The sequence below is a fragment of the Zalophus californianus genome, chromosome 12, assembly GCF_009762305.2.
Source record: "Zalophus californianus isolate mZalCal1 chromosome 12, mZalCal1.pri.v2, whole genome shotgun sequence".
Lineage (NCBI taxonomy): Eukaryota > Metazoa > Chordata > Mammalia > Carnivora > Otariidae > Zalophus > Zalophus californianus.
Genome location: NC_045606.1, coordinates 104825757 through 104969935, shown reverse-complemented (window position 1 = coordinate 104969935; position 144179 = coordinate 104825757).

Sequence of the window (144179 nt, the reverse complement as noted above, 5' to 3'; positions counted from 1 at the left end):
CTAAAGGCATTGCTAAGCCCTGATATGGCACAAGTCCGTAAGGAGACTCTCCAGTTGATATCCTGGGCTTCTTCTGTCCAGAAGGGCCAACAGTTTGTCCTCATGGTAATGATCCTGCCCCTTCCCACTCTGGGCTCTGCAGGCAGGGGGTGGGTCTTAGGACCCCAAGAGTGAGGACAGCTAACTCTTAATTACAGTGTAGGCCCAACTGCTGCCAAGTGCTCTGGATTCCTTGTGTCCAGGGACTGCAGACGAGAGTCACGGTCTTGGCAGATGTAGCTGACCATGACCGGCAGAAGAAGCAGGGCTGCTGGTGCACAAAGGGGCAGGGGGAGTGTGTTTGCCTGTCAGGTGGTTCTCTTGGGACTGTCATGGTGTGCCCTTGTCTACCTGTGACCTGAGAAAAGATGAGGGTCTGGGTTGTACCACCAATAAGCCACCAAGACCCGAGGAAGTGACAGTCGAGAGGTGGAGATTTGGAATAAATACCTGAGGTTACTTCCTGGGGCCCCTGGTGGTGGGTGACAGGGCTGCAAGTTATACTTCTAGCTCCTGTGGAAAGCCAAGCCCAGAGGAGCCACGGAAAGCTGCTTGCAAAAGCATGTAGAGAAGTGGGTCTGTGGTGCCCAGAGGGTGGGTCATGACCGCCATGGACCGCAACAGCCCGATCTCTCTGCGCAGGATGCAGGCAGCTGACACACCCTGAACCCTTCACCTTCAGATCTGTGCGTTGGGATGGACACATGCCCTCTGGGGCAGCTCCCAGCCCATGTGTGTGCCTGGTGTCGGTGCTCAGGCCTGGCCACTTCTGTCCGTCATGAAGCTCCTCTATGGGCCGTGTCTGCATGGGACTCGTGCGGGACTGGCAGAGACTCAGCCACATGGTCTAGCGGCCTTCCTGGCTTCCTCTTTTCATCCCCTTTCCTTCCATGGGTGTCAGGCCGGTGGCTTTGTGTGGGGACTGTCCCTGCTCCTGTTCTGTCTCCCCTTATCTTCCGTGGGGTGCCCTCCACTTAGGCTCCTGTACTTCCCGTGCCCCTTTGGCATCAGCTTCACACAGGACCTGAGCTGACCCAGAGAGCTTTTGTTGGCTGGAATCAGGGAGACTATTTGGGGTCTCTGAGACGTCCTGAAATGGAGGACTTGCTTTGAGTGATACAGACATATTAGGTGCACAAGTTTGAGGTCACATGTTGGGAAGATTTTGAATATTCCATTAAGAAAGGCAAATTTTATTTGAAAAGATACAGGGAACAGAGACCCTATAAGAAACCACAGTAGAGGAAATCTCACCGAAGCGGAAAACGGGCTGGAAATTGGCGAGTTCCTTAAAGGGACTGGGCTCCACAGTGGGGTTGGCTGAAACCACTGATGGGGGCTGGTTTAAGTCGTGAAGCCTGGCCATAAGTCTTACAGAGAGGCCAAACCAATTTTACAGCCAAAGGGAGTTTTGGGCATCCTCTAACTGTAAATATTTCCATCCCAATGTTGCCTCTTGTTATGGTCTGAATGTTTGTGTCCCCTCCCCCCCACAAATCCTTCTGTTCAAGTCTTAACCCCAAGGTGATGTGGGGCCTTTGGGAGGTGATTGAGTCATGGGGGCGGAGCTTCGTGAATGGGATTGGTGCTCTTATAAAAGGAACCCCAGAGGGCCCCTCACCTGGCCGCCACCTGAGGACACTGTGAGAACACTGTGAACCAGGGAGTGACCCCACCCCCTGCCCCTGACCTTGGACCTGAGCCTCCAGAACTGTGAGAAATGTGTCTGTTGTTTGGAAGTCACCAGCAGGCTAAGACAGCTTGACTTTTGGTTTCTACTCCAGTAAGTTACAAGGGTTCATCCACTTTTGACTTTGTCTAATTCTTGAGTTTTAATGTTGTGGGTAAGGCCAAAATAGTGTCTTCAGGAAGGATCTGACCCCAGGGAGGCAGAACACAGGGCATCTGCATTGGGGGTAGACTGAGGAATGTCTTGAAAGACTCAGAGGCCTGCAAGATGTCCTTCCAGAGCCCTTGGAATTCTAGCATTAGATACAGTTGGAGTTTTCCATAATTTCCTACCGAAATGCTAAAACCAGAACCAAACGGGCAGCTTCAGAGAACGGCACTGACGTCCGCTCACACCTCGGCATATCTAGACGGACCACTGCGGACAGAACAGTGCAACACCAGCTACTGGTGGGGAAGGACACCGAAGCCCAGACACCCCTGTTTCGCACCCAGTCCCTCCAGCTGGAGTTCAGACGAGGTGTCAAGCCGCTGCCAAATGACAAGAGTATCGCGCATGAGAACTTTCAAAACAGAGACTTGACCAGCTCCACCTTTAACTTTCATTTGCGAAGTTAGAAGTTCTTCCAGATCAATTGCCTTTGTGTCTGTGATACATCAGTGAGGTGGAAGGTGGTGATGCATTGGTCTCATTTTATAGCAGAGAAGACCAAGACCCAAGGAAACGAGGGAACTCTTGGGTGTCCTGGATTCTACCCCAGCATTGTCCCCACTAGGTGACGCTGTCTTGTCACATGTGCAACATCGAAGGCCTCAAAGGAAACCCGTTTCAAAAAGATGAGAGCACCCAGGCAAAGAAAAGCTACCAAGGTGCCCTGGGATGCAGAGTAGTGCATTTTGGGCAGAGTAGGAGAACTCGCTGCTAACGAGGGGAATTCCGGCCGTGCCTGGGAAACATCTTTCAAACCCTACACTTACGTTTGGTCTCCTGTGAGGTTTAGTTTTGTTGCGGAGCGTTTTATAGCAATGGAGTTAGCCCGCGATCTGAACGCACTGATGGTTGAAGAGTCTTTCTGATGGGAACACGGAGGCCAAGGAAATCAGAAAATCCTCAGCACACCTGATGAGCATAAACAGCATATCATGCCCCGAATGGCTTAAGAGCGTTTGCAACATAAATGTCGTGGTGGGTCTTCAGTGATTCAGAAAGAGTCCATAGGAAAATCAGGAACTTGAAACCCACTGCTGTACACAGAAACCTCTTTTCCTACTAAACAAACTGCAGGAGAGGTTTTTCTCCAGGAGACTAGTTCCACATTTCTCCTGTTTTTATAAAGCAAAACTGACTCCTTGTCTCTAAGCTGCTGTGGGGAAAGGTTTTTGGATGGGTGCTGGTTCGGCAGGTCACTGTGGGCAGGATGCTGAGCTCCCTGGCGCAGGTAGCATGGCGGGGGTCCATCTTTAGGCCAATGCTGTTCTTTTTGTCTGCCGTTCCTAACAGGACACAGCATCTTTCCAGGGGTGAGGGGATGGAGGAAGCTGGCTCGTGCGGGGCGGTCTGCCCTTCTCCAGGGGTGGTGGACACAGAGCAGGTAGGCCTTGTGTGGCTGTCGCCCCATGCAGTTCTCTGTGTGGGAGGGGAGGTCACGCGAGGGCCGTGGTGTCTGAGACGTGCTGTGTGAAGATGCTAAGCTGCAGCGTGGACCTTTTCATTCCCTGTGTTCAAGTCGATAAGGCCTGTGGTGGTTTTTGCCAAATTTTTTAAATGTTGAAACTCTTGTCTTATTAGTATGGATGTAATGAGAACATGGCCTATTGATTGGGAATCACTGTTTTGCTGAAATCCCTTCCTATTTCCCTTTATTAATGTCTTACCAGTGCGGGTTTTGGCAGAAACTGATGCCGATGCAGAGCCTTTCAGGAAGGGTCTCCTTGCAGAGCAGGGAGCTCAGGAAACCATCCGGGAAGTTGTTGCACCCGGAGAGCCAGCAGGAAGCTGTGAGCCAGAGCTGGGGTGGGGGAAGGGGGCTGGTGCCTGCAGGATCCGGGGAGAGGGAGCTGGAGGAGGCCCCCGAGCATGAGGCCTGGCCTTGGAGATGCGGCTCCCTGGCCATCTGTCACCTGCCAGAGTCTCCCAGCGGACTCACCCGAAGCCAGAAGTCATGGAGTCGGGATTGCACTTCCTCCGGGGTGGGACCCTGGCCCAGAGCAGTGCAGAGAAGGGTGGCGAGTGGTGGTGAGGTTGGGAGAGAATGTGTGTGGTCATGCCAGCATGGCAGCCTGGCAAGGGCAAGGTGGTGCAGTGGACATCTCTCCCAGCCTCCTGTGTGTGCACTTCCTCTGCGTACTTGTCTCGTAAATAAAGCACTTATATTCTGCCTGAAGAAGCAGCATTCTCAGCTTCAAAGGATTTTGCCTGAACTTCAAGAGATCTCCCTGCTCTCAAATCTGTGGTATTCGGAAAATTAAATCCCAAAGCACTTTTAAAACGAGGCTCTCTTGTTCTTTTGGTCCTGCCACTGAGATGGTAACAAAGGTCATTGCAGAGGACATTATTCCCATTTAGAAAACTAGCAGGTGTTTTTAACCTAGGAGCTGAACACTATGAGAAATGAAAATGAAACTTGTAGTTTATTTGGGAAGCACTGAGAGATCTGTAGTTTTCTCGTGAACCTCTGAGTAGTCAGATAGAAAAGAATCTCTTCTAGCTGCTTGTAATGAGAGGGGAGAGTGAATGCAAGCTGACAATAAAATAGTGAGCGCGTCCGTGGAGAGAGCCTCGTGGATGCCTGTGTGGATGGGTCAGTCCAGGGGTCGCCCAGGCCCTAACACACGGGGTCCGTTCACCTGAGGTTGTCCGTGCTCAACGTGTGCTGGGGATGGCCGCCCTCTGGCCAGTTCTGTGCCTATGTTTCCAGGTGTCTTAGCTTCCAGAACACACACAGCATCCTGTGGCTGGGACAGCACAGCTTAGTCTCGTGCATGCCCGGGAAGGAGCGGGATTGAGGACGGGGCATTTGGGGACCGAGCTGTGAAGCTGGCCGTGAGGGCCGCGCGGGGAGGTGAGACCGTGGAGGAGAGGCTCCTGCCTGCGGGAGCGGAGTGGGCGTCAGCACCTCCCGGGGGAAGGGCTGGGCTGACCCTGCTTGCTGCTGCCTATGCTCTTTCTCACCTGGGACCGCCATGCGGTCTGTCCCCGGGCTCCCGTCCCGGCGCTGGGGGAGCAGTGTCCGTGTCCACTGCCAGGTCCCGCGGTCCCCGCTTCCGGGACAGGCGGCCACAGCCACAGCCGGCCCGTCGCTGGGTGCAGGCTGTTCGCGACAGTTTCCGATATCCATCATCAGTCCGATGACGCGTGAACGGCACCTGGGCCCGTAGAGCAAACCTTAACCTCAGGAATGCGGAGCTTCTCCGTGTCTCGGCTTCCCTCTGTAAATGAAGAGAAATGCACTTTCCCCTGTCTGCCTGTGTCCCCATCCCCACGTGTATGTTGAAGTCCGAACCCCAGCACCTCGGAACGTGACTGCACGTGGAGAGAGGGCCTGTGTGTAAACAGCTTCGCTAGGATGGGCCCTTCGTGCTCTCTGACTGGTGTCCTTATAAGAAGAGCAAGAGGCGGCAGGGGTGGCCGTCTTCAAGCCGTGGAGAGAGGCCTCAGAGGCGACCAGCCTGGCCCCAGAGCTGTGAGGAAATGAGGTTTGGGTTTAAGCCGCCCTGTCGTGCTGGCCCGAGTTCCTGTGCACCAACAGGGTGTGCAATGTGCTGTCGGGACCCGGGCAACCCGACATTCTTGGGAGATTCCTATAATGTCCAGCACTAAGGAGGGACCACGGACATCGCACATGTGGACCTCTGGGGGACGGGTTCGTGACTGAGCTACCTCAGACAACATATCATGTGCACCTGTAATGAGCCATATTGCATGAAAAAGAAATCAATCTTAAGTCATCCATTATTACCTTTTAAATTACTATTTGAAAAAATGAAAGTGTGCATAGGTGTATACATGTATCCCTCACTTCATAAAACAAAAGGGCAGTGGGTCTCTTTTTTGTCACTGTTTCACGAGTAGGCAGAATACTTCTAATGCTAATATTTCAAGTTCCCTTCCCTGACAGATCAGTGTAGCCCGAGCGGGGAGCGCGAGAAGACCAATGTGACCGTTAATGCACACATCACACGACACCCGCCGCATACCCACCCCCCACACAAGCACGCACATCACAAAAATACACCTACTTGCATACATGATGACCTTTTCGCTTGGAGCATGCAGTGACATCATGCCCAAATGAATCGCGGAGTTTGTCTGAACTAGCGGCATGTTTTGAATGTGTCTCTGGGTATCACAAACTCTACCCACCCACGAAATTAATTTCCTGGAGCATATCTGGCTCCTTCGGCCCGTGTTGTATGGAGTTTTCTGGTTAGTCCTGTCTGTGGGGTGGGAAGCAAGGTGGAATTGGCGTGAGTTAGGGGGGAGATGTGAGGCCCAGAACAAGGGGCTGGGCCCAGCTCCAGATGCCCGGATTAGCTACTCAGCCAGCCGGAGGCAGCGTCATCAAATGAGACCTGCAGCGAGGGGCCCGGAAGCTGGGTGGAAACGAGTGGAGGCCACAGGCAGGTCGAAGGTCAAAATTAAAGGTATCGAACAGGAAGAGAGCGAGCGGCGGCGGCCAGGGGGCAAGGCTGGCCACTGGCCATTCTCACGGACGGCACTGTTTGCCTTGGCACGCCTTCTGAGGGCTCTCTGAAATGTCACTGTCAAGGGCACGCCTTTGTCTGGCTCGATGTTGTCGCTTCCTCAAGGCAGGGGCTGACACGGTTTAGTGCCTGTCCAAGCAAAGAGATTCTGTGTTTTTCTATCTGGACTCAAGCAGAATTGATTCTAATTTCTTGTGCAATGTATTAATAACAGAGGAGTTTAGATGGTGCATTTTCCTTCTTGCTGTTCCAACAAACACTATTAATTGCACTAGAACTTGAGATCTACTTCTATAATTTATACATACTGATGCCTGTAGGATACATGTTACACATTATCGATGGCTTACTTTATTTTTTCTTCTATTTATTATGAAAATTTTAAGCGTATAAAAACAATAGGATATAACAGACACAGAAAATAGGCATCACCTCCTTCATGAACATATTGCCAGGAACATTTTTGCTGAATCCCATTCAAGTAAATTATAGATGTTCTAGACATCAGGGTGCTTGATCCTGCAAAGCTTCAGCACATACTCTTCCAGAACAAGACAATTTTCCTATGTAAACACAATGCCTCAATCACAACAAACGAATTAACAATTACTGTGGAATGCTCAGGCCGTGTCCCTAAGTCACTGACTGTGCCCTCAATTTGGTGGGTCGCTTTATTTCTGACTCTAGCAGTGAGGGCCTCAGACTTCCCCTTTTACTTGCTAAAGGGTGATAATGGTGCCCACATTTCCTATTTTATGGGAATATTGTGAGGCTAGGAAAAACAGATATGGAGCCTCTCTGAAAGCACAATATTAATTTCAGGGATCACTTTTATGTTGAAATGAGATTCCTCAGAGACAAAGTGGGTGGGACTTTCTACATCATTACTCCAGCAGATGTAATATGGGTTTAAGAGAAGCTTTTGTGTTTGGGGGACTCTCCAGACAGAAAGCCTCCATCAGCTCAAGAAAACGATCTCCAGCGTAGGAAGGGCATGAACATGGAGGCCAACGAGGAAATCCTGCCTCACAGATAACAGCTCTTGGGATGGTTGGACAGCCGTTCCCCTCCGTGAGCCATCTGGTTCTACGGGAGCATCAGGCTCCTCAGCACTCTGTCCACATGAAAGGGTCTTCCGGCTCATCCTTCCTGAGTTTGTCTGGGTTTTACTGCTCCCTGTTCCAGCCATGGGGATCTCTCTAACTCACCCCACACTCAGAAATGTGACATTTGCTGTAAAACTTGGCCTTATGAGATCTGGCACGTCTTGAATTAGGTATTTCTAAAATGTTCTGGGTGTCTGATCTCTGCAGGGACATTGTTCTCTCGGCATAGTGTCATGGACACCCTTCATGGCGCAGAAGATCCCACAATGCTCTGAATCTATGGTAGTCACAGATCATAATTATTGCTGAGAAGACCTTCTTCTTCATCTTTGAAGATAACTGAGAATAACTGAGAAGACCTTCTTCATCTTTGAATAGCAAATCAAGAACGGGGAGCAATGCCAATTTTATAATTTTGATTAATTTAGCACTTCAAAGAAAAACAGAGGGTTTTTAATGATAAAAATTATGGCATAAGGGCCCTGGCTTCTCTTATTGCCATTCTTCTGGGAAATATTTTGTATCCTTTACTTCCTTGAAGAATTTTACCTTAGATAAAAATCAGAGGCCTTGAGGACAGGGGACAGCACTCTTTGTGGTAGGCCTCCCATTGGCATAATTTCAGAAGAAGGGAAGCCTGGATGGTTAGAAATGCAAGATTCAGGACAAAACCAAGGTCTTTTAATGATTAGCTCAGCCCTATAATACACTAACAGTGGAGAGCCAACGCCCCCAACCTTGGTAATACCTCTTCCTGGCGTTCTCATCCTGGGTCACTCATTACCCATTGTCATCAACATTTATTGAGTACTTAACCCAAGAGACGCTCTCCCGCGTGCGTGGTGGTTAAGTGCTTGGGTTGGGTCTGAATCTGCTGATTTCTCGCTGACCTTGAGCAATCTTAGGGCTCAGTTTCCTCATTTGGGAAAGGGGGGTTGTAGTCGTACCCCCCTCTCACAGAACTGTTCACCGAAGCTCCTGAGACGGAGGCCGCGCCCAGGGGACGTCCACTGTTTCTGTCACTCACACGTGTACGTGTGTAGTGCCCCTCGTGTGGCGCTGTGTTGGCATCGGGCTGAGCTGAACGATGCTATGCACAGAGCCTCCTTAGAAAAGTACAGTTCTGTGCACAAGACTCACTGTAAAGTACGGGCAGCTTACACAGACATGGGCTGTTCAAGGAGGACTGGAAGGGGAAGTAAGAGAGTTCTAGTCCAGGGACCAACGTTGTCCCCGGTCCCAGGGTCTTCATCTTAATAGAGAGGGATTCCATTTGATGAACAGCTCCCAACATTTTCTTGAGTGCACTGAGCCTGTGACATGCTCTGTGGAAAAGGAGTCTCATTGTCAAATAAATTTGGGAAACAGTGAACATTTTCTCTCCCTCTTGGAGAATCACAGTGTCTTTAAATACTCTGAATTAAAGGAACCTGCTTAATTTGGTTAAACTCAGAGTTTCCTGAAATTATTTTTCTGTTGATCCTCTCCCTTTTTGAGTTTGTAGGATATACTTTAACTTTCTGTAAACCTAATGTTTCACAAAACATACTTTAGAAAATGTTGGACTAGGGACCTCAAGTCCCTTTGAAAAGTCCGTTTTTAGGGATAATGCAAGGCTGACATTCAGCCTTAGTCTCTGTGCTGAAGCCTTTTCTGATGTCCTCACACTTGAATATCCTCAGTACTGCTTCTTCTCTGTGACCTCAGATTAGCTGTGTTTCTAGAAAGTTGAGTTATACCATCCTTCAATTTATTGTTTAGATTTTGCAAAAGTTTCTGTACTGTCAGGTCCTCTAAATCAAACTTCATAAAATAAAATAGAATTTTGAAGCTATTATAAATAAATGGGATTATTAATATTCCATGAAGGAGATGACATTGGGGCCATAAAATTAGCACCAGTAAACTTTGCTTGTGAATTGAAAGTCCACTTGTAAATACCATATGATTTCACTCATATGTGGAATTTAAGAAACAAAACAGATGAACGTAGGGGGAAAAAACAGGGGCAAACCATAAAACAGACTCTTCATTCTAGAGAACAAACTGAAGACTCCTGGAGGGGAGGGGCGTGGAGGGGTGGGCGCAACAGGCGATGCGGATGAAGGAGGGCCCTGGGTTTCGTGTATAAGTGATGAATCACTACATTGTCCGCCTGAAACTAATATTATACTGTATGTTAACTAACTGGAATTTAAATAAAAACTTGAAAAAAAAAAGAAAATCCACTTGTAAAGCTTGATATGTGGCCATTTAGGGTAACAATGGGTAATAATTACAATAATACTTATTTTGTTCTTAGGAGTCAGAATATCAAGGGGGGAGAAAGCCATGAATCCTTTCTTTAGTTGGAGGCACAGTGTTTAATGTTAAGATTTAACTAGTAAGGGCGCCTGGGTGGCTCAGTTGGTTAAGCTTCTGCCTTCGGCTCAGGTCACGATCCCAGGGTCCTGGGATCGAGCCCCGCATCGGGCTCCCTGCTCCGCGGGAAGCCTGCTTCTCCCTCTCCCACTCCCCCTGCTTGTGTTCCCTCTCTCGCTGTGTCTCTCTCTGTCAAATAAATAAATAAAATCTTAAAAAAAAAAGATTTAACTAGTAACCTTACTTAATCATCTTTAAAGATTTATGGCCACGAGAGCCTATTGGAGATGAAAATTATACAGATTTTCACCAAATGTAAAGAGGGGGAAGCTGGCATAGGTTATAAAAAAGCCTAATCTTGGAGTCTGGTGAATGGGAAGTGTGTTGCTATAAAACCTTGTTTATCTTGAACACAGGGACTGTTCTCTTTCACCCATCTGCTGATAATCTTTGAAAGTCCTTGTCAAAGGTATGAACTCGGCTGTTATTTTTGTTACAGGAAGCAACACCCAGTGAACAAAATTGTCTTTTTGTGTGACTGAGAATCTTGCAGTTTGTCTGGGTCATGATTCTGAAAGCAAAGTTTGTTTTGTCCGTGAGGTTGCCATAGAGGCTGGACCGTCTGTCCCGTGGGGACGGAATTCTCACTCAGCCACTAAGTGGCTGAGTGAGCCAAACCTCCTTTTGCCTGAATGAGAAAGGGAGAGCATAAAAGGGCCTCTCTAATAATGTCGCTAAGAGGCTCCATAAGAAGTGCATGTGACGCTCTTAATGTTTGGCATATGGTCCTTGGTAAATGTGAGTTCTTGTTATGAACTTAGATATTAAAATGTCCACACCACTCCACGCAATCTATAGATTCAGTGCAATCCCTATATCAATATTCCAGTGGTATTCTTCACAGAAATAGAACAAACAGTCCTAAAATTTGTGTGGAACCACAAAAGACCCTGAATAGCCAAAGCAATCTTGAAAAAGAGGAACAAAGCTGGAGGTATCATGCTCCCTGATTTCAAACTGTATTACAAAGCTGTAGTAATTAAAATAGTATGGTATTGGCATAAAATGGGGCATATGGACCAATGGAACAGAGTAGAGCCCAGAAATAAAACTGTGTATATGTGGTCAATTAATTATGATAAAGGAGCCAAGAATGGGCAATGAGGAAAGGACAGTCTCTTCGAAAAATGCTGGGAAAACTAGACAGCCACATGCAGAAGGATGACACTGGACCACTATCTTATACCATACACAAAAATAGCTCAAAATGGATTAAAGAAGTGAAAGTAAGACCCCAAACCATAATACTCCTAGAAGAATATAGAGGTGGTAAACTCAGCGACACTGGTCTTGGTGATTTTTTGATTCTGTCACAAAAAGCAAAGGCGACAAAAGGAAAAATACACAAGTGGAACTACATCAAATAAAAAAGCTTCTGCACAGTGAAGGGTACCATCAACAGGATGAAAAGGCAGCCTATGGAATGGGAGAAGATATTTGCAAATCCTATATCTGATAAATGGTTAATATCCAAAATATAGAACAGACCCATATACTCAACAGCAAAAACAAAAAACAAAAAACAAACAACAGTCCAATTTAAAAATGGGCACAGGATCTGAATAGACATTTTCCCAAAGAAGACACACGGATGGCCAATGAGTGCATGAAAAGATGCTCAACATCATTAATTATTCAGGAAATATGAGTCAAAACCACAATGAGATATCTCCTCATAACTGTCAGAATGTCTGTTTTCAGAAAGGTCAGAAATAATAGCTGTTGGCAAGGAAGTAGAAAAGACGGACCCCTCGTGCCCTGCTGATGGGGATGCAAACTGGTACGGCCACCGTGGAGAACAGTATGGAAGCTCTTCAAACTTTTAAGACTAGAACTAAAATATGATTCAGCAATCCCACTTCTGGGTAAAGCACTAACTTGAAAAGATGTCTGCACCTGCATGTTCATAGCAGAATATTCACAATAAGATATGAAAACAACCTAAGTGTCTACTGATCGCTGGCTAAAGAAATTGTTAAAGACACACATACACACAGTGGAATATTACTCAGCCATAAAAGGGAATGAAATCTTGCCATCTGTGATGACATGGATGGGCCTCAAGGGCATTATGCTCAGTGAAATAAGTCAGACAGAGAAAGACCAATACCATATATCTGCTCTCTCTTATATGTGGAATCTAAAAACAAACACACAAAAAGCCGAGCTCATAGGCACAGAAGAGGTTGATGGTTGCCGGAGGTTGGGTGTGGGAGAAATGGGTGAAGGGCATCAAAATGTAAAAAGAAAAATAAAACAGTAATGCATATCCACCTTAGAAATTTTATATACTACAGATACACAAAAGGAAAAAAAATGCAATATATACCCTAACTTTACTGAGCAGAGGATTGCCTCTTTCTAATAAGAATGGAGGCCATCAAAAGAATGTATCTTTTTCAATTCTTAATTTAAATTCAATTTAATTAACATATACTGTATTATTGGTTTCAGAGGTAGAATTTAGTGATTCATCAGTTGCATATAACATCCAGTGCTCATTATATCAAGTGTCCTCCTTAATGCCCATCGCGCAGTTACCCCATCCGCCCACGCACCTTCCCCCCTATATTTGACTGAGATGTTCACTTAATAAAATTCTGCTGTTCTCCATAGGGAGAAATCAGTGACATCCCAGCCTTGATAAAGATGAATAAAAAATAACTTCATGTTTTAGGCAAGAAATATGATCCAAGGAGGATTTGTTGAAAAATGATGTGTGGAACCCTTAAAATACTGTCAGATTCTTTCCCTGTCCATAGGTCTCATGAAAGTTAGAACACAGCCTACTATCAGGGGTTGAATTGTGCCCCCCACCCCCAAATTCGTGTGTTGAAGTTCGAACCCCCACGACCTAGTTTGGAAATGGTCGTTGCAGAGGTAATCAAGTTAAGGCGAGGTCATTAGGGTGGCACTAATCCAATATGCCTGGTGTCCTTCAGACACAGAGGCAGACATGCAGGGCGGATGCCGTGGGGCAGTGAGGGGATCATCCACAGCCCAGGGGAGTGCCCTGGAATGGACCCCCCTCACAGCTTCCGAAGGAGCCATCCTGGTTGGCACCTTGAGCTCGGACTTTGGGTCTCCACGCTGAGAGACATTTTCTACGGTCTAGGCTACAGAGTTTGTGGTGCTTAGTGATGGCAGCCCTAGCAAACTAACACACTTACGTAAAGCCTTTGGATTTCTGCCTTGAACCTTGGTTTCCGTGGTCAGAGGCTCCTGCTGTGAATCACTTTTGCTGTTTTCCCTGCTCCTTGTCAAAATCGTTCTCACCCCGTGATCTTTCCCCTGGGGTCTTCCACGGGATCGCACACTGTCTGCTTCTTCACCAATCCGGGTTCTGTTCAGTCTCCGTCTCAGTTCAAAAGTCAGTTTCCTTGTGCAGCTTTTCTTCGAAGTGCCACCTCATTCATCCATCCTTCCACCCACCCATTCATTCATTCCTTGGCTCGCTGATTTCACAGCGACTTAGTCAGCCCAGTCATGTAGTGCGGCTCACCATCCTTCCGAACGCCGGTCCTCCGAGGTCTGTGGTCACACAGTCCGTGACACGCACGGCAAATGCTCGGTGGGCATGGAGGAGCTCGGTAATGAACAGAAATGAAAGGGATTGTTTCTAGAAGAAAATACGTGTTCCTTAATTTGTCGGTCATATGAGTTAGGATGTTTTCTTTTTTTAAAATTTTTTATTGTTATGTTAATCACCATACATGACATCATTAGTTTTGGATGTAGGGTTCCAGGATTCATGGTTTGTGCATAACACCCAGAGCTCCACGCAGAACGTGCCCTCTTTAATACCCATCACCGGGCTAACCCATCCCCCCACCCCCTCCCCTCTAGAACCCTCAGTTTGTTTTTCAGAGGAGTTAGGATGTTTTCTATTTCCAGTGTTGGGTTACCTTAAAGCCAACAAGGTCTCTGTGGTGGTGGGTGTGTCTAGAGGAGACAGAGTGTTTCCTACATGCCCTCCATCTTCCTAACTTCTGGTTCTGTGCCTCCAGTGACATTGGACACGGCCTCAGATGCTGAGTCACAGGTGGGGGGATGGTGTTTCTGTCATTTCCATGCAGATTTACCTGGAGACTGAGTTAGGGAGAATCAACGGAGAATCCCTGGGTTTCATCTCTCTAAGCCAGGGTTCGGCGATCCCTCATCAGCACAGTATAATACACCCTCGCTGTGGCTGCTCCTACCAGCTGTAGAAATGTTAGTGGGTTTGCTCTGTTTTTCCCGAGCGCTGGGGCGACCGGTAGCATCCCGGGGGCCTCCGCCTCCTGGCCGGCTGCCTACCAAGCCACACCTCCCTTGCTTTCCTTCTGCTTTTGTTTAATTTCAGAAAATAGGCCACTGGCTCTTTGTACTTGAAGGGGTTCTGCTGGTAACAGCGCGAGGAGCTGGGCAGCGGGATCGAGGGGCTCATGAACTCGCAGAGGGGGCGCTGATAATGGAATCTGGGGGCCCGGAGGTGCGCTGGGCGGAGAACCCTTGTCTCTGGTGCCTGGTGTCTTTGGGGCCCTTCTTTGTTTCTCCGTGTTTGAGGAGGAAGCGTGTTTCCTGTTTTCTCTTCCATCGTATTTGTAAACACCTGATAGATTTGCATCTATCTCATTTTTCTCTGCTCTTCCTTCAGATTTGCTCGAGTTAATTAAGCCCGAGTATATGTGGAGCGTGGTGCCAGGTAGTATCTGAGGATTTTATTAGATTCCTATGACTGTGCATGATTAAATCCGAGCAGGACAAATATAAATGAACCAGCTAATGAAAAGTGCATGAAACTATATAATCAAGTCCTAAAATTACACAGTATTATCTCCAATGAAACCGGGAATGTGCAAGTGGCCAGAGTTTTCTGGGAATAGAAGAAATAAAAGTGCTTCAGTTCGGTTCCGCTCATTTTGGCAGTGGGGTTTGGATGTGGGGGCGGACGACGCGAACTGCCATTCGACGTTATACGTCCGGGCGCGGACGGGGCTCAGAAGAGGTTTGCGCAGGTGCGGTGGGGCTGTTTTCTCTGTGCGGGTCAGGTGCATCATCTGCGGAGCACGCCCTGGCCACAGCCACCATGGAGCCGCACCTGCTTCTGCCCGCCCCGCCTCGCGGCGACGCGGCCCCACGGACGGCCCAGGTGCGTAAGTGCCCTGGCTCGTGCGCACCATCGTGCAAAGCAGAATCTAAACCCCGCGTGTGCTGATTGTACCTCGTGCGGGTACCACGCACTCTCTCTGTGTTTACAGATGGGTGCTGTCCTTGAAAAGAGCCCTCAGAGACCATCCTTTCCTTGCCTGGGAAAAACCTTCCTTGGCATCTTCTGTGTTATTCTGGTCATGATTTGTTCACATCTCCATCTTTCCCCCTGGGGCGTGAACTCCTTGGAGGCAGAGGAAGGGCCACGGACGAGCTGCTGAGAAACCGTTGTTGAAGGGACGCATTGAGGTGTTTACAAACCTCACAGGTGTCCTCTGAAGGTCAGAGGAGAAAACACGTTTGAAATTGTAAAGAAAGAAGCAAATCACTAACACCATTGAGTATTTACTACCTGTTATATACTGTTTGAAGCACCATGTTATTCATTCACCTAAATTTTATTAATACCTCGACCACCTATGTCACAGGAGGAGACACTTTGAAAAGTAAAAGCAAACTGATGTACAGCCTACTTCTTATTTCTTGGGAATTCTACCTTTCTACAAATATAATTTTAAGAAGTAAGCAGTCCTCATTATTCAAACTCTATCGAGCTTATGAAATTCTTGAGAGATTAGGTGCAGTTTTCTTTATTAGAACACATTTTGCACATTTATTAATTTCTCCCAGCTTATTGTTTCCTGCCCCTTGCAGCATTTAGTCCGTCTAGAAAGGAGTTGTTAGATTTTTATTGGAAAGTCTTTCCTGAAGTAATGGGTTTATGGGTGGACTTCCTTCCACCTTTATTTCTAGAATTCAGAAAAACATGAAATTTCTTCATAGCTGTTGATTTCTTTGCAAGTTAGTGCTGTGTAAAGGGTAAGATATGTTGTTGGATATCAAGGTGGGAGGCACAAATTCAGTAGACCTAGGCACAGGGAAAGAGATGTAGGACAATTAACACCGCAGAGAATGAGATTCTACTTCCTGGCATCACGATTTACTGGTGTCAATATATTTTACAAGGGCACAGAATCACTTTTATTTATAATCCTATCATTTGACAGATAATAAACACTACTGATATATTTCTGCAATTAGATTCACATTTTATTTATTTATTATTTATTTATTTATTATATTTATTTTATGGAAAAGAATAAGTTTATTTAAAGGCAGAATTGTATGAGCTGTCACATCTTTGCATTTTCCTCCATATGTATTATAATCTATTTGATACTTAGTAGCTTTATATCTGGCATCTGGTTTTTCTTCAGTGACACCATTTGACCAAATCAAAGAAAACTCTGCTATGATTTTTTTTTTTTAGAGTGAACATAATGAAGACTTTAGTTTTGAACATAAGGTCAAGAAATGTCAAGTACAGATCATCAGATTAAAAGTAATTAAATCAATAGCTCTAGGAGGCTAAAAATACTTCTGCCCAACACTGGAAAACTAATAGGTCCATGAAGGCATCAGATGAAAAAAGTGTTAACATAATGGAACACATTTCAAATAATTCAAAGCACAAGTGAGAGGGGAAGGAGAAGAAATTGGCAAGTCTTGCATGTAAGATGAAACTGCACAAGAGAAATGCATAGAAACACCCATCTTTTCTTTGTGACAGTCCTAGAACATTCATCCCTGGAAGTTATTACTGTAAATAGGAAACACGGAAGATTTTCCCATATCATTAACATCCAGGTACTGACCAGCCTCTTTCCCCAAACCGAGTGTGACTTACAGGCCAACCTCCTGCGGCCTCTGGGCCGGCTGTGTGGCCCGAGTGTGACGGGATTGCCACGCACACATTTTGTTGAGGGACGGTCAGCCCCTCCCGGCCCATCTCCGTCCTGCTGCAGGCCGGAGGCTTGAGATGCCATAAGTAGAGAAGTTAGGTGTGGCCTCTGGACCCAAACCTGAGTTTAGCCTCGAGCTCAGTCTTTCTTTGCTCATCTGTAAAATGGGAATATTACTTCCCCATATTGTATTTTTTTTTTAATTAGGTGACTCTCACATTGCATGAAAGCACCCGTTTTAAAGATTTAATGTATTCACATTGTTGTGCACCCACCACCTTTTTCTGGTTCTAAAATATTTTCAACACCCATCTTCTTTCTGTCTCTGGACCTGTATATTCTGGATATTTCATATACGTGGGATCATACAGGAGGTGACCTTTCACTCAGCATCGTGTTTTCAAGATTGGTCCATGTTGTAGCAGGTGTTCGTACTTCTGTTCCTTTTTGTGGCTGAGTAACATTCCAGTGTACGGATGGACCACATTTTGTGTATACATTCACCGTGGGTGGACATCCGGGTCATTTCCGCCTTTTGGCTGTTGTGAGCAGTGCTGCTGTGATCATGGGGGTGCAGGGACTTTGTTTGAGCTCCTGTTTCAGTTCTTTTGAGTCAATACCTAGAGGCGGGGTTGCTGGGGCCTGTGGTGGTTCTATGTTTAGCTTTTTTTTTTTTAAAGATTTTATTTATTTGAGACAGAGAGAATGAGAGAGAGAGAGAGAGAGAGCACATGAGAGGGGGGAGGGTCAGAGGGAGAAGCAGACTCCCTGCCGAGCAAGGAGCCCGATGCGGGACTCGATCCCGGGACCCCAGGATCATGACCTGAGCCAAAGGCAGTTGCTTAACCAACTGAGCCACCCAGGCGCCCCTGTGTTTAGCTCTTTGAGAAACTGCTCAGTTTCTTCCCAAGCTGAGCCATTTCTGTCTCCTCCAGAAGTGTCTGAGGATACTCTCCCAGATTTGTGAGCATAGATTTGAACTAATTACACCTGTTTTGGGGGGCAGAGTCAAAGGGAGAAAGGCTGGACACAGGGAATTGGAGGGTGGTTTCTAGCTGGGGTTGTTGTGCTTGGAGTTGGTTTCTTCTGGAGGCTTCCACCCCAGACGATGGAACAGGAAGAGTAGACATGACAGCAGGATCTGAGTTGTCACCCATTTACTTCCTAATGAGCATGCGTCGCGCAGTGTCCTGACCACGGCTCCTGGGCCGCCTCCTCTCCCGAGGCCCGTGCCCCAGGGTTTTCTGTGTAGCCGCTGCAGCTGGTAGCTCCCGTGGACCGCCCGATGCTGTTCCACATTTGTCCCCCTCCTCAGGACTTTGTTTGCATTTCTGTTTCTCCGTCCTGGGGCTCCGGGAACCTAGTACCTCGGCCATAATCGACCTGCTCTGGGTTCTCCTTTGCATGCGTTCTGCTCCCCAAGGCAGTGCCTGTGGGGATGGACCGCTGTGGGCTCCGCAGGGACCAGGAACTAGGGCCCACGTGTCCTTGACTAAGGTGATGGCAGTGGGGGAGGGGGTTTAGGGTGTGGAGGTCACAGAGGATGTCTGTGTTTGCTTCTCAGTGTCTCTAGGACACAAAATGGGTGTAACAGCCCCAGCCACATGGGTTCTCACCCTAGCCCATCACTTCACAGCCTCAGAGACAGTGCGACTGCCCCCAGTAGAGAGGGCCAGCCAGGGAATGGGATCATGTCAGGTGCATGGCACGTAACCTCCATATCACACTGAGGGGAGTTGAAGAGCGGGGCCTGCTGCGGGAGCAGATGTGGGGTCCTTCAGAATAACAAATACGTGCCTCCAGCCGTTGTAACAGCCAAAGTTCTTAGTTGACCACAGTAGACATGATGACCATTTCAGATAAAAAAGAGGGGGATTTATTGGAAAGTATGGGGCAGGCCCCAAGTTTGCCTGAAGGTTGAAAACCAGACTTGGAAAGGGGGCTGAGGCCCAGGGAGCCTGGGGTTCCGAGAAGCAGCGGCAGAGTGGCCCCCAGGCAGGGCCCGTCCCAGCAGCTACGTGCAGGACCCCGGGGCTGGACGTGGCCCCATCTCCCCCATACACAGATCCATCAGAAAGTGCTCTCGGCTGGCCAGCACGGCTCGTCTGCCCAGTCTCTGCTTGCACTGGGGTGGGGAAGGGTGCCTAGCTCTCCTGCCCAAGTGCTTGTCCAGATGCCAGAGGAGGCAGGTGTGAATAGAGGGGGCGCGGGCAAGATGCTAGACGGGGAAAGATGTTCACCATAAATATGTTTACAGTTTTCTTACAATGTGCTGTACTTCAAAGGGTATGAGGCTTTCAGAGTGTCTGACGTCTTCCCTTTGAGGGAGACAACAGGCTTGTTTACGGGGTGCATGCAGATCACTCCCCTTTGTGTAAATGACCACCTTCCTTTCACTCAGATTCATACCTTGTGAAGATGGAGAAGACAAGTACGCATCCTGGTTGTCAAGTCCTGCGGGTGGGTGTAGATTTGCAAGAAAAAGCAAGTTAGTAAGTAGGAATGTTTTTAAAGAAGGCCTGTGTTGTGTAGACGGCATAGTGATGTTGATGGTGGAATTGAGAGTCTACCCTAAGGTAATGCTGAACAGAATTTGAAACAAAATGTGTTGATGGTAAAAAAAAAAAAAAAAAAAATCAATCAGACAGACGAAAATAAGGATTCAGAGTTTGGTTGCTTTGACTCCGTTGCCTGGCTTGCACCCCAGCTTCTGCACCTAGTGATGTTGATGGTGGCTTACTGTTACGTAGAGCAAATCACTGCTTAGAAGCAGACTTGTTAAAACAGTGTTCCCTGTGGGGTTGTGCTCACCTAGCCTTTCCTGGTTTGGGTACCAGAATCTGAATTGAAACAGCCAGGTTGGCCCTGTCCAGTTCAGACAGCTGCCTGTGGGATGCACAGGGGGTGGTGACGTGGCACTTGATGAGGGTCGCAGAGACTAGGTGAGAGCGAGCGTGCCTGCACTGCATGGTGGGACAGGGGCAGCAGATGGTCATGTCCACGTAAACAGCTCTGACCCTATCATTAGTAGGTGGTGTTTATTGAATATGGTGATGTGTGTATTATAACACATAACTACTTTTTTTTTAATCTTTTTTTTTTTAAAGATTTTATTTATTTATGCATGAGAGACAGAGACAGAGACAGAGAGAGAGGCAGAGGGAGAAGCAGGCTCCCAAGGAGCAGGGAGCCTGATGCGGGATCCGATCCCAGGAGTCTGGGATCATGACCTGAGCCGAAGGCAGATGCTTAACCATCTGAGCCACCCAGGCGCCCATAACACATAACTACTATTATTATGTCCATTTCTTGGAAGGAAACTGAGGTCTGGACAGAGTGAGGAGCTCCCTGAGGTTGCACAGCTAGGAGGTGCAGAAGCTGGGGTGCAAGCCAGGCAACGGACTCGCCGCCTCCCCAGGTTTGGGACCCTAGCCACTAGACTGCCCGCTCACCGGCCGTGGGGAGTAAACTTCGCCTCCAGAGTGATCCAGTGGACATGTCGCTTGGATGTAAGAAACTACTCTTGGGTTGCCCCTGTTCGATTCTTCTTGCATTACTGAGTTTCTGCTGATCGTCTCCTTGTCTGATGTGGCTGCTGACCCTGCAGCTATGTTCTGGGAAGGGCTCCTCTGGGGGGACTCACGAGACCCTAAACTGTCACCTGTTGCTCATGCCCATTCTTCACATTGTTCTTGGTGGCCTTTGTGCGGAGCATGGGCTTTAATTATTATAAGGCTCTTTATAGCATGAAGGGATCAAACTCATGTTTCAGTTTTTTGAACCTTATTGTCTCAAGCATTTATGCTATTTTCCCCCTCTCTAAATTATTAAATACACAAAAATAATTCCCTAGGAAGTTTCTTGGGAAAACCAATGTAACAGAAACAAAAATGTTATTTCTGGGAAAGCATCTGGGGTCCCAGCCTAAATGAAATTACACGAAAGAGGCAAAGTGGAGAGATTTGGGAAGTACACTGTGTTCTCAAATGTGTTCATCTACGTTCTTGTCTTAGGAGACCACATGAACTCTTAATCTGATGTAGTAGGTCTTGTCTATTTTATCTTGATACTGTGCTAGGAGTTTTAAGGGCTGCCAATTAAGTACCCTCCTCCATGTCAAGGAGTTTATGATCTTGTCAGAAGAAGAAAATCCTTGCATCTGAAATATTAAAATGTGCGAGGACTATAGAGATGATAAATGCTCTGGACTTGGAGAGGATGGTGGAGCTCCCTAATGGAGGGAGGTGTTGGTCTGGACCTTGGAGGTTGGGAAAGACTTGGAGAGTAAGGGAGCAGGGGGGTGGGTATTTTAGGAAAGGAGAACAGCAAGGAGGGGGTGCTAGAGATCGCTGGAAAAGCCCCTGGTCGGCACTGGACAGGTGGGCCACATCCTCCATTAGAGGAGAGGCTCTTCAGGCTCAGAAGATTGATGCAAAGTACAGCTCTTGATTTAATGGTTTAAATGAGAGGCAAGTGGTGTAATTCAAGTGTGAGACACACCAGGGGGATGGGAGGGTAGGAAGCAACAGAAGAGATTGCACCAAGGGGCACATCACAGTCACTGGCTGCAGAGATAAATGTAAGGCATTTTATTTTATTTTTTATTTTTTTTAAAGATTTTATTTATTTATTTATTTGTCAGGGAGAGAGAGAGAGAACACAAGCATGGGGAGCAGAGGCAGAGGGAGAAGCAGGCTTCCTGCTGAGCAGGGAGCCGGATGTGGGACTCGATCCCAGGACCCTGGGAGCATGACCTGAGCCGAAGGCAGAGGCTTCACTGGCTGAGCCACCCAGGCCTCCTGAACGTAAGGCATTTTAATTCAAAAATATTGTTGGTTGCTTACAGTGCATAAAGTACTCTCTTCATCATGTTGAGATATGAAAAAAAGAGAAAGACTGACCTCACCTATCTTTGCAGCCCTGATCGGGGTCAGAGAATACACCGTGAGAACATGCTTTTGGAATCAGTGAGTGGCGAGATGGTGGAGCTGGCCTGGGGGGAGGCTGGCGTGCAGAGCTCTGGTCAGTCCGGGCCAGCTGCGGCAGGAGCCAGTTAAGAAGAGGGTGCAGAGGCACGGCTGGAGGACGGAGGGGTTTAAGGACAGATTGGAAAGCCACCCTCGGGCAGGTGTTTGTGAAGTGGGTGAGTTTGTTGGGAGACGGGGAGCAGGCGGAGCGTGGGGAAAGTCCACAGTGCTGGGCTGGGGTTCAAGGGCCAGAGACAGCCCAATGGCCAGAGACGTCTCGGGAGCGGAAGTGGCCATGAGGGTTCCACTGGCCAGGAGGAGGTGTGCTGAGGAAAGACAGCAGTGACAGGTAGGAGATCGATCACAGTAGCTGCAGGAGATTTGGGAGGGAACACAGACGACAAAACCTAGATTTGCTCAACAACCGGTTATCAAGTGCAAACCTGTGATAAATGGCACTTGGAATGTGGCAGTAATTGGTATAGCAGCCCCTCCGTGTGGGAAATCCGAGAGATTATGCCAATAACCATGGTAGGTGGCATGCAGAGGGGAATGACGGCAGCAAGCAGGGGTGGCTGGAGTTCCGAGGAGGGAAGCATCGCTCCCAGCACGGGAAGGCTGGAGAGTCGGGGCGAGAAGGAGGGTGAACAGCATCAGAAGGGCCCATGCAAAAGGGAGAATGGGTTGGGTCTCCCTGCGTTCCTGGGATTTGAACATGTAGAGATAGGAATAGGGTTTTAAGAAACTGGGTCAGAAGGGACAAATGATTTGGGGATGAAAACAAGAAGGTATGTATGATTACCAAGGAGTAGGCATGTTAAACAGTAATGAGTAAGCAGGCTGCAAAAATCAGGTGGTGGCGGGTGGAGGGCCTTTTTTAGCAGCATAGGGGTGCTTGCCGGAGTGAATGACGCAGGCTTGTGCTTGTGAGCTCTCTCTCTCTCTCTGTCACAGACACACACACATACTACAGTCTTATTTACTGGTGTGTAATCTACGGAAACTACAACTCACCCACCTAAAGTATACTGTTCGCTGAGTTTTGAGAAGTGTAAAGTCCTGCAACTACCACCACAATAAAATTTTAGAATATTTTTATCACCTCCCCAAATCTCTTCTTGCCCCTTTGTAGTCAATTCCTGCCCTGACCCCAGCCTCCAGCGACCACTGAGCTATACAGAGTTTCGCCTTTCCCACAGTTTCGGGTAAACAGAATCACGTGGTGTGTTGTCTTTTGTGCCTGGCTTCTTTCAGGAGCATGATGGTTTTGAGATTTATCCATTTTGCTGCCTGTATTAGTAGCTGATTCATTGTTACTGCCGAGTAACATTTCACTGGATGGATACACTGCATTTTGTTTGTTTACCAGAGGATGCACATTTGGGTTTTTTCTAATTTTTAGATGTTATGAATAGTGCTCTTATGAGCCTTCCCATGCACGTTCTCATGTGGACACATTTACTTTTCTTGGGTAGATTCCTAGAAGTGGCACTGTGTTGAGGGTCTGTTGATGAGTGTGTGTTTATTTAAATAAGAAATTGCCACACTTTCTCTGGTCTCTATACCCAGTAGTGATGTATGTGTATCATTTCGTCAGGTTAGCTAAAGACTTATAAATTTTACTGATCTTTTCGAAGAGCCATTTCTTGGTTTCATTGATCTGCATCTGTTGCTTCACTGTTTCCCATTGGAATTTTATGTCACTCGTTATAGACTTCCTTCTCTTCTAGTATAAGTTTCTGGTGATGAATTTCCCTCTGAGCGCTGCTTTAGCTGCACCTCACAGATTCTGACATGTGGTGTTTCCATTTTCATTCTGTTCATGCTATGTTTTTGATATGATTTCTCCTTCAATTATAAGTATCTAGTATACTTTCCACGTATTTTGGGATTTACCAGAATATTTTTTCTGATACTAACTTAAAGTCTAATTCTATTGTGGTCAGAGACCATGCTCCTTATGATTTTTAAACTTATTGAGACCTGCTCTGTGGTCAGTCGTGGTAAATGTTCCGTGTGTGTGTGTTTGAAAAGAATCTTGCTACTGTTGGGAGGAGAATTTTATGGATATCAGCTGTTTGACTGTGTGGTTTTCAGCGTCTGTCCCTACCAGTTGTCTGTCTGTTGGATCTAAAATTTTGGAGAGAAGACTGGTGAAATCTCCAGCTATAGTCTGTTTCTTTTTTCAATTCTACAGGTTTTGCTTCATGTATTTTGGAGTTCTCTTGTTAGGGGCATATATGCCTAAATTATTATGCGTTTTTGCTATACTGAGCATTTCATCCTTATGAAACATAAACCTCTTTGTCTTGAGTAATATTCCTTAGATTAACAACTATTTGTTGGATATTAATACAGCCACTCCAGCTCTCTCATGTGTGAACTTTGCATATTTTTTCACTTTTCCTGTCTTTGTATTTTCAGATTTAAAGTATGTCTCATGTAGACAGCATATTAACTATATGATTTTGCTTTTACATACAGTCTGACAACCCTGCCTTTTTGTTGGAGTGATTAATAAATTTGCATTTGATATAATTCTTGATATGGTTGGATTCATGTCTGCCATTCGGCTCTCTTGTTCTTCCTTCTTTTGTGTTCAATATTTATGTAGAGCACTTTACTATCTCCATTGATTTCTTACCTATAGTTCTTTGTCTGATTTTCTTTTAAAATTATTTTGTGATTGCTCAAGAGGTTACATGGGCATTGTAAACTTATTACAATCTGCTTCACATTAACAATGACTTTCTTCTGGTAAAATATAGGTAGGTATTCTGCTCTGGTGTAGTGAGAATTAGGTACATTTGCACACACATACACAAATATGTACTCCCGTACACACGTATATTCTATATGTTAGAATCTGTCAACACATATACTGTTTGCTTTAAACACTCTTAAGGTAATAGATAAAAGAGAAAAACATGTATTTATGCACATCTTTACCATTTCTGGCATGCTCCATCCTCTCTTGTGGGTCTGAGTTACTCTTTGGTGTCAGTTTCTTTCACCCCAGGGGACTTCCTTTTTAGCACTTATGGTGCAGTTTCAATAACAGTAAGTTCTTTGTTTTTGTGCATCTAGAAATATCTTGATTTCACTACCGGTTTTGAAAGATCATTTCACTGGACATAGAACTGGTGGTTGAGGGTTTTTTCTGTTTGCACATTGACCATGTTGTTCCAGCATCTTCTGGCCTCCATTGTTTGTGGTGGAAAATCAGTTTTCAGTTGTATCTTTGTTCCTCTCTGTGTGATGGGTCATTTTTCTCTGGTTGCTTTCAAGAGTTTATTTTTGTCTTTGGTTTTTGGTGGTCCGACTATATGCTGTTGTCCAGGTGTGGTTTTCTTACTGTTTATCCTACCTGGATTTGGTGACCTTCTTGGATCTCTATGGTACTTTTTTTTTTTTTTTTTTAACCAAAGTTGGAATGTTTTTGTACAATATTTCCAAATACCTTTTCTTCCCTTGCCATGTCTCCTTCTGGGACTCCAGTTGCATGTGTGTTGGGACACAGTGTTGCTCTTCGGGCTCTGAGGCTCTGCTCATCTTTCTTCCGTTCTTCTGAAGAAAGATCTCTGCTGTCTTTCTCCCCACTCACTGAGCATTTTCTTCTGCCGCCCCTACCTGTGGTTGAGTCCATCAGGTGACATTTCCATTTCCATCTTTGTACTCTTCAGCCCTTGGTCTGGTTCCCGTTTGTGATTTCCATGTTTTTCCTGTTCCTTCTCTGCTCACTCATGCCTAGCACATTTCCCTTCAGTTCTTTGAACCTATTTTCCTTTGAAGCTTTGAACATATTTACAGTAGCTAACTTTTAAAAAAAAAATCTTTGTTAAATTCAAGTTTTGGTCCACTTGGAGTCACTTTCTATTGATTGCACCTCCCACCCCCCAGGATGGCTTATACTTCTCTATTTGTGTATCTGGTAACTTGTATTTGGAAACTGGCCATTTTAGGTAATACCTTGAGGTGCCTGTGACTCTGGTCTGTTCCTCTGGGGGTGTCGGCTGGTCGCCTGCTGGGCTCAGACTGCAGTGTCCCCCCTGCAGTGCACAGTGTGCACCTCTCTGCCCAGCTATCACTGGCCTGTTCCCCAGAGGTCTCCCCGCACCTGTGTAGTTTGACAATGACTTGACTAGAGGTTATACTCTGACGTTCAACACAGGAGGGACTCCACCCTCTGCCCCCCGGGCCCTGTGTGGTTTGAGCATGCATGTGAAGGGATAGCAATCTCACAAACGTCTTATGCCTGTAATTCTACAGCCTGCCCGGGATCGTTGCTGTCAGCCAGTGACTTGCAGGAGTATCTCAGCTGCCCTGTGGCTCTTTACTCCCACAATACCCCCTTGCTTTTCTAGCTGCTTTGCCCCCAACCCTGAACCAAGCCCACCACCTCTAGCCCCAAGCTGCAGCCCCTCCCCACCTGATCTGGGGAGGAGGGCTGGGAAGGCCCCCAGCAGGAAGGTCACAGACTCAGCATTCTTGCCTGCTGCAGGTGGTTTTTCTGTGAGTGAACAGCCCTCAGGCTGCAGCCCGTGCTGGGTTGTTTTCCAGTGCTGGAGATGGGGAGTGAGGGCTGGTGGAGAGACAGCAGGGGAGAGCAGGGGAGTGGGGCACTGGTGCTTTAGTCTGCAAGACAGTTGTTGGGACTCACCAAACTCCAGACCGAGTTGTTAGAAACTGAAAAGTAAGCATGAGAGAGCAGTAACATTGCCATAAAGGGAAACAGGGTAACGTCGGCGGCAGAGAGGAAGCCCAGTCGGGCTTGTCCCGTCCCGAAACGCAGTGGGGAAGTCGCGTTCTCATCATCTGGAAGTTGAGGCACAGCCACTCTTTAGGCTCTGACCACAGGGGAGCATCTTCCCAAGCCACCCCAGGGCTCACCTGGCTTTTTTGGCTCAGGGCGCAGGTGCCTTGCAGTCTGTGTGAACACTCCCACTTCCTGTGAAAGCTTCTCTTTTCTGAGAAGGGAGAGGGGAGAGTATGGATTTATTTTTCTAAACCTATGGATGTCACTCTGTAGGGAGAATGTGCGTGCCCCCTGGGACCAGTAAACCCTAAGTCACCTCAAGACATAGGGGCACTACCGCAGGGGTTGATGTTGGTGATGACACGGGCCTGGTGTTCTTACAGGTGCACTTGGGAGCTGGTGTGGGGGGGTGCAGGGTGAGTAGGAGTGGAGACCTGGGTTTCTATCCAAGCTTGTGTGACCGGGGCTGAGTCATCTCTCAGCTCAGTCCCCTAGTCTCTTCTCTGCCCCCCAGGGGACGGGATTTGAAGGTGTCTGAAGACCTGCACAGGTTCATCCTTCATAATGATTCTGCTGGTCTGCTTGGGGAGTATTTATTTTAACACAATTCTAGATTCTTGTACCAATAGTTCCTTTGATATATGTACAAAGGAAATATTGCCTTATAATAAATTGGCAAGATCGTTTGATAATGAGATATTTTTGTTACATTTGTGATCAAAGCTTGAGATTTAGTTAAACCCCTTTGGCAATGTTCACGATGCCTTCTTTTTATGCTATAGCTTCCTGCCCGCGGTGAGGGGCGTTATAATAACATTGCGGCGCAGTCCCAGCCACACTCACCTGTATGTAGTCACAGAGTCACCTGGTGGGAGGACTGGAGTGACAGCACTTGAAAAGATCACCTGCTCAAAATGATCTCCCATACCCATGTGCTCAGGCACCTGGAATTCTACCCTTAGGAACTGCTTCCCAAACATTAAGCTGTTATATTTCCAGGTTAGGAACTCTAGCACTTCTGGAAATGGTGGTGAATTACACTGGTGACAGTGGGATGGGCACGAGCTTATTTCATACCACGGGGCAGTGCTGCATCAGGGGCACAGAAGGGCCTCAGAAGGTCTCACAGCTGGTCTATCTGCGTCCTGGCTCCCTCCCCTCTGCTCTCCCTCAGCACACTGGCCAACTTAATCTTGTTACAGCCCAGAGTTCTTTTAGTTGCAAAAACCAGAAACCCATTCAAGCTAGCGTGAATAAAAGTGGGAAAGGGCATTCCTTTAAGGACTGGAGAAGTCAAAGACAGGAAATGAGCATGGAAGCTGGAAGCGGGAGCCACATAATCAGGGGTTGAAGCAACTATTGGTTGCGTTTGTCTCATTGGTAGACTGCCTTGCTCTGCTCAAACCTGACTCAACAATGGCCAGTTCAGCCCAGACTTGAAGCCCTCCCAGCTCCAGCGCCCTTTATTCACTGCCTGATTCCCTCTGTATCTCTTGGCTCCAATTTCTAGGAGGAAGACTGACTGACTCGGCTCCACTTGGTTTGGGAAGAGTCTTTGCACCATCCTTTGCCACCGCAGGGGGAGTGGGGTCACGGGACCCGCTGCTCTCACACCCCGCCCCCAGATGAGGAGGGGATTTCTATAGTCCCTAAGGCACATTGAGAACTGTTCGGACGGTGTCATTCATTTGCACAAAAAACTTCAAAAAAATCCTCGTTTCTTACAAGACTGCCCATGATCTGGCTGCGATGTCTGTCCAGCCTCATTTAGTGCTGCTCTCCTGGGCACCATGTCCAGTCACCCTGGCCTCCCTGCTGTTCCCGACATGTCCAGATCATTCCTGCCTCAGGACATTTGCACCTGCAGTTTCCCAGGCTCAGAACTCTTCCCTCCCAGTTACCTGCATGTCTCACTCCCTTGTCTCCTTCAGGTCTTTGCTCAAAGTCTGTCTTCTCATCTCGGTGAGGCCCCTCCTGAGCACCCTGATACGATATGATGTGAAGGGCACATCGCCTCTGGGGCCGTCTTTCCAAAACACAGAACCCCAGCCTGGGAACAACATCAGACAACTCCCACTGAGGGGCATTTGGTACTCCCGAAACTTGTCAAGGTCATGAAAACCCAGGCGGGCTGGGGAACTGTGGCAGACCAGAGGAGACGAAGGGGACATGCCGACGCAAGGCAGTGGGTGTGCTGGGTGGTGTCCTGGAGCAGAAGAAGGACATCAGCAGAATAGCCAGTGAGGTCCGGACAAAGTTGGAGTTCTGCTAGGAATGCAGCAACACTGGTTTCTTCGTGGTGGCAGATGCACCATAGGGGAAACTGAGGGAGGCTCTCTGCACCACCTTTGCATCATTTCTACAAATCTAAAACTATTCTGAAGTAAACATTTCCATTACCTGGACATTCTTTTTGCCTCCTCCCTCCTTGTTTTTCTCTGTAGCGTTTATCACTCTGAGTCTGACATGTTTTGCTAGTTTCATCACCATCGCTGACCCCGTTAGAATGTGAGTCCCCAAACAGGGGTTTTGACAGTGCTGGATTTCCCAGGATGAGAACAGCGCCTGGTGTGTAATCGGTGCTCAGGAAATAGGAGTTGAGTGAAGTCTACATTTCTTAATGTGGCGTCCAGGCTCCCAGCTCTCTTACCAGTCATTTTTGCATGTTGCTGAATGATGGCCCGCGGATGGCCCGCAGATGCTCGTTCTGCTTGCCTTGTCCGGGCAAGAGCTGCTTCTCCTGCTTGCAACGCCCTCCCTCCTCCTGTCTGCACATTCAGCTCTCTCCTTCAACTTCTGGGTCAAATGTCACCTCTTCAGTGACGGTGCCCCAGACCCTCAGAACACAGAAGCAGCTTCCCGCTCTGCAGGACTCCCCCAGCACCTGCCTCGGCGCCTCCTGGAGCTCACCAGCATCCTCCACCTGGTGAGTGCTCCTGATCCATGACTTCTTCCACCGGGCCCTGAGCCTCTCTGGGTCAGCCGCGGCTTCCACTCATTTTATTTCCCGGAGTGTGGACACGTGACAGTTCTCAGTGAATGTCTGTGGCATGGGTAAAGCCGAAGGTTGACCCGTTAATGATGGAAAAGCTGGGAAGGTGGATGACAAGTCAATCACCATGTGGCTTTTGGGGAGAAATGGCCAAGATCAAGTTGGCAAGTGGTCTGTACGTTGAATGTTGAAAAATAAATAGCGGATACATCGTGAAGACCCAAGAACTTGGATGAGCATTTTTAAAAAGAGACCATGTGCTGCAGATTCCTGGAGGCCAGAGAGTGAGTGGATGAAGCCCATGGCTGGTGAGGGGAGCCCTGGTGTTGGAGAGGAGCCCGAAGGTGCTGGCTTTCTCTGAAAGGCTAGAGAACGCGCAGGCCAGGGGGCTGGGCCGAAACTGCAGGGGCCGCCGCGGAGCGCTGAGCGCGTTAATGTGTAACCGCGGCCACAAGGCTTTGCAGAGCGCCTCGGGTCTGCGCCGGCGCCGACGGCTGCTGCTCGGTGCGCACTTACCCGGGTTGCTGTGCCTGCCAGGAGCCTGCCGGGACGGCATGTGAGCAGAGGAGAGAGGGACATTCCTCCGGCCCAGCCATGTGGAACGGGATAGTTTTCCACAGCCTCCGGAACGCAAAGCAGATTCGGTCGGAGTGAGAGTACCTGAGACCATAAAAGGGACAGACAGACGGACAGCCACGTGGGTCTTGTAGTGAGTTTGAACCTGGACGTGTAAACGTCCACCCCGGCCGCTCCTGAAAGCCCGGCGACTGGCATGCTGGCTACCGGAGACTCTGCCCTCGCCGGCCACCGGGGGGTCCCCGGGAGGGCCCGCTGAGCCGAGCGTGCCCCCGCCAACCCTCGCCCGCAGTGGAATTTAGAGGAACATGGAGCTGTGGGAGCAGCTCAGAATTATCGAAGAAACATAAACTTTGGACCAGGGGCCGGGCTCCTATCACCGGGGCCCCCGGAACGGGCAGGCCTGCCTCCTCTCTCTGGAACACAAGTCCTGCTCCGTACCCTGCCTTGCTGGCGGCTGGGCGGCGCCAGTGCCTAGCACAGGCTGGGGCTCTGAGGCCTGCAGGGCCATCTCTTTGCATGGCATAGGAAGTGGAAGGAGAACCACACTGTGGAAGGACCTGGTGGTGTGACTTCCATCAGTGTTTCTTCCCTAAGAAGCACCTACGAGAGTCCGTCACACCGTCTGGGGCAGCACGGTGCACGTCTGTCCCCATCCCTCCCCTGCACAGCCCTGGAGAAGGGGAGCGTCCGGGAGGGGTGGAGGGGAGAGCGTTGGACAAGGCCAGACGCACGCTCCGCTAGAATTGGGCTGCCACACAGCATCCAAGATGCCTGGTGAAATGTGAATTTCAGAAAAAAAACAAATAGCTTCTTTGGTATAAGTGTGTTTGTGAAATATTTGAAGTACACTTATGCTAAAAAGTTACTTGTTTGCCAGTAAATTGTGTATTTACTGATTGATTTCTCTGCTCAGTCTTGCAACCCCAGCCAGACTGTGGTTCCTGGGAACTTGCACCACGGCTGGTCTCATGAGGTAGACCCTTTCTCGCTGGTTACAGACCTAGGACACCCCCCCCCCATCAGCCTCCCCACAGCTGCTGGGAACTGGCTACGGGGCCCCGAGCACTGCCCATCCGTTAGTGCCGCAGCGTCCTCCGTGGGTGCAGATGACCGCGGTGGGGACAGAAGATGGGGGAGTGTGAGGGACAGGTGGTTTGTGGGCCCCACTTCTGTGCTGTCCTCCGTGGCAGGTGGTGGGCCCTGCGGCTGTGCTCAGAGGGCGTGCAGCTCCGGGTTCTGTGCATTCCCGAGGAGAGAGCCCGTGTGTGTCATCAGTGCTGAGCGGGCAGGCGGAGGCCCTCCTGTGCAGATGGGCAGCTGGGGCGCAGAGGTTGATGGAGGCGCCGGCTCTTGAGCCTCTCCTTCCTGCACCTGCCCTCGCGGCTCACGGCTGCCGGTGGCCCGGCAGCAGGAAGCATCTGCGCCCGTTGAGCATCGCCAGAGCCGACTGTCCCTGGGCTTGGCAGCTCCGTGTGTAACGGTACCCGCGGCAAGGACTTACTGCTTCAGAAAGACATAGGGCGGGGAGGGCGCCCGCGGGGACAGCTGACGTCTGCAAGCAGGCGTGCGTTCTCACGCAGAGTGTTGGTGTGGCCTGTGAGGAGAGGACACAGAGTCTGGCTGCTCGCGAGGTGCAACGTGAGCCAGCTGGGAGGAAAGAAAGGAGGCCCTGGCCTTGACGCTTCCCCAAATCCTGACGAGGAGTCAGCCGCGTGGGGAGCCTCTCAGATCCGCACATTCCCTGAAATCCCGTGGGTGCAAGGACTGGAGGATTGGGCACCTGGTCCAGCTTGGTCCCTGGACTCGGGTCCACCTTTGCCTGGTGCGGGTGTCGATGGACATTGTCCCAGCGCTGCAGGGACTGTTCCCAAAGTCTGTTCCAGGCTCCAGGGCATGTTTGCCGAAGCCTGTTCACTCGGAACCTACTGCTTCCTGGCGAGTCAGGGGAGGGAACAGTGCCGTCACCTGGTACCTTCTTCATCCACACTTAGTTTGAGCTGACAAATTCTACAGGTTCCTTTCTGTTGGGGGTAAAACATTATTTCCTGTCAGCACAAAGCAGACCAGCAAGGCGGTGATGCAGTCCTTAAGACTTTGCCTGGAAAAACCGCTGAGTCGCACTTTTCTTCCAGGAGAGTTCTGTTTCATATTTTCATGGTGTTGTTAAGGGTGCAGGAGTGACGTGCAGCTGTTTGCTGGGACTGAAGACCTGTGCCTGGTCAGGTGGCATTCGGTTGAAGAGAGCGAACAGATGGAGGAGAAGGGCTGTGCTATTTTGGATACGTTGGTTTTACTGGTGCTGCTCTTCCCATATTCCCCTCCTTGACAGAATAGCAAGGGTCTTGGAAACATCGTTTCTTTGGACTGTTTGACCATTAGCTTAGAAAGGTTGGAAATCCACAGGATCTGAACCACAGATGCAGATCCAGCCAGAAGGTCCGATTTTGTTTCCCTCAACAGGTTGATCTGACCTGGGAAGGGTCCCTGTTCTGGGACACACGGAAAGGTGAGCGGGAGCTGTGGCCTTGAGAACCTGATAGTCAGGCACCAGGTAGGAAGCATGAAACGGGGCCCAGAAACAACGGAAATATGAAGCATCTGGCAGATTCCACACAAGACGCAGGAAGGAGAGAGGATGTAGACATCTGGCTGACTCTGGGAGCAGGGCCATGGGACCAGCACGGGGCTGAGGGTGACCCAACGGCACCTGAGTCTCTGCTCTCTTCATTGATTGAGATTAAAAAAAAAAAAAATTACCTTGGAGAAGATACTTTCCAGAAGCCGAAAACAGCAATTCTTTCTGTTGGCCTAATGCATTATGATCACCATTAGCTTTCCAGTGACAGAAAGCAAGCTCGCATTGATCCTTGTTATCGATTTATAAAAATGAAAGCAGTCAGGTGCACCTGGAATTTTAGAAGCTCGAGAAGAGTCATGACACAAGAGGGAATGCGTTTCTCTGTCTGCTTCCCAGTCTGTGGAAGCAAACTGTGATGTTTGGAGCTTCATATCACATGAGAAGTCAGTCTTATTAACTTCTCACATACTCATTTTGATGCAATTGGGTTTCTTTTTGAAGTCCTGGCTTGAGTTCCCAGGGATGCCTGATTGGCAGCACACAAACGCAAAGCCCGCATTATCGACTGTCCCTTTCCTTTTTACAGTAAACACCTTTAAAGCCAGTGCATCTGTTGGTAGAAACGTCTGCTGTCCTTTCTGCGCGGTGTGTGGCTGGACTGAGTGTGCTGCCCGTGGAGTGTGCCCCTGCCCCTGGGAAGGTGCCAGGGTGCTGGGGTGCGGGCCGGGCAGGTGCCTGTCCGCGAAGGTGAACGGCAGCCTTGTTCAAACTGTGCAACTTTTCTAAAATAAGTTGAAGATGACACAAAGTGCTATAACGTAGTGCTGAGATGTCTTTTTACCAAACTCACCATGCTCTTTCAGGAGGAGGAGAGCTTGACTGTGACAGTCCTGTCCCTGGGGAATGGGTCAGGTGTGGAAATTTTGGGTAAACACTCCTCTACCTTTGGAAAGACCCTAAGGATCACAGTCGTTGGAAGGTTGGTGGAGGACAAAGTGAAACAAAGACCTTTACGCTTATTTATTTACTTAGTGGACTGTTTTTGGATTTGATTTGTGTATATACTTAAATGATCACCACAATTAGTCTACTTAACAATCATTGCCTCACACACAGTTTTTCTCTGGTAATGAGGACGTCTGAGATTTACTGTCCTAGCAACTTTCAAATATGCGTGACGGCGTTGTGGGCCAGGGTGTCGGGAGACCTTGTATTTAGATGCACCGTTAGGTCTCGTGCGTCGCTGTCTCAGTTGGGACAAGCAGTTAGAACGTGCGTTTCGAGAACGGCAGGGGAGGTGCGGACGCTCTGTGTGTTTGTGTCCGGCGCGGCGCTCCCTGCACGCTCGCAGTGAGCAGTCTGGTCCACACGCAGGAGAGCCCAGCAATGGGGTTGGGGAGCGTGTCAGCAGACCCCACGGCAATGCGAAGCAAGCATCCACCTGCTCCACGATGTCGTGGTAAAGCGAGTTCAGCTTACCGCTTCTGCCCTTCGTTTTCCTTCGCTCAATCGCAGGTGATGATTCAAGAAAAGCCCTCACCTGTGCTCGCCCCCGGCTTTCATCTTCGCAGACAGAGCAGGCTGGGGCTTGGGCCTTGATCCGCGGCGCGCTCAGGGCCCGCGTATTAAAGGGGCCGGATCACCCTCAGGCTTTTAAGGGTGTTTTGGGGGGTTACATTGATGAGCATGTATAATAAATTGAAGCTTTGTTGTTCGGCAGATTTTTTCCTTGTATTTGTTATTCTTTTATCAGTTAAGAGACTGGGAGGGGGGCGTTCGTCCTCTCTCCCACGTCTCAGATTTCCTTGAGATTTGTCATCTACTGGGATGGGCTTTTGGATATTACAAGCATTTTTTTTTTTAAAGATTTTATTTATTTATTTGGCAGAGAGACACAGCGAGAGAGGGAACACTAGCAGAGGGAGTGGGAGAGGGAGGAGCAGGCTTCCCGCCGAGCAGGGAGCCCGATGCGGGGCTCGATCCCAGGACCCTGGGACCGTGACCTGAGCCGAAGGCAGACGCTTAACGACTGAGCCACCCGGGGGCCCCTACAAGCATTTTTGTATGTTTCTCTTTCTCAAACAATTACCCTGAGTCCAGGCATCTGAGCGTTGAGATGGCCAGCATGTGAAGTCTCGGCAGAGTTTGCATGGGGCCCGGGTCCTCCTCTGTGTCCCTCTGTGGTGAGGGTCTTACCTGCCCGGGCTGGTCGGCTCAGCACCCACCTGGTGCATGGGACACACCCAACAGATTCTTCAGTCTGTCATTTTCTTCTGTGTATTTGTGTCCTTGGAATTTCATTTTGCTCAAAGCAGAGCTGAATGAATTCAGTGAGTGTCTGAATAATGAGGACTGCTTGGTTTGAGAAGCACCCAGCTCAGAAGGGCCATGCATGCACGATCCCTAAACTATTAAATCTGTGAGCAGTCAATTTCAGACAAGCTTGTCTGGGCTGCAAACATACTATGTCAACACACCGTACATCAGATTGTGTAGCTGTCTGTGGAAAGGGGCCTTTTACAGCAGGCTGATAATGTATCTCCGACGCCGAATACAGAATGACGCGGACGGGAACGTATTGACATACTCGCTCTGCGGGGGGAGGAGGGAGCATTTATCAGATACTTTCTTTTTCCTTTTATTCCAGTAGGACGCCTTGCTCGGGGGTGTGGAGAAGCCGTCGGGTACACAGGAAGGCTGTGTTGACTTTGTGTTCAGCCTTCACTCTTTTCCTTGGGCCAAGGTGACTGAGCTCTGCTTGAACTTGCTCAGACACCCCGCTCCCTCTGCTGAATTCTTCGTAAATAAACCAGAGTCCCTTTTCCCCGCACGGCTTTTTCCTAGTTTCCTTCACTACTGCAATTCGGCCTAATCATATCTCTTGGAAATAATATGAAAAAGTTATGCTGTTTTACTCCATCAGATTTAATAAGTTTGGATGCTTTCCAAGTACTAGGCATTAATCACACTTAAACCCAGGGCTTGATAGTTCATCCACCCGGAGTATTCATGTCAGAGACATAAAACAATCTGCTTTAATGCCCACAGTTCTCTTTAAATTGAGCACTTGCTTTGTGTTAATAAAACTTGCTTTGTATTGAGGGGCAAGGGTGGGGACTGGGGGGTGGGGATTTTTATATCATGCAGAGCATTTCGTGGCCAAATGTTCCTTTCCTGTTTTAAAGCTTTGCAGAATTACATGAAAAAAAAAAAAAAAAGGAATAACGTAAGCTCAGAATAAGAGGCATTAGTCACACCTTGGCAGTGTCCAGAGCTTGGTTTCTATCAGAGAGATGAAGAGGTATGCGACCCTTCCAACTGGACGGCTCTCCTGAGGTCACTCTTCTGTTCCGTTCTGGGCAGCAGTGAAATCAGACACTGGGGTTTGCCTGTGCCCCGGGAGAGGGTATGGTGCTCGCTGCCCTTGCCACCTGCCGTGTAGGTGGGGCTGCAGGGAAGCACGCAGACCGAATGGAAATGCAGAAGTACTGTCTTCATCACCGGTGTGGGTTTGCTGTGCTCCTGACATTAGTTTTCCTCTGTCCTTGTAAATGGATCGCGTGCTTCCTCTCAGCCTTGGGAAGAGAATGCTTTCCTAAACATCTTTCTTTGTTTTGGCTTGGAAGTCTTCACGTTGTAACAGAGTTATTTTAGTATTTAGGCAGAGAGACAAAAGTCTCCACTTGTTGGCATTTTACTAAGGATGGTTCCACATCATGAGGAGAGATTTGCTCTGGGGGATAGAGAAAGTACCGGGAACACACATTTCGTCCCAGACTGGGGTTTACGAGTGCCGGGGCTGAGTCTCAGTGCGCAGAGCATGGTCACTGCGGGTGGCCCGCCAGGCTTTGTGGCAGGAGTACCTGTCGGCCAACACATATCCCGAGACCACGTGCTTTGTACATAACTAGCCTAGGAAACTCCGAAATTGTACATGTACGGACCCTGCTACAAAATGGTTTAAATGCCAGGCAACGCAGGTGTAGTAAGTAATCGCCGAGCCGAGCGGTGTGGTGCCAAGAGGATGTTAGAGTGGTTCTGAGAAGGGATGGGCGAGGCGCGGATGCGGTAGGCGCGCGGCGAGTGGCTGATGTTCGAGGATGCTTGCCCTTCCTCTGGCCTCAGGCACCCAGCTCGGCTGGTTCATGCGAGATTCTGCCACTAGAGGATTTTCCAGAAGCATATTTTATTTCACCGGATGAAGACTACACATGCAAGAAATTTCGATTTCAGTCGACGAGCACAGTACACCACCAGGACTGATACCAACCAGCAGGGAAGCAAACATACACGTTAAACAGTTGTCCTATAGAAGGGGACCATCCCTAACCTCATAGTGAGTGCCCAGCCACGGCAGAGGAGATGGCCGCACAATTGCTTACCTGTCTGTTCTCATCATCCCGGCTGAAAAGGGCCTATCTTTAGACGATATGGCTCAGATATGTATGGAATTTATTTGCTTCAAATCATGTGGACATCTAAAGTTAACACCAGCCTCGGTGTTAAACAGAGTTTGGAACATGTTTAACTGGGCTCATCTTTATCTACTGGTCATAAATAACCTATGTGTATTTGTATGTACACAAATTCAGCATTTATTTGGGATATATAGGCGATCAGCAAGTGGTAGTTAAGTTTGCTGGCACGATTTCCAGTGCTGGTGTTGGGTGATGGGGCTCATCTCTTAGGAAGCTTATAATTTCAAATGGCAGTTGTAACCTTTCCTGGAAAATATCTGAATCCCCATGATGTCATACTGTGAAATAAGCTGTATTATACGACTCAGTGCTTAAACATTGATTTGAGAACATGTGTCCTATGCCTGTTGTGACCCAGGCACCCCTGCAGATGTTAGGGACAGAGCAGTGAGCAGACACAGACCGGATTCCTGCCCTCACAGACATGCGCTTGCTGGCAGGAAAGACGGACGCTGGGAATACAGAAGGCGTCGGTGCCGGTCGGCGTTGGCAGGTGCGTGCAGGATGAGGAGCTGGGGAGGAGGGTGGCGGGGATGTGGTCAGAGAAGTGCGTCTGGTTTGTGGATCGTCCGTGATGATCTCCAGGGCGGTCTGTGGCCAGGCACCGAAAGCGCCTGCGTTGCCTGCCTGGTTGTGCCCAGGACGCGCGGTAGTGCAAAGACCATGTCCCTGCTCTTCTCTTGGAGCGGCGCTCAGGCTGGTGCACAAGTCGGCCGTGTTGGGGGGGGCGCAGAATGGATTCTGCTGGAGATGGAGACTGAGCAGGACCTGTCCTTGGAGTCGGGCCATCGTGGGGAGGGCGTGGTGCTGGCTGGAAGGAATGGAGGCTGAACTGAAGCGAGGAAAACTTTTGTATGGAAACTCCGTGTGGAGAGAACAAGCTCAGAAGTGTGAGAAGGAACCAGACTGTTGCAGTCAGAGTCCCTCCGCGTAGCACACTTGGGAGTATTAGAAATGTCCCCCAATTTCATCTAACATAGAACTACCATTTGATAACATTTTAATAGTACGTGTGAAATCTGAGCCAATAATCTCGTGCCTCCACGTTCTTCCTCATGAGAATATCTTCTGCCTCAGTCTCTGTGCTTCCTCAGACAGGGAATATTCTCTCCGATTCTCCATGGGGCCGAGGAAATGCTCTGTGTTCGCCAACACCCCCACTTTGGGGCTCCCAGGCTTCCCTTTTGATGGGACTGGAGCCCTGGGGCTGACTTCTAGCAGATGGGGGCATGAGCGACGGCAGCACACCCCTTGTTGCTGAGGCATGTCCCAATTGGTGTGCCCCCACCGTTTCTCTCTCCCTTCCACACTTCTGGGGTGCTCTTACAGAATCCCATCTCAGGGGGGCATTCGGGCCATCGGGTACCTAATGTCCAAACCCTACCATGTGTTTTTCTCAGTATCAAAATCCTTACATATACTTGCTACCCAAAGACCCATTGGGCAGATGCTTCCTGCGTTTCTCCCGCATGCAGGCATGCTCCCAGCAGTGGACAGACCACCCCAGCTCTCTTGGAACTCATGCTCTGGTGGGGGGAGCAACACGGAGCAAATGAACAACAAATGGACAATTAAAGGCAGGGAGCAGTGCTTGGAAGGAAGCAAAAGATGTGTTGCAGAGACAGAGTTAGGACTGATTCAGGAGAAGACCTCAGTGGGGAGACAATATTTGAATTTAGATCTTAGTGGGGAGCCAGGCAGTGTGCTCTAGGTGTAGGAGAGGGAAATAGCATTTGCATATCTGAAGGTCGGGGTGAGGCCAGTGTGTCTTGCTGTGTTAGGGGAAAGGAAAGGAAGCAGGATGACCTCGGGTCTCTTGAATTTGAGCCCCTGGGTGGGTTGTGGTGCTGACTGTAGAGGTGGGGGACATCGGGGGACCATACTGAAAGCCAAGGGGTGGGGGGGCTCACCTGGGAAGAAGGTGGGAGCAGCTGGTGATACTCTTGGTGGAATTCCCAGTAGGACTAATTAGTTTTGTAGGTTTAATAAGTATTTTTAGGTCTGTCATTGGTGATTATCCAAATAAATATGTGATTGAAACACAATTATGGAAAAATGCAACACTGGCTTCGGGGAGAAACCATTCTCTGCTATCTCAGGCCAAAATTCTGTAGTATAGCAACCTTTAAGATTTTCTGATTTCTAAAGATCTAGGAAGAAGTCTTTGTTTTTCTTGGAGGCAACTGTGTGATCGGCATAGTGTGTGTTTGTGTGATTGATGAAAAAGTTACACGTCGAAAGTTGCTCTTTTAAAATGCAGCCCACAGCCGTTATCCAGAGGGTCTGCTGCTTTGCTTCCGGGGTACATTTACAACTGTTTAACGTATGCAATGAAATGGAATATTTTTTGAAATAATTTACATATGAAGATACATTAGAGCCTTAAAAAAGATACTCTTTTTTTTGTTTAAGAGATACTCATCTTATTAATCTTGGCCAGAGTCAGATTTTCCCAGCTCGCTGCTTAAATTTGGGAAGGATGTGAAAACAGCACTAAGGAAAACAGGTGATAGCCAACCCCATGAGCAGCAAAGTCACCTCGGCTGGACATTCGAGGAGATTGTAGAAGCCGTCTGAGACTTGCTCTTAGTTGCATACGGTCAGCCTCTCTGGGAGAAGACCATTCTGGAGCTGGTGCTTCTTCTGGAGAGTGGTCAGGCTTGGGAAGGGCCGGCGCACACTCAGGAGCTGAGGCCTGCTCGGGCAGCTCGAGACGTGTCCCTTGCTAGGGCACCATCATGGCCGAGGGTCCCAAATCCTGTTGGCTGCCTAGGTTGTTTGTCCTTTAAAACCTGTCTTGGGTCATCTCTCGCTCTCTCTCTCAGATTGCTGTTCTGTTCTAATTCTTAGTGCTAATTATAAAACACCCATCGCTCCAACTAATAGGGGAAAAAAAAGAACCCGTCAAGAATCTTTCAAGACATTTCATAGAATTTATGTATCCACCATCAACCTTTGACTCAATAGACAGAAATTGTTAACTGGGCAATTTGAATGATCTTAATATTGATTTAAGCTTTTAAATGGTTTTTTAGACGTTTTATCCTAATGCCATCATGAGAACCAAGAGGGCAAAAATGATATTCTAATTTATCAAATCTCCATGTTAAATGGTATAAACTAATGTTGAGACCTAGCCCCTTTTATATTTAATATGTACTCTGATATTTGTACACTTTTTTTTTTTTTAAAGAGAAATTGAGTGTTTTTCCTGTATGCTGATGATCAGGGCCCTACATTCCTGTTTATGGAGTGAGATCAAGAAGCCCTTGATTTAGCAAATCAGGGCCAAGAATATCGTCTAAACTGCAATTGCCCAAACTCAAATAGTCATTTTTGGTGGTTTTCCTTTGCCGCTTAGATGGATGATCTCAAATACTTCTATTAAAATACATAAAGATACTTATTCAATGGTTAATTTTACGTGCAGTCTGTCGGTACATATAATACAAGAGGGACATTAAACGTCTACCGTGGAATAGGTGGGGATTTGGTTAGCAGGAGAGAGAAGTTAGATGTGGCTCATCTGGCAGAACTTTATGGCTTCAGGAAACTACTTACTCAGTAACATAAGTCACCTAAGTCCAAGGAGCTCCTACTTGTCAGCTCCCTCCATTATGGCCAGTGCCCAAGTTGGGTTCCTTTGCTTTTCCAATAAGACAGTCTCTGCTCCCTGAATGGCCAAATATCCCTCAGGTTTGGTAGCCTTCCCTGTGGAAGGTTTGACTGGAATGATGATATGGAAAGTATGGTCAGTCCTTCTCACTACTCCCCATTGCTAGCTCCATTTTTAAAGATAGATAAGACTATGTGACCTGAACCATATCATTTGCACTTTCAGAGAAATAAAGGTACCTAGTCATGCTTCTACATTATGTCCCTAAGGCCAAGAAAGAAACAGCCGCATGTAGCTCAAATTTGCATTTTAAAGAAGACTTCCGTTGATGGCATAGTTCAGAATCACATTGCTCAGGACCAGGGAAAACTCAATGTTCACATGAGCTGGTATATTTACTTCACAATAAGGATGATGTAACTCAGCGTTGCCTGGACCGTCAGGAGGTCTGTCTGTCTACCTGCGCATCGGTCCATCCATCCATCCATCCACGTAGGTACGTAGATATATAGTGACCACCCTTATACCTACTGCCAATCTCTACTTCCTGACTTCATTTTTTTCTTGGTGTTGGTTGATTTTGGTCTGTACCCCTGTCAACCATCTGCAAGCCCATTCGGACATGGCCTACATGTGGAAGAGCCCATAGTGCTAAGACTTTGCTTCCTGAAAACAAATTCTTAGACATGTGATTGCAGTGTTAGGGAATATGTTTATTAAATTAAACTTAAATGCCTATTTTGAAAAATTTCAAATTTCCTCTACCAAATTTTTCATCAGAATTCTTTACCAACTTATGTTCCTCTCTGTGTTTTATGAGCATTCCAACACTCTAACCATTGGGTTTTTTTTAAGTGTATTACTTCTTTCTGATTCTAAGAACAATACATATTTATAAAAGAGCTTATTTGCTCTCGCATCTTAGTATCTCGGGGGGTCCAGGGCACAAAGATGTTCAGCTCGTCGGACGGGGCAGATGAAAGTAGGTGGAGAAGGAATGCCATGCCCTGGGGGGCGTGGCTCTATACACAGCCGGCTCTGGAGGGACGGGTGGGCTTGCCAGCCTTGCGTGTGTGCCCTGGATATGGAGGATCCTGCACAAAGGGCATTTTTATTTTATGAATCTTTTTCTTCCTTCAGGCACAGCAGAGACCCTGAGTTTAAAATATCAGCTCAGATTGATCAGACAACTACAGAACCGCCGTATCTGAGTCCCTGTATTGCGTCTCTGCGCACACCTTGGCTTTCTTCTGATGCTGCCCAAGGGCGGCACAGGTTGAAACGCAGCAGCTGTAGTGAATGTGACTAGCCCCGACAGCTGTCCTGCATGCACCCGGCAGCATCTTCATTGGGTCAGTGTGAAAACACGGATCAGTAACTTGTTGCAGGGTTACATACCTGTAAATACCAAGGTGGAGGTTTTAGTCTGGCACGTAGCTGAGACAGCTGTTTAGGTTTGTGGGTTGAGGGGCTGGCAGGCTAGGTACTGCCCGCATAGACGGAGGTCTAGCAATGCAGAACACTCACGGCATGTAAGCGTGGTTTTCAAGCACCTTGGTCACGTGAAAGGAAGTTGAACTGGCCTATCAGATAACAGGGCCTATGCCCTACTTTTGAGTAGATCGGTGATAGAGGAAACTTCGCATCATTTGCACAGTGGGAAAATTTCCTGGAAGGAAAGAAATGGAAATATAATTACATGCATAACAGAACAGAGGCCGGTGTCCGTAGGATGGAAGCCTCTTCTTGCTTTGGTAGCAAATGTAAGGTAAGTAGAAGATGATTCTGAGTTCGATCGGCCTGCGTGCCCTTCTTTAGGTGGCCCTCCTGTCTTGTGACTTTTCCTCCATTTTGCTTCCTGCCTTTTGAGTATTCAGCTGTTCTCACTCTTGCTGCACGTTAGAACCGTCTGGAATCTTCAAATTCTGAAGCTGAGGTGGGACCCCGGTCCAGTGAAGTCAGGCCTGCCAGTGGGGGCCGGGGGGTGGGGTGGGTGGGGCGCGTGGCGCTCTGGTGCCAGCATTTTAGAAACCCCTGAGGTGATTCCAGTCTGCAACCAGGGTTGAGAAAAGCTGGTCCCCACATCTTTCCTACTTTATCCATTCAATGCATCCCAGCAAAGGTGGTTGGAAGGTGCATTTGGGGTAAGAATCTCTAACATATTGTAATTATTAAAGTCAACATGTGTAGCTAAAAAAGATGTCACCTGCTAAGGCGATGTGGGAATCTTTGGTCAACAGGGGGTTGATATTGGTGATGTTCTAAATGTTTTTGCTGCACTTTGAGAAGTTGGATTCATTTCTTCTGTCCGGGATTTTCTCTGTTATCACCCATCTTTAGTTTTTTGGAAGTACAATTTTCTCTTAGTTAAGTACTTCCTATCAGGCGTTTAAAGCCCCTGTATTTGGCTTCCCTCCCTCTGTTATCTATGTGTTTGTATGATATAAGGTCACAATATCCTATGTTATTGGCCAGTGTTGTTTTAAGTATGATTTACTGTGGTCTGAACACTTGCAGATCTGGATCTGAGACTCTGTGAAGTGGCTTAGTGCCGTAGTTATTAATCCATTGGCAACTGAATTTTGAGGCGCCTTTGCGAGCAGCCCGGCCTGTGGAATGGGAGGAAGGGGAGGTCCTGGGGGCGCTAGGGGGCTACAGGATCATCTGGGTAGCCTCTCCAGCTTGGTAACGGAGAACATAGAGGTCTTAGAGAGGCCAAGAAACTTGTCTAACTTCATAAATCAACCAATTTCGTGACTTGGGAGTGGATATAATAAAATATTGATGGCAGAAAGTTTTGAAATTGAACTGAAATGAGGTTTCTGGATTACCTGTGGACTTCAATTACCTGGTCTATCTCTTTCTCACTGTGGGACAGGCTCTCTGTGATTCCATGTAATAAAGATTCTTTTTGAAATGGGCTTGACCCAGAGAAAAATGACAAAAACGAGTAGCACAATAATGAATTTTATGTTTTTTATAGATCAAAATCTAATTTTAGATTTTGGTGTTACTATACCAACATGCTATTTCTAGCTCATTAGTATTGCATTTTTGCTCTAGTTTTAAACCTTAGTTTGGGGAAGAAATTTGATAAATTGGAAATTTTAGGCTTGAAAAGAAGAATGTGAATGAGACAGAATAGTGATTTACAAGTAGTGACTTAAATTGCCTGAGGGGGAGATCAGTAAGGTAGAAATAAATTTGGAAGTGATTATTCATGTTACAGAAGTAACTCTTGACTTTCGTGAAGGGTAATTTATCTGTGCTTCTTACACGGGGGTTCCTCGTGTCTGGGGGCACTTCAAGAAGACACAGGAGGATGGAACCTCACCCTCCTCTAATGCTTACTGTCGCCAGGCTACCTCCCTCGTCGCCTGTCTTCCAGTCTCCTGGGAGCTCTCAGTCTCCCTGATGGTCTTGAACACACCGAATGTATGCGTGCCTCAGGGCCTTTGTACTTGTCTCATGGTAGGCATGGTCTTTTCTCATGTCCCTTGGGCATCTTCTCGTCCTACCGCCCGCTCTACATTTCCACCGTGTGCACTTCTTCCATGCCCGCCTGTGTTCATGGCTCAGAGAATGGTATCACTCGACCAACTGCGTGAGCCGGAGACCCAGTACTGATCCTTGACGATTCCCATTGCTGATCTGTCACCAAGTTCTCTTCCTCTCATCCTCGAAGGCCCTGCGAATCTGCCTGTGACTGTCGCCTGAACTCTTCACGCCTCCGGCTGAAGCCGTGCTGGTTGTCGGCTAGCAGCCTTGCCCACCTCTGCTCTGAGAGGCCTTTGAAGCGACGGGATTTCGTTGTTGCACACGGCTGCTGTCCTTCTGTTTCATAGCTGCAGGCTGTTCCTTGGTGCGAATATGCCACAATTTGTGTATCCCTTCACCCCAGAGGACATTTGAGTTCTTTCTAGTCTTTTGATAATGTAAACTGTCCTGCTACTGACATTTTCCTAAACTTCTCTTCAGGCCTGTGCGCAAGGGTTCCTCTGGGACACACCCCACGAGTGGGATTTGTTGGATCGAGGACATCAAACTCAGCGTCACAAGATGATAGCAAATTGCTTTCCAAAGAGGTTGTGTCAGCCTGCACTCTGTGACACACTGGTCCACATACTCTCTGAGCTTTGCTGGTGTTAGGGTTCTTGATTTTTCTAATACAGTGGGTGTGGAGTGGTTTCTCGTGTATCCCTAGCTTACACTGAGGTAAGTCCTGGTGAGATTGAACGTCTTTCCGTAGGTTATTGATTTCCTCTGTGTATCTTCTGCAGTTCATAATGACCTTGTTTCTTCCCTTCCTGGTGACTTGAATGTATTTTAACTTTCTCATGTGTTGGCTCCACTCTCCACCACGGTGTTGAATCAGAGCAGGGCCTGTGGCCATCCTGGTCAGTACCTGATTTTGAGGGAATGCTGCTTCCGGTGCCTTCCCACGAAGAAGAATGTTCATGGCAGGTATTTTAGACACAGTCTCGACCAGGTTAGAGACGTTTCTTTCTGTTCCTAGCTTGAATGATGTTCGACCCCATCTCTGTTGAGATACCCATAGGATATTCTGATGATGTGGGGAATGAAGATTGTGGATTTTCTAATATTGGAACACTCTTCATTTCTGGAAGAACTCAGACTTAGCCAGGACATATAATGTTTTCTTATTCACTGTTCGTTCTGGTTTACTAATATTTTATTTAGGATTTGGGTTATATGTTCACGAATGAGATTGGTCTGCTGTAAATTTGACATCCAGGTTATAGTGGACTCAGAAGATGGGAGCAGCCCCTCTCCTCACCCCCGAGAGGAAGAGAGTTGTGTAAGAATAAAACAGTCTGTGTCTTGAAAAGTTTTTAGAACTCACTTATTTTCTGGAGGGGCGGGGGTGGGGGATGGGTTAGTTGGTGATGGGTATTAAAGAGGGCACGTACTGCGTGGAGCACTGGGTGTTATACGCAAACAATGAATCATGGAACACTGCATCACAAACTAATGATGTGATGTAGGGTGATTAATAAAATAAAATAAAATAAAAACCCTTGTTTTGTGTTTTCTTTCTGGGAAAATTCTTAACTACTGCTTCGGTTTCTTTAATAGTGAGAAGACTCTTGAGGACTTCTGTTTATTTTTCAGTTCTTGTAAGTTGCAAAGAATTTATCCGTTTGTCCAAGTTTTTGGATTTTGGCATTAAGTTATGTTACTAATTATATCTGGCATTATGTCTCTTTATTCATGACTAATATTACTGTGTTGTGTCTTTGTCTTCTTTCTTTATCAGTTTCCCCAGAAGTTTGCCTTTTACTTTTTCCAGAGAAACACGCTTTAGCTGTGTTGGCGGTCATCAGACTTTTGGGGGCTCAAGAGGGAGAACTGAGTTTGGAGCAGAGGCCCCTGAACAGTTGGGGAATTTATGGGGCCCACTGGGTTTTTGTCCCGAGGAGAGAGAGGTTATCTGTGATGATGTCCCTACTTAAAGGGACAGTAGGAGGCCAAAATAAAAGTGCCTCTGGTCACTTGCGTGTCCAGCTTGTTTGATGGGCAGTTTGTTGGGACATCTTCACCATACCACAAGATAACTGAAACCTGAGGTTTCCCCAGAAGGAAGCAAGTGCTGTGTGGGCAGTAAGCTGACGGGCCGTTCTCTAGGTGCGGCTTCGTCTGGAAACGTGAGCAGGGTGTTCAGAGTTTATAGTGGCTGGTGTGCGGGGAATGTATGATTACTTATTCAGGGGTGCTGGGGAGTATGCTGCTAATCTCCTGAGGCCGACGCTGGAGTTGACAATCGGTCTTTCTCACACATATTCCTTTAAGGCAAGGCTTAAATGGGTCACACGTGCTCACATGGTGTTTTAGCCTATCTTTGCCATCACTTAAGTTAAATACACTGAGTCTTTTCTCTGCCTTCCCTGTGTCACTTCTGAGTGCTTCCACTACTGTTGTATCCATGATCAAACCTCAGACCAGCACCGATAATGTATTATAAGTCCAAAATGGTGGGGATATGTGGCGTATGGGTGCACAATGAAAATATCTGTAACCAATTAGCAACATAGAACCCAGTTTTCTTTAAAAATTCTCCTGTCATTATTTCACTCTGTAAGTTAGAAAAATTCAAAACTCCCAAATAAATAGCAGTTGGAGATACTAAGTGAAGGGACTGCAGACAGGAGAGGAGCCCGGGTGTCCTGTAGCCTCTAAGGGTACCTCCAGGTCCTTATGTGGATTCCGTTCACGTTGTAATGTCCTCTCTCCTCGAGGTGCTCCTGTAGCTTGTTACACGATCACGTAGAAGAATTATTTGCCAGAAAGCCAGTTAGGTGATATGCACCTAGATTCTTCTTCCCCTTTCTTGGAAACTCACGAGTCCTGGAACAGGGTGTGTGCTATTATTTTGGGTTTGGGATATCCCTTTCGAGCAATTCTTTATGCCTGGCAACTTTCAGAATAACACCCCTAGACACCTGCACACACACATGCACGTGCACACACACACGCACGTGCACACACTCTCATCACCGTGACGTTGCAAGTGCTCGGGACTTGACGACGTCCTGCAGTGACCTCATCCGTGCTGCAGGCAACCTCTGTCTCCACCTCTCTCCCTAACTCTTCCCTTTTCCAGTCGACTAGCCTTGATGTCTGCACTTGCTGAAGACAGCCTCATTTAAAATACTGCCAGTGATGACTGCGCATTATTACTGAACTGTGGGTGATGTTGCTAAATCTTTGGCTTCAAGGAAAATGTTAACTGATGTCATAAAGGTAATAATAGAGGCTTGCCTCTCTTAAAAATAATTATAGATCAATAAATTATGGGGTGAATTATAAAATGATCATAAAATAATTTACTACAGCGTCCTTTGAGTATTGATGATAATTGATTTAATATCTAAGACTGTTTTTTCCCTCGTTTCGTAACTATTGGGTAAAGCCACGGTAGGTGTCCCGAGGCACTGTGTCTGGGTGTCTGTCTGCCTGCTAAGTTTGCCAGGCGCTGTGGTGCCACCAGCCTGCTCTGCAGACCGGCACCTGCAAGGTGGTTGCACCAGCTTGAACTTTCTGACGCCCGGGGAGCGCCTTTGGGCCGTGGGCACACACGGCAGCCTGGAAAACACAGAGCTGGCGGGCTGACGGTGCTGAAGTCGCTGACATGGGGGAAACGCACCAGCATCTGAAGAGTCCGAGCCCAGCCCGGCGTGCAGAGGTCAACACACGCAGCCAAAATGTGTGTGAAGTTTCTTTTTAGAAGGCACAGCACCTCTGCTTTAAAGAAAGCCAGTTACTTCCGTAGGAAAGTGAAGAGCAAGGCTTTCCCATCTGGAGTTTGGAATCCCGCGGCGTCCGGTGATGGAAGTGAGATGAAGCGAGGACAGACGTAGGATGAGAGCCCTCCCGCTGCACAAACCCCCTCCCCCGTGGTACCCCCGGGGCACCCCCGGGGCAGTCCTCATCCTCAAAGAGATGTCTGCACAGCGAGTTAACGCCCCCCGGTTCATCCCTCCTACCGAAGGGAATGCCCTTGCCTCCCAGTTTATTATGACGGGGTTTGGGATTCTGTGGGCCTTGCACTTTGAGGCTGTGTCAGAAACGTGTGGCCCCCAGAAGGCTGTCCCGTCACCAGCAGAGAGGCCACGTTTCTGTGGCTCAGGAGCCCAGGGGTGTGTTTCTGTGTCCTGTGTCGGACTTCTACAGTAACCCGCATGACCGATTAGGTTTTCAGCTGCGGATGCGGAACCGTGTTGGAGTGCTGACTGATGTTTAGCTGCTGTCTCTGTAGCCGGGGGACGGCTCACCCAGCGCCATTCTGGAGGAGGCTCGGGCTGGCTGGGCTCTTGCGGGGCACTCTCAGTTGGGTTAGATGCTAGAATTCCAAAGCAAAAGTTGTAAGAAAAAGTGGTAATTATGTTTAATCTCAACACATTTCAAACTAAATCTATTTTTTTTTTTTTTGTTTTTTACTCAGGTGAAATTCACATTACATAAAATCAATCATTTAAAAGTGAGTAATTCGGTGACATTTGTATACTCACACTGTGGTACAACCATTACATCTACGTAGTTCCAGAACGTCGTCTTCACCCCACCCGACCCCGTTGGCACATGTTCCCGGCTTCCCCTCCTCCCAGCCCCGGGAAACCACCCGTCTGCTTCCAGTCTCTGTAGATTTGCTGTTCTGGACACTTCCTAGAGATGGACTCCTGCTGTGCTTGTCCTTTTGTGTTGACCTCTGTCACGTAGCATACTCTTCTCAAGGTCCTTCCACGTTTGGGCGTATGAGTACTTTGTGTCTTTTTATGGCTAAACGATATTCCAGCCTGTGGGGAGGGCACCTCTGTGTCGTGTCCTCTGTTGATGGATGTTTGGGCTGTGACCCCCTCGTAGCCCCTGTGACCAATGCTGCTTCGAGCAGACGTGGACATACACTGGCGTCCACTGCTCCCGGGCATTACCTGCAAGTGGGATTGTGGGTCATGTGATGATTCTGTCTCACTGTTTTGGGAACCGTCAGACCTTTCCTCAGCAGCCGCACCATCCTACACCAGCAGGGGATGTGTCCCAGCGTCTCCCCAATGCCCCCAGAGGTCACCTGCCTCCCAGGCTGGGCTGGGTACCCGCTTAGCTTAGAGCCCTAGATCCCTCTCCGCGGGGACTTTCCGCAGTCTGTGACTTCATCATCTGAGGGCGGCCACCAAACGCCGACGATCTTCCCTTTCTTTTGACCTTGTCTCCGTTCTCGAAGTCCCTGTGGCTGTCTTGGCTCTTTCTCCACATGTGGTGACTTCAGCAAGAGTTCAGGGTTGGGTAACATGGGGTCAGCAGACCAATTCCCAGACTGACTGGTGCTTAAGATCCAGAAGCAGCAACTGAGCATCCATTCTGTCTGTAGGTGTAGTTATGTTTCGGGGAAGGAGTGTGCAGTGCGGAGTACGGAGTTGGCCCAGACTCCGCAGTGCCCCTTGCCCAGGCCACACCTCTGAGCTGCGCGGGAGGCCTGCCCAGCGGAGGCCACCCCTGGACGGAGCTTCAGAGATCAGAGATGCACAGGGACGCGGGCAGAGAACGTGAGGAGGGATTCTTGCAGTTGGTAGAAGCGGGCGCGGCCCTCCAGCTTGAGGTTCTGGAACTCTCCGTGGCCCCTGTCCTCAGTGCTGTCCCCACCTGGGTGCACTCTGCAGGCAGGGCCTCCCCAGACGAGCAGCGGAGAGGAGGTCTTGGGGAAGGAGGAGGGTGGGGGCTGGGACTCCGCGGCTGAGCAGCGGTGGGAGTGGTGCGACCCAGTGCACTGGGTGTGGCCTGCACGTGGCCCGCATCCTGCACCAAAGACAGGGGCCGGCTCCTTGCCCCCGGCCGGGGCCCCACACCGCTCCTTCCTGCCCCCACCTGTTCTCACTGTGCTTCTCTCACACCCACGTCCATTCACGCACGCTGGGTGCCTCAGAGCACCCTGCCCCGAGCTGAGGCTGACTCTGCCCAGGGGAAGAAGGGGGCAGACATTCCAGCAGGACACATGATGTACAAAGCCATGGAAATAGGCAAGGTGGCATCGCATCCTGAGGAAATCAAGTTTGTTCTCCCCCAAGGGTGTGGCCAGAGACAGCTCAGCTGGGAGGAGAGGGTGCCCTGCTTGCTGCCAGGATCTGGACCACAACCTGTTGTCGGCTTGGCCTCAGAGAAGATACCAGACCTTCAATGCACACTCTGCAGAGTGGACATTGTTTTAGGAACGAGAAAGCTGAGGTCTGGACGGGGTTGGCCAGTTGCCCGAGGTCAGAGACTGCTTAGTGCTTGGAGTGGCTGAAGCCCAGCGTCGTCAGACTGGTGCTTCTTCCTGACACCGTGCTGCCCACCTGTGCACGCGAGGCTGGGAAGCTGGGGTGCGCGTCAGCATCAGCTGCTGTCAGACTTCCCGGTGGAGACCCAGGGTGGTGCCGTCTACTGTTGCTGGTGGTGTGTGCAGGGGCAGAGAGGCGGTGAAGACCGGGGTGGGCCGAAGGGCGGATGGACTGGGCTCGAGTTCCTGCTCTCTTGTGTCCTAGCTGAGCGGCTTTACCTTGTCTTCCACGTGAGGGGAACAGTAGTGTCTGCCTTACCGAGGTTTTATGTAAACACCTGAGAGCAGAGCAATTATGTAGCAACAGTCAGTATGTATTATTGTCATTGGACACCGTATAAAGTATTCAGCATGTAAATCCAAAAAAGAGCTCATCATCCAGTTGGGAAAATGACCTATAACTCAAAACATCAAAATAAAAATATTAAGTCTGCAGAAATTGCCACGTGAATGGTGTGGAAGGCCACTATTTACTATCGGAAAAGTGGGAGAGACTGCGGAGGGCTTTTATGGAAGAAACGGGACTTGAACAGGAGCCCGGAGACATCAGATTGAGTGGGGAGAGAATGTTCCGGAAAGGAAGAACGTGAGGAGCAAGTATGTGTGGGTGAGAATGCTTGTGATGCATCTGAAGCCAGGTCTTGGGCCCGTGTGACGGCAGCCCTGGGCTCGCATGGAAGATCGTTGGTGCGCGCGGCCCCGCACGCGACATGAAGCGTCAAGGACGGTTCGCCTGGCAACTGCTCGTACGAGAGACTGAAGTCAGGAAGAAATCAGAAACGAGATAAAACGAACAAAGTGAAGCCTTCCGTGTGCAACGATGATTTTGTAGATGCCGTGACTCATTGCCACTAGTGGGGTTGGCTCAGCATGAGTGGCTGGGCGGGTGTCGTGGAGGTGGGTTGAGCCCAGGTGGCCCCCACAGGGGCTTGCTCAGAAGGGCTTTGCTGTCATGCCCACTTCCATGTAGATACAGTTAGAAGAGGGTGCTCATATTCCGGGAAGTAAAAGGAAACTCAACTCTGAGGTCTTTGCACTTTTATTTCCTAAGTGTTTTGAATTTCCAAGTCAATTTTAGATCTATGACTTCAAATCTACCTCCTGGGAGGAGGGGTGCCCTGTGCCCTCAGGAGCAGAATTTGACTGAGAAAGCTCCCGTTTGTGCCGTGAATTTCCGTGACAAAGAAATCTCACTAGCATATTCACTTGGAAAATGCTTTTATTATTTAAAAATATATTTATGTGGAGAGAGAAAGTTGCCGTGTTGTAAGAACTCAGTGTTGGTGTCAGCAGAAGGTAACGCGTTCTGTCTCAAAATACGATCATTTTGGCTAAACTATGAATAATTTCCAAGTTGATTTTCAGACTGTATTTGTTTTTAGTAGCACTTTAGGACTGGATGTGATGACAGACAACTGTTGGGTTTTTACTTTTTCATCACTTGAGCTAACAAAGGGGACGGGAGGGTACCTTTGATCAGACGACCTTTCTCTGTGCAGGCACCAGATGGCGCCATGTTGCAGGTTCTTAACACATTAATTTATTATTTTAAAAATGGAATTTGGGAATTAGGGCTTCTGGTATTCTAGGTTCACTAGATTTTTGTGTAGCGTTTCAAACTGTGAAGATTCAAAGACTGTATTTAAGGTATTTTTTCCAGTCTCCATTCTCATCAGTTATAGTGGAAGGACTGTCCTCCCAAATCTTGATTTTCAAAGGAGGCGGGGGAGAGAACGTCCTTACGCACAGGCTGTGTGTGGCAAATTTCGATGCTTTTGCCCCTCAGCATCCCCATTTTTCTGTTCTGTTCTTCCCTTCTACTTGTAGAAAAGTGGTTTACTAAGAGTAACTTATACTAAAATGTTAGTGACTTATTTTTACCAGAGGAACAGATGCGCAGAATAACGTTTGCCACAAAAGATTGGATTGCTAATGGAGCTTTAGCTCTCAGTGACAAACCAGTTTAGAAAATATGTTTAAGATTTACTTTTACCTCTAACTTTACCAGTATTCTTTTTATCTGGAGATGGATAACAAAACCATATGTCATTTAATGTGATAAATACGTTTTGCTCAAGGCAAATTTGGCTTTCCTCGTTTTCACAAGAATATTAAAGCTAAGAATGGCCACCGTGAGTTTACAATTAGCGAATAAATATTTTTGAAGCGTTGATTTGAAGTCTGAGAGGAACTGTGTACAAAATGGAACAGGAAAAGACATCTGAATACCCAGGAATGCTGTAATTGATGTGTTTGAATCTGAAAACACTATTTATCATTGGAGCTAATGCAGAGTAATATATACTGCCAATGCTTCAAACGAACAGAGAGAATTCCATTGTTGAAATTATAGTTCTATTGTGTGTTCTCTCAGGTTATCCCTTATTTTTACAAAAATATTCCTCTTGCTGAACATCTATTTTGAGATTAAGGCATGCCTATTCTGTCTCAGAGAAGAATATTTCTCACCCCTCAGTTCTTAAAAAGGGTGAGCGCTTTAGACAGTTGAGTCCAGCAGTGTGCAGGAGGGAATGACAGAGGGAAGTGAGAGCAGGAGGAACTCCCTTCCCTTAGCCATTTCCGTGGAGAGAATCTAAGGAGCACCTACTGCGTGTCAGGCATGGTGCCAGGCACAGCGCCACGGCGGTCAGGTCTAAGTGAGGAGAGATGAATTCGTTCACCCTGATGTTGAGCGGCTGCCTTGGGGCAGAATGGACACAGGGTGGGCCAGACTTGAGAGAGATTCTGGAAGTGGAATCTAGAGAATGGGAAGATCTCTGGAAAGTGGGGGCAGGGTTGGGGGGGAGCACGTCATGGTCCTGTGGGTTTCTCCCTCCCCTAAGTATACAAGGCTCGGTCAAGCATGTGTGAACAGAGCCCATCTTGGGGGTCACTGAGATTCTCTTGGCACCCCTGGCCGTAGGAAGATGTTTCCAGGCTGCCCTGCACCCGCATCTCCTCGTTCCTCAATTAGTTAACGGTAGGGTTACTATTAATAATTTTTAGAATTGTGGAAACCACTGGACTTGATAGTCAAGAAAAACATACTCGGATACAATGGTGTTGGGTTTCCACGATGGGGGTATCATGTAAGCTTTTGTGTTTATCATGTTCACGTGGAGGCCGTGGCTTTGACACAACAAATCCTTAACGCATTAACATCCGGGGCACCTTCTCCCCCAGCTGCAGTGGAAGAGAGGCCTGTGTTTGTCAGAGGAGGGAAGGGGAGTGAGTTCTTTATGAGATTATTCGGCATTCACTGACTCAGTCATTCGAGTGCTGGTTACGTGTATTCTGTGTTTGGACTGGGCCACGTCTTGCACTGTATCGAGTGATCCCTGCTGAAGGAGTCTCGCGGGCTGTGCTGCTGGCTAGTTCGGTGACCTTGGGCATTCCCCGATCCCTTCATTTACACCTGCGAAGATAAGATATGTGAAGAACTTGCAGTTGCTCTTAATTAATATCAGTTTCCTGTGTCCATAAGCCGATAACAGGCTAGGAACTGGAACAGAAGACAAATAGAGATGAAGGAGGCACACGCTCTCTCCCCACCTGTCTGAGCGAGAACAGCTTCTGGAATGGGAGTCCCAGGCAGGCTTCAGCTTCTCATCTGCTTTACCCTTTCTCTCAGGCCTTCTAGGACATTGGTTTGTAAAGTGACAGTGAGAGGCAAATGGCTTGTCCTGGCTCTGGGGGACAGGAAGTGATGACTGATGGGCAAGAGAGCTGACGGTTTCTCCATGAAGTGCCAGAGGGAAAGCAGAGAAGAAAGCAAAGGCTCCATGTCGCAAAGGAGGAATGTGTTCATCTTCTGTTTATAGTGTTCTCACTAGTGTTTTCTTAAGTTTGCAGGGAGAGATGCGGAGGAGTATGGTTGCTCGCGTCAGTCACCCCTCTGTGCTTGCCTGTCCCCACTGCCTCGCTCTGTCCCTCATCACTGAATTCAGATGTTGAGCATGACTCTCCAGGAAATGTGTTCTGGAGACTTGTGGTCCTGTTACCCTCAGGATGACGAAGTTTATAGACTCAGATTCAGGTGCTGTGGGGTCTTGTCTCCTGTCCACAGCCACCGGGAAACTGCAGAGAACAGAAGAGATGGAGGCGTTCATCGGCCTTCTAGAAGACGAGAGCCAGACAAGCGTGCAGGGCTGTGCGTGGCCAGAGTGCCCAGGAGCTGTGGGGAGGCTGGTGGGTGGTGGGGGAGCACGGCTCCCTGTTCCCTTGCCTGTAGCTGGTCCCTGGGGTGTGACACGGCCACGCGGGAGACACCGTGTTAGAGGCGTCCCCTTCGCTGAGGGTATAGCACAAAGAACCCCGGGCCCCTTTCACCCCAGACGGCTCCCGGCCCTCGCCCACTCCCAGGCTTCCACACGGTGCCCTTTGGGGTGAGAAAATGGCCAGGCCGTGGTGACCGAGGACCTTGTCCTTGCATCCCGCAGGGTTTTTCACCTTTGCCTGCAGAGCAGAGCCTTTCAGTCCCTTGGCTTTCCTGACCGACAGGTGGTTGACCCAGCTCCCTGGCGCAGGTGTGACTGCCTCATGCTCACACCAGTCTTGGGGGAGGGGCTTGTGACGTGGAGTGCCCCCCTCCCAGTGAACGGCCTGCACCGGTCCGTCTGGAGCCAGAATGCTCCGGCTTCATCAGAGCATGACCCATCTTCTGGGGCAGTGTGTTGTCTTTCATCTTTGTCTGCTTTGTGGGCTGGAGGGGGCGATAGGGCTGGTGGATCGTCGCTGAGCCCCACAGCCCTTGTGTCCAGCCGTCAGTGACGCCCGGGCTTCCCCGGCCTCCTGCCACTCGAAAATTCCAAGCATGCCAGGTGGGAAAACCCACTTCAACTCCTAAGCTCCAAACAACAAAGACACACAAGCTGCCCTTGGAACTTAGAGCAGGGAAGATCTTTGCTCGATACCCTTTTTTTCCCCTCAGGGTACGAAGTGGTCATTTTAATGACAAATTTACAGTAGGAACTTAGAGACCAGTCTGCTTCAGCCCTTGGCTTCAGACAAGACGGCGGACATATTTGCCATCACAAAATTCCATGATAAGAGAAACTGCCGAATTGTACGTATGGAGATTTAGTCCAATAGTGAGTCTCTCTCTGAACGCGCTTAGATGACATAACACAGTAGTAGCTTTTGTCTCAGAGATGGTGGGAATAATAAAATGTAGTCACTACTAAATTATGTCGTGGACTGAAGTAGATTTTTACCATTAATTGGATCTAGGCCCTCTGACCTTTTCCCAGGAAGCAAACTAAAGGTATAATAATTTTTATAAAGATGAGCTTTCCATACTTCCAGGAATTTTTTTAAAGCATTGAAATAATTTCTGGACAATGAAAGAACTCCGAGTCTATCATTCTTGAGATAAATAAAGCTTTGATTTTCAAGGCTGTCTCATTGGTCCTTTGTCTCCCTCCGTGTCCACAGACCACCCGGCAGCCCAGGTGAGGACAACACAAGGAAATGTCTCCCACTCAGGAAGAAAAACCTAATGGGATCAAACGTATATTTCTACCAATATAGTTTTTTAAATGAACTCATTCAGACTCTTCCCCCAAATAACAATCCAAGTAAAAGCCAAACCAACATTTGACAAACTTAAATGTATATATTCAGTGGTATTTTTTTTTCCTTTGGGACTAAATACTTTAAAACTGGTAAAACTATGAAACAAAAATACTGAAAGCAGGCTAAGGGATTGAAAGCTCCTTGGTGGATTGAGCAGGGATCGAGCTGGGGGAGGTCCATGCAGGTCTATGCTCGTTTGTTGCAGATTCCAGCTTGTTTATTTGTCTATTTATTTTTGAGTTCTGTCTGTCTTGCATGGTCTTTGCTCCACATACTGGTCGGGCCACGATTATTCTTGCTAGCTCTACTAGACACTGTTTCTGTACTTTTCCAAATGACGTTTGTAAGTCACTTGACAGAACAGGGCAAATACAGGGTTGATCCCCACCTGCCATTCACATGATACAAAGACTGGGAAGACTTTTCTGAGCTTAAGCACATGATGCTCAAACACCAGGTGAGTAAGAAGTGCTTGGGGAGGAGGGGTTAGTGGTTTAACGCCAAAGAGTGTGTGAAGGAATATGAGAATACATATTTGTTGGTGAGTTTTGTGGCCCCTCTATTCTGCCATCAGTGGCGTCTGATGTCCCCCCAGGCTCCGGCCACTTCAAGGACCCCAACTGTCCCAGATTGGGATGTATGACGAGCAGATGCTTTCAAGGCACCGTAAACCCCATCCTGCACATTACGGCGTGGGAACAACTTGAGAAAGCTGATGAGGAAACTCGTGCACTTACCTTTAGTATTTATAAATTTAAATGAAATAACCAAGCAGTTTGACCTGTAGATGTGAACTCATTGCCTTGAGATAATGTGATAGAATTTCTCACTTAGGACTATTGCATGAAAGTTTAGAGCTAATCATTTTCTTTTGCAATTAAGTGATATACAAAAAGCCCATGTCTGTATACATACACCTATACACACGTATTTTTATGAAAAAATTTCCAAGACACCAGTGCACCTTTTTCTATTCCCTACTTGTGCAGCTGTGGAAAGATAATTAACAACATATATGAAGTATTTTGTAAGTAAAGACATGAGATAAGCAATTAGTCATACTTCTACTGAACTGTCAGAGGTTGTTTGTAAGTGAGGTCAGCAAGATGCTAACTACATGGTTGAATGCTTTATTTGAAGTATAGATGTGTGATCTTTGAGTGAAGTTATTAATGATGTGACAAAAATCTTGAAAAACACTCATTTCAATGGGGAACTCTAGTCAAAGCTTTGTACTAACAAGTTAGCTGCCAAGATGCAGCTTTGGGGAACATACATTAGGCTTGCGGATATTTGTCCCAACAATACAAAATAGGAAAAGCAATCACTCTGTTGATCCACTCTTTGGGGCCAGAACTTTCTTGTGACACTGTGTTCCACAGCTAGTGGATTTCCTTACTGGGTTAGAACTTTCTTCTCTTACTTCTGCATCTAATCAGCTCAGATATGGAGCGTGCTAGTGAATTATCCAAAGGTGTCATCCAGTAACACGGGTGGTGTGCTGGAGGAAAGTGTGGTTAGGTGTGTGAGCCCTGCTGAAAAGAGTGGGCCAAGTCCGGGAAACTGACTCAAGGCCACGGACGTGGAGGGGAGGCACGCAGGGCAAACAAGACCTTATTCTAAAAATCCTAGTATTCTTACATAGGATCCTAACTCCTCCATCTACCCCAAATAAATACACTATGGGTAGACTGCATAAAAAGGAAGTCCTCCTGCCAGGAAATAGAGAGGCTCCTCCCAGGGGTGAAGCTGAACTCCATCAAGAGTCATGACGACAAGTGAAGAGCTGCTGGGGCCCTGGCCGACGTGGGGACCGGGGGCGGCGGTCCACCGCGGCCCTCAGCGTTGACCTCAGGGGGGAGAGCCATGGTTTCCTTCCCTCCGTCCCTGCAGTGTCTCCGGGTTGGGGGACCGAGGCGCCAGCCCAGAGTTGCCGTCCTTATGTTCTCGCCTAATCAGGTTACTCAGGCAATAGGAGCTCTGCTCCCTTTGAAAATAATTTGAAAGAAATGTCTTTTCTGGAGGATTTGGCAGGAAGCGTTCTCCTATTGCTTTCAGTTCACCGTACAGAAACTGTCCATCGATCGCGAACCGTTACAAGGACGACCTGCCTCATCTTCTCTGTTTCCAGATTTACTTTGGTCGCCCACATACGTACCTGTGCTCCTAAGAGCTAGCCAGCTGGTGTTTTATTCCCCAGCAATTTAGATGGGAGCCCAAGGAAGCGGAATGTCCAGAAACGATTCCCTTCTGGGCAAAAAGGCGGTGCTCTTTTGTATTTTTGGCAACCCGGGTGCTCCCTGAAGCTACAGAGTACTTGCCCTGTTGTCTGTGTCACGCCGTGTCTGTCCCGTAGGCCGTGTGCAGACGGAGCAGCTCCCCAGAGCACGGGCGGCAGAGACGGCTCCCGCGGCTGGGCCGCGGCTGGGGACGGTCCACGCCGGGAAGACAACAGCCTTGCTTTCAGGGAGATAATCGCAGCTTATTCTGATGAAAAGGAAATGAAGTATTTTAAGTGGCTGCTGGGCGAGGGGGACTCAGGTATGGCCGCGACATCTGATAGGCGGGGTCGTCGCCCGTGTTGACAGCTGAGGTTTAGGAGAAAATGCTGCCGGGTTAAGAATGCTATTCTCTGCCCAAACATCCAGCTATTTGTTTGAAAATTACGGGCATTTTCAAGAGGGGTTTTTAGTCGTGTGCAGAGCTGCAAAAATGCGGCTCTTCAGTTCAGCTTAAGGAAGCCTGTGAAATTGAGTGCAGCCCCCAGAGTTCGCAATTTTATTACAGAAATAACTGTCAGGGACAACGTAGAGCGAAGATGTTCTTACAACTACATCTTGCTGCTAAATTTGTGAAAGCCTCCTTAGCACACACCCGTGTACACACGCGCACTTAGATGCATTTGTGAGGTTGTTGTGGGGATGCAGTAATTTTTAGTAAATGTGACCAACAGGATCATGCTGTTGTAAAGCCACTTTCTGCCTCATTTATATTTTTTGTGCTTTATATACACATCAGCCATATGGATTTCTTTTTAACAACATTACCTTCACGCAAAGGAAAAAAATCAATATACACAGATTTCAGAGTTTTAAAAAACGCAAATATTTTAAAGAAAATATGCTTTCTCTCCTTGACTTAATTAAGCTTGACGTATTCATTCATTCCTTCCCTCACTCGACAGATGTAGGAGTTAGGTGTTGACTGCCTACTGTGTGCCAGGCACTGTTCTGGGTGTTTGGGATAAGAGAGGAGAAATCCATCCCTAATAGGACTCATACTCTCATTTCAGGACACAGATAATAGATGAGCAAGTAAGTAAGATCCCTGCTATGTCAGTGGTGGAAAGTGCTGTGGAGAGAAGCCAGACGGGGTTGTGCCATTGGGGGGGGGTGCCACAGAGGCATCCCGGGCCTGCAGGTGCCAGGGGCCATGGGGACGAGCAGGGCATCAGGAGCAGATGACCCAAGACAGGACAGGAGCCATTAGAGGGCTGCACGCGGAGGAGTGGCAGGTCGGATCCACGTCTGAAAGCCGTTACTCTGGCTTCTCTCTCTCTCTCTTTATTGTGGTAAAATACCCGAACGATAAACCTGACCTGTTCGGTCATCTCTAAGTGAACACACCCACCTCGCTGGGCCACCACCACCACCAGCAGCTCCAGGACCCTCTCATTGTGTAGAACTGGAACTCTGTCCCCAGGAAACACGAAGTGCCCCCCGCCCCAGCCCTTCCCTCCGCTCTCTGCCCCTTCGAGTCTGACCTCTGCCCCTTCGAGTCTGACCCCCTTGACCACGTTCGAGGAATCACACAGCACTGGCCCCTTTGTGACTGGCTTCCCTTCAGCATGATGCTCTCCAGGTTCATCCGTGTGGGAGCGGGTGTCAGGATGGCCCTACTTGTGAAGCCTGAATACTGTTCCGTTCTCGGGAGAAACAAAATGTGCTTAAACAACTTGTCCATTTGTGTTGTTTCCACCTTTTGGCTACTGGGCATATGGCTGCTGTGAGCGTGGGTGTGAGCCCCCGCTTTCTTCTGTGGATCCACCCAGAAGTGGGGCTCCTGCAGCCCATGCAGCTCTGTGTTCAATTCTGTGAGGGGCTGGCCTGTGGTCCACCACAGCCACACTGCCTGCCGCCACTAGCAGCACACTGGCTCTGACTTCTCATGTCCCCAACAACCCCCATTGTCTTCTGCAGTTTGGTAATGCGGATTCTCTGTGAAACAAGATCGTCGGGCCCAGGGCAGAAGCGCACAGGCCTCAGGGGAGCACGGCCGCGAGCGTGGCCGTGAGCGTGGCTGTGAGCACGGCCGTGAGCGTAGCCGTGAGCATGGCCGTGAGCGTGGCCGTGAGCGTGGCTGTGAGCGTGGCCGTGAGCGTGGCCGTGAGCGTGGCCGTGAGTGTGGCCGTGAGCACGGCCGTGAGCGTGGCTGTGAGCACGGCCGTGAGCGTAGCCGTGAGCGTGCCCCGTGAGCGTGGCTGTGAGCACAGCTGTGAGGACGGCCACGAGCGTGGCCGTGAGCGTGGCCGTGAGCACGGCCGTGAGCGTGGCCGTGAGCGTGGCCATGGAGGGGCTGCACCACACTGGGCCCAGCTGTGCTCCGAGTGTGAAGCCCTATGTGCGCGGATGGATTAGGCATTGGCCATGAGAGAGGAATGCCAAGGAGGAGCCCGGTGTCCTTGTCCTGCACAAGCAATAGGAAGGTGTTCCCTGGCTGAGATGTGTGTGGGAGGGGTGCCAGTTTGCAGATGCGAATACTACGTAAGTCCTCTGCACACAAGGCTAGGACAGGTTGTGCTATAACTTGAGCATTTCTGGCAAAATCCTGAGCCATCTCATGGACCAGTAGGGTACAGCATGGGAATGTTGACTTGTCCCTTGGCAGTGGCTAGAAAAAGGCTCAGACTTGGAAGAATCGTTGCATTTGTTCCTGCTCTGCTCTGTCTTTGCACCTGCACCTCCCCGTCCCTGCTCCCTCGAGCTGTTCCCTTCTCTCGTCCACCTCTCCCATGTCCCCGGGGAAACCCACTGCTCCCTAGGGCGGGGTCTGCCTGTGTGGGCCTCCTGCATGCGCTCCACACTCCGGTGGCCGTGATTTCTGTGATTTCTCTACACTCACCCAGCACTCACTCGTGCTTGATTACGTGAGCTCTGAGGCCAAGGATGCATCTGAAGTTCATCCGTGTCAGTGGTGTGGGCATGACGGGGACCAGTGTGGGCCGTGGTGGTGCCTGCAGAGGCTGCTATTCATCCAGGGCCCGGTCCCCCCCACGCCGGCAGCCCTCCCCACACCCACCCTCCCATCCTTGCTTTAGCTGTTTTCCTATTTTAGATTGCGTCACGAGAACCCCATGTCACCTGTACCTGCTGTAACTCTCGAGTCGTCCAGGAGCTTCCGGATGGTCTTTGCTCAGTGCAGCCTGTGTTGACAACCCCGCCCCCTGAAACCTCAGAGCACTGTGTTTTGCCAGTTTGGAGCCATTCTGGCACATAATCTATTTCTCAGTGGGACTATCTTGCTTCTCAACTCGATGATGGGAGCATGTGGGGACGAGAGCAGTGTCTGTGATTCTCTCTCTTCCTGTCATTTTCTGACTCAGTGGTGGATAGATCAGGACACAGTCAACAACCAATTGTGGAGAGAGGCTGTGTCATACGCCTCACACACTAGAGTGTCTCAAATTTTCTTTCACAGAAATATATGGTTTATTATAAGATAATACAGGGAGCAAGATCACTAATGTGATGTAGCCCATCATTTTGGGGGACGGTGGCCCATCCTTCTACAAGTACTTCAGTCCAGGGTGAGTACAAGGGTTTGGGTCTGAAGAGGAGAACTCCTGCCGGGGTGCTCTAACTTGGTCACACGCTCACGTGACCTCAGCTGGGGGGGGTGAGTGCGAACACACATTGTCCCAGGTGCTGGAACACACGCCCATGTGGCCAGTGCCCTGCATTCAGGAGGCCCAGACATGTGCACGCAGGACTCACCTCTCTTGCTGCAGATGCCACCATGCAAAGCACCTCTCGGGAAGAGTGCTGTCCACGCCCCGTGGCAGTGTTGTGCTCTGTCTACGTGGGGCTGGCCCTGGCCCACCGCATTTGTTCTCAAAGTTCTAGTTGGGGCTCTTGGCTTTTCTTAACTAAGCTGATGGCATTCCGTCAGCTGGAAAAAAGTCTGAAAACTCAATGGGCGGAATTCTCCGTGCAGTTTCATGACCTTCTAAGTCTTCAAGGGTGGAGAATGCAGTTACACATCTTTCTCCATCCCAGGACCCAACGCAGTGCCTCCTTCCCTCCGGGCACTGCCCCGTGTTTCCTGGGAGAGCAACGGGGTGCTGTGGCCGTCGGGCTGCCCCAAACTCTCAGCGCCTCTGTGGTTCCCAGGGCAGGCTACTATTCGTAAGAATGTCTTCCGAATGTCTTCCAGTCTCCTGGAAATTCTATACACCAACAGTAACCTGCCGGGGATCAGATTGCAGGCCAGAAGTCATCCTAGGAGGGCGAACAGAGTTCTCAAAGTTTTATTTAGTAAGCTCGCTGTACAAAGCTATTTTTTTTCCTAAGTGAGAAACAAAACCAGAATTCTAACTCCGCGTTAAACCTAAGCAAACAGTGGTGAACACAGTGGATTATGTGGCTGTAACTGGAGATAGGCCCAACCCTGAGCAAACGGTGGAGCCCGCACGTTGGGCTTTGATGCTGTCTGCTCCTGCGGGGGCCCCCGCCTGCTGGGTCCGCGCCCTCACAGTCATCTGCGGGGACTTCAAAGCCAGCCCGCACCGACCACGCAGCCCCGCCCCGGCCCTGAGATGCGGGTGGAGCCTTGCAAGGAGCCCTCATTCACAGCTCGAGACGCAGCAGCAATTTGTTCTTGCTGCTGTCGACTTTGAACTCGGTATCTCAGATTTCTCTCTGTGTCACTGGCTTTGAACTTCCATCCTTCAGTGCCTGAATTATCTCTTTACGACTGCACCCTGATACCTGCCAGAGGGCCTCACGAATTCCAATCCCTCACCTGCCTGGACGGAGCCCATACCTGCTGCTTGAAGACTCCCCTGTCCCAGTCACACTAGAGGAAGACATTGGACCTCGGATGTGTTTGGGACACTTAACAGTCTTCCTGGGTCTTTGCTGCTTCGCAGGGAGCTTTTGGTTTGAGACGTAGGGCAGAAGCAGAAAAAGATGGAGCAGCAGGGCGAGTGTTACTCAGCAAGAAGAAAGCTCAGCCACGCCCTCCCACCCCCAAGCCGCCTGTTCTCCCGCTTCTCTGTTCCTGTCTTTCCCAGACTGTCATCCTATCTGACAACTCAGTGCTGGCTAGTTAGTGCCTGACCCCTGCTTCCCTGTCTGGGAACACTTACTGAACAGCAAACGCATCTTCAGGAGCTCGTCCACCCCACCGGGCTCTAACACAGGAGTTCGAGGACAGAAATTATTTGGGGGGCTTTCAGTCTTTTCCAGACCTCAGGCACACAGGGTGTGCCTGCCACTCCTGGATGACATGTAAAACCAGATTTGAATACAAGGGAAGGTCTGCAAACCCAGACTGAGTTTTCATCACCAAAATGAGAAAAATGAACACAATTGCCACTTATAAATGGAACCCAAATGAACAGCTATCTAGATTGGTTTTTCCTGCTCACCCCAGAAATTTTATTTGAAAATCAAGCTGTAATCACCATCATGGAATTCTTGAGTGAGATCTGGTCCTACCCCTGCTTTTAGGGGCAAGGAGATGGAGGCCCTAAAGTTCAGCGCCCGGGCCACAGTTTGCCGGGAGCACCGAAGGGCGGGGCCAGGCCCCTCGCATTTCTGATCAGAATTCCAGTGCCTGAGCCAGCGGAGCTGGGGCTTGCTCCGGTGGGCCTTCTGCTCTGCCTGTAACCTGCCCTCCCCCCGGGGCCCTTCTCTGTGACCTGCTTCTCCCTCACTGGTCACTGGTCGGAGTCTGGGCCAGCATGAAGGTCCTTGTTTGTCTGTGGAGGTTTGCGGGTCCCTGGAATCATGCCTGCCCCCCGGCAACCCTCTGTGTGTGTTGGGTGACCTGCTGGGCTCTCAGAACACGTCCTGAGCTTTTGAGTCCGTGGCTATAAATGGGATTTTTTTTTTTTTAAGATTTTATTTATTTATTTGAGAGAGAGAGAATGAGAGAGAGAGAGAGCACATGAGAGGGGGGAGGGTCAGAGGGAGAAGCAGACTCCCCGCTGAGCAGGGAGCCCGATGTGGGACTCGATCCCGGGACTCCAGGATCATGACCTGAGCCGAAGGCAGTCGCTTAACCAACTGAGCCACCCAGGCGCCCCAATGGGATTTTTTTTTGCTAAAAACTCTTACTTTTCCCCACCTCCCCAAAACCTATCCCATCCTTGACTTCAGAATTTCTTCTAAGATCTTTCTGAAATTCTCCCTCCCCTTCCTTTGAAGTCCTATGGTGTCCCTGTATATTATTATCTGAAATGTGGTTTTCTTATGTTTTCCAACTTTAAGCGCCCAGAAGAACGTCTTGTGTATCTCTAAGATGGTGCCTGTAAATATCTGTTCAGTGATTGGTTTTATAAATGGAGACTTAAACAATTGTCTTTCTTTTGGGAGCTGTGGGGCCTGGCTTCAGGGTGGAGGTGGGGAGTCATGGGGTCCACAGAACAGACACTTTCCAAGCGGGGCAGGTGCTTGTGGGCAGACCCAACAGCAGCCGTGGCTGGAATTTGGGCAGGCGCGGGGACTATTCAGGTCCTGAGAAGAAGGGCACTTTTCAGGGCCATAATCATGCGGCGGGGTCTGGCATTTAGCGCACAGGGTGCGGACCGCAATATGAGGAGCAGAACCGCCGTCCCCCCAGTGACCAGGCTGAAGATAAATGCAGGGGCAGGGACTGGCCCATGTGAGTATGACACGGTGGGGTCTGGGATGATGAGCTCGCGGGGCATATATTAATAATTTTCTGATTCTTCTGTTTCTTGATATTGTAATTTCAAGATCTTAGCAAGCATCTCTTCCCAGTCATTAAGAGTTCCTGAAAGTCACGCACCCTTGGATTCAAGGTTTTAGAGCAACACAGACATTTTCCCTGCAGTGCCCTCTGCCCATCCTCCTCATTTTCAGGTCACCACACAAACTCCGCGCTGCTGGCCTGCGACTGTGCAGGCCTGAGGTCCTGGGAGGAGGGGCCCAGCCCCACGGTGTTGCTCCTGGGGCTCTCAGCCGGGCCATGTCCAGCCAGTTGCCCTCCTCTGCTGAGCACAGCCAGGCCTTGAAAGAGTCAGAGTCTCGTCCAGGATCCCAACTAACACTTCCTGATGTTGGTGACCAGTCTCCACACCCAGCGGCACCTTCCTGCTGGTGCTTCTCTGCCTGTCCTTCTCCGGCGCTCGCTGCCTGCAGCCGCCCCCCCCCTCCCCTCCCTAGGCTTACCAGCCCCTCCCCTCCCCCTCCCTTCCTCCTTGAGCTCCTCCCTCTCCCCCACCATGAGCTTGGCTTCCATCTTCACCCACCAGACCAGGTTCTTCCCATTCCATCCTTATTTGTGTTGTTTCTGCTCCCGGAATGCCTCTCCTCCTTCTGTCTAGAATGTCATCCTTCCCTAAATGTCTGGTGGATGCCTTTTTGTCCCATAAGTTAACTTTTAATTTTACGCCACACAGATCTGGAGCTTCATCACTCCTACATCCCCTGTAGTCAGCACCCCACACCCAGTCCTGAACCTCTCCCGCTAAAAGGTCTGCTTCTTGAGCGCGGAGCCGTGTCCTGCCCTGTGCTCCCTCGGCCAGGGCTGCAGGGCGCCTGGCGAACGTCAAAGCTGGGTTTGCTCTGTCGGGGCCCAGCCCATCACTCCCAGCTTCACGGGCCCACAGCAGCTGAGTCCATGGCAGACGCCACTGCCTGCATCCCAGGGTCCTTAATGCCGGTTGCCTTTTTCCTGCAGCCCCTCCGGACCCTCAGCTCCCCTGCTGTCACGCTGTCATCCTGCCCACACCCTGGGTGCTCCGAGGGGCCGGAGAGCAGCTCCTGGTCCTTTCTGCTCACTCCTTGGCCTCCTGTCTCACTGTCCACTCCTGTTGTGGCTCCTCTCTTAGCCTCCATTGCCAGTTGCCATGTGTTTTTGCGGCCTGGAAATACCCATTAAAAACAGAGTGGAGAGCATGAAGGCATTTCAGCTAATAACACTTTGCACTAAGCGCCATACAATTCACCTACAAACCTGCGAAGATCTCACCATTCTGAACTGGACATCTCAAGCGGGAGGGTGTCATCCTGGAGGAGCCAAGTTAGCGGCCCCCAGGTCTGCCCATGATTCGGTCCAAAGGGCAAGGCCTTGGTGTGAACCCATCACTGTCGTGTTCCTTCTCTGTCCAGATGTGGTCCTCAGTGCACCCGGCTGCCATGGGCAGGCCAGCTGTGCTCACCACAGCTCTGTGAGTGTGGGAGGGCAAGGCACAGAGCACATGCCCTTCCCAGGGGGAGCCGGACTTCCTGGGGTGGTTCTCCCTCCACAGCCTGGGCAAGGTGACGAGGGCTCTTAGTGCATGTGAAGTCTCTGCTGAACCCCCCATTTGTTCATTCAACAGTATGAAACCCTCACTACCCGGGTCCGGTCAGTAGTGAGGGAGCAGAAACAGACCCACCTTTCCAGTTTGGGGAACTACTGTTCTCAGCTCCACCTGCACATCTGCAAATACTCAGCATGTTCCTCTTTCTGGGCAGACGGCCCTCTAGGATTGGCTCTGTGGGTTTCCACTGGTAACCTCTGGATCATGTTATTGCTGTTATTTTTCTCCCCTGGCATTTAAAACACTTAATAAGCACATAAATTTCACACACACACACACACACAAAGTCCCACAAAAATCACAATATCACCAAGAAAGTTCTGCAGTGGTTTCCATAATCTCGGATTAGCTACTTTTACACTGGTATGAAGAGATTATATGACTTTACTAGGTGTAATTACTTTTGGTAATCTGGCCTTGATTTAGATCCGCAGTGTCCATGCGATGCTTCAGGTGATTCAATCCACCAGATGGATTTTAAGAATGTCTGGGTGAATCTTCAGGTCAACAAGGGGGCCTCCCCCACACTGTGTGCAGTCCGCCCAATGACCTGGTACTGAATGTGACCCAAAAGAAGTGAGAGCAAAACCATGAGCCTTTCTCCCCTCATGCTGATTTGATAACCATGGGCCATTAAAAAGGATGGGCTTGTTTTAAGCCCCCGAGCCCAGAAACCCTGGGCAGGACTTTCCCTCACTGCCTTGTTGGTAATAGAAACCAGCACGCTGAATATCAGTGCGAATGCAGTGCTGTTACGGGTCCAAAATCACACAGGTGTGTGTTTGCCTTCCTGGTTGAATTTCGTTTTGATAAGGAACATAGGAGGAGCCCGGGCCCGCTTGGAGGGGAGGTGACTTGGAATGTGCTTCTAAGCTCAGGGTCAGCCTGCTCTTGGCCCTTGGACAGTCACTGAGCCTCAGTTTCCTTGTCTGCACGGGGGGGGGCCTAGCTGGGACCCGCCACAGGGTGTGAGAGCCAGCGCCGTAGGGCCTGTGACTGGGAACAGTGCTCAGTGCAGTGGCCAGTCTGTGCTGGAGGTGTAGACGCCCGTTGCCCGTGCAGCATGCCTCCCCAGGTGCACTGTGGCCGACCACTGTGCAGCCACGTCCCTGTCAGTGACACTGAGGATCCGCGGCAGCAACCGCGGTTGCAACTCCTTTCACCTTATCTATTTCCCGAGGTTTGACTTAGGTTCTGGATTACCGTGGATTCATTTTGGGGTTTCTGGAATGATTTCCATAGGTCCAGGGCCTTCTGAATCACAGTCAGAGGGGACTCTGGCGCCCCGGACAGTGCCTGGCTCAGCTGGAGGAAAGCGTTGGCGGCCGCTGGAACTCCTTGTGAAGGGATGAGGTCCTCCATCCAGCCCTGGGTCGTCTCACCAGGGATTAGGTATGAGCTAAACAGAAGCTCCCAAATCAGGAGGGCAAACATGGTCCTGGAAAGAGTTTATTTATTTATTTTTTTAAAGCACTGAAGAAATTGTCAAGAAGAATCAAAACTTGAATTAGTTTATACCCAGTTTTGGGGAATAATAGTGTTTTTGTTGAATTAAATATGGGGGTAGCAATCTTCTGGGGGTGCTTAAGGCCTCTAAAGATCTTCATTTGGTCTTGACTTAACACCATACATGGAAATAAGCTTAAATGATGCTATTGGAGATTCACACACAGGAGGGCGAACACGATGGGTAGGTCTTTCCCCCGACAGGGGTGCCGGGCGTTGGAGTGCAGGGGGGCAGCAGGTTGCCCCAGATATGAAAGCAGAGAAAGGAACGCTGGTGCAGAAAAGCAGCACTAGCCTCCTGAAGACCCATGGGCCTGCCTCGTGCTGGTTCTTGCAGCCACCGTGCTGCTTGTCCTTCCGACGCTGAACGGAGGAAGCCGGCGTGTGTGGACCTCGCAAGTTTAAGGATAAGCAGAGGGCAAACCTGGACACGGTAGGGCTTTCACTCCTGCACGTTAGGATATACTTCCTAGAACCACAAGAAGTATGAGTAGATGACGTGATCTGAGCCGCAAGGAGGGGCAGAGTATACTGGACTGCGGGAAGAACGGTGTTCGTGGGGTTTAAAGGTCACAGTCTTAGCATCTACGGGAAGCACACAAGCTGTGGAAAAGTGAGACGTTTTCCTAGCAGCCCAAGGATGTTCAATTTTTAGCGAGGTTGGTGACGTACAGCTGGTGACTATCTTAAGTCCATTGGTTCACACAGGTGACGGCAGACTGAAGACCCCATTCCAGTGGGTAACAAAGGAAGTGGGAGCTTTTCCAACCCTTCCTCCAAATTAGGGAGTTACCTTGACCACAGTTAGCTAGTCTAACAACTGGTCCCTTTCTCGTCTCTGGAAAAAGGTCCAGAGCAGGAATGACCAATGCAGCCCCTTTGGAGAGAAATCTCAATATGACGCCCACATCTGCACGAGGGCTTTACCCTCTTATGATACTCCCCTTCTCGGGGCCCTTCCACCCAATGGGAGGGGACCCGTCTTCCACTTGAGCGAGCTGTGGGGTTTGCCACTGCAGGGCACAGCTGGGGTCCTCGGGCTGACACGCTGTAGTAATCTGGCGTGGTGATAAAACCCGACCAGCACGGAAGCTGCCTACAGCCACTCACGCCTCCACCCTCCTGCAGGAGGCCTGCTCAGCAAAGAATGGGTGTTCTGCCGGTGTGTGCATGAGGCTGGGGCACCCATCTCACGTTCCCAGCCTCCCCTCTGACCTGGGAACGTCCCCACTTCTCACTCCAGGCCTGTTCCCTTGGCCACGTTGCCAGCCCCACGTCCTCCAACCGCCCCGCCTTTAGGAGCCGCATTGGGGGCTTCTTGGTCATCCCCAGATCCCGTATTTCCTCTCCCATTAGTGACCGGGACAGTTTGTACACTACACTGTCCTGCTATTTGTCTGTTTGCTGGATGCTTTTCCCCAGCAAAATTCCAGCTCTGAAGATTGGGGAATTCGGTTTATATATCTCTTTCCCCAGGCTGCTATGTGCAGACTGAAGGCTCAGAAATGTGCATGGATGTCTGCTTTCTGCATGGATTCTTCAAGATTTGCTAAGTGACGTTTGTTAGAGGAAGACATCTTTAGTGGCCTGCATGCCTGCCTGTGGTTTTCTGATTTTTTTTCAAGATTTTATTTATTTATTTGACAGAGAGAGACCCAGCGAGAGAGGGAACACAAGCTGGGGCAGTGGGAGAGGGAGAAGCAGAGAGAGAGGGAGAGGGAGAAGCAGGCTTCCCGCGGAGCAGGGAGCCCGATGCGGGGCTCGATCCCAGGACCCCGGGATCATGACCTGAGCCAAAGGCAGGCACTTAATGACTGAGCCCCCCAGGCACCTCTGGTTTTCTGATTTTAAACAAGCTCTCTCCTCTCTCTGTCTCGCCCAGTCCCACACACCTGAATGTGAGTGTCCTTTAGCCTTTGTAGGGTTTGTAGCTTCTCACAGTGTTCTTCAGGTGGTCCCTTACATACTGGCATGATCTACGCCTGACGCAGCTTACAACATCAGCTCATCGAGTCCCCGTGCTGCATCCACTTATTAACTTAGATATTGATGGATTGTCTGTTGTATTCCAGAACGTGTTCTGGGCAGTGGGCGTACAGAAGCACAGAAGGCAGGGAACGTTCATGCTCTCCATACAGTTCTTTTGGGAGAGGTCAACAATTAGTAAGCAGTGAATAACCATTTCACATAGTAATCGGTGATAGCGGGTGACTGGCAGAGCTTTGGGTCGTGAGGGAAGGCCTCCGTGGGGACGTGACATGCGAGACCAGATCTTGTGTCCAGGAGGAACCGCTATGTGACGAGGAGGGCAGATCGCTCTAGGCAGAAGGAGCAAGTCCAAGGACTCTGGGAACTTAGAGGAAGTGAGAAATCTAAGCCTCCTCTGCTAATATACCTGTGTGTAGAGAGTATTACATTTACTTAATTCGGAAGTGTATTACAGATGCGTTATGCTAAGCATGGCTCATTGCAGGAGAACAGGAGTGTCTCATCCCTGGAAATTTCTCTGTAATTCACTACATTAATGCACTGAGGGAGAAAAAGTCATACAGTTAACCTCAGTAGATGCAGTGTTAAAACACATTTGATGACGTCCGACATTTACTTATGAAGAAACTTCTCAGAGATTAGGGCTATAAAGAAATTTCCTTGACTTTATAAGGTTGTATAAACAAAAGTGACCAGTAAGCAATGTGTTTTATGGAGAAGCCTTAGAGAATTTCCTTATGATGAGGATCCAGACGTGCGTGGCCACTATCCCTGCTAATTTCCAACATATATCCTGGTCAAAGAAACAGGACAAGAAAAGTCAATACAAGGAAGGACACAGGGCATAGAGGTGAGAAGAACAGAGACCAGATGGGCATTTTTCATACAATGCAAGTAGCTATAGAGAACGTAGCGGAATCAGCAGGTCAGTTGTTGAAACCACAGGAGAGGCTAGTGGGGAAGCTGGACTCCAGCTTACCCCATAGTTGTCTGCTGCATTTTCCCTCATCAACGGACAGCTGGATTCTGTGGTGGAAATAAAGCCTCTTGAGAATAGTTACACAGCCGTTCAGTACGGAAAACTTAACCCGACAAAAAATCCAGGAGACCTTTGTAAGAAAATTTAAAAAACTCTGTTATGGAACAGAAAAGGAGATTTTGATTAATGGGAAGATACATCATGCTCATGGATGGAACAGTTTAGCATTGCAAAGATGTTAGTTTGTCCCAAATTAATCAGTAAGTTCACTGTAATTTCAATAAAAATTCCAGCAAGATTGTCTTCAGGAACTCAAGAAATGGATTTATTTGGAAAAATAAAGGTGCACAAATAACCTAGAAATGTCTGGGAGCTCAAACAGGAACCATCCCCTGCCACATATTAAGGTATAGTAAAGTCAACAGTAAACACAGAACACCCAGCCAAACTGAACCAAAGGGAGACCTTGGCGCTGGTGCCTGAACTGATAACCAAACCCAGGCCGAGGACGGGCTCTTCAAAGACGGTTGGGGAAAACTGACTCACTGAATGGGAAGGACTATTAGACCCCACTTCATACAATGTATAGAGTCAAACTGTGCAAATTAAAAAAAAGAAAAAAAAAAGATAAAATTAACAGAGGAAGATGCAGTGGAATATCTTTGTGATCTGGAGGTGGGAGACATTTCAGAAGACCCAAGGCCTTAAGGTGGAAGAATTTTGGAGTGGTTGCCTCCCAATTAAAGACTTCTCTTCAGTGAAGAGCATCATTAATAACATTTTCGGGTGGGTAGGAAAGTGGAAGATATTTGTAATGTCCAAACTACATAGACTATATTAGGAACTCCTGTAAATTAATAAGAAAAGGACTTGAACCCAACTAGAAAAATGGACAAAGGATATATGTAGTTTAGGTGTTTCTTAGAAGGAGACACGGTGGCTCACGGGCAGCACATTGACCGTGTCCTCCAGCCCCAAGGTGGGGATGGCAGGGCCTCCCTGGGGTAAAGTGGGGGCGGGGGGCTGCAAGGGTCCTTGCAGGGTTTTGCCCAGAGCCCGTCCTTCACGGTGATCAGCGGCAGCTTGGGCTCCCAGGGGTGCCTCACTGAGAATCACCTGCAGCTGCAGGGAGCCACCTGGCCCACAGATACATCTCTTCCTTCCAGAAGGTGGTTCATGCGAGGACGCAAAGGCCCAGCCCTGCTGCCTCCATTTGCGATGATTTTGAAAGGATTACTCAGCTTCAAAGGTGCCCATAAAATTGGATGAGGGCTTGGTGTCAATCACAACGCCGGTTTGCTTATCCTTCTGCCCAAGCCTGCCTGCCTTGTGCCCTTGCGGCGAATCTGCCAAGTACATCCCGGCCGACCTTCCACCACCACTCCTCACCTCAGAGTCTGTTTCCAGGGAGTCTGGGCCCTGGGTTTAGGGTGACAGGAAGTCCTTCATCGTGTGCAGGGCTCCTCCTCACCCTCCCCTTTGTCGGCCAAGAGGCCCCGAGGACACCCCATCGCTGAGGTCCTGAGAAATGCAGAGATGACAGAGCTGCAGAATCTTTGTGAAGCCCAGAATGCTGTCCTCCCTAAGCCATGGGCCACATTGTCCCCAGGTATAAATCCCAAGTGGTGGTATTTCACTTCAGAGACAAGATGGGGATGGCTGGCTCTCCTTACAGCGGCAGGTGTGGAGTGACCGTAAAAATGCTTCAAACTGCAGGAAACTTGGCATGGCTGCTTGGTCACACTGTCCTCAGGAATGAGATGCGTGGGGGCCGGCTGGCTATCAGTACTCGTCAGTAACCCTTCACTGGGGGAACAGAAATGGTCATTAAGGCATCGCCTGCAATTTGCCAGGCCTGGGCCAGCTCATTGCCTTGGGAATGGGGAGACTGGGTCCCACTGAGGAGGGCTCCACATCCTTGTATGGGAGTCACTGACACATCTTCACCTGAGCTTCCCCATGGGGACCTGAGGACATGTGTCCGTGGAAATGTGCGCCGGAGAGACAGGGACACCCAGACTTCGGGGGTTATTTGAACCAGCTGGAAGTAGATGCTAATGAGTCAAGTGTCACAGTGATTCACTGGTCAGGTGAGAGCTCTTAGAGGCTGGATGATACCGGCCTGACATCATCTTGCCGGACAAAGCAGGGCCGCTGGCCCACGCTCTGGTCGTCTGAATGAATCCCTGCGGCCGGCCTCCCTGGGCCCCACCGGTCCCTGGCTCGTCCCACAGCAACCACGGTGAGTAGCTCGGAGCTCCAGCACCGAGAGCTCGTTCTCTGGCTGTGCCGCCCGGGGGCTCTGGCGGCTGTGGTTACAGGGCAGGGCTGGAGTCTGCTCTCTGGGGCTTCAGGAGCGCCAGGGCCCGGCTGCCGTGGCTGGGGGCCCCCAAGGCCTTTGGCAGTTCCCACAGTGGTGGCGTCGCAACCGTGGCCCGCACGCTTCCTTCCCGGGGGGCAGCTCCCTGCAGTAACTAACCTTCCGTCATTCCTACAACTTTAACTTAAATCCCCGTCATTTGAAATACCTAGTGTGGTTTCTCTTTTCCTGGTCAGTCTCTGACTCGGAAAGCTTACCATTATCAGATATTCTTGATTTCTAGTTATTAGAGAAATAAAAATCAGAACAATCATGTAATACTGTTGTACAGACATAAAATTACCAAAAAGTGGACAATCTTTTAATATCAAGGTTTAGCAAGGATGTGGGGAAATGGGAGTTACCCCACATTTAGAGGAAAGGTAGGTGGGGCAACCATTCGGAAGGGCAACCTGGGATTCTGTAGAAAAGGAAGTACTCTGTATCTGGGGATGCCGTCATCCCACTCCAGGGTGTGCCCCAGAGAAGCTCTTGCGCAGGTCCATATGTTTAGTGTTAGAGATGTTTGCTCCAGCTTTGAGTGTTATGTTGGGAAGTGGGAGGCAACCTGGCAGGCCCCTCCCCTGGGGGACAGCTAAGTCACATGGTGGCGGATGGATGCTGTGGAACATGGTGGTGCGGTAAACAGCGAGTGACACATCCCTGAAGTGGTAGAGACAGATCCTAAATACATGGTGCTAACCAAAACAGCAGCAGCAACAGCAAAACAAACAGAATGTGATCTGCAGCTCCATACCACTTATACAGATTTATCAGACACAGGTAAAACCCTCCTACAGCTGCAGGTATCGAGTCTTCCTGGTGAACATTGTTTTCTGGCGGGATACATCTCAGTTTTTAAATACCCACTGTCCTTACTGACCCCAACAAAGCACTGGCTTAGTACATACCTCTTAGGTAGTTTATAAGATCACCACCACCACCACCACCAGCAGCACCATCACCAAATCACCTTCATCACCATCGTCATGACCAACTCCATCACCAACACCATCACCTCCACCATCACCACCACCGTGATCACTACCATCACCACCGTCATTGTCAACATCACCTCCACCACCATCACTATCATCATCACCACCATCATGACCACCTCCATCACCACCACCACCACCATCACTACCATCACCATCATCACTGCCACCATCACCACCACCATCACAATTATCGCCACCATCACCGTCATCACCATCATCATCACCACCACCACCACCATCACCTCCACCATCACCACCATCACCACCACCATCATCACCTCCACCACCGTCACCACCACGTCCACCATCACCACCATCACTACCATCATCAAATCACCTTCATCACCACCATCATGACCACCTCCATCACCACTACCATTAGGACCACCATCACCACCATCACTGTTACCACCACAGTCACTACCACTGAAACCACTACCATCATCACCACCATGATCTCTACTACCACTACCACCATTACCACCAACACCATCATCATCACCATCATCACCACCACCACCACCATCACCACCACCACCCCATCACCACCTCCATCACCACCATCAGCACCACTCCATTGCCACCACTGTCATCAACCATCACCACCATCACCACCATCACCCACCACCACCATTACAGCAACAAAATCCAATTACCTTGAAAGATGGCCAGAGGCAACGGCAAACAAAGAACCAGTAGAACATGTTGATTATAAATAATAATAATGGTGTGGATGAGGTCTTGATAGAATGAAAATACCAGTCGACCTGGAGGCAGTAGGGGTAAGTTAAGGAGTTAGACATTTGAGAGCTGTTTTTAGTTGAGAGACAGGAGTAGAATTGCAGCTCCACTCTTCTTCATGGTGGCTCCCTAGAACAGAATTCTGGGACTGGGATGAGTAATCGATAGTTTGCCTGAATCTGTTTATTCCAGTTTGTTCCCTGCCAAAATGCTGGCTTATGTTGGTGTAAGTACAGCCTATCATTACACAAATGAAGATCAACTTCATCTTTTCAGCCACTTTAATGTCTGGGGTAGAGGCTTCTCTGGAAGTAAGTGGAGCCTTGTAAACCAATTTCAGCTCAACTTCGTTTCCAGTTCCTCTCCCTGAGCCAAGTCCTCATCCTGTAGCTCTGTACAACAGTTTACAATGTGTTGCATAAATTGAGAATCTCGTCTAAATAATCCCCTTCTATCCTCACTGCTTCTACCCATTAAATATCTGATGATGTTTATCTTGTCTTCACTTAGTCCATGATTAGGGAAGCTGTGCACACTTAGCATCCTTAATCTTTCTTCCTAAATCAATCCTTGAAACCAGCCCCTTAATAGTGTTGTTACTCTGTTCTTCTCTGAACCTCTTCCAAATTGTTGATCTTTCTTGTATTGAGCTGCCTGACCTGAATGAGCTGAAGGCAGTGTTGTTATGGGTACAGACTCACTAATATACCCTCGCAACGTGCTAATACTTTGGCCCAAGCCTCCTAAAATTAAGCCCGCCTCCCCTCCTACATTTCTAGCTGTAGATAACGTCAGATCCCTTGCTCTCTCTTGACTCTATTTTTTTTTAATGCAGGATTATTGCTAATTATCTTCCCAATATATTAGATGCCGAAGTCTGAGTCAGGAGAAGGGAAAATTGCACAATGCGTAACTTTCTTCATTTCCTTTCCAATGCCTAAGAATTTAGCATGCTTTTTCATTTTTCCCCTGACAAAATTGTGATTTACGTGACTATATCACCTTCTGTTTTCCCAGTTTTCAGATCCTCCCAGTGACTCTGTAAAATGGTCAGCGTCTGATTATCTCATGGGTGTTGTGACCTCCGGAAGAGGGCCGGGCACTGGCTTTGGGTCACCTGGGTCTGCTAACTGCTTCCAGCTCTCTCCATCACACAGCGTTGCCTAGCTTTCAAGTTTGTGCCAGTGATCAGCTTGGACTTCCTTCGATTTCATAAATCTGTTCTTATGTTCTCTTCTTAAATGAAACCTTAAAATAATTCCTGTAATACCCTGATAGACACACTCCAGTTTGGCAACCTTTCATCATTTTATTATTTACTCTCTCATTGCAGGCTTTTTGCACAGCTATGCTATACATGACTTATTTATATGTTATAAATGCTAGCATGAATCACCAAGCAGGCTTTTATGACAGTCTGTCATGCTTTATTCTGATTAGTTCTGATGTATTACCAGTACTAGATTCCAGTCCCCAAATATCTAACTGCAAAAATCTGCCTTTCACACAAAAGGCTCTTGGGTGGGAAGAGAGAATGAAGGGCAGGATGGCCCTGTACCGTTGCAATATTGAACACTGCACAGTCCGGCGGGGGGCATTCTTCCAGACTGTCATGTGAATGGTAGCCCTGGAGTCCTTCAGTGCACAACTTTCACTTTTATGTGCAGAAATGCTGGCAGGGGCAGGGGTCTTCCCCGACTGCAGGAGGTGGGGAGCTTTAGAACACCCATTGTCTGTAGGACAGAAGTTCAAAGTGGCATTTAAGGCAACTTCCAAACCGGCTTCAATTTGCATTTTAAGCTTTGCTTCCTTCACTTTCTGCCCCAACACATACCTGCATGATCTCCAAATCTTTATTTCTCTCTACTTTTTTGTCCACTTGTCCTTTGTTCTAAATGCCCTTCTCTTTGAACCCAAAAGAGGGCCATTTCCTCTGAGACATTATCCCTTCATTTTGTCCACGGAGTGAGTTGCGCCCTGCTCTTATATTCTGTTCAGAGTTGTATTATTACATGTATCACGTTGTATCGATAGTGAATTGTTACGGATTTGTGTTCCCAGTTAGACTCTGAGCTCCTGTGGACCCAACTCTGCTTTTATCTTCCTCTGAACTGGGCTTCCTGCAGGGTGTATGGATGGCAGGTGCTCAGTAATGTCTGCAAAGATAATACTTCTCCACTCTCAGCTCTTCTCTCTTATCCCTGATCCAAATCCACAAAATCGAATCTCGGGGAAATAATGCAACTAACCACAGACAATTACAAGAGAAGTTTAAAATATTAAGTTCCTGATAGGGGCCTATTCTATGGAAACAAAAACAAAACCCTTTGTTCTTGTTCTCCAGGAGTTTGGAAAGGCAAGACCAGCATGCTCTACTGGAAAAGCTGGTTAGCACTAATGTTATCTGTCCGTGGCGCTGACCGTGCACCTCTCAGGGAGATTGTAGTTTTGTTAGACTCACCACGCAGTGCAGGAGAAATGAGGCACAAGTCACCAGAGTTTGTAAGGATTCAGGGAAGGAGTGTGTGTGGTGGGTGGACCGGGGCTCCCATCCCCAAACGGTATGTCCACCCATATGGGACCTTATTTAGAAAAAAGGGTTTTTGCAGATGTAATTAAGGATCTCAAGATGGGAGTGTCCTGGATTAACCAGGTGGGCTCTGGACCCAAGGACACAGACACAGAGACACGGGAGGAAGGCCATGTGGTGACAGAGGAGCTGCAATGCCAATGCTTGCTGGCAGCCGTGAGAAGCAGGAGGGAGGCATGGAGTAGATGCTTCCCCAGAGCCTTCGGGGGGACCAGCCCTGCTGACACCTTGATATTGGGTATCTGTCCTCCAGAACTGGGCGAGATACATTTCTCTTGTTTTTGTGTTAATTTGTTACAACAGCCCTAGGACACTAATGCACAAACACGTGACTCCAGGACAGGCAGGGGACGTGGATGCTGGGGCACTGAGCCCTTCGTGGCGGTGCTGCCCTAACTCACTTTGAGCTCAGTCTCAGGGTGTTTTGGAGGGGCAGGTGGGATGCCTTCTGGCCTATGGCGTGATTTCTCTCATTGTTGTCATCAGCCATGAGTAACGTAATTCTAGGTTGGGAGGGGAGATGGAATGTGCTCTGGACACGCCTTGCCAGGAAGCCGACTCTGCCCGAAGCTCAGCCATGGGGGTGAGTGAGGGCCCAGGGTGCGTTCGCGCTGCCACACTCCAAGAGGGATGGCTGTGGAGCCTGAGTGTGTCTGAGTGGCTGTCACACGGGTCACTGTTCCCCCGCGTGGGTTAGATCCTAGAGAGCCTCTGAGACAGAGGACGTACGCCACCCCTACCTTCCCGTTACCGTGGTTATTACGTGACTGTTGGGCACTCTGGGGTGTCTATTGAGGATGGACGTTCTCCTGGGAGAGTGACAAGTCAGCCTGGGGAGCGCTGACTCCGGCCGGTCAGTGGATGGAGCACGACGAGGGTCAGCCTGGGGAGCGCTGACTCCCGCCGGTCAGTGGAGGTGGTGGCCTCTACCTGAAGAGGGAACTTGAGCCCCGCGCTCCGTACGGCACCGCACTTCATTCCTGCGTGTTTCGAGTGTGATAATGATGGATTGTTCGGCATTCGTTGCACTATTATTATGAAGCTGAATGAACACGTGCCTCTGTCTTCCGATTGTACAAGTGAGGTCACAGCTGAGCACTGTTGAGCACACACACACTCACGGGTCCTAGGACACCCAACGAACACAGGATTTTGTTAGCTTCATTATCCAAATGGATTGCAATTCCTGAATAAGAACCTCTGCCTGTGTCACGCGCCACGGAGGGAAACAGACCAGGGGCTCTAGATTCATTATTCATTGTATTCTTTGAGATTGTTCACGTTGTGTTATTAAGGATAGGGTTCATTTAATTGTGACTACTAGGATACCTTTTTGTCCCTCTCTTGAATGTACCATTTTTTTCTAAATCAACACGTCACAATCTTGGCACAGGACTGACTGGAGTGAGAGGGATAGTTGTGAAGCAATTTCGATGGAGTTTTCCATGTTTGAACATGAAACAACATTGGAGACACATGCTCTGCTGAGAAGATACTGCGCTGCTCTCCCGGGAGAGGAGTGGAGAAAAGACCGGAAAGATGCGAAGCCTGGGAGAGGCAACGGCGCTGGCCGGCTCCCGGCAGCCTTTGTGGGTCCTGAGTGGTTTCCGTGGGCGGGTGCGGCGTGGGGGAGGGACGCAGAGAGGAATCTGCGATAGGATCTGACCTTAAAGGGACTTGCAGCGTAATGAACGAGCTAGGACATAATTACAATTATAACACAAGTTAAAACGTGGCAAGTTTCATGGAAGAGATAAAAATAGAGCATGATGGGGACTTATTGGGGGGAGGGGAGGATCAGAAAGCCACTGCCCAGAGGCATCGAGCTATATAGCTCTGTTACTTACTCCCAGAAGCCAATACGTTTTACGATCTTAATTTTCTAGATGTTTTCAAAGCATGGGGCATATTCAACTCCCTCAGTGTTTAGCTTAAAAAACAGTGAGTGAATTAAGATTTAAAAAGTCCTCGCATGTGATGCAGCCCACTGCAGAGCCCCATTTTCTTTGCCTCTTTCTGGCAGGGGTGGTGGGGCTCAGAAAAGGTTATGTTTTCCATTTCTTCGCAAGAAAACTGGAAAATAAAAAAACCAGAAAAACCATTTTGCATTGTGTTGCTATAATAAACTCCCTGTCTTCTTAATTGCTTGGCATTCATCACCACTGCTTCTACTGCTGCAGAGGGTGATACTTACCCAGACGACTGTTAAGAATGTTGTGAGGGGGTAGGAAAGGAAGGGGGGGGTGCAGCAAGAAGGAAAAGAGAGCAAGAAAGCAAAGCTAACAAAGCCGTCTTCGAAATGAGATCATCTTTTCATGTGTGCCGTTTAATGATTTCTTTCGTTTGAAGCAATGTAAAAGCAAGTAATTATTGTTATTCCTAATATCCTAATGCCAAATTGTAAACCAAGGGCGCTGGAGAAAGAAATGGGGTACTAGTACTTGATGATCCCACGTGTGATAGATCACCGCTGATAAGATGTATTAGTGCCATTATATAATTTGATCAGGTAGCCAAGAAATATGTCAGCAGCTTTGCTTCATTTATGTGTCTGTTTGCTCAGTGTTGAGTTCCTCACCCTGGAAAAGAAAAGCAATTTGCAGGACTGCATGTGGCTCGATAGCTGTGGAATCGCTTCACCCACTGAACACCTCAGGCGTTCTGGAAGGCTCTATTCCAGGAGGGGAATATCAGAGGTTTCCCCTGCAGCCAGCGAGGCGCACCTCTGCCTCACAGCCCTGGAAATGCTAAGCAGGTAATTAACAAATCATAGGCACAGGTGTGCCAGCTGAAGTTTGGTAAATTGCTTTTGATCTAAATTGAGATGCTTTGGGGATTTAACTTCTTAGACAAAAAGGGCATAAATAAATAATCAGGTTTTTAAGGTTGGAACTTGCAAGTGAGCTCTAAAATGTCTTAATGCACTTGAGGAGGGCTGTGGGGAGAGTGTTGGAGGCCAGCCCTCAGCTCGCCCTTTGTGCTGTGATGTTTGTTCACCTGATTAGCTCAGAACTACAGCTTGGCAAAACGTCCGGTGGCTTTGGAGACTGAACATTTTGTAAGGAACATGAGTTGCCCGCAGATGTCTCCAGTTTCATTTCTTATCTCGTAAGAGAGGAAAGGGGAGGAGAAGCGAGCTCCTCCGTGGTGGGTGGACCGTGCTGGATGGGTCAGGGAAAGCTGACTGCACGCAGAGACCCTCGGGCGCATCCCCCGACGCTGCTCCCTGCTCCCTGTGCAGCGCACTCACCTCGTCGGGCCCACACTAAGCAAGGCCTCAGCTCCCGTCTCCCTCCTGGGTTCGTCCTACAGCACAGATGACACAAGGGCTGCTATTAGTCTCTTTGGCATTCCAGACCATTCGCTGACATCCTCAGCCCCGTGGTGGGCCCCGGGGGGCTGACCCCTGTGCGCTACGTCATCTGGGCCCCTCGCCCTCTGACCTCTGCTGGGTTTGAGCAGTGGTGGCACTGGGGAGAGACCGGAGGCAGAAAGGGGGCTCCTTCCCTGCCAGGTCATGGTGTCCGGGGCTATCCCTCGCCCCTTACCTGGGTGTGTGATGTGTGGGTCTGCAGTGCCCCCTCCCCCTGGACCCCACAGCCTTGCCATATTTCTGCAGAGACTCCGTTTGTGCTCTCTGCTCAGCTGCTCCTTTCCTCGGCTGCTTCTGTGCTGTAGACAATCTCATCGAGGCTGTCACGAATCGTCCTAGAAAAGCCCCAGATCCCAATTTTATAATGGTCTTCTTAGCACCAGCTAGAGAACACATAGCCTTTGGGAGGAATTAACCTCTTGTGGGTTAGCCAAATTGGATGTGATGTAACGTGGAAGGTTCGGTGGTTTGTTTGCTCATGTATCCGGTAGTCAATTCTGCAGGGAGCTGGGACACACTAGGCCCCGGAGGATTTGGGGGTGTGAGGAGCCACCGTTCTTGCCAGGAGATGGACATTAATCCAACAATCCCTTCAGAATGTGATCACAATCTATGTTCTGTGCTGCACAGAAGGTGTCATGAGGCTGTAGAGAAGGGGAGTGAAGTTGGTAGAAACTTTGTGGAGGAAGTGGTGTTTCAGAAAAACAGGAATTAAGAGAAGAGCAGTCTGGGGAGAGGGAAAGTTTGGGCAAAGGCCCCGAGGTGAGTGCAGGCAGCTGTGTTGGTGGCAGGAGGTCAGCGTGTCTGGGTCGCAGTGTGTCAGGAGAAATGGGGTGAAGGGCCAGTGGAGGCTCATGTAAGAGCAGGAGGCGGGTTGTGGAATTGATTCGGAGGGTCTTGGGAAGCCCTTGAGGGTTTCGGGCACAAGCGTGACGAGCTCAGATCTGTGGTCATAAAATCCCCTGGCTGTCGGTTAAGAGTGGATCTCAGGGTCACGGGGGGAGTGGGCAGGGGAGGGGTACAGGGTCTCAGACATGGTGGGGGAGGTGGTCTGAAGAGGAATGTATGGCTCATGGAAACCTTTACTGGGAAGATCTGGTAGGACTTTGATGGCAGCTAGAATTTGAGTCTGGGGTTGGGTTGAGAGGCACCCATGGAAGGAGTCCCTGGGTCTTGGCCTGTGTGGCTGGCTGAGACCTGGATCCCCCCAGGGGGTGGGCATTCACTTCCCCCGTGGGGCTGGCAGCTGGGGCTGCGGGTCTGGGAGTGGAGGCCGTCCGGGCTGGAGTGCTGGTTTGGTGCGTGCCGGTGTAGACTCTGACACAGAAACTGTGGGCATTTCTGGGAGCTGGAGCCTGCTGGCAGGACACACACACTCATGCGGTCTCGTCATACTGTGAGTCGTGAGGACTCTCAGGTGTGAGATAATTAGGCACAAATATGGCCAGATAATTCTCACATGGAAACGTAGAAAATGCCTATCATGGAGGTCAGGAAAAGAGAAAGCGTCAGGAGCCCTGGTGGCCAAGCGGCTGCCCTCCTTTGGGGGAAAGGTCTCCCTCCTGCGGACACCGCACCACCAGGGCCTTTGAGCCCCACCTGTGCTGGTTCCAGACCCTCCTTCAGCAGCGGAGGGATCACAGGGCAGAGTGTCTTGTACCCCCGTTACTTAAGTGACAGCCAACATCCCTGGTAACCCCCAAATAATAATGTTTACAGAGCTGGACATTTCAATCCGCAGAGATTTTTTGTGTTTTCACAAATATGTAGCACTCATCTGGGGAAGGTACAGTCTTTGTCCTCCCTGATTTGTGGATGAGACGGTCCTCATCCCCGAGGGGCTTCCCCTGTGCTGAGAACGCCACTCCTCTCACCTCATCCTTTTGGTTGGCCGTCGCTCAGTGTGAAGACCGGCACATGGCTGACAATGTGGCACGGCCGCCCACGGTCTCCGTGGGTCACTGTGGCCGGTTACCCGGGACTGCCCTTGGAGTCCCTCCTTTATCTTCTGTAGCCCGTGACCAAGCCTGACCTGACCCAGGCCCAGCTGTGGGACAGGGAGGTGGCTCTGAGGACTGTGCCTCGTGGCTGATACCCGTGGTCTGTGCCCAGGCATCCAGGCTCAGGCTGAGCGCTCAGAGCCAAGGACAGGGCATAAGTGACGTCCTAATAGGTGGTCCCCAGCAGTCTGGCATGCACCACTGCTGTTAGGGGGCCAGGCCAAGTGACAGAGGGACATTTGTGGCCTGGCGAGGGCTCTCATGTGGAGCTGGGGGCTTGGGGCCAGGGTCGGGAAGCCAGAGCCAAGTTGACCAGGTCGGGGGCGGCTAGGAGGGGCACCAGCACCTGGGTGCGCAGAGCCTCACAAGGCCCTCCTCTCTCTGGATCTGCCTTACGAATACGCCTCCACCTGTCTGCCGGTAACCTGCATAAAGCTACAGAGAGTGTGCCTGTGTACAGGCACCTGCCGCCAGGATGCAGGACGGAGCCCTGGGCAGACGCAGCACAGAGCCGGTGGGACTCGCTCCCTGGACGTCCTCTCCCCAGAGGCCGTGTGATTCTCCCGCCCGGTCCTCGCTCAGCAGTGGCTCCTCCGGGGGTCACCTTTCTCTGCCTCACCAGTTCCCTCTGAGTTTTGTCCAAAAGTCACTGCCCTATAGATCAATGCTTCAATGCCCTCAGGAGCTCAAGGCTCAGAAGAACTTCCCAGCAATTCCTTTAAAGTAAAGAATATTTTTGCAAAATAAATAATCCCTCCTGTTTAACATTTCTCTTCTTCATACAATCTGTTTTACAAATATATATGTTTTATATTATATGTAGCATATATTCCTCATATAATGTATTTATGTATTATATATAGTATTTTAAATCAAAGTGGACATCAGTTATATTTTTATGATTTTCAGACAAATAGTGGGGCCTAATATAACAAGTTTAGGGCAGAGCTGTGCGCTTTCAAAGCAAGCGGGCCTCAGCAGGGTAGGTTGGTCTGTGCTCATCTGTGCATTTGGATACTTAGCAGCCCTATGAAGGGTCAGGTGACTCACCGCACATCTGTAAGGGTTGGTGGAGCTTATCTTTCATTCTGTTTTAAATTTCAGAGCACTCTGAGGCATGCTTGTGTATATGTTAAGGTATTTTGTTTTAGGAACTTTAGTGCACTCCTTGAATTTGTGCATCCCAAGCATACTCAGAGTCACTGAATTAAACAGTGTTAATTTTCCTCCAATAGTGGTTAAAAATAGTGAGACCAGTCAGGAGTGTGCTGGTGGGATCGTCCACGGTCACGGTCCGTGGCTGGTGGTCAGTGAGACCAGTCAGGAGTGTGCTGGTGGGATCGTCCACGGTCACGGTCCGTGGCTGGTGGTCAGTGAGACCAGTCAGGAGTGTGCTGGCGGGATTGTCCATGGTCACAATGCATGGCTCAGTTTATTTTTTCTTCCTTTACTCCCCTGCTAGAACAGAGCCCTTTTGTTTGATTATTACCTGGGCAAATTTGCTATATGATAAAAAAAATTATGCACGCGGCTGACTCCCATCCAGATGCCCTTAGGAGAAGACGTTCATTTTCATCTTGTTTCCCAAATGAAGCCTTAAATCTAATTAGATCTTGAAAGAAAATATCTGTGATATGGTTTCTGTAAGTAAAGGGCCTCTCATTTAAATAATGTTCTTATTTGTTTATGTTGTGTGATTTACAGTCAGTGACGAAATCTCTGTGGCTAGCTCGCCGCACGCTTCAGGGGTCCTTTGCATAGAGCACTTTGAGTAAGTTATAAACCATTCTAGACACAGAAAAATTTAATTGTTGTAACATTTAATAGTGTAATAGCATAGCCCGGCACCTGGTATGGGCCTTTGACATAGTGGAGTCTCAATAAATATTTGCCGAATAAATGAACTCATGCTCATCCATCACTGGGTCAGGATAGAGCCACTGTTTTATTAAGGTTTAGCTGTTTCCTGTGAGTTTGCAGTGGGGGCACCGGAAGGGAGAAGTCCACGGTGTGGTTAACTGTTTCAGTCTCTGAAAAGAGGAGTCTACCACTGAAGGCTGTTCCACGGCTCGAAGGCATCTACCTGGAGATGTCAGGAGTGGTCACAGTGAGACGTCCGATCCTGTGGCCGCTTGGTGGGCACCGTGTCTGCTCCACGGCCGCGTGGTTGGCTGGACGCCCCCACTTCCCGTGGAAGCAGATTCCTCACCAAGGGGCCCGAGTGCACCTTGGTTGGCTGATGGCTCAGTCCAGCATCTCGAAACAAAATGACTGCCTAAGCATTTTTTTAAATAAGTGCATAAATATTTATACATTTAAAAATAGACTTCCACGAAACTTTGTGGTGAGAAATTAAAATGTTAACGCGGGCTTACGTGGGGCAGAACCACTCTGGAAGCAGCTGGTCCCAGCGGCCGAGGCTCAGATGCGGCCTCCACGGGCGTCTCTCCAAAGTGCCCTGAGCTCCCTGTTCAACGTTAGCAAAATGTCAGGACATTTAAGAAAATTAGCTGTCTCCTGAAACTTGGAATTAAGGCTTCTTATTCCTTAGGGATGTTCCTCATTTCCTTTTTGCTTTCTTCTCCATGTGGTGAAGCCAAGAACTCTGGCCCGGGGACCCTCTGCTCGGAGGGCCCTTGTAAGCATCTGAGAGTCCGAAGGAAGGTCAGAGAGCCCCCCAGCCCAGCTCTCAGGCTCCCGCTGCTGCCGAGCACCCTGCCTTCGGGGGCTGGCTTGGTAATTAGGACAAAGGCGTATTCGCCTTCAATCAATGGGAGCAGAACTTCTGCGAGGCTCACCAGCTATTTTTATCTCCAAGGAGAAAGCACTGATATCGATGTGGAGCTTGCTGCGGCTTTCATGGAACGTCAGACGAGAAAGATGGGCGGACGGTCAGCCACGCGGCCTCCAGGCCCAAGCAGCGGGAGCACGGTCAGGTTGTCCCCTGCCCCCAAGGGACACGGAATTGGGACCACACTCCACTAAGGCCTCTGGGCGCCCTGATGGCAGGGCTTCTTGTCATGAAGGGACACCTAGTGGGGGCATCTAAGAGTTCCTCTCCCATTTGTCACTTCCTCCCTTTGAGGAGGGTGAGCCTGGAGCACTGCTGTGTGGGGAGGAGATAGCCTGGGACCACGGGGGCCCTGTGGTCCCCCTGGGCGTGCTGCTCTCCCCGTGTGGCCTCGAGGGACGGGCTCCCCAGCTTCAGCCCCCAGCCTCACAATCCTTCCCCCGACCCAGGAGATAGCGCGGGGCCGGCCAGAATGGCTTCGGGGTTCACGGGAGGAGGTCACGGTCCGGTGCTCCATGGGCTCCAGGGCTGGCCTGCACATCCTCCCGGAGCCAGAGGGCAAGGCCCAGGGGCAAGGACGCCGCTCTCCGGGGTGCTGAGTAAGGTCACTGGCCGGGACTGTAAGCAGGAAAGGGGTTTTGCTAACTCAAGAGAAAAGCGAACAACGAGGGAGGTTTGGAACAGTTCATTGAATTTGAGTATTTTCCCCTTGTTTCAAAAATGGAATTTTTAACAGGTGTTGGCAATAACATTTACATTATCACAGCTCTGTGACCTTGAATGAGCTGGACGTCCTCTCTGAGTCTGTAAGGGGACGGTAATTATGGCCGGATTCCAGCCGGCCGTGAGGGTTTAAGCAGGATTAGATACCGTGTCTGTGGTACCAACGGTGGAGCCTGGTTCATGGTGAACACTCCAGATCTGATTGCTATTAGTTTTTATTGTTGTAATGATCATTTTAATTAATGTCTCTGTTAATCATTTCTGCAAGACAGGGAATTCTGAAGGCAATGGTTATAAAAGCATCTCCTTGGCAAACACTTGTTCATTTTACTCTGGTTTGGGATTAAGAGTTAAGTGCTATGTACCATCCAACTTGACTTTCCTCCTTTGTCCTGAAATGCCTGGTTCATCTTCAACTGGGTTTTCCTATGAGATGTTATTGCTCTTCATACCCTGAATGTTATTTTATGTTTTGGCTGAGCTATGACAGACTGCTTCTGCAGTTAATTAATTGCATGGTATTAAATCTGAAAAGAATTTTGGGCACAGGGTGGTTTCAGATTACGCGTGGGTGTGTGTGTGCGTGTGTGCGTGTGCGCGTGTGTGCATGTGTGTTTGGCTCTGTGTGAATGCCTGGGAAAGCTGAAGGCACTCTGTTTTCCATCCGTCTGTCTGCCCCTGGCTCAGTCCTCGCACTGCCCGTTTGTCCATCTTGCCTGCAGGCCTCTGCATGTGTGCCTTCGCCACGTGCCGCCAGACCTCCATCGAGGGCTGCTCATATTTTAGCTCTCCATCAAACACCCCTCCTCAAGGATCCTTCCAGATCCCCCAACTGTAGTTTCACTTGGTAACTTAAAGTTGTCTGTCAGTCAACAATCTGCCTTCCTCCAAATTCACCCTATGCCACCCTTGGACCTAGACCTCGTCGTCAATGTCAGGATGATCCATGGGCGCGCTCCATGTTTCTCTTGGCTCTGAGCTCGTGTGGTGCCCAGCCCCCTCCAGCACCAGCACGCTGCCGTGTGGCCTCACGCTGTTGGCGCTTCCCTTCTCCGTGGGACACTGGGCCACCGAACCGAACTGACCTAGGTTGTTGCTTCTGCCAGGAATGGCCTGTCCTCCTGCTCAACCCGCTACTGCCCGTGTCTGCTCATCCAAACGTTACCCATCCTGTAAGGCCCATCTGGGTGGCTGCCTCCTGCATGAGGCCACCCTGCGTCCCCACAGCCAGCCTCTGTCCGCATGGAACCCACGCCCGACCTGGCTCTCCACTGTTAGTGGCGCACACCCTCTGTGATGGTTCTGCGGTCCCTTTGCGTCCAAACCCACCTTCCCACAGCCGCCAGTAGGGGGCTCGGGGTCACCCTCCTGCACACGTGTCACGCCCACCGGGCGCCGCGCTGCCTCAGTCCTACTGGAGTGCACTTGGGGTCAAATCCCCGAGCCTTTAGCACCCCCCTGTGCACAGATAGCTGTTCCCTGAAGGATGGCACATGAAGTCCCCTGCCCCCATGTGGGCAATTAACCTGGGTTATCGGTCAGTTCAGCAATAATCACCTCAGCGACTGAGCACTTTCTTAGCAACAAGGAGGAGAGAAGGACAGGTCTGGAGCAGGGGCGACCCGGGCTCCACCCCAGAGGTGAGGGCAGTGCGGGTCTCCGCAGGAGAGGGGCCACGGGAGACTGGCCAGCAAACTGTCCCCGCCGGCCTTGGCCTGGTTCCCAGCTCAGCGACGGCAGGGAGCACCGTGTGTTTATCACTTGTGAATTTAATTAATATGCTATCTATTTTCACTTCCAAATTCCTGACAAAGGATGGGTTTCGTCCAAGAATGCCGTTGAGCACATTGCTCTGCCATGCACGGGAAGCTCCACGTTGGCCTGGGTGCATGGCTGGCCCTCACTTCTCTGCCTTCATATGAGCAGCAGGGGTGCATTAAAGGTGTCTCCTTGTCCTTAGCCAGGAGGATGGGTGGCGGGGGGCTGTCTGCAGAGCCTGGGCTGCTGGGAGGAGGTCTGTCCAACATGGAGCCTGTCTTGATGGAGGCTCTCCCGAATGGCACTGGTGCCAGGGGCTGTGCTTGCTCTGTTGGCATGTGTGACTCATTGAGGCCCCATTGGAAGGAGCTGGTCGTGGCCTCAAGGAGTTGGGAGCAAAACTACACCCCGATGGGAAGGTGGGTTTGAAGCCATGCTGTCAAGAGTCACGAGGTAGCGGCGGTGTTGGGCCTCCCCAGCAGCGCCTGGTGACACGCACCTCTCTCTGTTGCCCCCCATGGGGAGGCTCCACACCTCCCGCACCGGCCTCTGCCTCTGTCCATCTGCCTCCTCCCCCAATCCTCATCAGAGAGCCCAGCTGTCCTCTAGGGTGATGTGCCTCTGGTGCCAGTCCCCTCCCTGCTCCATCGCCCGCCTGCCCCCCTGGGGGGCCGCTCTGCCGGCCGCCTCTGCAGTGACCTCCCTTTATGGAGCTTCTCTCTCTCTCTGCAAATGTCCCTGCTTTGCTGATGCTTCTGACTGTACTTGGAAGTGCTCAACCCGAGGAGCTCCCCCCACCCTGGGTCTCTACCTCCTGCAACTCCTTTTCTTCCTCCTGTTCAAGCTAGCGCCTCACTTCTGGGACGCCGCCCAGTGCACTAGAACCAGCCCCTGCCCCAGTGTCCAGGCCAGCTGCTAACTCCGGGGTGGTTTGGGTCCTTACCCCGTGTGGCTGCTATTGGCCCCTGTCTCCTTTCTGAGACTCTGCGCTGTGCTTGCTTCCAAGCCCTCCTAGCTGTCTCACCTCCAGAGCAGTGTGCCTCTCTTCCCCAGATGTTGGTGGTTCCCAGGCTTCTGTCCCGGGCACTGGCCGTCCCGCCATGGGGCCACACCCGCAGTTCTGATGACTTAGCAGCTGCTGACTCCCGTCCAGCTGCACCCCACCCACCTGCTGTCTGGCTAGACACGGCTCTTTGCATGTCCCACAAGTGCGGCAACATCCCCAGGTGAACTCCTTGTGTCACATCCTACCCTAGTGCCCTGTCCTGATGAACTGGGCCTCAGTCGGCCAACGCCTCGGAGATATATAACTATATGTGCACCTAACCTATCGGTTACCAAATAGCTGTAATCTACATCTGCTATATACCACATAGTGCACAGAGAAACGTATTATAAGGAATCGGCGCTCGTGATTGTGGAGGTCGAGAAGCACCATGATGTGCGGATGGCAGGCGGGGGGCCCAGGAAGAGCAGAAGTTTCTGTTGGAGTCCAAAGGCAGGAAAAAACTGATGTCCCAGCTTGAAGTCTCTTCAGGCAGGAGAATTCTCTCTTCCTGGAGGAGGCCAGCCTTCGTGGCGAGCGCCGTAAGCTCCGTCAGTGGGTAGGAATTCCTGTGGTTGTCATGGTTTCCTTCCAGGCCGGTTCCTAGTGGGCACATCTGAGATACGGTGGGGAGGAAAGGACCTCCGTCCCGGGGCCACAGAGGACTGGGTGTCAGACGTGGACAGCCTTCCAATGACAACTTACCTTCCCCGGCATCCCAGCCGCTCCTGAGTATCTCTCGGAGGCTGCACGTCTTGGAGGGGCCATGGGGGTCGAAGAGGTGAGGTGAGCTGGCTGCAGGAAGCGGCCTGGCATTTGTGCTGAGCCTCCTCCTCCTCCCTGGCCGCCCTGCCTCCGCTCCTCCTCTGGTTTTTGTAGAAGTCACAGCGCTGGCTTTCAAAACGGGACGCTGAGCTCCTTCTTCTGAAGGGACTTTAAAAGGGCCTTTCCACGGCATTTGCAGGACAGCCCAAGCTCCCAACACAGTCCCTGGGGCTCTGAGCTGCCTTCTGCCGCCTCACCGACTCAGTGCATCCTGTTCCCTCTCCCGGGGCCTCTCTTACCTTTATTTCGAAGTTTTATTTTATTGGCAAGAACAGTTCACGTGGAATCTACTCTCGTAATGGTTTTTTAAGTGACAACACACATTGCTGACTACAGGTCCACGGTTGTGCCGCGGAACTCTGGGGCTTGTTCACCTCACTTCCTGGGAGACCTCGGGCCCCTGGGTTAGCAGCGGCCCCCCCCGCCCCGCCCCCAGCCCCCGGGCAGCCGCCACGCGGCCCCATGGTTCTGCGAGTTTGGCTACTTTAGACACCTCATGGAGTGGACCCGCACCCTATTTGTCTTTCTGTGGCTGCCTTGTTTCACTGAGCACAGTGTCCTCGGGGCGCACCCGTGTTGTGGCATGTTGCAGATTCCCTCCTTTCTGAGGGCTGCCGAGTGTGTGCGCACAGCCCGTCTTCTTTCTCCGCTTCTCCATCCGTGGACACCGTCTCCACACCCGGGCTCCGGTGAGTCATGCTGCAGTGGCCCGGAGAGCAGATAGCTCTTTAAGACCCTGATCTCAGGGCTGTTGAGTAAACACCCAGCAGCGGACTTTGCTGGATCACATGGTAGTTGTAGTCCGAGTTTTCTAAGGACCCTCTGTCCTGTTTTCCACAGGGTCCACACCCGTTTGCGTTCCCAGCGCCCATGCCTGGGGCTCCCTGTTCTCCACGTCCTCACGAGCACCCACTGTGTCCTGTGTTCTGTGCTCACCCTCCCTGCACCTCCGCCCTCGGCTCGGCGCTTGTCCGGTCCCTTTGTGCGGTTACCCTCGTCTCGTCTCTGGAGCCACGCGCTGATGCCCCGTCTCTTGTGATCTCCAGCCCCTCACCCCATCCTGCTCATTCCTCTCTCCCCACTCACCAAAACCCAGGCAAATGTGCTCACCTGGATACAGCCTTGTCTTGCATGCTTATGACACTACCCCCAGCCTAGAAATCCCAGTCTGATTCTTAGAAGGGCCTTGATGAATAGTTGTTGGATGAAATAGTTTACCAAACATTTTGCATTTCTAAGTTGAAATAGTGTTTTTAGCTTTATTGTTGGCCTTGTCATAGATGCCAAGATCATAGACTGGTCAACTCTTCACATGGGTGTCTGACAGCTTTTAATTCTTCATTTGAAACTTCCGTAATTATTATTATTAAATCATAAAGATTTGCCAGAGGGGGCAGGGAAGGGGGTAATCATCATGATGAAGTAGACACCTTAAGTAGTCGCAGATTGAAGAGAAATCTGTCTTTGCAGTGGACAGGCTTAAAAGTGTAGGCAACCATTTATATTAATGGAATCCTAGGATCAGTATATTAAATAAAGGTGTGTTCAGATCCCTGGAAGGCACACCACCGGGGCTCCTAGATCAATGGAGAGGCAGACAAACAAACTCCTACTTGGGATTTGGTCACTTAACCAGGGCTTGAATATTGGTCAAGGGATGGTAGAATTTCTCTTGCAACCATAGCATGTTGATTGACAAGACTGCCTTAGCTCTCATTCTGCAGCTGGGAACTGATCATTCTAGATGAAATCCAAACGTCTGGATGTAAACCTAAGTAAGTCCAAGGGGGTTCTGCTGGGCAGGAAAAAAAGTTTAAAAAAGTTTATCTTTAGTTGCCAGGAGGTCATAGACATCTATCTTAGCATCGGCGGAATTCATAGCCAACTGACTTTTTAAAAAAATTTTAGTTATGGCCTATGTTTCTTAAAGTTTAATTCTTGATGGAAAGAAACCTCCTAGTTAACTCATTCATTTTGGGCCAAACCTGCTAAGTTTTTAGATGAATTGAGGTGAATTTTTATTGTATCACTACTGGTGACTTAGATGGACGCAGATGAACTGTTATCAGGTGTTGAGTTACACCAATCAGTTTGGGAGCAGGGATCCCAGGGAGGGAAGGCATGTATGGTCTGTTAAGTTCAGACACTTTTCCTGTACAAGGTGTCTTGGGTATTTACCTTGAAGTTAACAAGGGGAATGGAGGGGGCATAATAAAATGAGCACAGACTAATTTTTCAGAGATCTGGGTTCCAATTCTAGGTCCATCCAGGTTCTGTTACTCTGGCCCCATCACTTAGAACGTGTATGAATAATTTCCCTGTCTGTCAATTGGAGGTTTATGTGAATGTATGCATACCGCTGGGTCCCACTCATTCCCGAAAAGGATTAGAGGCATCTTAAAACCAGCAGCAGCAAAACACTGTTAATAAGAAGTAATAGCATAGAAATAGAAGCAGTTTGGTAGTGGAGGAAAAGAGCACAAATAGACCAAAAGCTCACAGAGACATGATATTTCTGCCTCACATTTGATTTTGAGCTTCCTGGAATTTAAGACAAAAGTGAAGACATGGTGAGAACCAAAATTCTCATCATTAGAAAGGAAGAAACACCTTAGTTCCTGGGGAGAAGTAAGCCTTTTCTGAGAGCTGGATGCAAAAAATATTTACCTTGGGCTTTTTCTATTAGGTCCAGATGGTTAGCACGCAGTGTCCTCAACAACCACAAACATGGTAAGAAATTTGTTAATTATTTTACCCTCACTTGTTCCGTGAAGGATTTGGGGTGGGCGCTTTCATAAAGCGATCTTAGTGACCCCAATAAAACATATCATTCCAGGAGGTGAATCTGTGGCTCACCAAAGGACAAGGTCCAAACACCCCGTCGTCACCGTCACCCTTGGTCTAAGGCTAGGGGTCTGTGTGTGCTTGTTGGTGGGGGGGATTTCTGACCCCACCTGACCCCATATGGTGGTTCTGGAAAGCACTTCAGAAATTATACAATGCTAAAATAATGCCCCTGGTTACTGTTGTTGATCCGGTAAGTCATAACAAAGAAAAAGATGAAAACTGTCTCAAAACTTTTCTTAAAAGTACCTACTTGTTGAGTTTTATGGAGAGAAATAAATATATGGTGTCCTCTTGCTACAGTAGCTGAAACCACTGAGGGAACCCGTCCCTATGACAAGGCTTTCCCACCACTGCCTGTGGATCATGGGAACTCCTTGCAAGCACATAGTTTGGAGTCTGGAATTCCAGGGACTGTCTCGGCTAGAACGAGGTTGACAGTGTATTTCCCTGATACTCCATTTGTTGTCATCATCTACTTTTGAAGAAGAGAAAAAATTTTGTTTACAAAGCAAGATTTGTGATTGTGTTAATAACCCCTCTGCAGTGTAAACTTCACAAGGACGGGGTAATTTGTCTGTCTGCTCAGTTCTCTCCTGGGGGCCCAGAGCAGTGACTGGCAGAGAATGCAAATCAGGAGCATCTGCCGTGGAAGCAGGGCTGAGACCTGTCGCAGAGAGGGAAAACCAGCAGGATGCTTGAGAGAAACGTCAGGGATGTGTGATCATCATTATTTGAAACCAGAAATATTGACGGTGCAAGTGAATGGTGAAAGGATTCTTACCCCCTACGTGGGGATCCCCAGAAAGCTATTGACAGGCTGCTGTGAGGCACCTGTGATTAACATTGTTATTTCCTACTTTTTCATGAATACTATCATAAAATTTTAATGTCTCTGTAAATATCGGAGGAAGACTATCTTAGGAGTATGGAAAATTTAAATTCATGCTTGTAAAAACTATTTAAATCCTTTAAGTGAATCTTTGGGTGACAGGTAATTGGCTGTTTGCCTAATTTTTTGGATCGATTTAACTCGATGCCAATGGACACAGGTGCGCCTGCTGTCTCTTCTTAACTTCCAAGCACCAGTGTTTGGCAAGGACAACAAATTGTTGCATAATATGGCTGACTCCCCCACCCCTTTCAGATTTAGCCTCAAGTCTTTTTAGTGGTTGCATTTGAAGCCTTTGTAGGGAGCCGGAATGCTTTTCTGAGTTACATTTCTATTAAACCGTGCTTACGGAAATACCTGTGGATTGGGAACTCGTCTGTGTGTGTGTGTGTGTGTGTGTGTGCTGGTTATTTTCACGCACAGAGCAGTAGCGTGGATATGGAAGAACGTGGCCTGCAGTCAGGGGCCGTGCTTCTGTGCCACCTGTCGCCATCCTGTGTCGCCTCCGCACCTGGCCGGGCCTCTCTCTGGACCTCAGTCTCCGTGATGGTAGACCGGCGTTTGCTGAGACGGTCACTCTGACCATCCGCGTGCCCAAGTCCATATTCCTCAAACAGGGCCTCCCCAATGGACTAAAAAGGATCTAAGATCTCGTGCATTTGGGAGGCATTTGGTTAAACACAGGTGAATTGCAGGCCTTCCCAGAAAGCAAAGGGAATGAGTTCACGTTTTCCAGCTGATCTGCTCGTGGGAGCTCTTGTTTCCCTTAATTCGGAATGTTCACATCTGACGGGACAGCAGCTTTCTGCAGAGCCCACTAATCTGTCAACTCAGTTCCTCTGAGGTTCTCGCATGGAAAACGAGGCCATTGTGGCCTCAATGGTGAACAGCTTTTCCACAAGCAAGCCACAGTGTGTGGTTTTCCTCCCCACCCCCCTGGATGCATCTGGAAAGGACTTACCTACAGATCATGAGGGGATCACTGTGTAATTGCTGCGTGGTATCGCTGTGGACGTGTGCACGGTTGGCGTTGGGCTTCTGCTGCAGGTGCACCCTTCGGGGTCTTCAGGTGGAAACCACATAACCAAATAACCTTGAGTGTTCTGTTTCCCGAAGGAAGGTAGATTTGCCTTTTAAATTTTTTCAGGGAGAGGAAGGACAACTAGATTTGAGTGTATTGAGGTGGCAGCAAGGGCCCAGGGGCCCATCCTCTGAAATCTAGGAATACTAGCTTGGCGGGGGGGCTCCTCTAGGTTTTACCCCATGATTTTAAAATGAGCAGACTTGATGAGCTCCATGAGTTACATGCCTTTGTGATTGTGAGCCTTCCACAGATACGTGTTTTCCAGGTGCGACTATAGGTAGTGTGTTAGCAGGAAGCCCTTTATGGCTCTGTTCTTGGTTCATCTGGAAGCTCTGCAGTGTGGAGTACAGGCAGTGGGTGTAGGGTGTTACCTGATGAGGCAGTCAGGTCTGTGGGCTTATCTTGTATCCATTCTGTTGGAAGATTCTGAAACATTCAGTGACTCATTAACAGTGTGTTTGCAACATGTTTTGATTTTTGACTCTCTGCGAGCCTGCAGAGAGGAGGTTGCTGGGATGAGGTCCTCCACGGTGCACGGCCCCGTCCCCTCCCGCTTTATGCTGTGACCCAGGTGAGCTCCCTGAGTGAGCCACCGAGGCCTGCTCTGTGTGGTCCCCCCTTTCTGCACGGTCCATGCTCCCTGTACACAGCAGGTACTTACTCCGTGCTTTGTTGCAGGAACAGATGAGTTCCTCTCTCACCAGTCCTGATGGGAGGTTGTTGGATTGCTCCTTGATGAGTCCAGCAACAGAGAAATGATTGCTGTCCAGGCCAGTGCATGTCGTGGTCGGGCAGTTCCATGTTTGGACAAAGTTCCTTCTTCCTGTCACTAAAATAACGCCTCCCTGTGGGTCAACCCCTTGGCCCTGCAGGGACTGTGCCAGTGCCGTATGGCAATCCTTTGAATCACTGAGGTCCATCATCATGCCTACTCTGGTTTTTGCTTAGTTTTTACTTTTCCCAATATTAACATTGATAGCTTCTTCACTAATTTTATCTTTTTAAAAGACTTTATTTCTTTTAGAGCAGTTTTGGGTTCACAGTGAAGTAGAGACGAATGTAGGGACAGTTCCCGTGTGCACAGCCCCCCACCCCCAGCATCCATCACAGGGTGGCATGGTGGCATGGTTGACAGAACCACACAGACACGTTATCAATCATCTCCGTAGTGTGCACGAGGGTGCACTCGCTGGGTGGTGCAGTCTGTGAGTTTGTACTAATGTGTGGTGATGTGTACCCACCAGGATGGCAGCCTGCAGAGTATTCTCGCTGCTCTAAAAATCCAGGTTGATCAACACCCTCTCAGGATCTTGGAGCTTGCAACACTGTATCAGTGGCTCGTCTAAGTCAGGTTGCTTTGGACCAGAGCTCCTGCAGATGCTAGCAGGTGTCAGCCCCATGGGGCCCTTCCCTGCCTCATCTGCACAGACTAGTGTCGTGTACTGACCACACCAGACCTTCTTTGGTGGCCACTGTGTGCTGCCTTGTCCGCTTATTCACTCAGCACAGCTTTATTAAATGCCCAGTGTGTGCTGGTTGCCAGGACATGACACTAAGCAAACGAGACTTAGCTCTGAGGATGAGGAATATAATCACCCGTCATCTAATGGACTGTATTTAAATGATGTCATTCAAAATAGCTTCTGCATTATTACTATTTCTTTAACACAAACTGCTGTCCTCAGTTTTCCCTAGATTCTGCAACTGAGCTTTTGAAGTATAGGACTTTTTATATAGTTAGTTTCAGCTAGTTAGTTTTTCTTTTTTTAGCCTGTGAAGTATTTGTGACCCAAGGTATTATTTCTCCTCTGTTCTGTTACACACACACTTGATGGACACACTGTTTAATATTTTACTCAAATTGTTAAAAATATTCATCAGAGCAGGGTCACGTACAGAGCCTTATGGCAGACCCCTAGAGACTTCCTTCAGGAGGACCTTCATCAGCATGTGACTCTTCCACATAATCCAGCCCATTATTCGTGTAACATAGGGGATTTCCTCCCAGGAGCTATGTTGAAAACAGGGGTTGGTTTGAATGCTGGTTTACTGTAATTAGAAACCCAGTTGTTTGTGCAAATTACTTTTCTGGTTAGTTCACAATGATTAAAATTTGGCCTGATCAATAGTCCTCTTAAACATCTTCCAATAAATAGCCTATGTTTGCTCAAGAAGAAGGAGGCATGTTGTGATTGCCACTGACGGCCACAAAAGCAATGGTGTCAGTGTCCCCCGCAAACCATGCCTGCCCCCCATTCTTTCATATAGTCTGAAACTTATGGGAAACCAGCAATTCTTCCGTGTGGCATGTTGAGAAACCAGAATTGGGCGTCTGAAGGAAGGTTTTCTTGTAAGAGGTTAATTCTGAAGATCCAATTATTAATGGGGAAAACCAAATCACTGAGGTAAAGTTTAGATACTTTCTAATTATAATTGAGCTGGGGAAATTTAAATCTTTGTGCATTGTGAAGAGACATAATTTATACATTTTACCAGCCTCAGAGCTAGATTTGGGAATACACACAGCCAAGTTCATAGGGAATTCAAGATACTCCCCAAGTCATTCCAGGGGTGTGTCCGGGCCCTGTGAGAAACCAAGTGCTGTGGCTTTTGTTAAGTCTCTGTCCCTGGGAATCGAATGAGTAATGAATATCTCAGACAATGAGACTGGGCATTTGAAGGCTCATGCATTTCTTTTTTTTTTTTTTCCTAAGATTTATTTATTTATGAGAGAGAGCGAGTCAATGGGGGGAGGAGCGGAGGGGGAGAGAGAGAACCTTGAAGCAGACTCCCCACCCAGTGCAGAGCCTGGCTCAGGGCTCGAACCCAGGACCCTGAGATCATGACCTGAGCCGAAACCAAGAGTTAGCCGCTTAACTGACTGAGCCCCCCAGGTGCCCTGAGGCTCCTGCATTTCTTAATGAAGAGTGTGCCGCTAAACCTAAGGGCAGATTCACAGTGTTCTTAGCTTGCCTGACCCGTGCGCTTATATAACCTTATATTGCTTATATAACCTTAAATTGCATGGCCTCATTTTCTCAGTTTCAAGATTGCATGCGTGTGAAGAACAGAGAGTAGGGAGTAGACAAAATATTCACAAGCCTGGAGAGGCCCTTATTGAGAAGGAGTCTTATGTTTTACAGAGGTACAGAGGCTCTTATTATTTTTCCCCTGGCCTTAGTTGAAATTATGGCTGCACAGTCTGTCCTCACAGTATTACACTGTTCCTCTACATTACGATGAAGTCATAGTTCTCAGGGGTGACCTTTGAGCTTTGTGATACATACTGTTGTCAGAAAGTTACTTCCTCCACACTGATTGATCTTCTACTGTTTACTTCCTTTACTAACATTTATGATATTTCTAATCACATTCTTATTGATGTTTACTTTTTATTGTCTTTCTTCCCCATTGGACTATGAATTCTTGATTTCAGGGATCAAGCCTTGTTTTATAACACCAGTGTGTACTTTGGCCCCTAGCAGAGTGCCTGATATGTAGTAAGCACTTGACTTCAAACCAAAGTTGAAATTAAATGTGTCATGAAGATCTGAAATTTAAACCTCTCATGTTGCCTCCAAAAATATGCCAAGAACTCGTCCTTAGGCATTATGTAGGTGGCTGGGTTGGAAATCTTCGGCGACCCTACACTGGGTACTCACAAACCAACATGGGTTTAGGACTAAGGACTTCCCATGTGGCTGAACCTGCTCCTCAGCATTCTGGAGATCACAGAGGGGGAGGGGTCTCATTACTAAGCAGTTTGTGGTCTAACTGAAGCATCTAGACCAACTCATGCAAAACGATCAGTGACCATTACTAGGAAACCTGTAACCACGGGCTCAGATAACTGGCACGGCAGGGCTCCAGGAGAAAGAGATGGTTGCTTGCAAACTGGTCTCAAACAGGGCCTTTTCTGGGAGTGCTCCCCAAATCACCCCCTCGAGTTGGTTCTCTGCATTCACATGGGTTGTGCAGAAGGAATACGGTCAGGGGCATGTTGACTGGGCTGTCGCTGGCCTTGGCCAGGGAGGTGCAGGCATGCGAATGGGGCCCAGCGCTGGTCAGAGCCATGGGCTGTGTGTTCAGATCGCCTCGTACTGCTGACGGCCGTCCTGGGTTGCCCGCCTCACTCTCGGCCTCCTTTTTCAGAGACAGATAAGCAAAGATCACAGGAGCAGACTTCCCTTCTTTATTGTGGTCCTTCCCCGGAAAGCCTAGCATCGTGTGGCCTAGTGACAAATAGCAGCTGCCCAGTGCCCGGGGGCACCCGGGGACATTTTACTATGTGCGTGTGCCTGGGGCCAGTGTGATTTAGGACCCAGAGCCATTTGGAGAGCTGTCTGAGGCACAGACTTGAGTTTCTCAACAGCGGCCTGTCGATGCAGCATCACATCACAGGCTCTGAGTCTCAGGGACGCATTGGCTGGTGCCTCACATGCACATACACGCACATCCCTATACAAGATCCTGAGACCCTCTCTTTGTCTCTCTCAGACTCTTCATTCCTACTGAGATGTTTATACCACATTTTGTGGCAGTGGCTGCATCATCTGATGAGCTGTACCTAGACCAGATATCCTGGGATTGATTGAAATCTGGAAAGACCAAAGTTGGTGGTAGCTGGAGAGGCCGGGGAGGTCAGTCACAGATAGAAGGACAGTCACTGGTTGGGCTGGCATCTGGGACGGTAATCTGCAAGGACATGAGAAGACTGTAAGCATAGGGGAGCAGAGTGGAGGGCAGGTGCTTACCAGAGAACAAGGCAAGAACCTGATAGTAGAACAGGGGCTTCTGATAGGGACTCAGCTTCAAGAACAAGCCACAGGAGAAGCCCACCCCTCGGAGCTAGGGTGCCAGCAGGACAAGGCCAGGTAGTGAGCTCCGGGGCAGTCCATGCTCCGCTGTCTGAGGTCAGATTATTCCAGCTTCTTGCAGCTGCGGGTTGGGGCCAGGTGGCTGCAGCGTGGGAAGGATGTGCATTAGAGACGGGTTGCCCCTAACATTAGCAACAAGAATCAGTTTAAAGTTACTTCTTTTAGGCATATTTGTAATTCAACAGGAGGAATGGCTTTTACATTAAAGGAGGCCTTTTAAATTAAAGGATAAATTTGGGGACAGAGGAGGTCATTTTGGATGACCCGTCCCTCAGGAGGGACGCCTGTAAACCATGGTCTCATTCTTCCTGGTCACAATGCTGCCTGGATATCTGGGGTACAAATTCTTTTAAAACATTGATCCAAAGTTATAATTGCATCCAAGGAAAAATACTTGTACTTTATTTTTGGTGAAGTTGGTGAAATCAGTATGTGTGACAGTGCATGTCTCCCTGTTTATTGAAGAAATAATTACTGAACAGTATGACAAACACTGTCCTTGCTCTGGCGGGGGGGGGGGTACAAGTAATACAGAACATTCAAAAGTTTGTCCTTTTCTAGCTGAGTAGAGACCTGAAAAATGAAAAGAAGGCCACCACTCAAAGATTAGTTGATTAAATATTAAGCATCTAGTTCTGTGTGCCAGGCACTGTGGGCGCAAAAGTAAAGAATAAAATGCAATCCCTGTTCTCTGCTCTCAGGAGACAGGCAATAAACAGATAAACACTTCCATCCGTCATGCATGCATGCACTGTTTTATTCATTTACTCATCAATTTAACAAGTATTTATTGAGCACCTGCTATGTACTAGGCACTGGAAATACAGCAGTGAACAAACCAGAAAAATTCTTCTATTCATGGAGCATTTCTTCTAGTATAATGAGGACAATCAATGAAACAAGTAAGTAAAATGTGTATTATGTTAGATAGGGTTAGGGAGTGTTGGGGCAGGGGCTGCGATTTTAAATGGCACCAGAACATTCTCGTCAAGGAGGAGGTGAGGAAGAGTGCTACCCAGACATCTGCGTGAAGAGCATGCACCAGGGCCCTGGCGTGTCCTGGGACCCTCCAGGTGGCCCATGGGCTGGAGCCGAGGGGCTGGGAGGGTCGGCAGGGTTGAGGCCCACCGTGGTCAGCACTGAGAAGCAGGTAGTGCAGAGGGGACACGGCTTGTGTTTTGTTTGTTTGTTTCCAAGTTGAGTGCTATTAGGGAGCATTCATCTGATAATGGGAATTATCTGGTGGAAAAGAGAGAGACCCCGCACCATGGGAGAGGGAAGTGTGACTGTAGGGGTGTGAGCGGGTGGGCGCACGTTGAGGGTTGGTCTTAGACCCTCTGTTTGTGAAACAGCAGAGACAGGGGACATAGGGACAGATGCAGGTGGATCGGAGGGGTTGGCAGGTGAGAGGGACGTAGGATAGTTTACGGACTATTCTGGAGGATGTGGCACCTGGAAGTTTAGAAGGGAGGAAGAGTCAGGGACTGGGTACCGCACAAGCAGATAGCTGGGCTTGACCAGAGTTAGGGATTTTTCCAGGTAAGCAAAATTTGCATTAATTAATCTGAAGACGAGAGCAAGGGAGGTAAAGCTATTAGTAACAGTTGTAGTGAAATCTCAGAGTCGAAGCTGGAGAAGGAGGGACTGAGGGTGCAGGGTGCTGAGGAGAGTGACGCACGGAGGCTCGGCCGGGTCTGAGCAGCGCACTGGGAGCAGGGATGAGGCTACAGCACAGGATGTCCAGCCTGAGGTTGGGGACGTGGTGCGGTCTAGCATCGACCCTTTGAGGGGTATCTAATGTTGGTAGAGGATGTGATTCTTAGAGTTAAGAGGGTTAAGGAATTAAAAGTTCAGATAGGAGATGGATCATTGAAAGTAATAATTCTTTGTGGGAGGTGTCATCAGGGGGCCTCTGGTAACGTCTGGAAACATTTTTGGTTGTCCCAGCTTGGGGGGGCTCCTGGCATCTAGTGGCGAAGTCCACGGATGGTGCTACCCACCCTACAGTGCACACAACAGCACCCCACACAAACTATCTGGCCCCAAATATTGGTAAGTGCCGCTATGGAAAACCCCTGGTCCAAGTTGGTACTGGAGTCGACAGGAAGGATCGAGGTGGTAGGGTCAGCCATGAATGAGGGAGAGCCGCAGAATAAGGAAGGATAGCAAAGTGTGATCCCGTGTCCTTGAGCGAATCTTTGTTTTTTACAGAAAAGGGGGAGGCGGTTTGGAAGTACAGTGAGAGCCTGGAGTCATGTGAGGGTGGGTGGTGAGGGCAGCGTCCTCAGAGCACCATCAGCTGTGGCTGGGGCAGGAGGTGGATGTGCGGGGAGGCGGGAAACTTGCTGTTGGGAGGCATGACCTCTGGGGCCAGGAGCAAGAACAGGGTGGGGAGCCCAGGGTCCTGTGGGGACTTCTCATCAGAAATGGTCGTTCGGGTGCATGTGAAGCATAATGAGATGGATCTCTGAAATCCTCAAGGCTGATGGGGTTTGAGCTTTGGGCCAGCTGGTTTATGCCCTGAGTACATAGTGACCAAAGACCCTGGGCAGGTGGTCTCACTCACAGAAGGAGGTGCTGTTTCAACCTGCAGTAGAGCATCCAATGGTTGGTGTGAAGACGAATGGGAAGGTTTCCCCTCTGAACCTGCTCTTGAAAACACAATGGACTTTATTCGAGATAATTTATGTTAATGCTAAGCTAATAAAGGTGAGGAGGAGGAGAAATCCTTAGTATTTTAAAGACTTTCTGTAACTATCTTCAGTGGTTCTCAACTATTCATGACACGCATTTGGACAAAATATTCTAATGTGTAAATATATGTAATAGGGACTCATTTGTAATACTCGAACAATCAGGAAAGCACTGTGGTGCTGGTAGGCAGTGGTGATGGTGCAAGTAGGTGTATCTCAAACCTTTCTTAAAGCCCTGAAAGTACTAAAGTATAAATATTTAATGGCCTTCAGGGCCATTAATATTTCTTAATTTTATTGAATTTTAAAGGTGTTACTGTGAAATACATGTATGAAAAAGTATATTAAGTGTAAAGGAAGGTTAATAAATACTTTTAAGCAAATGTATGTGGCTCCACCACCCTTACCATATTGCTTTCTTTTCCTCCCCAATTTCTTTGACACGTGTGGTATTTCCTTGCTTTTCTTTATCGTTTTGCCACCTATATGTGCACCCCGAAACCACATAGTATGGAAAGGTCTGTTTGGGACTTTATATTAATTAAATCATGTAGTCTCTATTCTTTTGTGTCTTGCGTCTCTTGCCCAACATTATGTTTGTGAAGTTCATCCATATTGTTGACTGTCATTATAGTTTGTTTTTCATTTCATATGGTTTCATTTTTATTTATGCATGGTTTTCCCTTGTAGGAACATATCAAAATATATTTATCCACTCTCCCATTGATCACTATGTGCTGTTTTCCAGTTTTGGCTATTGCACAAAAACACTGCAAAGAATGTTCTTTTACATGGGTCTTGCTGTACTTATGCGTGCAGTTACTTAGGGAACAAATGAGGAGTGACATTGCTGGAGTGAAGAGTGTGTCCGGGTTCAACCTTACAGGTTGACAAGTGCTAAGTTTTAGGGAGATGTGGGATGTTTGTAAATTTCATCACTGCTAGTAGATGTCAAAACATTCTCCTAAACGGTGTGGCAATTTTCACATCCACCAGCTTCTCAGTGCACCTCCTGCCCTCGTGTTTCTAGCACCTCTAGGTTAGTATGAGCAATGGGACAGCCCGACCCATGAGTCCCATTTTCTGTAGCCTGGTGTCACAGAAATGATGAAAATCACAAATACTCCATATCTCACCAGCACTTTGTATTGTCAAGCTGGTGGGGTAGAGTGGTATTTCATTGTGTTTCTTTTTCTCCTTTATTTTAAAAAATTTATTACTGTATTATTTTCATCAAGATACATAGCAATGATAGCTAGTTTCTTAAAAATTAAATATTAGGGATTTTACTCTCATTTTAAATTTGTATTGCCCTACAGAGAAAAAAAGAAAGATGAACATTCATAAAGATTGGACACACTGTCATGATTAGCTGGGCTAGTAAATGTGGTTGACTCTTTCCCAGGTTTAGGCCCTAGTAAAATGAAGCCAGGTTACAATATTTTTAATAGAATAGTATAGTCAAAAGGGTTGATTAGTTCTAAACCATGTAAGGAAAGGGGACAAGAAGGACATTTTGTTTCAGAAGTAGATTTTTTGAATATTCTCAGTTTATCAGGGTTTTTTGTTTTTGTTTTTGTTTTTGTGTTTTTTTTACCCAGATGAATTTTAGGGGATACAATCCACATGAGCTTCAAAGTATTATCTATGGGAGATGGTTGTGGTTACCTTTCTGGGGAGGGGGATGGCCAGTTTAGATGAATTCTCAGATACTTTTCAATGTACTGCTCTACTCGGCTTGGCTTCAGAGTCTGACACGGTCTGGTCCACTGGACATCTCAAAGTACTGTAAGAACTCCTGCTGGGAAAAGTGAAGGAAGAGAAACTTGCTGGTTCAGGTTAGAGTTTGGTTGTAGGAACTATTGAGCTTATCATAAGACTAGACTCAAAATCCACTATGTGGAAGTTGAAATTTGTGATAATGGTGGAATAGCTTAGTCAGATTAACTGTTCCATAGATAGTCACAGAATCTGAAAAACTGTATGTGTGTATGTCGGGGGGGGGGTTGTTAAAGACGTGTAACTGGTAAATAGGTGGAACTAGAGGGGAGGCTACCTTTTAAATTCAAGCACTTGACTAGGTAAAAGTTTTGAGTTCACACCTGTTTGCTTCTGGTACTCCACCGTCTGTGGCTTTGCACAGGAGAAACCTTGTAGTGTTTCTGGACTGAGGTGTTAGAAGAGAGAATTTGGAGCTGGATCATCTAGAAAGAGGGAAAATCCTGAAAGAGAGAGTGCCCCAAATGTGCATTTAAAATCCACCCAAATAATAGACTAACCACTAAACTAGGCTTGTGTGTGGGAGATTCTAGAATATCTGGTGGAAGGCAGCATCTGAAAGCCAATGTACTTAAACAGAGATGTTAGCTGTTGTCTGCTGCAGAGCATGGAGTTTGAGCCTGCCTAATTAACTGCTTTCTAAAATAAAAATCATTGTCCAGAGCAGCATAAAAGAATCCAGAGACTACAATGTTTTATTCATAATGACTTGTGTTTAATAATAATACAAAAACTAGATACATGAAGAAACAAGAAAATGTGACTCATAATCAACAAAAAAGAAGCAGCAGCAAGTAACCAATTCTGAATGAATCAGATATTGCAATGAACAGACAAATACTTTAAAGCACCTAATAAAGTGTGTACTAGAACCCGAAGGAAAACAAATGTATAATAAATGAATAGGTGGCAACTCTGGCAAAAAACTGTAAATAGAAATTATAGACCTTAAATGTTCAATAAGAGAAATAAAAAATTCACAGAATTGACTTAACAAAAGAATGTAGGTGGCAGAAGAATCAGTGAACTTGAAAATAGGTCAATAGAGGGGCGGAGCAAGATGGCGGAGGAGCAGGAGACCTGGATTTCGTCTGCTCTCAGGAATTCAGCTGAATAGGGATCAAACCATTATGAACACCTACGAACTCAACAGGAGATCGAAGAGGAGAGTAGCAACAACTCTCTGAACAGAGAAGCGACCACTTTCTGGAAGGTAGGATGTGCAGAGAAGTGAATCCGAGGCGATATTCGGGAGGATAGATGGCGGGGGAGGGGCCTCCCTCGGCCGCTTCTGGCAAGTGCTAGAGCCGCGGAGCACAAAATCGGACCTTTTAGAAGTCGGCTCCGTGGAAGGATGTCGCTCCAGTGGCTAAGCGGGGGGTGGAACCCTCGCGGGACAGTGTGGTCTCAGGACCCTCGGGGTCACAGAAAGACCGGGGGTGCCTGAGTGCGGCAGAGCTCCCAGGGATCGGAGCGGGGAAGCCGCTGCAGAGACAGAGCCGAGGCGCGGGCTCTCAGCTCGGGGTGGCCATAAACTGTGATCCGCGGCCCAGTCGGGCCACTGCTCCTCCAGCAGGGACCCAACAAGCGGCAGAGCCGGGGAGACTCCCCTTCCTCCCCCGGGAGGAGCGGCGTGGGAGCGCACCGCAGGGATCTGCTGGGTTTGGAGACTCCACACGGGGTCGGGTGCCAGAGATAGAAACGCTCGGTCACAGGCCGGGTGAGCGCGGAGTGCGGCCGGAGACCGGGGACACGGGAGTGACTGCTTTTCTCTGGGGGCGCACTGAGGAGCGGGGCCCCGAGTTTTCAGCTCCTCCGGGCGGAGATTGGGAGGCCACCATTCTCACCCTAGTCCTCCAAGGCTGTACCGAGAGTTTGCAGGGAACAAAAGCTCCTGAGAGCAAACCCGAGCAGCTTGCTTAGCCCGGACCGACAAGAGCGGGGCAATTCCGCCTCCGGCAAAGACATTTGGGAACCACAGCAACAGGCCCCTCCCCCAGAAGATCAGCACGAACAGCCAGCAAGCCAAGACCAAGTTTACCGATCAAGGAGAACGGGAGAACTCCAGCGCTAGGGGAATACTGCACATAGAATTCATGGCTTTTTTTTTTTTTTTACCATGATTCATTAGTTTTTCAAAGTTAATTTTTTAACTGTTTTTTTTTTTAATTTTTCTTTTTCCCTTTTTCAACCAACATCTTATCAATCCCTTTTTTAAAAAAACATTTTTTATTTTTCATTTTTAGAGTCATATTTTATCCCTTCATAGTAGTTACCCTTATTTTTGGCATATATATATATATATATAAGTTGTTCTCTTTTTAAAATTTTGAGATACACTTTCTTCTGACAGATCAAAATATACCCTAAATCACTAGTGTATGGCTTTGTTCTAGTCTCCTGCCTAATCATAGTCTCTCCCTTTTTTTTCTTTTTTTTTTAAATCTTCTTCTTTCTTTTTTCAAACAACCTCTTATCAATTCCTTTTATAAAATCTTTTATAATTTTCATCTTTACGGTCATCTTCCATCCCTTCATTGTATCAACCCTTATTTTGTATACATAAGTCTTTCTTCCTTTAAAATTTTAGGAGGCACTTTTTTCTAACAGACCAAAATACACTGAAAATCTAGTATGTGGCACTGATCTATGCACTAGCCTGATCGTATTTGAACATATTCTGTTTTTTTTTTTGTATTGTTCTGTTTTTGTTTTTATCTTTTTCTTTTTGTTTTTTGTTTTTTTCTCTTTCTTTTTTCTTACTTTCCCTTTCTTTTCCCCTGGTTTCAGGTCTTTTCTGATTTGTACAGACTATATTTGCTGGGGACGTTGTTAACCTGTTAGCATTTTGTTCTCTCATTCATCTATTCTCCTCTGGACAAAATGACAAGACGAAAAAAATCACCTCAGTAAAAAGAACAAGAGGTAGTACCGTCTGCCAGGGACCTACTCAATACGGACATTAGTACGATGTCAGACCTAGAGTTCAGAATCATGACTTTAAAGATACTAGCTGGGCTTGAAAAAAGCGTGGAAGTTATTAGAGAAATGCTTTCTGGAGAAATAAAAGAACTAAAATCTAACCAAGTCAAAATCAAAAAGGCTATTAATGAGGTGCAATCAAAAATGGGGGCACTAACTGCTAGGATAAATGAGGCAGAAGAGAGAATCAGTGATATAGAAGAACAAATGATGGAAAATAAAGAGGCTGAGAAAAAGAGAAACAACCACTGGATCACGAGGGCAGAATTCGAGAGATAAGCGATACGATAAGATGAAACAACATTAGAATAATTGGGATCCCAGAAGAAGAAGAAAGAGAGAGAGGGGCAGAAGGTATATTGGAGCAAATAATAGCAGAGAACTTCCCTAAGGTGAGGAAGGAAACAGGCATCAAAATCCAGGAGGCACAGAGAACCCCTCTCAAAATCAAAAAAATAGGTGAACACCTTGACATCTAATAGTAAAACTTACGAGTCTCAGAGACAAAGAGAAAATCCTGAAAGCAGCTCGGGAGAAGAGATCTGTAACCTACAATGGTAGAAACATTAGATTGGCAACAGACCTATCCACAGAGACCTGGCAGGCCAGAAAGGACTGGCATGAGATCTTCAGGCCACTAAACGAGAAAAATATGCAGCCAAGAATACTATATCCAGCTAGGCTGTCATTGAAAATAGAAGGAGAGATAAAAATCTTCCAGGACAAACAAAAACTAAAGGAATTTGCAAACACGAAACCAGCCCTCCAAGAAATATTGAAAGGGGTCCTCTAAGCAAAGAGAGAGCCTAAAAGCAGCATAGACCAGAAAGGAACACAGACAATATACAGTGACAGTCACCTTACAGGCAATACAATGGCACTAAATTCCTATCTTTCAATAGTTACCCTGAATGTAAATGGGCTCAATACCCCAATCAAAAGACACAGGCTATCAGATTGGATTAAAAAACAAGACCCATCCATATGCTGTCTGCAAGGGACTCATTTTAGACCCAGAGACACCCCCAGGTTGAAAGTGAGGGGGTGGAAAACCATTTACCATGCTAATGGACACCAAAAGAAAGCTGGGGTGGCAATCCTTAGACAAATTAGATTTTAAAACAAAGACTGTAATAAGAGATGAAGAAGGACACTGTATCCTACTTAAAGGGTCTATCCACCAAGAAGATCTAACAATTGTAAATATCTATGCCCCTAACATGGGAGCAGCCAATTATATAAGGCAATTAATAACAAAAGCAAAGAAACACATTGACAACAATAGAGTAATAGTGGGGGACTTTAACAGTCCCCTGACTGAAATGGACAGATCATCTAAGCAAAAGACCAACAAGGAAATAAGGACTTTAAAGGACACAGTGGGCCAAATGGACTTCACAGACGTATTCAGAACATTCCATCCCAAAGCAACGGAATACACATTCTTCTCTAGTGCCCATGGAACATTCTCTAGAACTGATCACATCCTAGGTCACAAATCAGGTCTCAACCGGTACCAAAAGATTGGGATCATTCCCTGCATATTTTCAGACCACAGTGCTTTGAAACTAGAACTCAATCACAAGAGGAAAGTCGGAAAGAACTCAAATACATGGAGGCTAAAGAGCATCCTACTAAAGAATGAATGGGTCAACCAGGAAATTAAAGAAGAATTAAAAAAATTCATGGAAACCAATGAAAATGAAAACACAATGGTTCAAAATCTTTGGGATACAGAAAAGGCAGTCCTGAGAGGAAGGTATATAGCAATACAAGCCTTTCGCAAGAAACAAGAAAGGTCTCAAATACACAACCTAACCCTACACCTAAAGGAGCTGGAGAAAGAACAGCAAATAAAGCCTAAACCCAACAGGAGAAGAGAAATAATAAAGATCGGAGCAGAAATCAATGAAATAGAAACCCAAAGAACAGTAGAACACATCAACGAAACTAGGAGCTGGTTCTTTGAAAGAATTAACAAGATTGATAAACCCCTGGTCAGACTTATCAAAAAGAAAAGAGAAATGACCCAAATCAACAAAATCATGAATGAAAGAGGAGAGATCACGACCAACACCAAAGAAATACAAACAATTATAAGAACATATGATGAGCAACTCTAAGCCAGCATATTAGATAACCTGGAAGAAATGGGTGCATTCCTAGAGATGTATCAACTACCAAAATTGACCCAGGAAGAAACAGAAATCCTGAACAGACCTATAACCACTAAGGAAATTGAAGCAGTCATCAAAAATCTCCCAACAAACAAAAGCCCAGGGCGAGATGGCTTCCCAGGGGTATTTTACCAAACATTTAAAGAAGAATTAATACCTATTCTCCTGAAACTGTTCCAAAAAATAGAAATGGAAGGAAAACTTCCAAACTCATTTTATGAGGCCAACATTACCTTGATCCCAAAACCAGACAAAGACCCCATCAAAAAGGAGAATTACAGACCAATATCCTTGATGAACATAGATGCAAAAATTCTCACCAAAATACTAGCCAATAGGATCCAACAGTCCATTAAAAGGATTATTCACCATGACCAAGTGGGATTTATCCCTGGGCTGCAAGTTTGGTTCAACATCCGCAAATCAATCAACGTGATACAATACATTAAAAAAAGAAAGAACAAGAATCATATGATCCTCTCAATAGATGCAGAAAAAGCATTTGACAAAGTACAGCATCCTTTCTTGATCAAAACTCTTCAGAGTATAGGGATAGAGGGTACATACCTCAATATCATAAAAGCCATCTATGAAAAACCTAACCCAGCGAATATCATTCTTAATGGCGAAAAGCTGAGAGCTTTTCCCCTAAGGTCAGGAATGCGGCAGGGATGTCCACTCTCACCAGTGCTATTCAACAGAGTTTTAGAAGTCCTAGCCACAGCAATCAGAGAACAAAAAGAAATCAAAGGCATCCAAACTGGCAAAGAGGAAGTCAAACTCTCACTCTTTGCAGATGATATGATACTGTATGTGGAAAACCCAAAAGACTCCACCCCAAAACTGCTGGAACTCATACAGGAATTCAGTCAAGTAGCAGGATATAAAATCAGTGCACAGAAATCAGTGGCATTCCTATACACCAACAACAAGACAGAAGAGAGACAAATCAAGGAGTCGATCCCATTTACAATTGCACCCAAAACCATAAGATACCTAGGAATAAATTTAACCAAAGAGGCAAAGGATTTGTACTCAGAAAAGTATAAAATACTCATGAAAGAAATTGAAGAAGACACAAAGAAATGGAAAAACGTTCCATGCTCATGGATTGGAAGAACAAATATTGTGAAGATGTCAATGCTACCTAGAGCAATCTACACATTCAATGCAATCCCCATCAAAATACAATCCACCTTTTTCAAAGAAATGGAACAAATAATCCTAAAATTTGTATGGAACCAGAAGAGACCCCGAATAGCCAGAGGAATCTTGAAAAAGAAAAGCAAAGCTGGCGGCATCACAATTCCGGACTTCCAACTCTATTACAAAGCTGTCATCATTAAGACAGTATGGTCCTGGCACAAAAACAGACACATAGATCAATGGAACAGAATCGAGGGCCCAGAAATGGACCCTCAGCTCTATGGTCAACTCATCTTTGACAAAGCAGGAAAGAATGTCCAATGGAAAAAAGACAGTCTCTTCAACAAATGGTGTTGGGAAAATTGGAGAGCCTCATGAAGAAGAATGAAACTGGACCATTTCCTTACACCACACACAAAAATAGACTCCAAATGGTTGAAAGACCTAAACGTGAGACAGGAGTCCATCCAAATCCTAAAGGAGAACACAGGCAGCAACCTCTTCGACCTCAGCCGCAGCAACTTCTTCCTAGAAACATTGCCAAAGGCAAGGGAAGCAAGGGCAAAAATGAACTATTGGGATTTCATCAAGATAGAAAGCTTTTGCACAGCAAAAGAAACAGTCCACACAACCAAAAGACAACCGACAGAATGGGAGAAAATATTTGCAAATGACATATCAGATAAAGGGCTAGTATCCAAAATCTATAGAGAACTTATCAAACTCAACACGCAAAGAACAAATAATCCAATCAAGAAATGGGCAGAAGACATGAACAGACATTTTTCCAAAGAAGACATGCAAATGGCCAACAGACACATGAAAAAGTGCTCAACATCGCTCGGGGAAATCCAAATCAAAACCTCAATGAGATACCACCTCACACCCGTCAGAATGGCTAAAATTAACAAGTCAGGAAACGACAGATGTTGGCGGGGATGTGGAGAAAGGGGAACCCTCCTACACTGTTGGTGGGAATGCAAGCTGGTGCAACCACTCCGGAAAACAGTATGGAGGTTCCTCAAACAGTTGAAAATAGAGCTACCCTACGATCCAGCAATTGCACTACTGGGTATTTACCCCAAAGATACAAATGTAGGGATCCTAAGGGGTACGTGCACCCCAATGTTTATAGCAGCAATGTCCACAATAGCGAAACTGTGGAAAGAGCCAAGATGTCCATCGACAGATGAATGGATAAAGAAGCAGTGGTATATATACACAATGGAATATTATGCAGCCATCAAAAGGAATGAGATCTTGCCATTTGCAACAACGTGGATGCAACTGGAGGGTGTTATGCTGAGTGAAATGAGTCAATCAGAGAAAGACATGTATCATATGACCTCACTGATATGAGGAATTCTTAATCTCAGGAAACAAACTGAGGGTTGCTGGAGTGGTGGGGGGTGGGAGGGATGGGGTGGCTGGGAGATAGACATTGGGGAGGGTATGTGCTATGGTGAGCACTGTGAATTGGGCAAGACTGTTGAATCACAGATCTGTACTTTTGAAACAAATAATGCAACATATGTTAAGAAAAGAGAAAAAGAAGAAGATAGCAGGAGGGGAAGAATGAAGGGGAGTAAGTCGGAGGGGGAGACAAACCATGAGAGACGATGGACTCTGAAAAACAAACTGAGGGTTCTAGAGGGGAGGGGGGTGGGGGGATGGGTTAGCCTGGTGATGGGTATTAAGGAGGGCACCTTCTGCATGGAGCACTGGGTGTTATGCACAAACAATGAATCATGGAACCCTACATCAAAAACTAATGATGTAATGTATGGTGATTAACATAACAATAAAAAATTAAAAAAAAGGAAATAGGTCAATAGAAATGATCAATTCTGAAGTACAAAAAAGCACTGAAGAAAATGAACAGAACCTCCAAAGCCTGTGGAGAAATATTTAGTCATCCAATATGTGGTAATTAGAGTCCCAAAAAGAGAAGAGAAATATAATGGAACAGAAAAATATATTTGAAGAAATCATGGTTAATAATATCTCAAATTGTATTAAAGACATCAAGTTACAAATCCAACAAGCTCAAAGAACCCTGGGTACAAAAAAAAAAAACAAGAAACCTAAACACGTAGGCATATGGTCGTTAAGTTACTGAAATACAAATATAAAATATTAAATAGCAGTTAGAGAAAAATGGCATGTTGCATAAGGTGAAAGATCATACAGTTAACAGCAGATTTCTTACCAGAAACAATAGAAACCAGAAGACAATGGAATGTCATTTTTAAAGAGATGCAATAAAGTGCCAGGGCACCTGGGTGGCTCGGTTGGTTGAGTCTGACTCTTGGTTTCTGCTCAGGTTATGATCTCATGGTCGTGAGATTGAGCCCCACGTCGGGCTGCACACTCAGTGCTGAGTCTGCCTCAGATTCTCTCTGTCCCTCTCCCTCTGCCCCTCCCTCTGTTCATGCACTCTCTCTCTAAAATAAATTAATAAATCTTTTAAAAAAAGTATAAACCTAGAATTCTATATCAGTGAAGCTAGTCTTCAACATTGAAGGCAAAGAGATATTCCAGGACTGTGCCATCTAGTTCATTGGCCACTAGTGAAAGCTGTTGAGCATTTAAATATGAGTCGTCTGAATGGAGATGTAAGTGTAAAATAAACACCAAATTTCACAGACTTGGCATGAATAAAAATAAGGTAAACTATATCAGTAATAATTTTATTACATTGAGTGCATGTTGAAGTGATATTTTAGATATGTTGAGTTAAATAAAACATTAGTACAATTTTTAAAATGAATGTGAAAGACATTTTGGATAAGCAAGCAGTAGGAAAATTCATGTGCAGCATACTCACACTAAAAATGCTAAAGGAAGTTCTTCAGATTAAAGAGAAATAATAGGTGGTAATTGGATCTAGAAGATTTAGTGAACATCACTAGAAATGGTAAATATGTGGGTAAACACTATATTGATATTTTTCTTCTCTTAAATTTAAAGAAGATAAGAATATTTAAAAATACAAATTATAAAACTATTCTATCATGAATGTAGATGTAATATATATGAAAACAATAGTACACGGGGGGAGGAAACTAGTATTGTAAGATCCCTATATTTTACCTTAAGTAATACAATTATAAATATAAATAAATATCTGTAGTAAATCATAGATGTACATTGTAATCTCTAGAGCAACCACTAAAAAAATTTAAATATGGCTAAAAAGCCTATACAGAAATTAAAATAGAATGCCCAAAAAACCTGTGATTAACCTAAAAGAAGGCAAGAAAGGAGAAACTGAGAAACTAAAAACAGAAAGATAAATAGAAAACAAACAGTTAAATGGTAGACCTAAATTAAACCATAGTAATACTTGGTAGAAATATAAATGACTAAAACACCAATAAAAAGGCATGGATTGTTGGACTTGATAAAAAAGCAAGGTCAACTGTATGTTGTCTTAAGAGATACACTTTAGATTTATATATATTTAAATTTAGTGTGTGTGTGTTTATGTAAATATACTGCAAAGAGTAATCATTAAAAATTTTGTAGCTACAGTAATACTAGGCAAAATAGACTTTGAGACAAAGCACATTACCAAAAGTAAAGAAGGACAATTTATAATAATGAAAGGCTACATCAGCAAGATATAACTAAAAATTTATATAAACTTAGTAACAGAGATTCAAAATACATGCACCAAAAAAATTAGAGAGAGATAAATGCAGTATCATAATAAAATTCTGTTCTCAATAATATATAAAAACGAGAAAAAAGTCAGTAAAGATATAAGATCCAAATAATAAATGATGATTATAAATCGATACATTTATAAATCTATACATTTAAATTATAAATCTAAGTTATAGGATCTAAATGACTTAATTGACATTTATGGAAACTCCACTCAACCCTGCAGAACCCATGTTATTTTCAAGCATGTATGGAATGCTTCTCACAGTAATACACATGCTGAGCCATAAAACAACACATAATCAATTTCAAGAGATTGAAATATTACAGAATCTTTCTTACAGCCACAATGGAATTGCATTTGAAATCAATAAGAATAAGAGCTCTAGAAAAACAACAAATATTTATGTTAAATGATGAACTTCAAGAAAACTGAAATGTCAATGAAGAAATCACAGTGGAAAAGAGATAATTCAAACTGAATGAAAATGAAAATACTACGTATAAAATCTTATGGAACATAGTTGAAACTGTGCTTAGAGGGAAATTTATAACTCCAAAATGGAGTTATAAATTTCTCCACTTCCTGGAGAAAGGAAGTGATTTCAATCAATGATCCAAGTTCCCACTTTAAGAAACTAGAGAAAAAATGAGCGTGTGAAACCCAAAGTCAGTGTAAGGAGGGAAATGATAGAGGTAGGAGCAGAAATAACTGAAACAGGGACAAAAACAATGGAGAACATAACACCCAATGAGGCCTTTGAAAATATTAATACAATTAGTAAATCCCTGGCTATAACAGCTCAGAAAAAAGAGAAAACATAAATTAATAATATCAGTAATAAAAGAGGGAAGATCATTATAGATCCTACAGGCATTAAAAGTATAATAAGGAGACATTATAAACAACTTCATGCCAATACATTTAATAAATTTATTGATAATTTTGTCAATAAATGACAAACAAATGGACAAGTTCCTTAAAAAGTATAACCTATCAAAAATAACATAAGAAAAAAGAAAAAATCTGAATAGGTTTATATCTATCAAAGACCTTAAATTTTCTCAGAATAATTTCCCACAAAGAGAACTCTAGGCACAGATGGTTTCACTAATGAATTGTTTCAAACACCTAAGGAAGAGATATTACCAATCCTACAAAATTCTTTTAGAAAATAAAGAGCACTGGGTATTACATGCAACTAATGAATTGTTGAAAATGACATCAAAAACTAATGCTGTACTATATGTTGGCTAATTAAACATAGAAAAATAAATTAAAAAAGAGAAGGTGTGGCATATAGACAATGGAATATTACTCAGCCATAAAAACGAAGTTTTACCATTTGTAATAACATGGATGGAGCTGAGCAAAATAAGTCAGGTGGAGAAAGAAATATATGATTTCACTCTTATATGGAATTTAAAAAACAAAACAGATGAACACAGGGGAAAGAAAAAAAAGAGGGAGGCAAACCATAACAGAGAACACACTGAGGGTTGCTGGAGGGGAGGTGGGCAGGGGACGGGCTAAATGGGGGATGGGTATTAAGGAGGGCATTTGTTGGGATGAACACCGGGTGTTATATGTAAGTGATGAATTACTAAATTCTGCTCCTGAAACTAATATTACACTGTATGTTAACCAACTGGAATTTAAATAAAAACTTACAAAAATAAATTTAAAAAATACAAAAAAAAAAGAAAATAGAGAAAGAAAATTTTCAACTCATTTTATGAGGGTAGTATAATTGTGACACCAAAGCCTGACAAAGGAATCACAGAAAGAGAAAATGGTAGACCACTATCTCTTAGGAACATACCTGATAGAATCTTTAACAAGGTGGCAGTGATCATCCCCACAATACATTAAAAGGATACATCGTGGCCAGATGAGCTTTATCCTATGAATGTAAAGTTGGTTTAATGTTTGAAAATCAATATATTCCACCATAGCCATTGAATAAAGAAGAAAGAGTGTATTTATCTCAATAGATGCAGAAAAAAGATTGATAAAAACTAAAACCCCTGAGAGATAAAAACGTCCTCAATCGGGTAAGACATGGCCACAAAGACCCTCATGTAACATAACACTCCATGTTGAAAGACTGGATGCTTTTCCCCAAGATCGGGAACAAGTCAAAGAGGCCTGCTATCATCACTTCCATTCAGCATTGTGCTGGTGGTCCTCACGGGTGTCGGAGGGTGGGAGAAAGAAAAAGCATATGAATTAGCAGGGAAGAAGTAAAACTGTCCTTTTCATAGACAACCTGATTGTTTACATAGAAAATTCTAAATTGTTGACAACAACATCAGCTTATTAGGATACATATGTGTATTTAACAAAGTCTTGCGATAAAAGGTCAATATTCAAAAATGCATTTGAATTTCTGTATACTAGCAGCAAACAATTGGAAAATAAAATAAAAAATTCAGGTGTAATTGTGCCCCCAAAAGCGTAAAATCACTCCCCTCTCCCAGAGATACCCCTTTGTGGATGACTGGCATGGTTACATGGTGGAAGGAAGAGAGGACATCGATTTTCAACTTTTGACAATCCAAATAGGATTTTTATGATGACAAAATAATCATGAATTCCAGGCTTTGTCAAGAGAGGAAACCTTTTCTAAGGTCCTTTATTCCCATTAAGCTACTGACAGCAGGTCCGTAGAGCAGACCGCACGTGCCAGGTGGGGGAGGCCCAGCTCAGAAGGCACAGGGTGTGAAGAGAAGAGCTGAGTGTTTCTGACCCACAGGCTGTGGAGAGGAGGGAGGGGGAGCAGTGATAGGGCAGACAGAAGACGCTGCCCCCTCACTTGCCCCCACGGGCTTAAGGGTCCAGAGAGCACTGTGTGCAGGGAGAGTCAAGAGCAGGGGCATTCACCCCCCTGCCTCCCCACCGAGCTCTGGGAGGGGCTTTGCGTTTGTCTTGCTGGCAGAGCCAACATGGTGCCATAGCATGGTGTGGGTCTGGCCAGGGGGTGTGGGGGTGCATGAGCCTGAGGCCATACTCCAGGCTTTCCTATGGCCTGCAGGGGGGAAAAGGGGAATCCAGTCGTTGCCCTGGGTCCTGCTGAAGGGATCCAGAGGGGCTGGATGGGTCAGTGTGGGGGCAGAGCCTTGGGACAAAGAAGAGCCATTTGAATGGGGTTTTCATAGCCGGTTACAGTTCAGCAGTTACCAGCCCAGGGCCCCGGGCCGATGAGCCTGCAATACTGGGACCAGTGGTGGTCCAGAGGACGCCCAGTGGTACCAGGACCCTTTCATTCCTGTTGCTGTCGGGTCACAGAAACTGCAGACATTGTAGAAATGCTTACCCCATAGACAGGACTGAAACAGGGGAGCCTGGATGACATGGGGAGCTGTTTTGATCTGTGGCCCTCACCCTACCCTGCTCCGGCCACAGCACACAGACCCCCCTGCTGGCTCTTGCCCTCGAGGGAGGGCAGACTCGGAAGGAGCCGAGCAGCTTGAGCGTCAGATCCAAGTGTTGGCCCTGCTGCATCTCCTCTGACTTCTTAGGGATTCAGTCAGCATTTGGCATATTCCTATCATACTGTACCCAGCCCTGTGCGCACTGGAAAACGCTCTGATGCCCCGGTCTCACTTTTGCCCGTAGACTCCAGGGTTCTGAGGGCACGGGCATGGATTTTTTTTATGTTTATTTTAGCAAATAGCAATCAGCATAATATCACCCAAATAAATGCCCAATAAATATTAGCTATGGAAGGGACATGCAAGGAAATGTATAATTGGAGGTTGTGTTTGGCTGGGATCCGCTCCCAGCCAGCACTGCTGCTTTCTCAGGGGTGAAGTGTTGCCCATGAAACAGTGCTTTTTTTTTTTCTTTTTTTTTGTATTTCTTTCATACATTTAATGAAAGGACATATCTTTAATGATGCTGATGTGAAATGTGTTGTCCCACGATGGCATTAAGTAGCTGATTTATTTAAAAATTTCCAAGTTCCTTGTGTTCCAAACATTATTTCTGAAAGGGGCTGAAGTTGTAGTATTAGATAACATCGTTCTTAATGGAGAGGCATTTTAGTGACATATTTTGTGTATAGGACCGCTGTGTGGGAGGTAGATCATAATATCCAACGAATGGTCATGTTGTACTTTTGAAAGCCATCTCAGAGAGGTGTTTCTATAGCTCGGACATCCAACGAGTGTGAGTGGGGGTCTTCCCAAGGTTCTGGGTACAGGTAGAGACACCTGGCCCGCTCCTAAGGCGTCCTTGTCTCCTTGCCTCGCACAGGTGGGGGAGGGCGGCGTGCTCTTGTTCAGGCAGCCCCCACTCACTGCCGCACAGCCAGGGCCCTGAGCGGTGAGCCTGGGTCCGGTCCTGCCTCACGGACCCACAGGAAGGCGGTCCCAAGCGACGCTGTCAGTTACCGGCCATGCGCATCTTCACCGGGACCCGGGAGGTTGAGACGTACCCAGCCGCCCCTTGTCAGTTACAAAGCTTCAGAGAAGGACATCACAATTTTGAAATGTGTTCCCCAGCATAAAAACCGTCCCCATAAAGATTTATTTGCAGCTGTGCCTCAATGCTGATAGATTTATCGCACAGAGCAGGGGTCAGTAAGCACTTGTACCCTGTGAAGGGCTAACCAAGTCCTTGCTCACCAGGCACTTAGCTGCCGTGCCGTTATCGGAGCCGCGCACACTGAGCCGCCAGCCGCAGGGAGTCTCGGCGCTTCTGTCCTTGTCTTTCAACCTGTTAAAATGAGCGATTCTTGGAGTATCTCAAACGCAAAGCTTGTTTATGATGCAAATGTACAGACGCCCTTTCATCTCCCAAAGGCTTTGATGTCGTGATGCGGCACCTTTAGCGCCACCTCCTCGCAGACGCGCGCACCGGAGACGTTACCTGGTTCGCAGACTTGTGCACGCAGCGTAGGTACGGGGCGGGGGCGGGGGGCTAGGGACGGGGCGCTTCTGCCTCCAGGTGCTTTGTGAGGAATTGGGCCACCTCTGAATTAATACAAAGATGAGAAGAGTCTGTGGATTCGTTTTTCCTTAAGGTTTGGGAGCTGTGTCTAGCGCACCGAGGCGAGGGAAGCCTGCTGAGACAGGAAACGCCGGCGGCTCCGGATGGCAGGTGAGCCTGCTGCGGATAGTCCTCCACTGATCTGGCCGCCCCTGCCCACAGAGATGGTAGTTTCCTCTCCTGCGCAGACGGCACAGACCGTTGTCTTAATACATATTCAATTAAGAAGCTCAGTTTTCTCTCTGCCACAGTGCTGGGTTTCAACTTGGGTCGGCGTCTCCCTGAACAGTGCTAGTGCACCTGCCTAGGCCCCACCCCAGAACATTTAAATTAAAAAAAAAAAATCTCAGGCAAGGGCCGGGCGTGGCTTTTTCAAGGACTCCTGGGTCATCGTAGTGTACGGCCAGGGTTAACAACCACAGATTTACCGGATCACGTTATGTCTTAATGTCATTTTTATTCATTTAAAAATATTCTTACTATTCAAATGCTTCTGAGCACAGATGCATAAAGAAACCTATATTTCCCAAGCTAAAAAACCCAGAAACAATAGTTAATACATTCTTTTTTGTTCATTAGGTAATCTTTGAATAAATAAATTTAAAGTTGAATAAAAGCCGGGTAAATATGCCAAAATTTAATTTTAACTGCTTCAATTTCTGCTGAAATGGCTGATAACACGCGTGACCAAAATAGAATTTTAAAGAGAGAATACTAATTAATTAATTTCTGTAAAGAGAGACAGACAGGATTGTGGGAGTGGGGAAACCCCTAACATTCTAGCTCCCTGGAAATTTTCTCTCAAACTTTCTTCTCATTCATTTTAAAGTCTGGAAAGTGTATTCTTTCATCACCCTTTGTCCAGAATTAAAGCAGCCCGGAAGTTGATATAACTCATTAAAGTATCAGCTAATGAAAACAGTGCTAATCCTAGAACATTTGAAATGGAGTTTCACGAATGTATCAGGAGTCAGGGAAGATTTAAGCCTCTCTTTTGAACGTACTGCATTTATGGGACTACAGGTTTTCTCTCCAAACTGACGCCCTGCGTGCACGGCACAGGTCCGAGGCTCTTGGATCATTCTCAAATGATGCAGTTACATCATGTTTGGTATGATTTTAGGGCTAAGTGTATCTTATTATATTCTCATTTTGTAAAAGCTGGTCTTCTGCATATATTTTTTACTGACCCGAATGTTTAATTAATTAGAATACCCCATCTTACCATCATCCTGCATAATGAGAGTTTACTGTACAGCTATTTTTGGTAGCCTGAATGAGTGGAAAGCTATTCACAATGATGAGTACCTGAATCCGCTGATTGTAGACGTGGGTAATTCACAATATCCCATCAGTGGTGATGGGGAGCAGACAAGCTAATTGGCCCACTTAAGGGATGGAGCTCCCCAAAGAGGGCTGTCTTTCATGGTTCAAGTTCCATTAATCAACAAATACTCGTTGAGCTCCCGCTGTGTGCCTAGCATGATGTTAGAGATGCCACGGTGCAGGGCAGGAATCAAGGCCACGTCCTACAGCATCCTATGATTCGGCTGGAGCACAAGACATACACATACAATACTTCCAGGAAAAAATAGAGTGTTTATGCAAACGATCACCGTGTATACTCAGGAAAGGAAGCGCTCCCTTGCACTGGGTGGGCAAAAGGAATAAAGGGGTATGGAATGAGACAACAGCTACAGGGCCCACAGGGATCACAAAGTGCAGAGCCCAGTGAAAGCGGCCTTAGCACCGAAGATAAGATGTGCCCTCACGCACAGTCACCTGAAATGTTCCCTGTCTCGGACAAGGAGTCGCTGCCAAGACTCTTTCTAGCTCCTGTAAAGCAGAGTTGTCCGCTCCAGTCGTGCGGATTTGGGCTTTTGTTCTCTTTGGTTTCCGTTTCCCATTTACCCTGAGATTTTGCTCCCAGGAACACAGAATGGATGCAGTTTAGATCTAGACCCCAGAGCCAGTGCGTCGATGTCAGGGTCTAAAGCACAACGAGGAGGGACCAGCCGCTTCCGTTCGATGAGGCGGCTGTGCCTTGGAAGTCTGCCCGCGAGGCTAGACCCACTCCTGCTTCACATGTGTGAGTTTTTGCAAATATTTTCGTTCGCTTACAGGTCCCAGGCTAAAGTCAAAATAATATTCACCGTCTGAGGAGAACCTGTGTTTCCCTGAGGTTGTGGGCAGGCCGTGTGCTTGTGTGTGCAGGAGAAGGTGGGGCAGGGAGAAGGGACAGGTGCCTTGTGCTTCGGGTCCAACCCACCACATACGGACCTGGCTGCTTTCATGGTCCGAAGCTTCACGCAGCCCAGGGCCGGTCCAGACCTCCCAGGCAGGGAGAGTGAAGAAGGAGGAGGTGGCCGCCGCCCCCTTTGGACATCACCCGAATAACTTTCTGTCCGTGATGTTTGTGAAAACAATTCTCCTTAGATGAGCACACCCATGTCACAATGGCCATTCGCCTATGTAGCCACAAGCAATCCGTGGTTGAGGGGTGGTGCCTGTGGGTTTTGTTCCCCCTCCTTCCAGGTTTGGGGTGGGACGAGGGACGGTTGGCTGTACCCCATCCAGTGGTTGCATTGGATTGCACTGTATCTGACAACATACTCTGGTTGCATAAACCCTATTTGCACCAACCTTGTGCTAAAGCAGTGAGAATTGAACTAAACTTAATGGCAGGTTTTAAAAAGATCAGAATAAAGGTAACATGAGGCAGAAACTATTTCAAGTAACACTTGATAGTCTGCATTGGAACTTTCATTGGAAGGAAACTATTCTGCCAAAAAGTGATTAGTTCCCTCCAAGATGGTCTCTCATTTTTAAATTCAGCATCACAATGCAATATGTTACCCCTCCTTTGATTTCATCCCCACTTATCTCTCCCACTTGGGCTCATTTCACATACTTGTGATTTGATTTACAAATTTGCGATTGGGTTTTAGAGGCATTATGCAGTCCACGCCGGTGCCAAAATACCCATCACCAGTTTCTCTGTTCAGCTTTTCTCGGATCACTTGTCATCCTATATTCCTGTCGGGACACCGCCTAGCGCTCACTGATAATTTCACCGTGGGGCTTAAGTGGCAGAGGCGAGGTTTGAGCCAGACCCAGACGGTACAGGCTGTCTTTGTCGCTCGGGTGCTCTGTGTCCTGAGAGCATGTGGCCATGCGGGCGCCCAGAGTGGCCCGTGCCCGCCCTCGCAGACGCTTTGCATTTCGTATGTGATTTTGTCTGTCTTGTCCGTTCAGGCGAGTCTGTGTCACAAGCCTTCGGATCCTCGTGAAGAAAGACCTACAAGGCAGTAGTGGGTCAAAAGTAGGAAGTGGGGCGCAGAGTGAGGCTGCTGTGGGTTGGTGGAGAATAGCAATCAGCGGCAGGAACGCGCACGCCCTCTGGCCTGCAGCGGGAGGCCGAGCTGGCTTCCCTAGGGGAGAACACTTGGCGTCTCTGTGCTTACTCTTATCTGCAAGTATCACTCGACTCGCTCCCTGGGTTGGTGGGAAGGTGGAGGGACGTGCTGGGGGGAGAGCAGGTCCGCGCCGGCCGAGATGGCGCTGTTGACTGTCCCCATAGTTTGGCGAAGCGAGGGGTGGTGGGATGCGCCCACGCTGGTGTCGTTCCAGCTTCTTCCTTCCCTCTGAGCACCTCTGCCACTCCAGGATTTGAGGTGCAAACGACAGTACCTGCCGGCCGCTCCCAGGTGAGGCCTGTGTCTACACAGCCTGCTCTGTCACAGGACCCCCGCTGGGTGGGGGGCAGGACACCCTGGCTCCCCCCCACCCCGCCCCCACGTGGCCCAGTCATGAGTCCGGCGTGGGTTACTAGGCTGACCCGGTTCTTGTCCTTTTACTGTCATGTATGCTGCTTAGGTGGGTCCCACATAGGATTTTATTTTTCTGTTTTTTTAATATGGTTTCAAGAATAATCTCCATCTTCTTCCTCTTCTTGGTGATCTTGACCAGAAGCCTCAGGTACTCTGCCCGGCCTCTGAGCATCCTTTCTCTGGCCCGTGGTTTCGCCTGCTAGCACCTGCAGCCCCTACCCGAGCTCCCCCCAGAGCCCCACGCGGAGGTCGGGGCCACGCCGGTGCCCCCGGCAGTCCTCGGTGGCAGACAGGGTGGGAAACGCCGCAGCCCTCTCCTCTCTCAGGTAGGGCACCTTGGGGTGTGTTCCTGCTCTGTCTCCTGGGGTCCCACGAGCGCTTTCCAGCGGTTTCCTCTCTGCCTCGCTTCTGTCCATGCGGTTTCCAGCTACTCGTCCTCAAACCCTCACCCCACGGCCCGGCTCTGCAGAAGCCTGAGATACCACTGTCCGCGCTGCCTCTAGAAACATGTCACACAAGAGATACGGTCACGGCTAACAGTTCATTGTCAAGTGCCCCGGTCCGTCTCCCGTCTCCGTCTCTCTCTGCCTCCCCTCTACTCTGCACCACACAATTTCCCTTTGGGAAACTGCTTTCTTCCTTCCTTCCTTCCTTCCTTCCTTCCTTCCTTCCTTCCTTCCTACCTTTCTATGTGTCTTTGGCATTTTCCCAACCATTTAAACATCCTTCTACCACATGAGATGACCCCCTTGTAAGGATACCAAAATTATTTTGCCAACCTCTCAGTGAACACTGTTTCTCCAATTTTCGGTACAGGAATCAGTGCTTTGATGACGGTCTTTGTAGCCTTCCATGACACCTTAGCTTCAGTCCCTGGGCTTGAAGCCTCCAGACCAACCTGCTTCATATTTTAAAAGCTTTTGCTACAGTTTCCAAATTGACCTTCAGAAAGTTTAGACCAATACTGTCTGCACTTGACGCTTTCCATTTCCCCAAACACTTGATGAAGGTGGGCTTTACTCTTTGCCAGCGAGATGGGGGAAAATGCAACCTTGTTAATTTTTTTCTCTGAATTAACTTGTTTAAATACTACTTTGGATATTATACCTCTTCTTGTTAAATGATCTCCCGTTTGGGCCATAGTTTCCCTAATTTATCCCCTGATTATAGCTGCAAATATTTTAAAAGGTTGTTAGTTTTCCTTTTTGTTGTATTTATGACGTTTTAATTTGCAGAACTTACAAGTGATCGTGTTATAAATCTACCAAGGTTTTCCTTGTTGTTTTTCCCTTGAGACTATGCTAATATGGGCAACTTCTACCTCATGGTTAAAACATGGTTTTTTAAAAAACAAATGTAGTTTGGTGTCTTATAGTTTATTATCAATTTATTAATTAATTTTCACTTATTCTCATTTGTATCACTCTCAGTTTATTTAGTATCTCATAGTTTATTTTTATACAAAGTTTGGAATGAGGTCCTCATTTTATTTCTTTCCAAATACTTGAGTTTTCTCTGTATCATTTAAAAAAGTGTTCCTCTTTCCCCCACTGACTTTGAATGTCATCCTTGTCACATCCTAAATTCTTTTTCCTATGAGGGCTCAGGGCCAAGGGTATGAGGTATTTGAAGAGATGTTAGGTTTAAAAAAGGCATGCTCTGTTCAAATCATTCTTTGGAAGCTTGGGGGAAGTGGGATTCACCTTCTTTACTGTAGGAATTCTCAGAGCCTGTCACGGGCTCGTGTACAGCGGGGATGATGGTGGCCGCTGACGGGTCCATCTGAGTGGCGGCGATGCAGCGGGTCCTGTTCTGAGAAGGTTCCACGTGTTCATCTGTGTCACTAGCCCTACCGTGGGGGCTGTTGCAGAGCCCCGCACGACAGACCAGAAACAGGCTTCAACACTGGGATGGTATGCCCTCTCTCTAAAACGCATTCGCCACCAAATCCACGCACGTGCACGCTTGTTACCCAAGACTCCTTCCCCCCCAACGCCGCTGCCGCCTGCCAGTGTTCCGCGTGTTCCCCCCAGGCTCCTTCCCTCTTGCCTGTCTTCTTCCACCTCAGACTGTGCTCCTTTGAGCTCTGTGCGTCTTTTATCTTGACGTTTTCAGTCATGTTTGTACTTTTTGCCAGATTATTTTTCATATAAATTTTAGATTCACTCACTTAATTATAAAAAACAGCAATCAAGCTATTTGAAATTGAAACGGCAAGACACACCCAAGTTAACGTGTTATGACCCTTAGTTTAACAGACGTGCTAGTGATGCCCTACCTTCCGTTTCTGTGAGGCCTTCTTTGTCTCTCAACTAGGTTTTTAAATCTTCTTCAGGTATCTGGCGCATTTTCCAAGACGTTTTTACATTTCTAGATATTTTCTGCTTTATTTTAACTTCTTGTTAAGTGAGACCTTTTATTTTATTTTTTTTAAGATTTTATTTATTTATTTGAGAGGGAGAATGAGAGAGAGAGAGAGCACATGAGAAGGGGGAGGGTCAGAGGGAGAAGCAGACTCCCCGCCGAGCAGGGAGCCCGATGCGGGACTCGATCCCGGGACCCCAGGATCATGACCTGAGCCGAAGGCAGTCGCTTAACCAACTGAGCCACCCAGGCGCCCCTAAGTGAGACCTTTTAAATTACATTTCTTAAAGTATAGAAAACAAAGAAGCAACAAGAAATCATAAAATGGAGATTATAACTATTAACAAGAGAGATAAAATATCAGTTATAACAATAAATACAAATGGGTTAAGATTTTGAATGAAAAACAAAGCCTTTCATCATGGTTCAGAAAGAAAAACAAGCCACTCATAAAATACATACCTAAACAAAATCAGAGCCGGGTTAGGCAAAAGTACATCAAGAAAACACAGACAGATAGACTAAGCCATGGTGTCAACACTAAAATGTCCTTAAAAGCAGAAGTCATGATGTGAGACTAAAGTGTCACATATATAAAGGTATAGTAAACAACACTGTTTCAGCAATCATTAATCTTTAATACCCCTTAAATAGTGAAGGGTAGACAATAAATATGATCATAAGTAGAAAGAGTAGTAATTTTTTTCTTAATTATTTTTAACAAACTTCCTTGTTTTACTTTTTGTGGTTTTTTTCTACAGTCCACATGTAATTGATTTATATGCACAATGAAGTAATAATCAAGGCCTTTAAAAAATATATTGTATCTAATTGCCCTAGAATCTTCTATCACAAATAACTTCTCCCCGTGTTTGTATCTAATTGTCCTAGAATCTTTTATTACAAAGAATAACTTCTCCCCTTGCCACATTTGTATTAAAGTGACTCTACATTTAGGGGCCTATGCCTCACTGTCCCTCCTGTTCTGATTGTCAGTTTGCTTCTTGTTTCATCAATACTTACTGTAACTTTAAAAAGATCTTAATATTTAGTAGAACATATCTCCTGCTTTGTTCTTATTCAAGAGCATTTTGGCTATTCTTTGCTCTTTGAATTTTCATGTAGTTTTAGAATCAGCTTGTCACGTTTCTAAAAAAAGTCTTCTGGGTTTTGATTAGCATTGTATTTAATATATAGATCAGTTTTGGTGAATGAGTATCTTTACCATATGCACCCTTCCAACCTACAAATGCTTTATGTACTAGAACTTATTTAGTTCTTTAATTTATGATGCTCTTTTATAGTTTTCTGCAGAGAAGTCTTGCATGTCTTCTGTAGGATTCATTCATAGTTGCGCATATTATCTGAAGCTCTTATAAATGGTTTCTGTTTATACTCTACAAAAGAAGAGCCTGAGACAAGGATATGGGAGCAGGTAGTTTATTTAGAATATGGCCTCAAGAAGCAGAGCAGCAAGTGTGGGGCCGGAAAGAGAGGAAAACCAGTAAGGCAGGTGGTAGTGAGCTACTACCACTGTGGACAACCAGGACTCAGTCTCACGGGAAACAGAACGGGTCCTGGGATTTTTCCCACCAGAGGACAGTCTGGGACATTTGCCAACAATCCCATTCCTGCAATGCTTGAGGGTTGCCTCCGGAGCTGTTCCTGTTCCTGTACTTCTGAGTGTCTGTGCGTAGACCAAGAGTTCCCAGAGCGGGCGAGCAGACCCCACGTGTGCGCTTGCTGTGGGGCCCTCCGTGTGCGTGGAGCTGTCCACCACGGCTGTGCTGAAGTCAGGCTGGCCATCGGGAAGCAGCTCGGGGCACTGCCATCATCTGCTACATTATCTTTTTTATTTTCTAAACATTATGTCTGTTTTCAGTCAGTACAAAGATAGCCAGTTGATTTGTATGTGTTGACCATAATCCAGTGACCCTCCTAAATACACTTACCAGTTCCAATAATTTATCTGTAGATTCTCTTGGATTTTAGACTTACAAAGTTACATCAGCTATGACTACGGACAGTCTTAGTTTTTCTCTAGCAGTCCTTCTGCGTCTGGTTTCTCTCTTGTCTTACTGAAGCACGTGGACCTCCAGTGCCATGCTGGAAAGGAGTGGTGAGGATGGGCACCGTTCCCTGCCTCACAGAGAAAATCTTACCTTTCACAAAGGACGATGTTTGATGTTGATTTCTTGAACATGTCCTTTATCTGGTTGAGAGCATCTTCTTCTAGCCATAGTTTTCTAGAAGTAATAGATCGTAAGTAGATATTGAATTTCACCATTTTTAAATTCATTGGAGGTGGTTTTTCTTCTTTTTCCTATTTCTTGTGGTGAGTTACTTTGGACTCCACGGCTATTCAGTTATGATATTATCAAAAGGTCATTTGCACGAAATGACATGGATGGAGAAACCTCTGAAAGAGATGTAGTTCATCTGGAGTTTTCTTAACCTTATTGTCATTTTTTAAATCAATTGCCCACAGACCTCGGGTGAAGCCTCTGGGCCCCTTCTCAGAGTAAGATTTCACAATAGATGAAGCATGTTGTTCTAGCTGTTCCAGAGGAAGCGTGTGTTGTAGGATGTGGAACAAATACGTGGCATAGTGACTTTTGTGCTTTCAGAGCAGCATTGCTCAGGTGTTGGACCTGGTGGCCTTGCACCACCTGGCTCAGGGGAAGCGCTGAGCCTGAGCCCTGTCTTGGGAGATCTTAAGCCAGGTCACTGGACGTGAACTTTTCTGTGATCCCAGGTATGACATGTTTGGTTGACTATGTTCATCGTTGGAGGAACACTGGAGTTCAGTAAGAGGTTGGTAAAAATAAAGATGTGTTTTTTTCCATACGTTCGTTCGCAGACCCCTGGATTCTCTGCTGGGCCCCGTGGGGGCTGCTCTTCCCCGTGGAGCGCTCACACCCACTCTCCCATTTCTTCAGGAGAGCTTCACTCCCTCCCTGCACGAATGGCTCCTTCTCATCCTTCAGGATGAGCTTATAACATTGCCCCTCCACCCGAGTTCCCTGCTGCCCTCTCTCAACACACGTGTTCACATCCTTGCACACACTGATTATATTCTGCACGTATATACGGACTTGCGTGCTTGCTGCCTGTCTCCCCTGCCGGACCGTGAGCGTCTTGAGACCACTCTGTCCTCCACTGCACATCCACTGCTAGCCCGGCACTGGCTCATCCCTGCTTGTTGGAGGACTACAAACTGCTCCTTTCTGAATTGCATGTTAGCGACTGAGGCCACGAGAGAAGGGGACCTGATAACCTCATGGCCGTGAGCACCGTGAGGCTAGTGCTATGTTGTTTGCACCCGTTGTCTTGAGGGGGGCCTGCCTCGGAGCCTAGAAGAGCTGAGGTTTGCCTGTTTGTTTGACACTAGACACTTGCACCCAGACTTGTGGGCCCGGCTCGAACACACACGGGACCTGAGAGTGTGTTGGATGAGCGTGTTGGATGAGTCCCGGTCACTCCTGGCTCATTTAGAAATTTTATTTTATTGTGTTGTACTTATTTCTAAAAGCACCAATTCATCATTATTCTTTTTAAGTGTGTTTTTCTGTGGCTGTCGGGGGGTGGTGAGTAGGGGGGCAAACACACCTGGGTCCTTCTCGCCCTGCCTGGCAGGACCACATACCCTGCCGAGCGCCCTGCTGGCCCCCGATGGTAACAGGCAGAGGTGAAGACGTGGCGGCCCGGCTGCATGAAGGCAGGGGGCGGGCGGGGCCCAGTGCTTCACCTTCTGAGGAGAGGAGGGGAGCTGCTGCCCGCATGGTGCACAGACTGGACACACCGGTCATAAGGGTGCTGGTGGCATTCGTGATGCACTTGTGGGTCACAGGCCGGGCTCGCCCCTGTGTCTAACGGCGGGGCACACCCACTCTCGGCACACCGGGCCCCGTGTGTAAGTGCTGTTGGATGGCAGCTTTCCTAGAGGCGGCGTTTTTGGCAGAACTTCTGCGACAGCTCTCAGCGTCTCTGTGGCTCCCACCCTTCGTCCTCAGGTTGCACACTCACCTCTCGCTCATTGTCCCTGACCACCGAGCCCAGGCCCCAGGGAGTCAGGGTCGCCTTTGTGGTGAGCAGGATGGATGCAAACACGGTCTGTGGCCCTGACAGGATTTGGTTCTCTTTTGCAGAGAAGACAGTCGTCTTCTACGGTAATGCATGCACGGTGTTGGTGCGGAGTAATGAATAACCCGCTAAAGCAGATCATTTCCTCAGAGCGCCCCTATAGACACCTTCCTGCTTCCTCCCCCACGAAAGGAAAGGAAACTGATTTGTGCCCCATTTCAGCCCTTCATTCCATCGCAAAGGACCTCGGGCTGGGAATGAGACACACACCGTAAGGACTACAGTCCTTCTGAATTCCAAACATACTCGGAACTCTCCACCTCTTCCGGCAGTCGCGGCTCTTGTCTGTGAAGCACCTTGTCTGTTAGACAAGAATTCAAGAGAAACCCAGCCCGCCTCAGAGTTACCTCTTCATTTGGCCAAAATAAAGCAAGAATCATGTAAGATCGCATACACCTTCTACCTCAGACGGACACTTCACTGTGAGTTTCAAAACCATTTTGATTTTGCAAAAGCCAATTAAATTTTGGCACCTGATAAATATTGCTGGATGTCATTATAATCAACAGCTGCTGTCTGTGGGGCCCGTCTGCTGAGGAGGAGACACGTTTGCCCAAATTAATTGGAGGGAAATGATGGAAGGCAGCTGTTCCCGGCGCTGGGCCCCATGAATGAGCTGTACTCGGCCGTACGCATCCCTCCCCACTCCCCAGGGCAGCATAGGCCTCAGGAGGCCGGTGCTCAGAGCCCCCGAGAGCCCCTCGCTCGCACAGGCAGAGAGCGTCGGGAGGCATGCAGGTACCGCCTGCAGGCGCGACACGGACATTGAGCACAGTTCTACGTCAGTAAAATCAACCTCCACCGTGACGCTGTGGTGCATTCGAGCTGAGACATTGGTTTTCTTCTAGATCTTTTCCCTTTCTAGTGCATCTGATGGAAAAACAGGCCCACCCCCTGCAGGGAGGCTTGGGTCCGGCCAGCTGCAAGGGTTAGATCCCGGGGCGGGGGAGGCCGGAATCATGGAGTCAACCATGGTGGGACGGGCTCTCTGCGTGGCACCCTTTCAGGAAGCTTGGCATTTGCAGAGATAGTGAGAACTGGGTATGCATCCTAACTTCCAGAAAAAATAATTCACAGTACGTGATCCTGGTCAGACAGAGATAGAAATTGTCTTTATGTAACCACAGAGGACACACGAGGGAAGGGTCCCACTCTCCCCCAGACTGACAGGGTCAGAGCATGGGCAAGAGCACAGGTGGCTTCAGGCACAGCAGGAGGAGGGAGCACCTGCCCCTCCGAGCATGGCGTGGGTGAAGGGACAGTGCGCTGTGGGGCCAGCCGGCTGCGCTGTCAGTAGGGTGACCCGAGAAATCCCCGAAGGTCCCCGGAGTCCCACTCGGACCCTGTGAACTGGAGCCCTGGGGCTGAGGCAGCAGAGATGCAGGGCCCGTCCTCTTAGGAGGGGAAGGGTAGCACACAGCCAGGGCCTTGGAATGAGCTGTGCACAGACAGTGACTCGTTCCAACATCTGCAGCTGGACCCGGGGTCCTTGTGCACCCACAGAGCAGAGCCTCACTGCATGAGCCTGGACTGCGGCTTGATGGACGGGAGCCAGCTACCAAACCCTGGGGGCTGCCGCCGGCAGCCCCCTGGCTGGTCGGGGGCCGGGCTCCGAGGTCAGAGACCCAGCCCTTCCCACTCGCTCTCCAGTCTGGGTGTGCTGTTGGCCCTCCCTGCATGTCCGTTTGTCCTTAGCTCAAAAGTGGGGATGATGACCTTATCTTTCATAAGTGAGATAGTCCCTATGTAACATGTTAGCATAACGCCTGGCGTTTTATACACAACGGAGGTCACAAGTGAATCACGGGAAAATAGCACACGACGCGGTGAGGTCACCTACGAGGACGAGAAGGTGACCCACGGTGGGCTGACGCGCTCGCCCGGACTTCTGAGCACCTGCTGTCGCGTGGCCACCTCGTTTAGCGCCCCTGATCTTATGCAGCATTTCATGCTTCTGCTATTGGAGTGCCAGGCATTTTCACACAATCTAAAGCTGGACGCCAGACAAAACATAAACAGAGGGACGACTGGGTGGTGCGCTCAGGCGGGAGGTGCTGCGCGGGGGGAGTGTGCTCGGGTCACATCACTGCTGCAGCGTCCCTCTCCCGCAACGCTCTTCGGGAGTGGGGCCTGGGGGGCTGCTGAAGGAGCAGGGGATGTGGCAGGGGTGTCTGGAGCGTTCTGACTTTCACAGCGGGTTCTTTCCCACATGGCAGGTGTCAGCGGGCATCTAAAGCAAGATGTGCCCGCAGAGTCATGCCTCCGGCCACGGACGTCCCAGGTGGTGATCTGAGCACTGGCTCAGAGTGTATTTCTGGGGCGAGCTTGGCAGCCCTCGCTGGGCCCGATGGAGCCGTTCTACAGTTTTATCTGATGTTTAGTACTGACATATACTCACAGCACACACGATGCCCCACGTGGTTGTTGGAACCTGATGACAGGCAGCAAAATCATTTTTAAACTAACAGTATCTGTTTCAACTGCACCTGCCCGTTGAGCCCCGTGGGGCTCCAAGCTCACACTACGGTATGCTAGGGGCACAGGGATGGCTTGGGGCTTCTCCCTGTTGTTCTGGATAGGGGAACCTGCAAGTCATTCCCGTGGGACCCGGGGCGTTTCTGCCCTGGGTTCCTCTACCCTGTCATCATGGAGGGGCAGTGGTCGGTCAGAGACTCCCTCCGACGGCTAGGAGGTGGATCACAAACACTTCTGATATCAGGACAAATGATGGCCTTTCAACAGGTGGTCTCTGATTCATAAGCAGTGGCAGTCTCTCTGGGAATATCCACGTGCTAGACTTGTTTCCCCACAGGCATCATGTCGTCCAGGGACATGTGGAGAGTAGACTGGTGATTCTACAAGCTTCTGTTTCGTGGTTCAGATGGTCAACCGATGCCTCATTCTAAAGAATAAGAAGTGCATCTGTTTTCCCTGCTGACTGGTTGGGCTCTTCTGCACTGAATAAGCCTTACAACCTGGGTGTGCAGCTCTCTGTTAGAGGAACACCGTAATGAGACACTCGTTGCTCGTAAAAATACCCAACTCTCGTTGTTGTGCCGTGAACCCCAGGTTTGAAGTTCTGAGCTCCAGGACGCAGGCTGTGAGAAAATGCTGGCACAGGGGGTGACAGACTTTGATGGGGAGCCTGGGAACCCCTCCTTGGGCGGCCTCAGCCAGAGGCCCTCTGTGCCCATCCAGCGCCTCCGGCCACTGGGCAGGAAGTCCTTACCTGGTTCAGATCATCAAACAGTTTCCAGGGAATTGTATAGTTTTTCATCGTTTTTCTTCTGAAGGAAGTTGATGGGTTAAGGAATCACTCTGGGTTTAGACACATCTTTCAAAAGCTCAAGCAAATCGCAAGGTTGTTATTGCTACGATTTTTCTTCCAGAGTTCGTGCTCGCTCCTGGAATGTGGGATAGAAAATGGGGGGAACACAGGGAGAACAGACCTGGGGGCTCTGCGTCGTCATCCGTCCTATTGAGAGGCCCTGGACAACCCTTCCCGCACTCTCTCCTTAGGAACTAATGCTCTCTCCTCCTTTGAAGAACGATGGTATCACCTTAACTTTTTCAAATGTCTGAGAGTTAAAAGCTACCTCTTGAACCTGCGGTCCTTTAAAATTTACGGAGGAACATGCTACATCAGGCTCAACGAGGTTGGCCCCACATAAAGTCAATACTTGTCTAAAAGCAAACACAATCTTCGAATACAAGGTCAGAGCGAAAGAATGCCCTCCCCCTCGCTTCCCCAACCCCTCGTCTCGTTTCAAAGACGGAGGTGGTGACCTGGCTCCTTGTGCAGGTCAAATGCATGTCATGGCAGACACTGGAGTTAATATTCAACTAAAAATTAATAGATTAGATAACTATTACATGCTTTTAGTGCCAATTAATTTAATAGCTGTTCCCCCCCCCTCCTTTTACGAGGCAGGAAAACACAGAGCACAGTTTCCTGTGGGGAGTTCTCAGGTGGATCCTTTGTGTGGCCTTTGCCACCAATTGATGGGGCTGACGCGCGTAATCCCCTCCGATTCCGCCGCGGCCCCGTGTCAGGCAGGAGCCCCGCAAGCAGGGCTATTAAAGAGCTCGTTGGACATGCTCCTTGTTGTAAGATTTATGCTAGCTTATGCTAGAATAACAATGATGCAGTGGTATTTGTTTGAAAACGAAAGGATTATATGGTCTTTGTAAAATGAGGAATTTAGTTTTGGGGAGGGGCAGTGAAATGGTGATTTATTTTTTGTTGGTGTTCCTATGAATCCTTTGATATGTCAACTTCTGTCACTGAGTATTAGGACACTTGTAATTTCTTGAATCAACCCAGATGAAATACATGTGGCCTCACATAATTTATGTTGAAAACTCAGCCGTGCAACAGGAATGCCAGTGCCGTTGTAAGATCAGAGTGGGGAAGGGCTCTCTGGTCCCTCAAAGTCCACAGTAATTTCATTGTGTGTTTTAGGGGAAAAGCAGTCCTCTCTGTATTGATGATCAGTGAGAAGAGTATTTCTCGTAGTTTCGTTCCAGGAAGAAATGAGAAAAGCAGTGTCTCCTCAGAGTTTTGGTCACTTTCTGAGGAAAGCTGGTCCTGCCCCAAAGACAACTCACATCCCATCCAGTCGGTGCTCGGAGGCCTAGACTTCCCATGGGGAATGTTCCCCACAGAGGGATCGTTGAATTTGGGGTATGACACAAAATGGCCCTGCAGGTGTGAGACGCCTGTTTCCTGTCATGCACACATGAGTGCCCCAGAGTGGGGCCCCCCCGGTCTGTCTCACACACCACACTGCACCTCCTCCCTGGGTTCTGCCCGGTGCCTCAGACACCCTTGACTTGCATCCGTGGAGTGTGTGGTGAGTGAATGCGACCCCCATCCTTTAGATGAGGACGTGGAGCCCTGAGAAGTGAGCAGTCACCCCACTGCTCTGCAGCCGTCTGGGCCTCAGACTCAGGCTTCTCTACTCTGGACCCAGAATTTCTGAAGAATATGGGATATTTGCCCTCATGGATGGCTTGCCGAAGTCACTGTCCCACGATGAGCAAGCAAACAACAAGCAGACAAAACACTACTTCAAAACCAAAACCAAAGTGGCCGTAATTCCCACTGAAAGTGCTTCATGTGTGGTTTTCCGGAAGTGGCGGTGTGGGCCAGCTTGTGTCTCTGTCCCCGATGATGACAGTGTGTAGATAATACGTATGCTTATTATCCTCTCTCTTGTCCGGTTTGTAGTGCTGCCGTGTAACACACTGTCTTCAGAGAATGCTTTCTATGAAAAATTAGAAAGGAAGCCCAGAGTATCATCAGCTGAAAGAATCTGGGGGAGGGTCCCAGCACTTCTTCACAGGAAGGTCGCCGTGCCCAGAGAGCCATGCCTCGTGAGGGGTGGTCGGCTACGGGGGGTAACGCTGACCTGCGTGCTCTCCCCAGCAGCCGCTCACGCTTCTTGTCCTGATTGGTGGTGGTGCTCACCAGAGTTGTGCACTGCCAGAGAATGTTTGGCTCTTACAAGGCGCCAATGTTTGGCTCACATTGCCCACTTACTTGGGGAGTCTTCCCTGCAGCGTTGAAGGTCTGGCCGTGGTTCGGCCTGAAGGTAGAGCTGGAGGGCATGATTATTGCTTTGGACAGTATCTGTCTCAGAGCAGGATATTTTCTTACAAAAGAAAGTTTTTTATTGAGCAATCTGGTACCCGGAAACAACAGAAAATGGGGTTATGCATGTCCCACTAGTAATGATCATCAGGATCGTGGGGCGTGGTGGAGCATGGCGCACACGAGGGCACGGGGCTCCCTTCTTGGCCCCAGGAGGCACAGCTGTGTGACTGTGTGGATTCTGGGCCTATTTGCTTATCTCCGAGTGGAGAATGCTGGTACCACGTGGGGGGGATGAGGTAGGCAGTAGGAACAACGGGGTGAACCACTGAACATGTATAAGATGTGGCCATTTCCGGTGTTTTCTCTTTAACTTGGTGTTCTGGACTCTTCACTTTCTTGTGCCGAAATGCTCCACTTCACTGTCTCATGGGCCTGTTCCTCCAGACTTGTTTATTTAAATTCACGTCTCCTTCACTGACTGGCATTCTAACCACACTTGTCTTGCTGAGCAAAGTGGGACCTGGGAACTGAAGAGTCTGCTCATAGAAGATAGCCATGTAAACAGAGTCAAGCTTGTCTCCTTCACCTCTGCCTCACGTGCACATGTGCACACACAGGCACATAGATACACAGACATGCACAGACACACACACACACACAACTTTGAAGTATGTTTATTTCTGAATTCAGTCATTCTGTGCTCTTCATGGGCAAGATGAAGCAGAAAATATTTTTTATTTTACTCTGAGAAAGCTGAGAAAGGCTGAAATTTATAAAAGGGGCTTCACTAAAAGGTTAAAAAAAAAAAAGACAAGAAGAGTTTAAGGTGCAGACCCTGCTGTTGTCATGACCCGGGCATCTGGGTGCTGAGGATGCACATCCCAGACCGCCACCAGCTGGAAGACGCCTTCAAGCTATCTCTGATATCTAGCCCCTTCCCTTATGAGGACAAGTTTTTAGTTTCTTTGGGTGAGATCATCACAGCACAATTGCAGACCCTTGAGGGATTGCACTTGACCTCTGCAGAGTGCTGGGCCCTAAGCATTGGTCCTAGTCAGAGAAGCCTTTACTTTAGCTCACTGCCAGGCATCTGGTCTCCTGCACTGGTCCAGCTTCTGTCATGTGGATTACTGAAGGCATCTATGGCTTCAGACCTTGGGGAGTCTTACTGTTACCCATTTCCCTCTCCATATTTAAAATTCCACTCAGAATTTATTGAGAGATTCTTATTTAGAATTAGCTATGTAAAGATGGCATTTTCCATCCTATCATCCCGAAAGTCACCCAAAAGCAGCAAGAAAATTGAAAAATAAAAATGCAAATGTCATCTTTACAACAAAATCAGGAGACATCTGCAAGCCTGAGATACAATATATGAGGGAAGGCTGCCAAGGAGAGAGAAGGTCAAGGAGAGGCCCAGAGAGACCTTTAAGGAGCCCCCCCCCCCCCAGCTTCAGATCTCAGGGCACACAGAGCCATCCTTTCCAGAACAGGTGACATAGCACATGGGGAAAACCAATAACTGTTTGTTTGGAATGAGGGAAGATGATTGTGCTGGCAGTAGGCATTCCCTAGGTGCTGTGTGGCATCCAGTCTCAAGAATCAGAGAAGGCAGTGTTCCACTGAACAAGGATGCAGTAAGTTACATATATATATATTATATATACTATATATATATTTATCCCAGTGTGTTGGTGAGGCAGGGCAGAGGGAAACATTACATTAGGAGCAGCCCTGTACTGCTGCTTTGATTGGCTGGAGCAAAGTAAGTCTAAGTGAATTTATTCATACAGATAACTCTGGACATAAGGAGAATTCCCATTGGCTTAGAACATGACCTAGGATTTTCCATTATGTGTAACTTCATCAAATGGCTCATGGGAAGAAATCTCCTTATTCAATGATAAATTATAATTTTAAAAGTCTGTTTTGAAATAAGAAAGAGATATCTATTAAATTAACAGGATGAACAGATGGTGAGTGAAATCTCCTATTTGAAAAATATTGCCTAAGGAAGCAACTGATTTCTTATACACTAACAATGCAACTATAGAAAGAGAAATTAGAGAAATGATTCCATTTATAATAGCACCAAAACCCATAAGATACCTCAGAATAAACCTAACCAAAGAGGTAAAGAATCTATACTCTAGGAACTACAGAACACTCATGAGAGAAATTGAAGAAGACACAAAAAGATGGAAAAACATTCCATGCTCATGGATCGGAAGAGTAAACATTGTTAAAATGTCTATGCTACCCAGAGCAATCTATACCTTTAATGCCATCCCGATCAAAATTCCAATGACATTTTTCAAAGTGCTGGAACAAACAATCCTAAAATTTGTATGGAATCAGAAAAGACCCTGAATCGACAAGGAAATGTTGAAAAAGAAAAACAAAGCTGGGGGCATCACGTTGCCCAATTTCAAGCTATATTACAAAGCAGTGATCACCAAGACAGCCTGGTACTGGCACAAAAACAGACATATAGACCAATGAACAGAATAGAGAGCCAGAGATGGATCCTCAACTCTATGGTCAAATAATCTTTGACAAAGCAGGAAAAAATATGCAATGGCAAAAAGACAGTCTCTTCAATAAATGGTGCTGGGAAAATTGGACAGCCACATGCAGAATGAAACTCGACCATTCTGTAACACCACACACAAAGATAAACTCAAAATGGATGAAAGACCTCAATGTGAGACAGGAATCCATCAAAATCCTAGAGGAGAACATAGGCAGTAACCTCTTTGACATAGGCCACAGCAACTTCTTTCAAGATACATCTCCAAAGGCTAGTGAAACAAAAACAAAAATAAACTTTTGGGACTTCATCAAGATAAGAAGCTTCTGCACAGCAAAGGAAACAGTCAACAAAATAAAGAGGCAACCCACAGAATATTTTGCGAATATTATCTTCTCAAATATTTTGAGAAGATATTTGCAAATGACACTACAGATAAAGGGCTGGTATCCAAGATCTATAAAGAACTTCTCAAACTCAACACCCAAAAAACAAATAATCAAGTCAAAAAATGGGCAGAAGACATGAACAGACACTTCTCTGAAGATGACATACAAATGGCTAACAGACATGAAAAAATGTTCATCATTATTAGCCATCAGGGAAATTCAAATCAAAACCACATTGAGATACCACCTTACACCAGTTAGAATGGCAAAAATTGACAAGGCAAGAAAGAACAAATGTTGGCGAGGTTGTGGAGAAAGGGGAACCCTCTTACACTGTTGGTGGGAATGCCAGTTGGTACAGCCACTTTGGAAAACTGTGGAGGTGCCTCCAAAAATTAAATATAGAGCTACCCTATGACCCAGCAATTGCACTCCTGGGTATTTACCCCAAAGACACAGATGTAGTGAAAAGAAGGGGCACATGCACCCCAATGTTCATAGCAGCAATGTCCACAATAGCCAAACTGTGGAAAGAGCCGAGATGCCCTTCACCAGACGAATGGATAAAGAAGATGTGGTCCATATATACAATGGAATATCACTCAGCCATCAGAAAGAATGAATACCCAACTTTTACATCCACATGGATGGGACTGGAGGAGATTATGCTAAGTGAAATAAGTCAAGCAGAGAAAGTCAATTATCATATGGTTTCACTTATTTGTGGAACATAAGGAATAGCAGGGAGGACATTAGGAGAAGGAAGGGAAAAATGAAGGGGGGGCGGGAATCGGAGGGAGAGATGAACCACGAGAGACTATGGACTCTGAGAAACAAACTGAGGGTTCTAGAGGGGAGGGGGGAGGGGGGATGGGTTAGCCTGGTGATGGGTATTAAGGAGGGCACGTTCTGCGTGGAGCACTGGGTGTTATACGAAAACAATGGATCATAGATTACTACATCCAAAACTAATGATGTATTGTATGGTGACTAACATAAATAATAAAATAAAATTTAAAAAAAAGAAAAATATTGCCTAGAGGTAAGCAACAATCATGAGCAAGCATGGTATGAATTTTTAAAACCAATACCACAGTTTACCTCAATAAAACAAGAGCACAAATACAGCATATAAGAGCTCATGGAAGAAAAGGTCAACAGATAATAATGATAGGTTGCCAGACTTCAGGAAAGAGGTGAGTAAAACTACCATATGATACAGCAATCCCCCTTCTGGGTATATATCCAAAGGAGATGTAAAGGAGGTGTGAAAGAGGTATCTGCACCCCCATGTTCACTGCAGCCTTATTCACAACAAACAGCCAAGACCTGGAAGCAACCCAAGTGTCCACGGGCAGAGTGGGTAGAGATGTGGTGTATGTTACAACCATATTCGTCTTGATTTGCTGAGACCTGGTGTCGTGTCTTACATCATTTCTATCCTTTTGAGCAGGGCAAACACAGGGTCTCACAAGTATTTTAAATTGTCTCTAAACGAAGTGTACTCTGACCCTGTGTCATGAACTTTGCTTCAAACTAGGGAGACCCCTTGCAGCCCCCTCTCTTACATGCTACCGGCTCCTACCTTTGCCTTTACCTGCACTACTTCCACTGCCTGACTCATCCCCACTCTTGCACAGCCCACATTTTACACCTCTTCCCGAGATCGGCTTGGCTCATTTGTTCTTCCTCCCTCTAAGTCTTCTCAACTACCTCTGCAAATTCTAATCTCTTCTTCCTCAGAATGCTTATTTAGGACACTGCTCTTCAAATTCTTTTGATTTGACAATTGTGGCTCCTTACTGAAATGATAAACTCCTTGCATACTTTTTCTAATGTATTCTAAACACCCGAAATAAGGCTGAGGAAAGAATAAGGACTTGATAGGTGTCTTTTTATTAATTGATGGACTTGTGTTGAGGGGATTGCAAAGGGGCAAGCATAAGCAGGGTTGCCTAGCTTACCAGCAACATTGTGCTAATGCAAAGCTCTGCGTAACTGTGTTTAACTCCTTTGTAGCTGTTTAACAGTGGGTATTGTGTATGCATTTCTGACATTGCTCCAGTGTATCCATAACTGATTTAGGGGATGTGCAGGCTAAAATATTGGTGGTTTAAGGAAGGAAATGTGAGTGGTGTAGATTAATAATTGCTGTTAAAGTGAAAGCAGAGATGAGTTTTTAAGCCTTTGGCAAGGGGAATGGTAATGATTCTCTGTGAAGTATAATCCTGAGAAAAGAGGAGTCACCTTCCCTAAAATACCCTCTCCATCCTTGATGCTTTATGATTTTTCTCTTTAAAATATTCACCTCTTGGCAGTGTCTCTTACACAGAGATGAGGTTGTTTTTCCAAGAGCTGAGCCAATTTTGGCTTAACTGATAAATTACAACAGAAAATGAAGCTGGAGAGCAAAGAACTGAGTCTAGCAATTGAAATGATTACCTAACACATATTGTCCTTCTGATGCCCATCATCTCTGCCTGCTGGCTCTGCTCGGGCATCCCAATCAACTGACTGACACTCCTAATGAAAGATTAAAGATTGAGAGAAAGGTTTTTTTCAGCAAAATTAATAAAGACATTTAGAGATTTTCTCATATTGTTCAGCAGGAAAGATATGCCTGGCTTTGGCAAAAACGGATTCAAAGCCTGGGGTTTCACAATAGTTGTTATGTTCCTTTCTCCATTTAACCCCTAAGCCCCACCTCATCGACAAAGTCCTTCCCTGAGAATCCAAGACCCAGGAGTCGCATTATCAAGAATTAAATTCTTTGATTTTATAGAGGGAGGAACTGAGTCCTGGAAAAGGTGATAGGATCTACCAAAGGCCTCCAGGTGATCACCATTCCTCCTCCTCCTATCTGGCCTCCTATCCCTCTACTTACTCAACTATCTGAGCGTTAACTACAGCAAACCAGTTTTTGATTTCTGCTTTGTCATCTCTATTAGAAGTACGGGCTGGCTGATGCAGAGAATATTCGTTATGTCTTTTTATTTCTGTCATTATATTCCCATTTAACAGGTAGCTAGAACCAAATGGTGCACAACACTGGTGAATTTCCATGAAATCAGGGAATTGCTATTAGAATATAAATTAAGTCATATCAAACATTTTAAGTTTATTTGAGCAAAAATTGGGTCCAGTCCTGCAGTGCCACACTGGGATTGGTCAGGAAGGAGCTTTGCAGAGGTGGGAGCCAGGGGAGATTTTTGTGGAGAAAGTGTGGCAGGTTTTGAGTGTCTGTAGCGTAAAGTCCAGTTGGCTGTCTGTGATTGGTTGTCCTTTGGTTTCGATCTCGCACCCTTGAGGCATTGACAGGCTTGGATTCCGGTTTGCTTATGCAGGCGTGGTGGCCTCCCTGTTTAGTTGATTCATTATTCCCAGTTTGTTGAGGTGTCGTAGGTGGTTATGCTCGTTAATCGGGACCCTGTTGAAATTGTGCCTGTGGGTGGCCATTCTCACAGCTTGACTCGTACTTCTTCAGTTTGTATCAGTAGACACACTCTTTATTTTGGAGTTCCTGGTAATGTCAGGCTTTGAAGCACTCTATGCATTTATTTTTACTGTGTTTGCAGATTCATTTCTCCATTTGTAAAATGAGGGCAGTGTCTCTCACAGGGCTATAGCAGACAGATAGCGCTGTAAGCCATAAGGACACAGGAATAACAATTAGGAGGCTTGGAGTTTTGTTCAAACGTTCACATTAACTGACATGTGACCTTGGGCAAATAACCAAACCTCCCTGGGTCTCTTCTTTCTCTGTAAAATGAAGAGATGGGACCAGATGTCTACAGGGGCCCTTCCAGCTCCGACGTGCTATGCTTGGACTAAGAACAAATAAGAGATAGCCTTCGGTGTGTGCTCACCCCTTCTCTTGTGACAATAAACCTCCTGACCTTGTCCACACCACAATGTAACTGGAAGTGTTACTAGTCACTGCCGGCACCAAACTTGGAAGCCCGTGACAGTCTCAGGCTGCGGAGTGTCTGCAGTGCCCTGAAGACAAATGTGTGGAATGCCCTGGTGTCATTTTAACAAACTGTTGTGGGGCCGATTCATCACTTGGAATAAAAGGCTCCAGAGAACACCGAACTGCATTGTTTCGGTGCTCTGATTCTTTCCTCGACTCCTTCTGGCAAGGTGTGCCCCCGAAGGGGGTGCCCTCAGAGGCGGGGCGATCCCCCATGGGCCCCCGAAGGGGGTGCCCTCGGAGGCGGGGCGGTCCCCCGTGGAGCACTGTGTCAGGGTGAATAGCAGCCGGCTAATGTGAGTGAGGAGCAGGACAGTCTCTGTGCTGTGAGGATGGAGCAGAAAGACCGTAAATCCTGTGGGATTGGGCCTCACGATTCTCTGCTCCCCTGTGGTCAGCGGGCGTGGGAATAAACCTCAGCTCTCAGCTTAGCACAAAGAGTGCTCGGTCCTTGGCAGTGAGAGGGGAGCTGTGCTCAGCTGTCCACACCTGCAGTTTCACGAGATGTGAGAGTCTGTTGGGCTCTTGGCGGTTCCTCTGGTCCACACTGGTGGACGAGGAGTTCAGATGGCTCCCCCTCGGCTAGCGGTCTCCCCTGCCTCGTGGATCCAAGTGCCTCCAGTTGCTGAGGGACACGGTTCCCAGCCCTGTGCTCAGCATCAGTGGACACGGAGCTGCTTGGCCTCATGTACTGTTGGTTGGATATCTGACAAGGAGAGGCACTCCCAGACCAGCCGCGGGTCCTCACCCTGCCTGGGTGTCTGCTGGGTGGCCTTGGGCACATTTCTAACCTCGCTGTGTTTCAGCTTCCCCATCCATGATTGGAGAAAAATACCCACCTTGCAGGGTTAGTTGTTAGGTTGTTTGGTTCTCATATAAAACTGCCCGCCTGGCTCCTAGTAACGGTGGTAACTTCGCCAACATCACAATTATTGCTCACGGTGCTCACTCTTGGAGTGGAACCCCGGAGGGCCCTCGCTGAAATCGGTGTGCAAAGTCAGGAGGAAAACCCTGATGTACACAAGGAAAGCAGTTCAGTTCAGTTGAGCATTTGCACCCAGGACTCTTGAGGAAAAGCCGGGGAGAGTTGAGATACCAACGCGGTCCTCACGTTGCCCGGGCTCAGTGCCCCAGGATGTAGGAGACCCAACCGTGGATCCGGGGAATGCACTGAGCAGGCTGGGTCACAGATAGTTGGCGGGAGTGGGGTGGGGGCCTGAGGACGTGCGATGCGTGGTTTCTTCTAGCTCGGGAGGTCCAACCATGGGTGAAGAAAGGGATATTCTTCACTTGCCAAACATGATTCCATCACCTAGGATCCCAAAGCTGGGCCCTATCCCACCTCTGCAGCCAGGCATCCTCGGGATCTCTTGGCTCAGGCTGGGCTACTTCCCCACCATCCACAACCTTTCCTGAACTGTGCTACCTTCCCGGGGTCATTTCCAGAATTCCCGGTCATCTCTCCTGTCCCATTCCCTAGTCCCTTTGGGAAAGGAAGATCCATGGCTCCAGACCCCAGACTTGCTATAGTGACATTGGGTGGTGCTCTCTGGTTCACAAAAGCACTGTCCTAGCTATTATCCAGTTTGAGACTCACAACAATCCCCAGATGGGCATTTTAACCCTCATCTTCAGCAGGGGAACGTGTCAGGGGGCTGGTACGTGGCTGCCCAGCAGCATATGGAGCCCGTGTCCCTGGGATCATCGGGAACACCCTTGGGAGAAG